Source organism: Cucurbita pepo, chromosome 19, assembly GCF_057944985.1.
Source record: "Cucurbita pepo subsp. pepo isolate OVF chromosome 19, ASM5794498v1, whole genome shotgun sequence".
Taxonomy (NCBI): Eukaryota; Viridiplantae; Streptophyta; class Magnoliopsida; order Cucurbitales; family Cucurbitaceae; genus Cucurbita; species Cucurbita pepo.
Window position 1 is genome coordinate 10,659,430 of NC_141816.1, and position 108,952 is coordinate 10,768,381.

General features: G+C 36.9%; 22 protein-coding genes, 2 long non-coding RNA genes and 1 other non-coding gene across 49 annotated transcripts; 9 read left to right on the forward strand and 16 right to left on the reverse strand.

Annotated features, from left to right (window-relative positions):
* Positions 1-802: 802 nt before the first annotated feature.
* On the reverse strand, positions 803-3,960 carry LOC111782223 (type I inositol polyphosphate 5-phosphatase 5). Its single transcript, XM_023663050.2, has 10 exons — positions 3,487-3,960; positions 3,291-3,390; positions 3,146-3,214; positions 2,827-2,914; positions 2,645-2,749; positions 1,981-2,560; positions 1,695-1,888; positions 1,502-1,610; positions 1,284-1,432; positions 803-1,200 (listed from the first exon to the last, which is right to left on the reverse strand). Exons 1-10 carry the CDS (start codon positions 3,631-3,633, stop codon positions 975-977), a joined length of 1,767 nt encoding a protein of 588 aa, XP_023518818.2. The 5' UTR covers positions 3,634-3,960; the 3' UTR covers positions 803-974.
* An 809-nt stretch (positions 3,961-4,769) lies between these two features.
* On the reverse strand, positions 4,770-8,230 carry LOC111782226 (2,3-bisphosphoglycerate-dependent phosphoglycerate mutase 1). 9 transcript variants are annotated; one of them, XR_015414251.1, is made up of 9 exons: positions 8,003-8,230; positions 7,506-7,771; positions 7,182-7,405; positions 6,728-6,846; positions 6,486-6,642; positions 6,312-6,413; positions 6,098-6,224; positions 5,250-5,309; positions 4,770-5,023 (listed from the first exon to the last, which is right to left on the reverse strand). XR_015414251.1 is itself a non-coding variant. In XM_087119826.1 (9 exons), exons 1-8 carry the CDS (start codon positions 8,209-8,211, stop codon positions 5,265-5,267), a joined length of 1,242 nt encoding a protein of 413 aa, XP_086975952.1. In that variant the 5' UTR covers positions 8,212-8,229; the 3' UTR covers positions 4,770-5,023; positions 5,250-5,264. The 9 variants fall into 9 exon arrangements, 2 of the variants coding, with proteins under 2 accessions (XP_086975952.1, XP_086975951.1); XR_015414249.1 differs by having other exon boundaries at positions 4,770-5,037; XM_087119826.1 differs by having other exon boundaries at positions 6,098-6,217; positions 8,003-8,229.
* Positions 8,231-10,082: 1,852 nt separating this feature from the next.
* LOC111782229 (FCS-Like Zinc finger 7) lies at positions 10,083-10,976 on the forward strand. The gene is made up of 2 exons (XM_023663063.2): positions 10,083-10,420; positions 10,509-10,976. The coding sequence occupies exons 1-2, from the start codon at positions 10,137-10,139 to the stop codon at positions 10,672-10,674; spliced, it is 450 nt and encodes a 149-aa protein (XP_023518831.2). The 5' UTR covers positions 10,083-10,136; the 3' UTR covers positions 10,675-10,976.
* Positions 10,977-11,058: 82 nt separating this feature from the next.
* Positions 11,059-13,109, reverse strand: LOC111782228 (protein NEN4). The gene is made up of 5 exons (XM_023663062.2): positions 12,161-13,109; positions 12,004-12,050; positions 11,867-11,930; positions 11,571-11,756; positions 11,059-11,478 (listed from the first exon to the last, which is right to left on the reverse strand). The coding sequence occupies exons 1-5, from the start codon at positions 12,605-12,607 to the stop codon at positions 11,386-11,388; spliced, it is 837 nt and encodes a 278-aa protein (XP_023518830.2). The 5' UTR covers positions 12,608-13,109; the 3' UTR covers positions 11,059-11,385.
* A 153-nt stretch (positions 13,110-13,262) lies between these two features.
* Positions 13,263-14,671, reverse strand: LOC111782224 (Tetratricopeptide repeat (TPR)-like superfamily protein). Its single transcript, XM_023663051.2, has one exon. The coding sequence runs from the start codon at positions 14,581-14,583 to the stop codon at positions 13,426-13,428; it is 1,158 nt and encodes a 385-aa protein (XP_023518819.1). The 5' UTR covers positions 14,584-14,671; the 3' UTR covers positions 13,263-13,425.
* Positions 14,672-15,013: 342 nt separating this feature from the next.
* On the forward strand, positions 15,014-15,621 carry LOC111782230 (protein TAPETUM DETERMINANT 1). The gene is made up of 2 exons (XM_023663064.2): positions 15,014-15,088; positions 15,169-15,621. Exons 1-2 carry the CDS (start codon positions 15,031-15,033, stop codon positions 15,477-15,479), a joined length of 369 nt encoding a protein of 122 aa, XP_023518832.2. The 5' UTR covers positions 15,014-15,030; the 3' UTR covers positions 15,480-15,621.
* A 768-nt stretch (positions 15,622-16,389) lies between these two features.
* Positions 16,390-16,878, forward strand: LOC147786718 (protein TAPETUM DETERMINANT 1-like). Its single transcript, XM_087120244.1, has 2 exons — positions 16,390-16,393; positions 16,568-16,878. Exons 1-2 carry the CDS (start codon positions 16,390-16,392, stop codon positions 16,876-16,878), a joined length of 315 nt encoding a protein of 104 aa, XP_086976370.1.
* Positions 16,879-18,555: 1,677 nt separating this feature from the next.
* On the forward strand, positions 18,556-20,770 carry LOC111781996 (Cupredoxin superfamily protein). Its single transcript, XM_023662752.2, has 5 exons — positions 18,556-18,875; positions 18,984-19,076; positions 19,155-19,373; positions 19,459-19,635; positions 19,703-20,770. The coding sequence occupies exons 1-5, from the start codon at positions 18,594-18,596 to the stop codon at positions 20,657-20,659; spliced, it is 1,728 nt and encodes a 575-aa protein (XP_023518520.2). The 5' UTR covers positions 18,556-18,593; the 3' UTR covers positions 20,660-20,770.
* A 39-nt stretch (positions 20,771-20,809) lies between these two features.
* PNSL4 (FK506-binding protein 16-2) lies at positions 20,810-23,148 on the forward strand. Its single transcript, XM_023661688.2, has 5 exons — positions 20,810-21,257; positions 21,464-21,556; positions 22,527-22,587; positions 22,678-22,746; positions 22,896-23,148. The coding sequence occupies exons 1-5, from the start codon at positions 20,922-20,924 to the stop codon at positions 22,973-22,975; spliced, it is 639 nt and encodes a 212-aa protein (XP_023517456.2). The 5' UTR covers positions 20,810-20,921; the 3' UTR covers positions 22,976-23,148.
* Positions 23,149-25,320: 2,172 nt separating this feature from the next.
* Positions 25,321-26,278, reverse strand: LOC111781358 (heavy metal-associated isoprenylated plant protein 23). The gene is made up of 2 exons (XM_023661900.2): positions 25,947-26,278; positions 25,321-25,840 (listed from the first exon to the last, which is right to left on the reverse strand). Exons 1-2 carry the CDS (start codon positions 26,101-26,103, stop codon positions 25,542-25,544), a joined length of 456 nt encoding a protein of 151 aa, XP_023517668.2. The 5' UTR covers positions 26,104-26,278; the 3' UTR covers positions 25,321-25,541.
* A 3,482-nt stretch (positions 26,279-29,760) lies between these two features.
* On the reverse strand, positions 29,761-33,518 carry LOC111781359 (aspartic proteinase-like protein 1). 3 transcript variants are annotated; one of them, XM_023661901.2, is made up of 10 exons: positions 32,941-33,502; positions 32,518-32,656; positions 31,884-32,125; positions 31,579-31,806; positions 31,351-31,489; positions 31,206-31,279; positions 31,002-31,101; positions 30,513-30,573; positions 30,343-30,414; positions 29,761-30,245 (listed from the first exon to the last, which is right to left on the reverse strand). In XM_023661901.2, exons 1-10 carry the CDS (start codon positions 33,240-33,242, stop codon positions 30,001-30,003), a joined length of 1,602 nt encoding a protein of 533 aa, XP_023517669.2. In that variant the 5' UTR covers positions 33,243-33,502; the 3' UTR covers positions 29,761-30,000. The 3 variants fall into 3 exon arrangements, with proteins under 3 accessions (XP_023517669.2, XP_023517671.2, XP_023517672.2); XM_023661903.2 differs by having other exon boundaries at positions 31,884-32,168; positions 32,941-33,106; XM_023661904.2 differs by having other exon boundaries at positions 30,104-30,245; positions 30,500-30,573; positions 32,941-33,518.
* Positions 33,519-34,590: 1,072 nt separating this feature from the next.
* Positions 34,591-44,136, reverse strand: LOC111781993 (protein CELLULOSE SYNTHASE INTERACTIVE 1). 2 transcript variants are annotated; one of them, XM_023662749.2, is made up of 8 exons: positions 43,945-44,136; positions 43,180-43,336; positions 42,594-42,667; positions 39,399-42,453; positions 36,659-39,203; positions 35,938-36,392; positions 35,241-35,357; positions 34,591-35,148 (listed from the first exon to the last, which is right to left on the reverse strand). In XM_023662749.2, exons 3-8 carry the CDS (start codon positions 42,656-42,658, stop codon positions 35,011-35,013), a joined length of 6,375 nt encoding a protein of 2,124 aa, XP_023518517.2. In that variant the 5' UTR covers positions 42,659-42,667; positions 43,180-43,336; positions 43,945-44,136; the 3' UTR covers positions 34,591-35,010. The 2 variants fall into 2 exon arrangements, with proteins under 2 accessions (XP_023518517.2, XP_023518514.2); XM_023662746.2 differs by having other exon boundaries at positions 39,399-42,456.
* Positions 44,137-46,273: 2,137 nt separating this feature from the next.
* Positions 46,274-52,534, reverse strand: LOC111781423 (MICOS complex subunit MIC60, mitochondrial). Of its 10 annotated transcripts, none has more exons than XM_023661992.2 (13): positions 52,275-52,534; positions 51,900-51,966; positions 50,534-51,262; positions 50,299-50,436; positions 50,048-50,200; positions 49,872-49,949; positions 49,622-49,714; positions 49,424-49,543; positions 48,629-48,706; positions 47,604-47,783; positions 46,845-46,946; positions 46,514-46,756; positions 46,274-46,382 (listed from the first exon to the last, which is right to left on the reverse strand). In XM_023661992.2, the coding sequence occupies exons 1-12, from the start codon at positions 52,283-52,285 to the stop codon at positions 46,523-46,525; spliced, it is 1,983 nt and encodes a 660-aa protein (XP_023517760.2). In that variant the 5' UTR covers positions 52,286-52,534; the 3' UTR covers positions 46,274-46,382; positions 46,514-46,522. The 10 variants fall into 10 exon arrangements, with proteins under 10 accessions (XP_023517760.2, XP_086976237.1, XP_023517762.2 ...); XM_087120111.1 differs by having other exon boundaries at positions 46,274-46,756; positions 50,534-51,096; positions 51,173-51,262; positions 51,900-52,012; XM_023661994.2 differs by having other exon boundaries at positions 46,274-46,756; positions 50,534-51,096; positions 51,173-51,262; positions 51,900-51,963; positions 52,275-52,533.
* Positions 52,535-52,999: 465 nt separating this feature from the next.
* On the reverse strand, positions 53,000-55,982 carry LOC111781425 (NAD(P)-binding Rossmann-fold superfamily protein). The gene is made up of 3 exons (XM_023661999.2): positions 55,554-55,982; positions 54,995-55,154; positions 53,000-53,592 (listed from the first exon to the last, which is right to left on the reverse strand). The coding sequence occupies exons 1-3, from the start codon at positions 55,888-55,890 to the stop codon at positions 53,238-53,240; spliced, it is 852 nt and encodes a 283-aa protein (XP_023517767.1). The 5' UTR covers positions 55,891-55,982; the 3' UTR covers positions 53,000-53,237.
* Positions 55,983-64,365: 8,383 nt separating this feature from the next.
* LOC111781027 (E3 ubiquitin-protein ligase RHA2B) lies at positions 64,366-65,239 on the forward strand. The gene has a single exon (XM_023661421.2). It carries the CDS (start codon positions 64,459-64,461, stop codon positions 64,942-64,944), a length of 486 nt encoding a protein of 161 aa, XP_023517189.1. The 5' UTR covers positions 64,366-64,458; the 3' UTR covers positions 64,945-65,239.
* A 1,723-nt stretch (positions 65,240-66,962) lies between these two features.
* On the reverse strand, positions 66,963-67,626 carry LOC111781261 (uncharacterized). The gene has a single exon (XM_023661758.2). The coding sequence runs from the start codon at positions 67,519-67,521 to the stop codon at positions 67,054-67,056; it is 468 nt and encodes a 155-aa protein (XP_023517526.2). The 5' UTR covers positions 67,522-67,626; the 3' UTR covers positions 66,963-67,053.
* Positions 67,627-69,607: 1,981 nt separating this feature from the next.
* On the reverse strand, positions 69,608-72,745 carry LOC111781260 (uncharacterized). Its single transcript, XM_023661757.2, has 3 exons — positions 72,406-72,745; positions 71,636-71,774; positions 69,608-70,244 (listed from the first exon to the last, which is right to left on the reverse strand). Exons 2-3 carry the CDS (start codon positions 71,753-71,755, stop codon positions 69,765-69,767), a joined length of 600 nt encoding a protein of 199 aa, XP_023517525.2. The 5' UTR covers positions 71,756-71,774; positions 72,406-72,745; the 3' UTR covers positions 69,608-69,764.
* Positions 72,746-75,189: 2,444 nt separating this feature from the next.
* On the reverse strand, positions 75,190-79,558 carry GGT1 (gamma-glutamyl transpeptidase 1). Of its 3 annotated transcripts, none has more exons than XM_023661754.2 (8): positions 79,399-79,558; positions 79,096-79,325; positions 77,788-78,107; positions 76,800-77,315; positions 76,493-76,728; positions 76,114-76,378; positions 75,893-76,030; positions 75,190-75,560 (listed from the first exon to the last, which is right to left on the reverse strand). In XM_023661754.2, the coding sequence occupies exons 2-8, from the start codon at positions 79,100-79,102 to the stop codon at positions 75,321-75,323; spliced, it is 1,722 nt and encodes a 573-aa protein (XP_023517522.2). In that variant the 5' UTR covers positions 79,103-79,325; positions 79,399-79,558; the 3' UTR covers positions 75,190-75,320. The 3 variants fall into 3 exon arrangements, with proteins under 3 accessions (XP_023517522.2, XP_086975968.1, XP_023517523.2); XM_087119842.1 differs by having other exon boundaries at positions 79,096-79,197; positions 79,399-79,548; XM_023661755.2 differs by lacking the exons at positions 79,096-79,325; positions 79,399-79,558 and adding an exon at positions 78,621-78,756.
* A 622-nt stretch (positions 79,559-80,180) lies between these two features.
* Positions 80,181-83,144, forward strand: LOC111781838 (uncharacterized). 3 transcript variants are annotated; one of them, XM_087119878.1, is made up of 7 exons: positions 80,181-80,336; positions 80,487-80,659; positions 80,785-81,123; positions 81,229-81,275; positions 81,506-81,571; positions 82,677-82,809; positions 82,954-83,144. In XM_087119878.1, the coding sequence occupies exons 2-7, from the start codon at positions 80,539-80,541 to the stop codon at positions 82,968-82,970; spliced, it is 723 nt and encodes a 240-aa protein (XP_086976004.1). In that variant the 5' UTR covers positions 80,181-80,336; positions 80,487-80,538; the 3' UTR covers positions 82,971-83,144. The 3 variants fall into 3 exon arrangements, with proteins under 3 accessions (XP_086976004.1, XP_086976006.1, XP_086976005.1); XM_087119880.1 differs by having other exon boundaries at positions 80,186-80,324; XM_087119879.1 differs by having other exon boundaries at positions 80,196-80,324; positions 80,417-80,659.
* A 156-nt stretch (positions 83,145-83,300) lies between these two features.
* LOC147786719 (uncharacterized) lies at positions 83,301-84,170 on the reverse strand. The gene is made up of 2 exons (XR_015414295.1): positions 83,782-84,170; positions 83,301-83,709 (listed from the first exon to the last, which is right to left on the reverse strand). It is a non-coding gene; the product is annotated as an uncharacterized LOC147786719 (long non-coding RNA).
* A 28-nt stretch (positions 84,171-84,198) lies between these two features.
* Positions 84,199-84,270, reverse strand: TRNAW-CCA (transfer RNA tryptophan (anticodon CCA)). Its single transcript has one exon. It is a non-coding gene; the product is annotated as a tRNA-Trp (tRNA).
* Positions 84,271-84,694: 424 nt separating this feature from the next.
* On the reverse strand, positions 84,695-89,588 carry LOC111781449 (putative inactive receptor kinase At5g10020). The gene is made up of 3 exons (XM_023662033.2): positions 88,098-89,588; positions 86,123-87,724; positions 84,695-85,554 (listed from the first exon to the last, which is right to left on the reverse strand). The coding sequence occupies exons 1-3, from the start codon at positions 89,038-89,040 to the stop codon at positions 84,974-84,976; spliced, it is 3,126 nt and encodes a 1,041-aa protein (XP_023517801.2). The 5' UTR covers positions 89,041-89,588; the 3' UTR covers positions 84,695-84,973.
* A 3,853-nt stretch (positions 89,589-93,441) lies between these two features.
* On the forward strand, positions 93,442-94,810 carry LOC147786720 (uncharacterized). Its single transcript, XR_015414426.1, has 2 exons — positions 93,442-93,996; positions 94,073-94,810. It is a non-coding gene; the product is annotated as an uncharacterized LOC147786720 (long non-coding RNA).
* LOC111781342 (protein ACTIVITY OF BC1 COMPLEX KINASE 8, chloroplastic) lies at positions 94,732-102,970 on the reverse strand. The gene is made up of 21 exons (XM_023661880.2): positions 102,336-102,970; positions 101,429-101,564; positions 101,143-101,309; positions 100,879-100,999; positions 100,648-100,748; positions 99,853-99,951; positions 99,560-99,670; positions 99,390-99,469; positions 99,230-99,299; positions 98,245-98,318; positions 98,043-98,112; positions 97,763-97,851; positions 96,892-97,016; positions 96,527-96,607; positions 96,387-96,447; positions 96,226-96,280; positions 96,041-96,139; positions 95,860-95,949; positions 95,542-95,601; positions 95,335-95,458; positions 94,732-95,192 (listed from the first exon to the last, which is right to left on the reverse strand). The coding sequence occupies exons 1-20, from the start codon at positions 102,813-102,815 to the stop codon at positions 95,342-95,344; spliced, it is 2,286 nt and encodes a 761-aa protein (XP_023517648.1). The 5' UTR covers positions 102,816-102,970; the 3' UTR covers positions 94,732-95,192; positions 95,335-95,341.
* A 1,369-nt stretch (positions 102,971-104,339) lies between these two features.
* LOC111781343 (protein CPR-5) lies at positions 104,340-107,881 on the forward strand. The gene is given in 6 exon segments (XM_023661881.2): positions 104,340-104,820; positions 105,465-105,521; positions 106,120-106,155; positions 106,269-107,003; positions 107,180-107,669; positions 107,672-107,881. Coding segments are annotated over 6 exon segments (1,761 nt in total). The 5' UTR covers positions 104,340-104,418; the 3' UTR covers positions 107,713-107,881.
* The last annotated feature ends 1,071 nt before the right edge of the window (positions 107,882-108,952 follow it).

A 108,952-nucleotide genomic window follows, 5' to 3' on the forward strand; every position in this document is an offset into this window, starting at 1 on the left:
GTCTGATACATTCTGAGGCATTTCATGTCTGATACATTCTGAGGCATTTCATGTCTGACAGGTCTAAACATGATATTTCTGAAACGTCATCATTCCTAGAAATACAAAAGTAAAACACTAGAATATGAAAAGACATAAAGGGTTGGGCTTGTCATGGGCATGCGGCCATGGGCAACACGCCTTGGACGAGCATGACCATGACACCTCGCACTGTCCCAGCTCTAATACCACTTGTAACAGCGACACCTCGCACTGTCCCAGCTCTGATACCACTTGTAACAGCCCAAGCCCACCGCTTGCAAAGATTATTCGCTTTAGCCCATTATGTATCACCATCAGCCTCATAATTTTAAAACACAAGGGAGAGATTTCCACACTATAGGGAATGTTTCGTTCTTCCCTCCAACCCTCCAACTGATGTGGAATCTCATAATCCACCCGCCAATCGATATGGGATCACACAATCCACCACCCCTTAGGGGCCAACATCGCACATTGCATCCACCCTCCAACCGGGGTGCCAGCATCCTAACGGGCACATTGCATCCACCCCTCCAATCAATATGAGATCGCACAATCCATCCACCCTCTCAGGGGCCAGCATCCTGACTACCACATTGTCCAATGTCTACCTCTGATATTATTTGTAAAAGCCCAAGCTCACAACTACGCTTTGCCCCATCAGCCTCACAATTCTACAACGGTCTCGAATTTAAACAATGGATAGTTTTTTTTTTGTACATATTTTCATAACATCGTAACACTATTATCGAACAAATCATACCACTAAAAACAGGAGCAATGGCTAAAAGTGATATTTTATTTGCATTTGAAGTTGGAGATTAGGATTTCATTTTATAAGCGTTGGTCAAAATGAAAGAATGAAAGAATGAATGAATGAATTGAATAGGTTGGTTAGGTTTTGATCTAAAATGAAAAGGGGAAGAAAAACATGGAAGAAATATACAAAAGCTTTAGAATTCATAGAAGCTATGCCTTTTGGGTATCACACACTCCTCCAATTGCAGCAGCCTTGGCGCCGCACATGAGTACCCTTTCCTGAACTTACTGCTTCTGTTCCTCAACTCCACCGCCACCCTAAACACTCCACAAACTGGCCTGTGATCCGAAAATCTCAACTCCCCTCGAATGTAACACACCTGCTCCATCCCATTCCCTCGCCACAGTATTCTGTCGCACCTGAAAAACAATACAACAACAACACTTAACTCAAATTATTCACTATAATTTATCATATACACCGCACACCCTCTGATACCAACCATGCCGGCGTCCGCCGCTTCCTCTTCGATTTCACGCTCTCCCCGGCGTATGAATCTGAGTTCTGGGTGTACTTGTATGTCGGTGCAAAATGGATCCGCCCCTCACTGAACCCACTGAAAACTCTTCCCGCTTCTCTCTCAACGTTCAACTGCATCGCAAGAACTTATGCTTAAAGTGGATAATATCACAACATTGTGAATAATCGTGGTTAGGTTACCTGATCCCGTTCTAGGAGTTTGTCCCAATCACTATCCTCTACTAAAATCCTGGTGTCCTCGTAGCTCATTGACAACCGGTAGTTCAAGTCTCCCAGCCAGATTATCCGGCTGTATATAGATTTGATGAGCAGAGGATTCAAAAGAAACATAAAAACAGACAAAATGGATTAGATTTTGATGTGAAGTAATTACTCATGATCCATTATTTTCTCAGGGGCTCGTTTATTGGGCTTCTTACAGATCTTGTTGAACTGCGTGCTTTTGAGTATCTCAGCTGCATCGGCGTTTCTTCTCAGTTCGTCTCCTTCCTTCTCTCCCGATGCCAAATGACTGCAAACGAAGCAAAAGCTTGTCTCATGCACTGACATGCTAATCGATATGCATCCCTGAAAAGTACATCAAATTCTAAGGGTTCGTCTAAAAAACAGAGCAGGAACTACAAAAAGCAGTGATCTTTTGAGTCAATGATTTGTGTAACCTTGTTTCCGAGGCGACCCATTATGCCTCTTCCAACGGTGGAGACTCTAAGATGACCAATATGAGGGATGAGCTCCTGTCGAGCCCAAACCGACAAGAACAAACCCACCATTTGCTTGCTGGATATGAGCTTGTAGCGCATATCATCATCCCCTGTTTTTGCTGAAGCAAGTTCTGAAATTGAAATGAATCGATCCATCATTAAGCTTCCATTTTCATTATGAAGCTCCGGTGAGATCATGGAGTCAAAATCAGCTGTCGGGTCGTCATTGAGCTTCCTTAATCTCCTCTCTTTCGATCCCAATTCAATTGGGCAGTTGCAGGCCTTCAGCAGCCGACCATCAATCGGCCTCAGGTTCCTGCTCAGCATCTTTAACGATGGCTTTTGGAAGAAAGGCAGAGACTTTGAATCCTTTGAAGCTTTTGAGCCATGAGATGAATTATCAGAGCCACCATTAATGGAGTCGTTGTTCTTGGTTTTGTTTATGGTTTGGCTTATTAAACCAAGCCACTTCGCTGCAGGTTCATTGTCTTCTATAACAAGTACGTTTCCGGCATTCAGAGGAACAATTTCCTGAAACCTAAGATTTCCCACATCACCAAAAGTGTGTTAATTTAACAAAACAATGACAGCAACAATGGAAAATCATTCGAATGTTACGAACCCAATTACATAAATGTCTGTCGTGTCTTCCACTTGTAAGAACTCCTCAAGGTTGATGCTATTGTTCGGAGTTTTCCCACCAACATTCCATGTCGCTACAAAAATCCTACACCCCAAACACAAATTCTAACGATATTTCGATAATTATAAGATCAACTCAACAAAAATTCCCGTGGCACATACCGAAAATTCTTGGTTTCATTTGGTAGAGTCACAGATTGATCAAAGTTTGAAAGATTCAAGCCTTGGATTTCTGAACTTGCCTTTCTTTCTGATCAAATAATCATTGTTCTTAGATAATCGATCAATCTCTCTCAACTCAACTCATCAAAAGCGGAAGCAGGATCGATCGTACTCACACACTCACAAATAGAAGGGGATGAGTGTGTGAGTACGATCGATTCTGATTTTGCTTCTGCTATAACAATTGGGTATCAAAGCATTTTTGGTTGTGACATTCGGCTACAACAATTGGGTATGATAACGGCGGGCGCGTACGTACCTGAGAAGCTCTTTTTGATGGTGGGGGATGACTCCAAGAAAGCTTTTCTTCTGATTGCAATTCCTTTCCCTTGACAACGTTTGAAATTATGAGCAGAGAGTTTCAGAGGAACAGAGGAGGAAATTAGAAGAAGAAAAAGGGATACCAATATCAACAGCGCCGTCGCCGTACTCTAATTTAAACAAATCATCGTCTGTGTTTAACTTGTCGGTTCTCTTTGAGCTGAAAATCTTTGGGATAATGGACTAACGTAGGACCCATAATATGCATGAAACATATCCAATCAAACATAAGAAAAGGAGAAGTGGTCGGAGGAGGAATTAAAGAATAATGGTAAATACCCTTTTTTTCTTATCGTTCTTGACGGAGTTGTCCGGGGAGGGGGCGGAGGATAGGGTGTCGAGCGTGGCGGTGGCAGTGGGGGCGGCGGCGGCGGCGTTATTGGGTTTTCCCATATCGACCAAGGAACTAGTGGCATAGTCCGACATTCATTCGCTGAACCCGAGATTCCAATGCATTCAAATCGCGAACGGAGTCGCGAAAGAAGGCACCAGAAATATGATGGCCAAACTGACCGGAAAAACCCGCCGGAAAATATGAACAAATCTGGTCCGATGCAAGAGTTTCGAGGTGGATTCTTTTATCTGGGGTTGTTTTCTTTTCTTGAATTTTATTTTATTTTATTTAAATTTCTGATTTGGAAAAACAAAAAAAGAAAAAGAAAAAAGGAGAATAATTTTGGAGGCTGATTGTTTTTGGGGTGTTTGGTTTTGGAGTTCTTGTGGATTGAGATATTGGCGGCGAAGCTTTCGGAGATTACTAGGATTGAAGGGATGAAAACGGTTGGGATTCAGAGTTCATAGCACAACTCCTTTTATCATCCGCTAATTTCAACTCCCAGACATTACACTACAGCTTGAGCTACAGACAAAAAAATAAATAATAAATAAATCTTTTTTTCTTTTTTAATTTCTTTTAAATAACACATATTTTAAAAATTACATCGAACATATCCATAACTATTCCAAAGTTTCAATAATACCTTAAACTTTATCGATAACTATTCCAAAGTTTCAATAATATCTTAAACTTTATAAAAAATACTTCAAAGTTTAAATAATATCCTTAAACTTTACAAAAAAAAAAAAAAAATACTCACACTTTTATCATTCATTTTAAAAATAAAATATTCGGATTCCATCCAAAATTAAGGTAATGATATTTTTAGATTCTTTTAAAAAATTTAAATATATTATTGAGACCTAAGTTACAAAATTTAGGGATATTTTTATTAATTAAATTATCGTTTTTTTTATTTGAATTGGCATGCAAATATAACTATAATTTCATAAAGATCAAAATGCATGTGATATAAAATTAAATTATATTGATTAATATAACACATCATTTTAAGACAATCTCGCATAAAAATCTTATAAAACAAACATAATTATTTGAATATTTTCGGCATCATTCCTCCAAAACAAACACGGTTATCTAAAATGTCGGGATATATATTTTCAAGTATCACACTAGAAGATTTCACTACATTCTTAAAAAGACAAACAAGCTATTAAAAAACAAAGCAAGGGATAAGATCTTCTAATGTGATACTCGATGAGAATAAGATATTTAAATCTTTTTATCATTAATAAATGATATAAGAGTTCTTAAGAGTATTAATAAAAAAATTAAATGTCATAACGGTTGAATTATACTAGTGTTGGTTGATGATAATACTTAGATTATATTAGGATGAAACATAAATGAAAAATTAAAATCATCTTCCATACTAAAAGATGGAAACTTGTATCTGTGGCTTTTGTGGAATGCATCTCCTTGTCTTTCCTGGAAGTGGGCATGCCCGCTGCAGATAACCTTCAATAATAACACTGAAGAACACACTGATCACTATCCCAAAGAAACATATACAAGCAACAAACAATCCGTAATTAGTATAAGCTATCTGGGTTTAGAACAACAAGAAGCACGAGCCGGTAAGTCGATCGGTTTCCTAGTTCATTTGCAACATCAAAAAAGCAGTAACCTTGTTTTCAATCATACTCTTGAGTAGTAATAATCTAACAAGTCGAAATATTCTTACCTGAATTTCAGGGATTCAGCATGACATTTCGTCCAACTTTTGCCTGTAAAGTGCTAAATTCTGCATAAGATATAGGAAGTGGGCAGATGCTAATCAATCAAGTGATTGCGTAGAGCAAGATAGACAGAACATGTAGCAGTCCTCTGTTTATTCCTTTTAAGCTTTAATTGTTTGGAGTTGACATCTAAGATCAAGATGGTTAAACACAAACTTTTAGATTAGCAAAGAACTCATTTGGATAATACAGTGTTAGCTTGTGGCAACATTCCATAGCCTAGTTCAGATAAGCACTTGTTTTGAGATCCCACAACGGTTGGAGAGGGGATAAGGGTGTAGAAACATTTCTCTATCAAACGCATTTTAAAAACCTTGAGGGAAATCTCGAAAGGGAAACCCCAAAGAGGACGATATCTACTAGCGGTAGGTTTGAGCCAAACACCGAGCGGTGTACCAGCGAGGACGCTGGGCCCCAAGGGGAGTGGATTGTGAGAACCCACATTGGTTGGAGAGGGGATAAGGGTGTAGAAACCTCTCCCTACCAGACACGTTTTAGAAACCTTAAGGGTTTAAGCCATTGGTCAAATTATGTTCTAATCTATGCACTCGTCCCCAAACGTCTATGGTCACTGAAGAACCAATATCAAAGAACAGTTTATCAAAGACCCTAATTATTCTTTGGATATTTTTCCTCTCAGTAGACCACAGCAGCAACTATTTTGTTCTTTCCTCCATTTTCATCACAATCAATGAGCTACAGAGCAATCAAGGAAAATGACTCTTGAATTTCTACAAGCAAATATCTACCAGTAAAATAAACATAAGATGATGGAGAGGTAGAATATTCTTGCCCTAGTTAGTGCATATACGCCAGCTTCCGAAGAACCAACAGGACTCCCTCGCTTCATAAACGTTCCCTCCTTGTATATGTAAAGTAATGGTACCCCAGTTGATACTTCCAACCCAATTACCTGTCTCCTAGCAAATATTCATTCATTAATAAGCTATACTAGAAGGTAACAACATGAACACTGATGAAAAACATGTAGGATATGGTCTCTCTACCTGGCGAGAAGTTAATTTTTCTAGATACATGATAATAGACCTTAGCGTATTAGCATGGGCTGCAACCATAACATGCTTCCCAGATTGCAGATGTGGTTCAATCTACAATTCCTTCTTGCCCTGTGAGAATCTTACCGTTTCAAATAATCAAAACAAGAATCCAAGAGTGCTTACATGCTCTTTAAAATATCCAACTGCTCTTTGTGAGCACATCTGCAAGCTCTCACCCTCGGGCGGAGGAATTTCGTAACTCCGGCGCCATTCATGCACTTGCTCTTCACCATATCTTTTGGCAATCTCCTGTTTATTCAGTCCCTGTAGCTCACCATACCTGTATTATAGTTTTGTGCATCAAAATAATTAGTGTAGTCTTCAGATAGAAGGAAAATATAGACTCCCATGAAAAGAGAAAGTACATTCTTTCATTCAATTGCCATGCTCTAATAACCGGAAATGATTGCTTTCTAGCCTCATCACTGTAAATTTGGCTCCATGCCTCTGCCTGTTCATTACAATTATGGATAATGATGGGCACCTGAAAGCATAAAATGGTCTAAATTAGAAACATCCATTTTCTGCTATGGAATGTTTAAAAAACAACAATCAAACTTCAATCAAAATAACATCCACTTTCCTCTAAATATTAGCTTGAACTCTGTATTCTAAACAAGAAAATCTTCTCATCCAATGATAAGAATTCCTTAATGGGAATGAAAGGAATTTGCAGATGCATCCTCATATTAAAAACCTACAACCATCTTGAGCAACTAGTATGCAGTTCTGAATTCATCAAACTCTGGACTAGAAGCTAATCAAAGCCTATCCACTTTTTATGATGCAGGAACAAAAAACACCATGCAAGATATACACCTTTTTGCAGCGATGTTGAATCAAAGCAAGCACCGCTGTCATTTGCGAGCGAATTAGCGCAGACGTGTAAACATAGTCGATCGGTAGGTTGCTGATCCTCTTACCAGCTTCAATTGCTTCCTCTACACCTCTTCTTGTTAAAGGTACATCAACAGAGCCAGTAAATAAATTCTTCTCATTCCACATTGACTCACCATGTCGAATTAATATCAGAGCTGTTTCAACTTTAAAGAGGAAAATTCATGGACATTACAAAGAAATTCAATCTCCTGGGAACCAATAAAAGATTAGAAGCCATTATTCCTAATAGGTAATCAGACTTACTTGATGGCCTCATAGAATCATCACTATTCCAATCCGAAACAGGTGTAATGTGGTTCATAATTGAAACTTGCGGGGTCGCACAAACAACTGAAAGCCTGAAATCTCTCATGCTACAAATCCCTCTTCTAAACAGCCGTACATCAGAATCAAAACCCTTCCGGATAACCGGTAGAGAAATCAAAGAGACATTATGAGGATTTGAATCACAGGCATGATTATAAACTTGCATTGCTCCATTGAACTCGAGAAATCCTGAAGAAATCATGCTGATAACCCAGAACATACCAATAACCAAATATTAGATTTAAGCACGAGAGAAATATTCTAGTTCGAGAACAGCCAACAGATTTCAATTGGTAATTATAGTGTCACTCCACAAGCAGATGAAAAACGTTTGAAATCGATAGAACACAAAGAATACGCACAACAATATAGTAAACACCCAAATGTAGGAAAAGAATCAAGAAGAACGAAGAGATTGTAGCCATTTTGCATACGAAAGAATGAGTGGCCGATCAAACTCACGCCGGTGATCCGATTTACTCGAAGCAGAGAAGCAAAAGAGATGGTAAATTATTGATCCCAAATGCGATGGCCACGATGTTTTGCAGATTTGAAGAACGTTGAATGCCAAAATTTTACAAACTAAACTGAGGGAACCGGGAAAACATTGGATTTGCTTAATGGGAAAAAGAACACTCAACATTGGGTGAAACCCTTAAACTTAGCACTAACTCTAAATTAATAAAAATACATAAACTAAAAAAAAATTAATTAAATACTTTTCAACATTTTTAAAATTTTCAAAAATATCATCATTTAAAAAATAAAATTTTAAAATTTTATAGCATTACGTCTTATAAATTATCGCTATTTTTTTTAAATAAAAATTTAAGGATATTAATATTACTTTTTCGTGAATATTTTTTTAAGGTGATACTAATAGTTCTGTCTGTTCGATGATAAAAGTCCCACACCAGCTCATTTAGAGATTAATTATGAGTTTATAAACAAACAATATTCTCTCCATTGGGTATGAGGCCTTTTGGGAAGCCTAGAGGAAAGCCATGAGAGCTCAGGTTCAAGGTGGATAATATCATACCATTGTGGAGAGTTCTAACATGGTATCAGAATCATGTCCTAAACTTAGTCGTGCTAATAGGTTGGTAATTCCTCAGATGTTAAACAAAGGAGTCAAGCCTCATCGAAGTCAACCAAAAATGACTTAGACTCCAAAAAAGTAAAAATGACTTAGACTCCAAAAAAGTCAAGCTTCGACGATTGACTTTTTTACTATTGATTACGAGTAATTAAATAGTTTATATATATAAACAGTATCGCCATTGATTAGAATACTGTTGTGTGATTGAACCGTATTAGTATCAATAATTAATTTTTAATATTTGAAAAGATAAGTATTAATATTGAGACATTTTTAAAACTAAAGTAATTGCAACTTTTGGTGGTGTGGGATTAAAATAATAAGTTAGTGATTAGTGATATCATTAGTGCTTGTGACGCAAACCCATGTGAAAAATCTATGCTGTTTATATAAACTTTATAATATAAAGTTTGTAACAAAAAGGAAATCCCATTTTCAGCCGAATCAAGAAACGCCACGTGGAATATCATTGGATTTTTTTTAAAAAAAATTAACATGACGTGTCTCGTGGGGCCCGAATTAAAATCATAAAAAAAGAAAGAAAAACCAGCAGAGGTAGATTCGTCTGTTTATGTCATTCATGCTGTCCTGTCTTTTCCAGTTTCCTTTTTTTATTAATTAATATTAACGACTGCTCTTACTTTATTTTTCAAAAATAACTTTCCCTTCGAATTATTCTCTCAGGTCCAAACGACGCCGTTTCTGGTAACATGCACTTGAACTCACACGTCCTCTTATCCTACCGTATATGGGAATTAGATGATGCGTCATCGTTTTAATTGTCGTTTCAAATCAAAACAACACGTATTGGTCCTCGTTGAAATTACATATTTGCCCAATTTTTTTTATTTTTAAAATAAAATTCAGATAAATAATTATTACTATTTTATGCGTTGTGTGAGAAGGGTATATTTGGTAGAAGGAAAAAGAATGGCCGAAAAGAGGGCGAATGAAGAGATGTGGATGTGGCATTGCTGTCCCATTGTCTCTCCAGCATTAGTAAGTGGGAAAATGACGTTTTTGTCCTTGCCTTTTTTTTTATTTTTCCATTCAGCTCCCTCGTTATGATGTTTCCCTCTCATTGCCTAATCCTTCTTCCACTACTCATTATTTCTTTTATTAATTTATATATATATATATATATTAAAAAAATATTTAATAAGGGATATTTATTTGTGTTACCATTTATAGCCTTAATATAAATAAATCAATATTTTATAAATAAATATGTTTAATTACAACTATTAATCAATTAATCAAAAAAATTATGTGTTAAATAATTTAATAACATTTTTACTTTACAGTTATTGGAGAAAAAGCGTGACGTGGGGTCGTTGATACGTGGTGCATCCAATCAACGGTCCAGATTCTCCCTCTCTCTTTCCTAACAAACTTCCATATATTTGGCGTTCTGTGGTCTGAGAGTCCACCCACCCCTCACTCTCCATCTCCCTCTCATTTCTTTAAAGATGCTGCTGGGGAAGCGGTCTCGTGTTCCGATCAAGAGAACCGCCAGCATGACCGGAATCAGGGGGGGTCTCGCCGACGAAGAGTTGGAAGAATCGTCGGATCAGGGCGCCCACGCGCCGCCTCCCGCCGTGGGGGTTCCTCACAATACGACAATGCTCAATTACTCTGTTTTGGTTTCTCCTAGAAATTTAGGACTTCAGTTGGGCTCTAATGATCACTTTCTTCACACGTGCGGTCTCTGCAAACGCACCATCGCTCCCGGCCGTGACATCTATATGTACAGGTACGACTCCATTTCTCTTTTTTTTTTTTTTTTTTTTTTTTTTTTTTTTTCTGTATATATTAAAAAAAATTGTTATATGTTTGTGCAGAGGGGACACGGCTTTTTGCAGTTTGGAGTGCAGAGAGAAGCAAATAAAAGACGATGAGAAAAAGGAGTACGGAGGGAAGAAGAAAGATATGCGGCAAGCGGCGGCGGCGGCGGCGGCGGGGGGAAGAGGGTCGAGGTCTAAGAAGGAACCAGATAGTAGGAGTTGAGAACTCCATCACCGGCAGCGATCCGACACCGCGTCCGCCGACGCATGTGTAGTTGGATGCTGTCGGGGTGTTGGATTTGGAAGTTAGTAGATGATGAGGGGTGATATGGTAAATTTGGGTGATTTGTATAAATGGAATTATTTAGAAGATCCAGAAAATGAAATTAAAAAATGCTGTGGGTGGAAGTACTGTCTGAGGTAGACTTTTACATTAGGGGTATTATTGTAATTTCACGATTTGGAATGAGTGAAAGAGTCTAATTACTGGACCTTAAAAAATAAAATTATTATTTTTTATTGGTATCAGTAAATATTCGGGGAATAAATTAAAATTGGGTATAATGAGTGAAAAAATAATATTGATGGTATTGTTTCAAAAAATAAATAAATAATGTTTGATAATATAAAAATATATCATAAATAGATAGTGCCTGAGAGTAAAAATAAGCCCAAATTGGCCATGGACCCATGCTATAAAATAGAAGCAGACCCTTTAAAGAATAGTATAAAACAACAATTTGGTGCGAGTTCAGTAGAACTGCGTAACGAGTTTAAGGGCGTCGCGGTCTCAAAATGGGAATTTTTTTCGCCTGGAAGTGTCTTATGTCGGGCTGAAGAATATGTGGGGGCGGATGCCTCCTAAAGGGTTAACATTAGTGTGTTGCAGTCACGAAGTATGGAGAGTGCCAAACATTGGGCGTTTGGTTTCGAGTCAGTGTAGTAGCGATCGAGAATGTTTGAGTAAGATGTTAAAGGGCTGTTTTCCCTGAGCTCTGCAGACTACATTCTTTACCTTTGCTGTCATCTGTTTCGAATCAAAGGATTTTCATCAGTTGTTTGTGATAAAAAGCTTCACCATCTATGTATGAAGAATCATTCACATATATATAAAGAAACCTTTGCAATTCCCAATCTTTCCCTTGTTGCATAAGGAACTGATCTCAGTTGATATCCTGGCGACGACGGAGGAGATTTTCGACTACCTTCTTCTCTGCAATGCAGCTTCCCATTGGCTCTGTTTCGGGTTGTTATGGTGGATGAAGTCTTCCACTTCCCCTGCAATATGCTTGGGAGGGTCGATTCCTGGTGGAGAAATTACAAGAATCAGACAAGACTAACAAGGAAGAATTGTGTTTAGATAACTCGGGCGTGCAACGAGAGGCATAAGCAGTCGAAAGTTTTACAGGCATTACCAGAAATAGTACCGTCGCACAATGCTTGAGAACCTCCAAGTTCATACGAACATCATCAAGGCTCCTGCACAAAGCACTTTTGTGAACCACGGTGATATAACACACACATAGATGGAGGGATTTAATCTATTATATACCTGTGCTTTTGCTGCCCCAGCTGAAAGTAGGAAGCTAATGAAGCCATCTAAACATGAAACAGTTCAAAATATGAGCACTATTCGGAATGTTATGATTCTACAAGTTTTTGATTTTGTTATATACCAAATGCTGTGTGTTATGAAGTTGTTATCTTACCTTCATGTTTCCAGCTCTCTTGCCGAACTTCTGAGTTAAGACTCCCAAAGAATCAACCATCCCAACTGGCATAGGAGCAGGCCTGCCGATCTCCGCAAACGCCTCCCTAATACGAACACAGTCGAATCTTTGAATGTTATGACCTGCCCATATCCTTCCATTCAAGATGCTGAATATCTTGTCTGCAACTTCCTCAAACAACGGCGCAGTTGCAACAATTTCTCTTGTTATCCCGTCACGTCGGCTGGACCTTGCCGCAACAGCTGATAAATCTGTTGGCCTGATGAGGGTGGTAAAGCTCTCAAGCTCCACAAGTTTAAGGGGGCAGACAACAATAGCACCAAATTCCAATACTCGAAACCGCTGCCCAACTCTGTTCGGCACTGTTGTTTCCAAGTCAAAGAAGACGATCTCTGCACCTTCCTTGAATGAACTTGAAGCCTCCATTGGTATTGTAGCAGATAGTTCCAGGCTCAAGTTTGTTTGTTTCCTTAATCCTCAATGGCATGGGAATGGGATGGTTATAAATGGGTGAAGACCAAATGGAGAATTCTTGCTGTTGAGGGTTTGGTTGGCTTGAAGTTAAAGTCAAGAGCTTGGTCGTTGGATGAAGAAGTCCTTAGCTTCTGGAGGCTGTCCTTGGCAAAACCAACTCCGATTGACAGGGAAATTGATCATAAAAGAAACGTTAAGAATGACTTTTGTTGTCTCTTTCCAATTGCTTTTTCCCATAGAGAAACGTTTTGGAATATCGATGGAACCTTTGAGGCCAGGTTTTCTTAACATTTAGGAATGATTCTGCCCCTCTTGTTTTGCCTTTCATATTTTATAGCTCTAAATTGATCAAACAACAGATGTATTAACTACTAAGAATATATGCTATAAATTTAGAAAATTGAATTAATAACAACAAATAATTACTTAACTATGCGGTCCTAAGAACATTAGAAATGCTGACAAGTTCAATCCCTTGAGGCTTGGACAACAAGAACCATCAACCAAATTGGTTGAAGTTTTTCGTTTATTCAATCATAACAGTTAACATATCAATATACCATTCTAAAAGGCAACTCATAGGGTACAACATACATGACACAGTAGATAAGGAAGCAAACGAATGATGAACTGTATAATGTATAAGGTTCAGGTAACACCCAAAAAAGAGAAGAACAGATTTGCATACAAGGAATAAACTTAACACCCACACGCTCAAAAATGTGGGGGGGCACAGATGCTGCCTAAGCTATGTAACACCAAAAACTACCTTAAATCCGAGTACAGGAAGAATCAAAATCATCAGGAGCAACACGGGCAATCCAGTTATTGAGCGTTCTCTTAATCTCAGAGTGATTAACATAAGCCAATTCATACATACTGCACAGATTCACGATGACTGTTTCATTGAGAGCCACAGTAGGAACTCTTTCCAGTGCATTTTCCAGTACCTTAATCGAATCTGCTAAATCCCTCAAGTACATCAAGCAAAGAGCCTTGTTGTTAATGGCCACCACGTCCGTATGGTCCCTCTCGATGCACTCCTCGTATTCCCTAACTGCTGATAGATAGTCCTTACCCACCAAGAACACCAACGCCTTGTTCCTATTCACAAGGTTCTTGATCTCTACCTCGCTCAATGACACACTACTCTTCCCTTCTTTAACCATGTCCTCAATCTTATTAAAAGAACGCTTTGCACCTTCAATATCACCGACGTGCATTTGTATATACCCAAGTTTCGAAATCAGAGCAGGGTCTGAAAAATCCCGACTAAGCAAATTATCAATCAAACTTAAACAAACCCCAAACTCTTTGTTACTTAAATGATGACCCATAATACAGTTAATCACAAACACTTCCCTTTTCTTCCACAAATCCACTGAGACATCAAGATTTTTCTCCTGTTTATCCTTCACTTTTGACTGTACAAAATCCAGAAGTTCGTATAACCGATCCAGCCCTTCTTGACGCTCGCCCATTTTGATAGGGATCAAGGCATGTAGCCACCGGAGTGAAAAAGGGACCATCGAGCCGGTACGATTAGGGTAAACACTTGGATAAGTTTCGTACCTGTATTGAGAGCTATCAAGATCTTCAAGAGAATCAAGTTCCGCCAAGCCTTCAGCGAAACGACGCAATTTGACGAGGGCAAGAACATTGTAAGAGAGATAAGTGAGGTGATCATGGGGCTTTTGAAGCAGGGAGAGAGATCGTGCCCTAGCAACCTTATCCAAAATCGAACGCCATGAGCCGCGAGTTGCGAGATCTTGAAGAGAGGAAAGCTCGTGCGCAAGATCGTCAAGCGAACTGAATTTACTGGTTAAAGGATCGGAGGAAATGGTCAATTCCTCGATTGCTGATGTTAGGGTTTCGGTATCGGAAGTTCTGTGAGTACCAGAATCAGGTGACGGCGACTCACTTTCCATCTCGAGCGATGATGATCCGGAGATTGAGCAGTCGCCGGGATCTCATAAACCGGCGCAAACAGATCAGAGATGGATAGCCTCCTCTATTTGGATCCAAATAAATTGATGGACATCAAATTATATGGGCTTGGGCTTCTTATTTATGTTGGACCAAAATGACAGGCCCATATATCCCAATACCAAATGAGCTTCCTATTGGGCTCCATCTATACACCACGGCCCACTGTGGGGATTTTCATATATACCCTAATAATTATCAAGTTATTTATTTATTTATTTATTTATTTATTTATTTATTACCATCAAATCTCGTAATTAATGGGTGTAATTGACAAAATCATTTTATTTATTAATTTATTACCATTTCCATATTTACAAAAGCCCTTTAAATAGGACAGTCCCAAATTCACTTTTTCACCCACTCAAAACCTCATAACAAAAAGGAAAATGGCTCCCTTCGCCAAGCTTTTCGCTGCTCTTCTCTTCGTTTCTCTCCTTTGCAAAGGTATAAATTTCAATTTCAACTCCATGTCGTCCTTTTATTTATTTAGATTTCTATATTAAATATATATTTTTTTTCTCTAGGAAATTCTCAGTGTGTTTCAAATGACATAGCAATCGATCAAAAGATGACTGGATTTCAGATTCATGGAATGACAGAATGGAACGTGACAATAAGCAACAACTGTTTGTGTTCTCAGTCAGAAGTGAAGCTTGACTGTAGAGGATTTCAAACTACAAAAAGCGTCGATCCTTCAATATTAGCCGTTACTGATACTGAATGTTTGGTCAACAATGGACTCCCAATATTCAAATCGAACCCCGTCATCTTCACTTATGCACAAGACCCTAAATTTGACTTCAAACTAATCTCTTCCCAAATCGCTTGTTCTTAAATCCTTTTGTCTTTGATTACCCGTACCTTGGTTTTATTGTTTACGTCTTGTCATTTGAATGGTCCAAAATTTCATGTTTATCTTAGTATAAGAATTATATGTTGTCTTGATCTATATCAATCACTAATAAACTATTTTTATATTTATTGCTCATAAATAATTTTGACTATTGACAGTAAAATATTTATATGTCACCAGGATAGCTATTTGTTACTAAATAAACATATATTTGTGTGTTTAACAATTGAGCATAAATTATATTCTCAAATTAAATAATTTTCTATTAAAAACACGTTATTATATTTTAAGGTAATTTTAAAATATTTATATAAGAAAATAAAAATGAAAAACTAAAAATAATAAAATAAAATATTAAGGTACTTTAAATATATATAAAAGAAAAAGAAATTAAACAATAATAATAAAAACAAAATAATATAAAAGAAATGAAAACAAAATAATATAAAAGAATTAATGTATTTGATTGACGTTTAGTTACAAAAGATCACTGTGTCAGACCCATCATTAATGTAAACTTATTAGTATATTTTATATATTTTTATTTGGCTACAATTAACCCAATGGATTTGTCCCATGAATCCGAAACCTAACCGAATCGGTTAGAGTTTAAAAATATGAACCAAAACTAACCCTAAAAGTTAATCCAACCCAATTCAAATAATTTGGGTTGGGTTGGTCTAGATTGTTGGGTTGAATATACACCCCTAATTTAGAGTATAACAGTAACGTTAAAAAAAATCAAGAATGAGTATATAATTTTATTTAGATTTATATCAATAAATCTCAAATTTTGTAAGGGTAATTTTTGGTTCAAAAAGAAACGGTAAAATTGACCTAATCAAAATTTCATAATTGTGCTTTAAATGCTAATTAGTAAAATAGGAAGACAATGAGTATACAAATCCTTATATGGTAAGTCAATTTTAAATATTATGGTACCTTAATTACCGGACTAATTGCGTTAGGTTAATATCTAATCGTATTTATTTATTACCCATTTTTATGGTTTATTTCATCTTTTTCTTCCATTATCCCGATATTTTTTTATTAATTATTTATTCTTCCAGGAAATTCTCAGTGTTTCCTGAGCAACATAACAATCACTCAGAGTATGACTGGATTTCAAATTCATGGAATGACAGAATGGAATACAACAGTAAATAACAACTGTTTGTGTTCTCAATCAGAAGTGAAACTTGATTGTAGAGGATTTCAAACTACAAAAAGCATCGATCCTTTGATATTAGCCATTACCGACACTGAATGCTTAGTCAACAATGGACTCCCAATCTTCAACTCAACTCCTATTACCTTCACTTATGCACAAAACTCTCAATTCAACTTCAAACTAACCTCTTCTCACATCGCTTGTTCTTAAATTCTTTTATCTTTAATTGCTAGTAACTGAGTCTTGTTGTTCACGTCTTATCATTTAAATTCCACAAAATTTCATATCTATCTCAACTTAAGAACAAGTACACGTTGCCTTGATTTATCCGTTAGAAAGCTTCGACAATTATTATGGATTTTATATGGTTACTTCGACGACTTAAGAAACATGTTTTTTTTAGTAATAGACAATAATTTAAGGATGTTTCTTCGACATTAGAAGCTAAAATAGCTGTTGAAGATGTTGGAAGAGAGAGTAATTATAAAGTTAATTGACTTTTTAATATAAAGTTTGATTTCATCTAAATTGGGTTACGCGGATGGGAGAATAAACAAACCTTCGATAACGACATATTCTAATCACTATAATTTCTTTTTTAAACAATCTATTTATTTATTTAAGGCGGCCCCATTGCTATTTTATTACTTCAAATAACATTTAATATCCATATTTTAAAAATTATCTCAAAATTAATTCACAATATATTACCATTGTAAATAGTTTACCTATAACAATTTTAGTTTAAATATTATCATTAGAATCTCTTTAAAAAAATAATATTATATATATATATATTTTTAATGTCTGTAATTATATTTATATTAAATAGGGTAGGGATGGATTTGGGCGAGAAGGGAACGGAGAATATAATTCCGTTTCCAACCCCATTTATCTAATAAAAAAATAAATATTATCTATCCCGTTTATGATTCTATTTATTTTACGAAAACCCCGAAACAAGACATTTTTTTTGCAATAAATTTAAAAAAATTTCGACCAATATTAAATTAACCATTTATCTATACTTTTAAATTCAATAATTTAATTCATGTTAATTTTTAACCATACTTTAATAACTAAATTATTATAAATTTAATTAAAAAAAATACTGAATTTTAAATGATGATATTGTTTGTGTTACTTTGTTAAAAACGCAACCTTATAAATTTCGAACGAAACATCCTAAGTTAGACTAAGAAATAGTCAAATTAAAACCATCACATCATTACTATGAATTAAAAATATATATTATTAATTTATTATTTAAAAAGTCCCACCAAACACATTCACTTTTGTACAAATAAGACTGGGTTGATTGAATTCCATATATCAACCATAACTATTCAAATATGCTGTCTTGTATTTAAATATATAAATAAATACTATAATTAATTTTATGTAAATATTATCCAATTTAATTGGATTATTGGGAGTTAGTCCCACATTGATTAATTTAGTGGAAGATTATGATATTATAAGTGAGGAATACTATCTCTATTGGTATTAGAGTTATGTCCTAAATTGAGCCCTTACAATAAAATTCTCAATTAATTAATTTTTTTTAATATTTTTTATTTATTAAAAATTTTAAAATATTAGAATAAAATTATTTGGTATGATACTTTCTCAATTATTAAAAAATTGGATTGATTAAACTTTGAAACAAAGGGAAGAATTAAACATAATGTAAACAATTCACATAGAATATCTTTTTGAAATATTAAATACATCTAAACCAAGATATTAATAAGCTATGATTAAATAATTATATGGCCTAATTACTTGAATAATGGGTATACGTAGGTAAGATATATTAGGGGTTTAAAGTGGACCAGGGTTTGAACGGGTCAACGATTGTAGGATATTTATATAGACCTTTGCAAGCTCTTCTGCAAACCATCGATTACTAGAACGGTTCAAAAATGGGTTCGCTGTTACAGAGTAGACAATACCTGCTAATTCTTCTCTGTTTCTTCGTGTTCTTATGGGAATCTCGAACTGCTGAATCAAGAACTCTGTACTACAAATGGGAAGTTAAGTCTGAGTTGAAGTCCCCTGATTGCTTCAAAAAGCTCACTTTGACCATTAATGGCCGATCTCCTGGTCCCACTATCTATGCCCATCAAGGCGACACTGTCATCGTTGAGCTCAAGAACAGCTTTGTTACTGAAAATGTCGCTATCCACTGGCATGGAATCCGACAGGTATTTTGAGTTTCATCTTGTGGGTTTGGTTTGGTTTGGTTTGGTTTTTTTTTTTTTTTTTTTTTTTTTTTTGTTGTAATGTGTTTGGATTTTGTGTTGTAATTGAAGATTGGAACACCTTGGAGCGATGGAACAGAGGGTGTCACTCAATGTCCTGTTTTGCCTGGTGAAACATTCAAATATCAGTTTGTTGTCGACAGGGTGAGTGTTGGATTTGCTGGTTTTTGTTTTTTTTAATGAAGAATTTGGGGTTGAGTTTGTCGAATTTGAAATTTGCAGCCAGGGACTTACTTATACCATGCGCATTACGGCATGCAAAGAGAAGATGGTCTGTATGGATCCATTGTGGTTTGGCTTCCAGAGGGTCAAACAGAGCCGTTCGCCTACGATCATGATCGGAATCTTATACTCACCGATTGGTATCATAAAAGCAGCCATGAACACTCCGCCGGATTGGCTGCCGCCGGCTCTGCCTTCACCTGGGTCGGCGAGCCTGATGTAACCTCAATTTCCCAAATTCCCCTGTTTAATTCGAACTGATTCATTCATTTACTAATGGGTTTTTTTTTTTCTAATTTCTCAGTCGCTTTTGATTCAAGGAAGGGGACGGTTCAATTGCTCTCGGTTGGGAGCTTCTGCTACCTGCAACTCATCCAGCCCGGACTGTGTTCTTTATCCAATCACCGTCGTACCGGGAAGAACTTACCGGTTGAGGGTCTCAAGCCTCACTTCCCTTTCAGCTCTAAGTTTCCAAATTGAGGTAATAATCTTAATTTAATTGCTTGAAATTCTTCAGAAATGGCTGAAACAGAGTGTATTGAAAACAGGGTCACACCATGACAGTGGTTGAAGCAGATGGGCATTACGTCGAGCCATTTCAAGTTAGCAACTTGTTCATATACTCCGGCGAAACATATTCTGTGTTGATTAAAGCCGATCAAAACCCTTCTAGAAACTACTGGATTACAACCAATGTGGTCAGCCGGAACAGCACCACCCCTCTTGGTTTAGCCATTTTCAATTACTACCCAAATCACCAACGTAAATTCCCTCCGACAACACCTCCGGCAGGACCTGCCTGGAATGCGGTTGCACCCCGGTTAGCTCAAAGCCACGCCATCAAAGCCCGACAGGGCTTCATCCACCCGCCGCCAAAAGCTGCTGACAAAGTGATCGTGCTACTCAACACACAAAACACCGTGAACGGACGCCGGCGGTGGTCGTTAAACAACGTGTCGTTCAATATGCCGCACACGCCTTACCTTATTGCATTAAAGAACAATCTTCTCCACACATTCAGCCAGGCGAAACCACCCACTGGTTACGACTTCAAGAACTACAACATTTTTGTTCCGCCGCCCAACCCTGAAGCGACGGTGAGCGACGCCATTTACCGATTGGATTTCAATTCAACGGTGGATATTATTCTACAGAACGCCAACATGATGGCTCTAAACACCAGCGAAACTCATCCTTGGCATTTGCACGGCCATGATTTCTGGGTTTTGGGATACGGCGAAGGAAAATTCGATATGTTTAAGGATCCAAGCAAGTACAATTTGGTGAATCCGATCATGAAGAACACTGTGCCATTGCACCCATTCGGATGGACGGCTTTGAGATTTGTGGCTGACAATCCTGGCGTTTGGGCCTTCCATTGCCATATCGACGCCCATTTCTTCATGGGAATGGGTGTTGTTTTTGAGGAAGGGATCGAAAAGGTTCAGAAATTGCCTACTTCGATCATGGGGTGTGGCGAGAGCAAGAGGTTCATAAGGCCTTAATTTTTTATTTGCCCATATTCTTTAGTTCTAATTTTTAAAAAAATATTAGTTCGATAATTGTAATTGGTATGTGTAATAAAATAAATTAGTGTTGCTTATTATTAAATTTAATTAATTGTTCTATATATGAAAATTTTCGTTTGTGGTTTTAAATATGTGAAGAACTCAAAATCTTATCCAAATGTAATGGGCGATACTCCGCCGCCACTCATTCAAACACTGCCGCAAAGGATCAGACAGAGCACAGTCCGATCATACTGAAATGGCGCTCTCTTCATTAACCTTCACAACCCCAAGAGCTCAGGCTTCCCAAATTTTCAGCCCCAGATTATCTTTCGCCGTTAAACCCACCCCTTCTTCTTCTTCTTCTTCTTCCTCAGTTTCTGCTACTAAGAAGGCAATATCTAATGTGGGCATTGGGGTTCTTGCTGCTTCGGTACTAGCTCTGTCGCCTTTGGATGCCAACGCTACCAGGATTGAATACTATGCGACTGTTGGTGAACCCCTTTGCGAGTTCAGATATGTTCCTTCCGGCCTTGGCTATTGCGACCTTGCCGTGGGATCCGGTGAGGAAGTTCCTTATAATGAGCTTATCAATGTCAGTTCCTAACTTCAATTTTGAAGTTTGTTTCTCGCTTACCATAAAATTGAAATGCTCTTGCATTGCTTTGTTGCAATCGCCAATTCCCTCCAATGCCTACTTTTTGCAATTTGCTAATGAAATGTTCTTCAATTGATAATCGTTTCATAAAATCATACAGGATTTTGTGAATTGTTGTTGGCTTATGTACCTTTTAAATGCAGGTTCACTACACTGCAAGGTTTGCTGATGGGATAGTGTTTGATAGCAGTTACAAGCGAGCTAGACCTCTCACCATGCGCATTGGTGTAGGCAAGGTATTTGATTAAATGTTTTGTACAGTTTCTTAAGGTAGGTTGAAAAGTGTGTACAATTTATTCGAAAGTGAGCAACTACAGCCTTTGGGAGCAATGGAGGAAAGGTCTCGGTTATCAAGATGGGAGGGTACTGAAAATTTTTCTCCTCCCATGCACAAGATTAGGAGTAAGAATGTGAGATCCCACATTGGTTGGAGAGGAGAACGAAACATTCCTTATAAGAGTGTGAAAACCTATCCCTAGTAGATGCATTTTAAAACCGTGAGGCTAACAATGCGCTTGAGCTGTTACAAATGGTATTAGAGCCAGGCACCGAGCGGTGTGCCAGCGAGGACGCTGGGCCCCCAAGGGGGGTGGATTGTGAGATCCCACATCGGTTGGAGAGGAGAACGAAACATTCCTTATAAGAGTGTGGAAATGTCTCCCTAGTAGATGCGTTTTAAAACCGTGAGGTTGACAACGATATGTAACGGGCCAAGGTGGACAATATCTGCTAACGGTGAGCTTGAGCTGTTACAAATGGTATTAGAGCCAAGCACCGAGTGGTGTGCCAGCGAAGACGCTGGGCCCCCAAGGAGGGTGGATTGTGAGATCTCACATCGGTTGGAGAGAAGAACGAAACATTCCTTATAAGAGTGTGGAAACCTCTCTCTAGTAGATGCGTTTTAAAACCGTGAGGCTGACGCGATACGTAACGGCCAAAACAGACAATATCTACTAGGAGTGGGCTTGAGCTGTTACAAAAAAAAACTTACCCATACTTGCAACCAATATGGATGAATAGTTCATTAACTAAAAACTTACCCATACTTGCAACCAATATGGATGAATAGTTCATTAACTGCGTGGCTAACTACACTCATTTCCCTTTGTTGAGTAGTTTGTTAAGTGGGTTTAGTTGCAAAACACAACGTAATATTAGTTAATTTGTGACTGACTGGAAGATTAATATTGATTAGTTTGTGACCAGGTAATAAGAGGATTGGATCAGGGAATATTAGGGGGCGAAGGAGTACCTCCAATGCTAGTAGGTATGTCTACAGGCATAATGAGTAGGATTTTGTGGCTACTTTTACTTCTTATTGGCTTCCAAGAATCATTGCCCCGCTGATTTTGCCTAGGTGGGAAACGTAAACTTAAGATTCCTCCACATTTAGCGTATGGTCCAGAGCCAGCAGGCTGCTTTTCAGGTCGAGTTCTTTAAACCAAACAGCTTTTGTTTTGAGCTTTGGCTATCTAAATCTTCATGAACATGTCTCAAATTGCCTGTGATTCCTTCTTGTAGGAATTATTACTGTAGTTTACTCTTTGGTTAATGCCATTTGTGTTGCCTTTACAGGTGACTGCAATATACCTGGAAATGCAACTCTTGTGTATGATATAAACTTCGTTGGAGTCTACTCCGGAAATAGGAAGTGAACGAAATGATATCCATTTTCCTACAAATTTCTTGTAGATAGACAACACAGAATAAGTGAGTTTCTGACTTTTCTATTATATTCAATCATATAATCCTTCGCGTTGTTAGTTTCTCTTTGAAGTTATACTCACGACACAGCTATTTGAATACATCCCATTTCGTTTTTCTCCCATGTGAAAAAGTAGAACCACACTGATATTTGGGATATGCATGTAACAGCCCAAGGCCACCGTTTGTAAATATAATCCGTTTTGGCCCGTTACGTATCACCATCAGTTTCACGGTTCTAAAACGTGTCTACTAGGGAGAGATTCCACACCCTTATTAGGAATGTTTCGTTCCTCTATCCAACCAATGTGAGATCTCACAATGCATCTCAGATAGGACGTTACCATACTTGCTTCATCCTATATTCATGTGCTTTTTCCCCCTCAGTTAGCTTGCACTTAAGTTGAAGCTAAACAACAGGCAAATTGTGAGATCCCACATTGGTTGGGAGGAGGAGAATGAAACACCCTTTATAAGGGTGTGGAAACCTGTCCCTAGCCAACGCTTTTTAAAAACCTTGAGGGAAAGCCCAAAGAGGACAATATATGCTAGCGGTGGGCCTGGACCGTTACAAATGGTATCAGAGCCAGACACCGGGCGATGTGCCAGTGAGGAGGCTGTTTCCCGAAGGGGGGGGAGTAGACACGAGGTGGTATGCCAGTAGGGACGCTGGGCCCCAAAGGGGGGTGGATTTGGTGGGGTCCCACATTGATTGGAGAAAGGAACGAGTGCCAGCGAGGATGCTGGACGCGAAGGGTGGTGGATTGTGAGATCCCACATCGGTTGGGGAAGAGAACGAAACACCCTTTATAAGGATGTGGAAACCTCTCCCTAGCGTTTTAAAAACCTTGAGGGAAAGTCCGAAAGGGAAAAACTAAAGAGGACAATATCTGCTAGCGATGGGCTTGGGCCGTTACACAAATTAAGTGTACTTCTTTTTGGGTTTTCTAAGGATGTGGAATCCAAGCTCAATCTTAAGGCAGAAAGCTTGGTTTTCTCCAATACCCATCAGGAGGAATGACAGTCCCTTTTAGCTGAAAAACTGAGCCAGGCATGGTTGAAATTGTTCATTCTCAAACAGGATTGAACAAAACATGTATTTGGTGTTCTTATAAAAGCTAATGACTATATTTCCATGCCTGGATACTATTATACTATGTAAAAGCATGTCTCGTTTCTGAGTGGTTTCCTGTCATTAACTTATTCAGATGGAATCTAACAAGCACATTTTGTTTGAACATATTCCCTTTTAAATATGATTGAATTGTCAATGAACACAAAATTAGTACACCAAATCACCCTTGTTTTCTCTCTCTGCTATATCTCTTTATACTACCTTTGGATCCGAGAAAAAGGTTAACGGGAAAAAAAAGGTTCCTAAAGCCAAAAGCAAAGGAAGCAAGGATTCCTTCCTCACGTTGGTGAAGAGAGAGAAGGGAAAGGCAGGCTTCATTTGATCATTTTGTTCTCTGCACTTACCCTTTTACTCTTTTTCTGGGATCAAATTCTGTGTTCAAAATTTTTAGGCTTCTTTTCCAAACCGAAAGTAGATGCAAATACATAGGCTTTCTTCTTCTTCGCAGTTCAATAACTCAATGGTTTCCTGTAAAAGCCCAAACTCCGCTTGTAGATATTATCCATTTTGATCCGTTACGTATCACCGTCATTCTCACGGTTTAAAATGCGTCTGCTAGGGAGAGGTTTCCACACCCTTATAAGAAATGTTTCGTTCCACTCTCCAACCGAGGTGAGATCTCACAATTCACCCCTTGAGGATCCAGCGTCCCTGCTGCCACACTGCCCAGTGTCTGGCTCTAATACCATTTGTAATAGTCCAAACCCACCGCTAGTAGATATTGTCTGTTTTGGCCTGTTATGTATCGCCATTAGCCTCATGATTTTAAAACGCGTCTGTTAGGGAGATGTTTCCACACCCTTATAAGGAATGCTTCATTCCCATTTCCAACCGACATGGGATCTCACAATCCACCCCCCTTGAGGACCCAATGTCCCCGCTGGCACACCGCCCAGTGTCTAGCTTTGATACCATTTGTAACAGCCCAAACCCATCACTAGTAGAAATTATCTGCTTTGGCCTGTTACTATCATCGCCAGTCTCACGATTTTAAAACGTGTATGCTAGGGAGAGGTTTTCACACCCATATAAGGAATGCTTCGTTCTCCTCTCCAACCGAGGTAGGATCCTACATTTTCAGTCTTCTAAACAGTTAATAAACAGGTTGGAATCCTTTTTTAGGTGAAAGAAAGCTGTGGAGAAAACCAAAGTCATCTCACAAACAAGAAATTACCACATCATGCATCCTTCAAACCAACAGATATAAAGTAATCTCTTACATCACTACTAACAACTAACAACCCCAAATGTTCTAATCAGTCATCCCAAGTTGACCCTTTCTCTTCATAAAAGGATTCCACTACAAATTATTGAGCTGATGACAAAAAATAAGCTGAAGAAAGACAGAGAGTGATACAAAACACGAACTTCTTGTACTAGAATTACATGATAGAGCAGGCATTTGGGTTGTCATCGCTGAACATGTTCATGTAAGGGTCCTCATATTTGGTAACAGAAGCAGTAATGGCAGTCTGCTTCACATTTCTAACGTAGCCTGGTGGTGCCTTCTTGTCATAAGCCTGCGCAATGTAAGGCTGCGCCACTAAACTGTAGGGAACATACGGCCATATCTCTGCCTTCTTCCCTGTGGACTTAGCCTTCTTAAGCACCTTGCTTGCTTCAACATACCCTGTAACTGTCACCTTCTGCTGCTTTCTGTTTATCTCCACAGATTTCACCCCTTCAAACACGCCACATTTATTGTTAGTAATCTCTCTTGAAATGGACAAGTTTACAAAGAGAAAACAATAGAAGTGGGATAAAAAAGGGAATTTCTTGAGAAATACCACTGAGTGAAGAGAGGGCATTCTTGACCTTGAGCTCACAGCCATCACAGTCCATTCTTACCTTCAGCTCCACAGTTTGAAGCTGTTTCTTTTTCTTGTGCTTATGGCTACTTCCCACCAAATCTGATAAGTACTCAAGAGTCCCACCAACACCCATTTCACGCTTTAATGGATGAAGTTGAAAACTGAAAGTTACAGAAGCTCACAGGAGGAAAACCCAGAGAAACTTTCAATGTTTGGACAGGGGGGAAGTGAAAAATGATCTGAAAGTTGAGAATTGAGATGTAGAGAAAATGGGAAGGTAAGTTTGGGTGGAAATGATGGATCTTATTAGCTTCCCTTCAAACAAACAAAGTAAAGAGCATTTTGAAAGGCTGTTTTGTGTGTTTCTTGCTCTGGTTTTGAGATGGTTTCATGAAACAGGGGTTGCTTATTATATAGGCGTTTGTGTGAGATTGAAAACAGAGGAAAAGGGGTTGTGCTGTAGTTGTGGCCCCCCAGTCACCAAAAATAATTTGGCTTAGGAAGCTTGGTTTTTGTTGCTTTGGACGTTGAAAAAGGAAACATTTTTAAGATGATGAAGATTTTTATACATTTTTCTCGATGAAGAGGCACTTTTGGCTCCATCCTTAGGAAGATGATTGCCCTTTTTTTAAGTAGAAACTCTTTGAGCTGTCAATGATGGATTATGTGGTCATTTCTCCTTCAACAATGTTTAAAATCCAACAATATAAATGTTTGCCAGAGAAGGAATTTGAATTAGGAGTATATATGAGTAAGAAATATTTTAGAACAATCCAAAATTTTAAGTTGGTTGGTTGGTGGTCGAGCAACCCTAATAGAGTTCACACCTCAACTAAACTTGAATTGGGTTGTTGAGTTATTTTTTATTTATTTAATAAATCTTATTTATCTACCCTGTTATTAATGTCAAATATTATTAATCTTCGTAATCTTAAAAATTTGGTAGGGTTGAGTGGGATTGTAACCCTATTTTCAGGTTGGTAGGATCTACTCGAAAAAAAAATCAACCCATGAACTGATCTAAATTTTCAATTTTTCAAAAATTTTACGCAACCCAAATCGAAAAAATTCGAAGCCAGCTCAATTTTTATGATGTAGATTGAGTAGTCTGAATTAGTAAGTTTTTTGGATCATATAAATATTCATACACTAAATCAATTAATATCTTCGAGTAGTCTGAATTGGTAAGTTTTTTGGATCATATAAATATTCATACACTAAATCAATTAATATCTTCGAATTAATATCTTCGAGGTAGGTGATGGAGCCATAAAATTAGTGATTAAATCAATTAATAATTTAATGAAAAAAAAAAACAAATTAATTTGATGTGAAATGGAGTTGGATGGCTTAAATAACAAGTAACCACAGACAAACCTTCGTTTAAGAAAAAGTAGTCGTCATGTCGTTTTCTGAGCAACACAACACAATTTCAAACAAAAGATATATAAAATTATATTATTATTATTATTATTATTTATTATTATTATTATTAAGATTGTTGTGTTCAGCTGGAGAGGACCCGAGGGAAAGTGGCCGCCCTCCTTCCTTCATCATGTGCATGACCATCTCTCCACTTCTCTAATTTAGGGAGAAAAATTAAATTAATTACCTAATATTTCAAATAATTTAAAAAATAATTTGACCAATTAAATATTGATCATAGAGTTTAATAACTAAATTTATAATTTTAAAAAATAAAAAAAAAATCATAGGAAAGACTAATATGATATATTTTTTTAAAAAGATATTAAGATATTTTGAAAATTGAAATGACTAAAATAATTATTCATCAAAATAACTTGATAATAAAAGGCAATGGATGAGGGGTGGTTTGGCGTTTATGTAAAATGATTAAAAAGCTAATTATTTTTGTATTAGTACAACAAAGTAAATGGGTTTCCTAATTTCCACTTTCTATTTTGCCTTCACAATGTGATGTCCCACATTGGTTGGGGAGGAGAACAAATCCCCCTTTAAAGGGTGTGGAAACCTTCCCCTAGCAGACACGTTTTAAAGCCTTGAAGGGAAGCCCGAAAGGGAAAGCCCAAAGAGGACAATATCTGCTAGCGGTGGATCTGGGTCGTTACAAATGGTATCAGAGCCAGTCACCGGACGATGTGCCGGCCTTCTCGCTGTTCCCCGAAGGGGGGTAGACACGAGGCGGTGTGCCAGTAAGGACGCTGGACCCCAAAGGGGGTGGATTGGGTCGTTACACACATTCTTCTCCAAAAACAACAAATTTAATAAAGTCACTCGATCAAACTAATAATCTTTATACTCATACGCGACTCTTTTAGTTATTATGACTAAACTAATGAATAATTCGGGCTCGCTTGAAAAAAAATAGAAATTGCTCAAAATCAATAAATATATAACATTTAATTTGAAAGTATAATGTTAGGTAAGTTTGGACAATAGAATCAAACATCATATGTATTGACTTAGCTTCATGTAGAATCAAAGAGGCAAACTGAGATTATGCGTGACTACTGAGAGATAAACTAAGATTATACATATTAGATTGGGCCAAAAGGCGCAAAAGCTCACCCGGAGTTGAGTCAAGTTAAGTCGAGTTGATGTGTATGTCACGCACATTTAGGCATGCACCTCGTATTCTTATGGCCCGAAGCCCAAGAGATACTTAGTTCAACCTTTTTCTAAGCCAATTCAGAAGAAGGGAAAGGAAACCCTCAAGTACTGTACAAGAGTGCAAACACCTTATTCTTCCTTAAAGGAAAGCAATAGAACTGAACTAATTTATTCCTTTCTAAAAGTTCATATTAATTTCACAAACTGGATCAAATTTAGGTACACAGAAAAACCAAAAGGAGATTGGAATGAAATAATTTAATGCGATTAATTTAGAGTAATAGTTCCTCCAAAAAGTAGGACATCAAATGGGACAGGACAAGGCCTTGCAAAGAAAAAAGAAACTCTGCCATCCCTATAAAGAGTGGGACCTTCAATGTGAAGATAAGAATATTATTTCATGCAATCAATCCATTGGGACTAAAAAGCTTCAATAAATTCAAATAAATGGTTCCAATTTAATGCATAAATTAACCAGAGAAATAGAAAGAAGGAAGAAAAAGGTGGGTTCACACACAATCTGTCGTGTTGTACTTTTATTTTGAGGGGTTTGGTTTGGTTTGGTTGCTCAAAGGCCACTTTCTTTCTGATTTATTCTTTTCAATGGAACAACTTTTCCAAATGGAAAACCCAACTCTCCCTTCACTACCACCTCTCCAATACACAATTATTGCCTTACATTTAACCCTTCATTCCCATTTTTCATCTCTTTTATTCTTTTCACCCACTTCAAATGTACAACTTTATCCAACTTTGCTGCTACATTATAGCAGTCCCCCCTTTAAAGTTTTGGACATATACCACACATTATACTAACCGACACCGACAGAATAGTTGTTCGTCGATGTCGTATAGTGGTTTTGTTAGTTCAAAAAATGAGGTGGAGGTGGGGTTGTAGAAGACCTCAATCCTTCAATCAGGATAAGATACTAGAGAACTATATTAAGTTCGGAGAAGATTGTGTTTGACAGGCTGAGCTGAAAGATTAAGGTATCCCAACCAAATAGGCTATAAGGACATGAAAGTAAAAATAATATGCTTGGCCCTAAATTACGTAGACAATCATTGAGAATATTGTTTAGTATTGCACAAGAACATTCTCTGATGAGAAAACTCAAGATTATGAGATTTGATCTAGAGAATCTCATGTCATGACTAGCAATTTTTAAATTGCATAAACAAATAATAAAAGGTCAACTTAAGCAGTACAACTACGGTAATATATATTAGAAAAGAAAAACATATAGATAGAAGAATGTATAGGTTCAGTCCCCCACTGAATGGCCTATATAGTGCCCAAAAAATACCAAAAAAAGAAGAAAAATGCCATTGATGCAACTTGCAAGGACACAGAAGATTTACATGTCCTTGCCGGGGGGAAGCTATAATGGGACGACCTTCATTTACATGTAAAACTTAGACACGCTCAGAATCTATATCACACGCAAGTAGAAACAAGGTAGAGTACCAGAAGAAGCAGGTGCAGCAATCTGACCGTATAAAAGCAGGATGGGATGAAGCAAGGGGTGGCAGCTGATGGTTTAGAAGGAGCCCTTCCAGCTACGGCAGGAGCCACCGCATGCCCCCCTGAAACACTCTGCTGTTCGTTGGCTGGTAATGGGTTTGGCGGCGTTTCTTTTGAAGGAGCAAGGGGCATTTTCTTTTCGTTACTGAGATCTTGACCTGTGATAAAAGGGGGAGAGTGATAGTGGTAAACCCAAAGAAGACTCATCTCCAAGAGACCAATTCAACTTTAAGTACTAGGAGCCAGAAATCTTACAGTTTGCACGTGACCAACTCAACTTAAGGTTTTCCCTATCAAATACCATCCTGTATCCAGTCATGTAATTTTCTGCACCAGACGGGGTTTTCAAGATTAGCACTTCCATTAGACGGTATACAACTTACTACGCATATAGCACAAATTATAAGCAGACATTGTGAGCTTACGTCCCAGTATCCCGATATCTCCATCAGTAGGTAGTATAGCAAAACAAAATCCAGCTAACCCCTGTATCCATAGTAATATTTTAGTATCACAACAGGTACTATTTCCTTGTTCTACTTACTTGACTCGTGCAATAATGAAATTTCAAAAATAGAAACATAAGCGATGCATAACATGTGATTTACTTGACAGTTAGAACTAGAAAGTAACAGGTAATCTGTATCAACGAAGAAGGAACACATTATCTTGACGGTTCAAACACATTCCTTTCTTCTTATATTGTTTTAGTTGTTCTTATTCTTCATTTCCTTGGGGGCTCTTTTTTCTTGGATATCAAGAAGACATCAACTTAACTACTATGATTCAAAATTTGACGTTTAAGGATACTTTAATGCTAGTGGAATCTATTCAACTAATGGCTAATTATGATAATTCAAACAAGTCAGAACCTTTATTGGGAACAACAAATCTTAGAAGTAAACTTCGTCTACCTGATCGCCATAGATAGGAAAAACAGGATCATGAACTACAAAGCTATTGTTTAGTGGGAACAACAACGTCACAGACGGAACCTTTGGCATTGCATCTGCACTGTTGGAAAAAAGAAAAACTATAATATTAACATTACACATGCACAAAGTAGGGAGATACAAGGGGAAAAGGGTTTTAAAGGTTTTCCATCTCATTGATGTCACCTGATCTTATAGCAATACTTCCAAGGATAACCTTTGAAGGTGACGGTGCTTGTAGTGTTTAACCTTTTATCGAACTGTCAAAAGGAGAAATGGTTAAAGGACAAACGAACTATAAATACAAGGCTCATCTCCAGAAAGAACATACCTCCATCACAACATTTTCATATACTTCCTCAGGGAGATACGTAAACGAGGTTCCACTATCAATTAATGCTTTAAAACTTGTCTGCTTGAGACACGAATTCCCGATACAACATGCTTCCACTCCGACGATATAGGCTTCACTGAGGGGTTCGGGTACGAAAAAGACTTCAGCCAACAAATATAGCAAACCATGATCATAAACATGAAAATAATTGAGTATGGTAATTACTATTTCCCGTCTAACAACACAAATGAAGTCATTTGTTGACTAGCTGGTCCCTCGTCCCCAAAAAAGATTCTGCCAGATCCATCCTCATTAAAACACAGTGAGAAAGAGTTCTGTACTAATCCTTCTTTAGCAAGGGAACTAAGAACAGAAATTTCTCCAAGCCCCAATCCAAAAAGACCATCTGGAGCCACTCCACTTAGATAACCGCCACTTTGTTTCATACCACATCTGTATTAGAGAGCAAGAAGGGCAATATAAATATAGCAAACAATTAGAACTACAAATATATGATTAATGGGCCATACCCTAAAACGACCGGAGCCTGAATCGTACAATTAGATGAATTCTCACAACCGGATGAAAGATGCAATACATCCTGAATCAGTAATCCAGAACTTGAAGTATTTTCAGTTAAGTAGTCAATAACATAAGGACATGACTGCTTCGGACTTTGGCAGCTTTGGCCTGACTCGCACAAATTATGGCTGCAAGATATATGCTTGCTCGTGCTTGAACTGGATGGGCGGTATTCATTGAGATCTTTATCCTGCATTATAAATGCTCCAAACATGAGGGAGGAGCAGGAGCACCTGCCAATCAATCATCGGAAATAAGTGCTAAACTTGCTGTCTTATTAAAAAGACTTCACAATCCGCTAACACATTTACGCTAACAATGAGTTAGCCTCTTTAGGTGCCGAATACGTAGTCTTCCATACCCATCTCCTCTTGAGGATTTTTTTTCCCCGTTGGAACCGACCATGCCTTCTTTTGACAAAAAAGCACGACAAATTTTTGAATTCCAGAACACAATTTGGCATGCATGACCTTCTCTCTAACGGAAACGAAAAGGCAATATGCTTGGCGATAAAGCATAGGTCGTGGATTAGAAGTAATTAATGCCTATGTAGAAAGAACAGATTCCGAAAAGCAGGCCTACCAGACTGCCATAGTAACTTGCAGACAAAGGAGCACATTGTATGCAATCACAAGGAACCCAAAGCAGATCACTCCCGGCATCCAATGCAACCAGAAATGAAACACTTGGCGTCCCGATGTCGATCCAGGCGTAATGCAACCTAAAAGAGGTAAATAACAAATTGATTCATCAGGTGCATAAATCATACCACAAGACAAAATTTTCAGATAAAGGTGCGACTATGCAAAAGGCTATTAGTGAGGTGGGGATTTCTTATTTTATTTTAAGGGGGGGATGGGGATTACTCAAAGGAAAAAGGTTTGCAGATAAATCATGGTGTAAGAGGAAAAACAGACAGAAAAGGATATTCAAAACAGAAGAACAAAGTATTGCAAGAACAGGGTAGGCAAAAAAGAAAAAAGGAGAAGGTAGATTAGTGGTGACCAGCCAAAGTCATTCCCCAGTGCAATGGTTTTGCTGCCTTCAGACGGGAAAAGCAACTGAAACCGAGAGCCAAGCTTCATCTTCTGCCTCTGGAAGTCACCGCTCACAAGCTCCTGATAATACTCCATGCTCCCTTTCTCAGGCCACGAGACTCGTACACTCGTATTCGTACTCCTTGAAACCCTAAGCGCCTTCATCTCCTCAGAGAACCGGTGAAGTATTCTCGATGTAAACGCAATCGACATAGCCTGGTGAGCGGAAATCATCATCAGCAGGACCAAAACCAGATTCCGAAGCGACATTGCAACCAATCCTCAAAGGACGAACGAAGCAGCTCGAAGTCGAGATCTGGAGCTTCAGAAGAAACTGCCAACAATTCAGACCCTCAATTTCCGCCCGGGACCAAAATGAGAAACAGAAACAGAAAGCTTTCGAGTTTACAGACCGCCGAAATTATGGAGGAGAGATCACAGAAACCGACGAGTTCAGCCGGAAGTTAGGAAGAAGAAGAGTTGTGAAGTGTAAAGAAGAAGCAGACAGAGAGACTGAGATAAATAGAAGAGGGGGAAAGAAAAAGGATGGCGACGAGGATGACGGAGCGTGGGTGTATTCACGCGCGAAAAGGCGCGTGTTTTGTACTAATTCCTTTTCCCTGTGTGCGCGCCCGTAAGAAAGGTTGTCGTTTTCTTTTGCGCCGTTGGACACATTTCTTTTTGCTCTTTTATTATTTTTTATTCTTAAAATTTTTCTTTTTACGTATATACATATATATATATATATATATATATATATATATATATATATATATATATATATATATATTAAATTAAATGCACACTGCTACTTTACTTTCGGATATTTGTTCTTTTCAAACTAAATAAATTACTTGGGAGTATGAATTAATATATATTTATCTTTAGAAATAAGATATGGATCGAGAAAACTTTATGATGTTAATATTTTAGATATCTCAATTGGACAAGAAGACTGTGATAGAATGAACAACAATATATAACAATATATATGTTCTGATTACACATTAATTTTGGTATATATCATGATCTGAATATTCAGATTTTAAAAATGACTAAACAACAACAAATTTATATATATAGTAAATCAAAATCAAAATCAAAAATGAAATTTAGAATCATTAATTAAAGAAAGCTAAAATCACTCATTAAATGTAATTTATGAGCAATATAAAAAAAACAATTAATTATTCTATATCCAATTTCAACGAAAAAATATTAAATAATAAAATACAATATGAAAGAACTTTTGATGAACTTATCCAAGGTGGTGGACTTTGCTTTGGAGTTCTCCAATAGACTTCATCTCAATGAAGGTAATATTCATTACTTATAAATCCACGATCTTCTATTAAATTAACTAATATGGGACTCATTGCCAATAATCCTCAATAGGTCCAAGAGATGAGCTTATCGGTCGCACCATGTGAATTGAAATAATAAATTCTTTGAATTACAAATTCATATTTCAAACATATCCTCTAAACAGTACAACTGGAACGCACTCATTGTCATTCAGCTGCAGCACTTGACTTCAAAATATAAACGACAGATTCTGTACTTAATTCATCATATCAATAAAGGAGCGATTCAATTTTTAAACATATGCTCTAAATAGTAACACAAATCACATCGAAAAAGCATTATTGTTTCGAAGTGAGGAATGAGGATTCCTATAATTCAAAAGAATAATGTTCAGAACACGTTTATTAGAGGTCCTATGTATCCATACACTGAATTTTCACACACTAAAAGGTTACATAATTAAATCATACATTACTTTTCCTCAAAAATTGACAAGCACTTGAAGAGCAAATCTTTTCATCCCAGAAAACTAGTGAAAGGAAATTTCCAGAGAGATTTCTTTTGACAAATTGCTATTTATATAAACTAAAAGAAAAACATGGAGAGTATACTATACTATATACACTATCATGATAAATACCCAAAATTGAAAATAAATTGAAAATAAATTGAAAAAATCATTCCGGAAGGGAAGGGAAGGGAAGGGCTGGTCTCCTACATGAGCAATGGTTGCTTACTTGTTAGACCACTGAAATTCTATTTCCAGATTTCGAGCACCACTTTTACTTTCAGGCAACAGTGTGTACTCGCCGGCAACCGCTCCCAACATTACAACTTTGTCGATTTGAATTGTTACTTTTCCAAAAGAACTCTGTTTTATTACACAGAGAAAACTAGTTGTAGAAACTTTCATATGAAAAGAAAAGAAAAGAAAAGAGAAGAAGAAGGATTGAAGAGATTTACCTTCCCCATTTTGCTCTTGTTCTTGCAAGAAATATGAAGCTTTTGGCCTTTTGGTGGACTCTCAAAGGACCAAGCAAAACTCTCATCCCACTCTGGATTAGGACCAGTTGATACAACCTGATCAAGTTTCAAAGGGAGGTTACAGTTTAGCAATATGAGACAAAATGAGAAAATGATGCAAGAGAGAGAAGAGATGACAATATTGGTTATAATAGAATAAAATTAGGGGATGACACCACGATTATAATGTAGCATCCTCTATATTTTGACACTAAGATAGTGTGGAAGGCTTTTTCCCTAAATCTGTAAGTTAAGAATGTAGAAACTGCGTTGTCCCTGAATTGCAGTGACAAGTTTTAAGATACATTCTTATAAGCACTACAAATATTCCCTTGAAACCATTCTACTCGCAGTTTTAGAAGTGAGACATTGTGGAATTTCCTCTGTGAAATGTACAAAAAAAGTATTCATATATGGTTAGACACGATGGTATGATGATAAATGTGGGATGAAACCGTAAATGCAAAAAGAGAACGAAACCACATTATTCGAGCATGTCGACAGAATATAGTTTCCAGTAATTAGTTGAGTATCGCAACTATCATTAGCAATATAAATATTTAGTTTGTCAGCAATATTTTTATTAGAAAAGTGCAAAAACTAGGAATGCAAAATATACAGGGATGGAGAACATTACCTTCGTTTGCCTGGGTGAAGTATTGCCAAGGGTGAGTTTGCAAAATAAGCTGGGGTTTCCTACTGACTGCTTCATATTGTTGCCACGTTTGATTATAACTAATAATGTTCCCGGCAAACACTGTAACAAAAACTCAGCCTTCTCCTGGAAACGAGGAGGGCCTGACTGAATTAAATACTGAAGCAAAGGGATGGCATCTGCAGCAGCAACAGACTGAGCTCTTGAAACTTCAGCTGGACAGGCTGACCAGGCTTGTCTCAAAAGAAATAGGGAGTCTAATGCAGCTTCTTGAGTTGCCTCAGTACCAGTCTTTAAGGATGTTACTAGATGAGGAATGCTTAGTGTAGCAGGCTCAGTAGCTCTCAGTCGTGGGAAGTTGCTAAAAAGAGAATTTAGGGCCTTCAGGTACTCCTCATTCACAGTTCCAGTGGCCCACAAGTCCTTTTCAATAGCAGCTGCAAGACCAAATTTTGTTAATGACACTATATCTTCTCCGAGGCAGGCAAAGCATCTAAGTCAAGAAAGCAATTCTATGAAGGCGAAAAAATTGTTCAGAAAGCTGTTGATTAATTATAGAACGCAATCTGGGAACATAAAAAGGGGAATACAACAATTCAACCATGTAGTAGACATGAGGAGTTGATATAACAAAACAAAGCCAACTCTATCAATGTCAATATGTATGTATGTAAGTGCATGTGAGGGGGTTGAGGGAAATTACCAGTGATAGCCCTAACTGTCTCACTGGAGGCGTATTCCTGGATGGTATGATTTGAGAAAAGGAGTTTAACAAACATTGCGGCCTGAACAGATGTTTCTAGATCACTGGACCCAATTAGGTCTAATACCACCTGAACACCACCAGCCTCTGCAACTGCTCTTTTGTTTGATCGACTGCACATAACAAGATTTTGCAGGGCACATATTGCTACCACTTTCATTTCTTCTGTTGGTTGATCTTCTAGTACATTGACCAAAGCACGGCAAGCTGAAACAGCATCCGCACTTCTAGCAAGACCTTCATTCTGGAACAAATCACCAAGTGCCAAAGTTGCCAGCAACCTTGGTTGTTGAGCTTGAGTTTGAGGATCCAAGAGATACTGGGATAATGGTACAATTGCAGATTTAGTAACCTTGGTTTCTCTGATCTTCACATTATTAAGCAGTACTTCCAGTAGTCTAGCTGCAGTTTCCTCGCATTGATGGCTTCTCAGAAGTTCCAACAGTGCCTCAATTGCACCACTTTCTGCCATTGCTTCTGCACTAGTTGCATCATCACTATCTAGCACAAGTAAAGCATTCAGTGCACCAACCACCGTGCTTTCTGATCCAGAACGAAGCAACCTGACCAACACAGCAACTGGGACTTCCAGATAAAATTCGGAACTGAACTGTAGAATACTGGCTAAAACAGTGGCAGCAGATTCCCACAATGAATGAGGAAGTGAAGGATCAGCTTGCAAAATGACTTTGGACAACTCACTGACACCACCTTCTTTTGCTATTTCATTTGGCCACGTTAGTGCAATACCGACAAGAGCCTTGACAGCTCTCTGCTGCAATATTTGTATACCAGAACCAAGTTCTCGTATTAAAGGACCAATTACTTGCTGTGTAACTGAATCCTTCTGCAGATGTTCTTCCACAAGTAAATGCGATAGGAGCTCAGCTGCCAATTGTTGCACAGCTGGAGCTGGGGAATCAAGTAAAGGAATAAGGGGTTCAATAGCTTGGTGAGAGGTCAATGTATAGTCAGCACGACATTGAGGATGCTCTAAGATATTAACAAGAACCTGCAGTGCACTATGCTGTCCATCAGGTCCAAATTCTGGTCTTGTCAGCAATAGGAAAAGGGGTTCAACCACTTTTGCAGCAGATGGTCCTTTGGCAATGCTTGCATTATTAGTCAGTATACGAAGCAATTCGGCAAAGGCTGAACAAAGAAAATCAGGCGCTTCAAGGAGGATATCTAAAATGCTTTCAATTACTCCAGCTTTTACCATTTCCATTTTACAAGCAGGTCTATCTTTACCTAACTTCACAAGTGCTCTCGACACTGCTTCGTGAAGCATGTAATTTCTACCATAGAGGAGCCCTACAAGAGGAATAACAGCTCCATGTGCAGCAACTAGTTCTGCTAGTTGTTCATCATCAACAAGTTTGTCCAACGCACGGACAACTGATAGCTGAGCAGGACTAAACTCGGTCACAAGAAGTGAAACCAAAGGCTCAACACATCTTGCTGCAGCCATCGTAGATCTGATTCTTGTATTTCCAAATAGTACACAGCACAACTCAGCAGCATCTCCCTTCAAGTCCGTTGTACAATTTGATGAAAGAATCCTGCAAAGGACATCAACTGCATTCATTTCAACATCTGCAACTGCAAGGGCCCTTGAAGGGTTTTCACTTAATAAACGGACTAAGGCAGCAATGGCAGCATGTTGCTCCCTCTCCATGCCAGTACTGAGAATCTCAACTAAGGGCTGCACAGCTTGTCTGGAAGTTTCAGCGTTCCTAATATGATCAGCAGAAAAGAGGCTCTCCAATGCTTTAGCAGCACTATACCTCGCACCCCTTCCACCTAAACGTAGAACAGCTACAAGCTGACTGACAGCACCAAATGCAGATTCATGCCTCCGAATCTCAGAACTGCTGAATAGAATTCCTAACAAATCAGTAGCAGCTTCCTCGGTTGCATCTTGTGGTCCAAGTGAAAGATATTTGGTCAATGCTTCCAAAGCCCCTGATTCTACCATTACAATCTTATTTGACGAGCAGTCTTTTGAAAGCTGGGTCAAAATCCCAAGGGCTAGAAAAGGTGCTCCTGGACGATCTGGAATTGGTTTGAGCAAATCAACAAGAGCTGGAATTGCCTTCCGAGAAGTAGCACCAGTCCTTATGTCATCTACCCTAAACAACCTCTCTAGAGCAACTTGCTCGGGATAACGAACCAGCATGAATTCCTCTGACAATTGAAGAAGATCATAAATATCAGCATCTGCACAGCCAAGTAAGGATATTAATCCCCCTGCTGCACCAGAGTTTGCAACCGACAGCAGGGTACCCCTGCTACCATTACAAACTAGACTAGCTATGGCCTGGGCTGCAAAATATCTATTTGCTGACTCCTCGGATTTCAGTAAATTTGCAATCACTGGTATAGATTTCATGGTTGCATGTGCTCGTATTATATCCCTGTCTTGAAACAGAATTGCAAGCAGTAGAGAAGATATCCATATGCTGCTGTCCTCTTTAAAGTCAATCTGTGTGAAAATTCAATAAGCAAAAGAACAGTAACATTAAATATGAATGAGAATCCAAAATGAGTAAACTACCAAACAAAGAACAATGAATCATGGAAAAAGTATGGGCGTTATCAACTTCAGAAATATCTAAAACCACCACAAGTTTTGAACACCATTTAGAAGCAGCAATGAAAGATGTAAGAAGTTAATCACCTGAGCATACTGTGAATAATAATTCGATATTCCATCTGTGAGAACTTCAACTACTCCAGCCTCCATGATCACAGTCTTACTTCTTTCGTCGTGACAGGCAAGAAGACAGAGTAGCCATATTGCCAGGTTCACACCATAAATAACAGCAGTAGGTTTATTGGATTCTGAACCATCAGTATTTTCTCTGGAAAGTCTATATATGCTAATAAATTCCATATCAGTATCACTCTGATTACCCGAAGTAGAGGACTGTGAAGAGCTTAGCATTGCAACAAGAGATTGAATGAGTAGACTACATGAATTTGATGCATTAAGATCTTCCAACAGTTTGTGGTGATTAACTTTAGCCGCACATATGAGAAGGGCAGTTCCTCCAATCTTGACCTTTATATTTGTGGAATTGATCACTCTCCTAGAAACAGAAGCTATGCATCCAGATGCAGTGATTACTTCTTCTCCTATAACACCAGGTTGATCCCGGCAAAGACGTGCTAATACCTCAATAGCCTTGTCCTGTAGTGTAGGAGTTGAATCAGGAATGGATGCAACAATTGGGGAAATGCCTTGAGGGAATTCAGCTAAAACTGCCCATGCAGGTTTCATATGTCCGCTAACCCCTTCAGACCTAGATAAAATAGCAAGTGCATCTAATGCTTCAGATGTGGGAGCAGTCCTGGTGTCTGCAGATCCTAGAAATGAAACTAACGCGAGGACAGTTCCTGCACCATTCACACAGTCAGTGATGCTATGGTCAATTCTGCGACAACGAAGCAGGCGAGCAATTCCTGCCGCTGCATGTGTCTTTCCGAACATTGTGCCTTCACGCAAAACCCTAGTGGCAGGCAAAATAATTTCTTCAGTAACAGCCTTCTCAGAAACTTCATTATCAAGTAGAAGATTTGCCAGAGCGCATGTTGAAAGTTCTGCAACTTCCAGAACAACAGAGTTTGCAAGTGCAACTAAGGGAGACATAACATCTCTAGCAGCAGCAGCCACGTCTTTGTTCTCCTTGATTGAGAGAAATATTGCAGCAAGACAACGGGATGCCTCTACTAGAATATTTTCAGATTCAACTTTAAGTAGCTTTATGACTGATGAGAGAGTCTTAATAGCAATGCCACTTTCACGCAAGTCTTTCCGGATCTCAAAAATTCCAGCTAGAGATGATGCAGATTTGGCCTGTGTCTCTTCTCTAGTAGAACTCAATATTTTAATCATTGTCTCAATCGCATCATTTGCAGCAGTACCTTCACGCACTATATCATTGAGGGGGACCACAGAAAGCATACTTCTAAGAGCATCCAAAACATAGACTTTAGATTCTGGTAAATCACTGGTTAATAATGCTGTGAGCTGACTGATAGTTGCTGTATCAGATTTATGAATCAAATGATTCAAAGTCTTAGCTGCAATTTCTTTCCCATTAGAGCTTCCATTCTTGAGCAACCACAGCAATGCAGGAACAGCATCAGCGCTTTCAACACATGCACGTATGTCTTCGCTGTGATTGCATAAATTTCTAAGAATTGTTGCAGAATCTTCTTTTGCCTTTGCAGAACCAGTCTCTAGAATTTGAACTAATGGAGGTATACCACCAGCAGCAGTTATAGCCCATTTGCTCTCATCATTTTCGTTGGATAAAAGACAAAGCAAAGAAACTGCACATTCCTGCTGCTGCTCTGATGAGAGTCCAAGGAGTGAAATCAACAACTGAATGCCCTCACGGCCTTGAAGGGCATGCCATAGACTACCTTCATTTTTGCAAAGAGTAAGAAGAGCTCTTACAAGCTCTTCCTGAACTTCATTGGTCGCCATTGTGATCAAACCAACTAGTAAACGTTTTGCATCAAAATTTGCAAGTTTGACTGCAAGTATAGCATTCCCGTACAAACTAGCTAATGCTTCTATGGTCCGTTCCTGCACAAGAAAGGATCCACGAGATTTGAACTGCTTTACTAAAGTCTGTTCAACATTGATAGGATCTGATGCTCTGGTGGATTCTTCTTCGCTATCATATATCATAAGAGCTGATGCTAAAGCCCCTAATGTATCAGCAGTTTGAGCAGCTGATGTGCATGCCTCAAGGCTTTGTCCAAGGCTTGAGATGACAAAAGATAATCCCCCCGAAATGTTTGCTAAAGCACACATAGCATTCTCCTGCAATGCCTGAGCATACTCACCCTGCATGAATTCTTTTGAGGGAGCTATTGTTGCATTTATCAAGGCAGGAATGCCATTTGAACTTGCTACCTCACGACGTGCTTCTTTGCATTGACCAGAAAGAGATTTAAGAGCACCTGCTGCTTCTGCTCTAACAGAAGCTTCATTGCCGGGGCCTATTAATTTGAGGAGTTTTTTTGTAGCCTCTGCAGCCAAAACCTTGGAACAAAAAGATGCATCTTCCATCATCACACGTGCAAGGAGAAAGCACACATTTGCTTGAGTATCTGGCTCTCCTGTTGCCAATAAATTCACTAGTATATCTACACCGCCAGCATTAATAGTTGCAGACCAAAATCCCTCAGTGCTGCTTGAGAGGTTCCTTAAAGCTCCAGTCAGTAAGCTAACAACATTTCCAGATTTCAGCCCATTGCGTAGCTGCTCCCAGAGCACTGGAACAACTCCCTCAGTAGAAAATATTTTTGATCCAACATGATCCCTAGCACCACCTTGGGAAACAGCATAAATGGTCTTCGCAGCAGCAACTTGACTCTCTGACAAGCTTGATTTGAGGAGACCAAGCAATGGGGGGATGCATCCTCCAAGCAGAACTTTTACCCTTAATTCGTTTTCCTTACACAAGGAACCTAAAACAGTAGCAGCTTGTATTTTCACCCCATGGGATCCTGAGCGGAGAAGAGAAACTAGTACTGGAACTGCTTGAGAGTGAGATCCAACAGCACTGAATGCACTCTCACGTGTATCGATAAGTTCCAGCAATTGCTTCAAAGAAAATTCTTTCTCCTGCACAGGGGAGGAACTCTGTCGGAGCTGTTCAATGCATTGAGCAACATTTGCCAGCGTCCCATCTGGGTCTTCCATGCTATTGCGATCTCTGCTAGACATATGATCAAAATAAATGCATATAAGGATGCCTATAAATAAATGCATATTAGTTGTCCCCAGAATATGCATCTTTCAAACCTACGATGAACTTAAAGAAATAAATAAATAAACATTCAGCTTTAGTTTTACCTGGAGCCCATCTTCATAATAGCATGCGGAGTAGGAGGCTCTGAATCTTGAATTTTTCCATTCATATTTTTCTCCTACAACAATTGAACGTAGAAATGATTACTAGATACCGTGACGTGGCCCACAAAATAGAGATGATAGGCTTCTCATAAGCAAACATAGAACTTCCTCCAGCAGCTTATTGTATTTCCCCCAATACGTAAACAGGGGTAAATATCAAACCATTGTTACCAAGTTGAAGATGAGATCCCCAAGAAAACTGCAGTGATATGGCTAGCTTTGAAATTCAATAAAGCAGTACGGCCATCCGTTGCCATTTCTAAGTTACATTATTAAGCTCAGATAGCCAAATAACTAAATAGGCGCAATTATGAGTTCAGAATCTGATTTCTTAATATGCTGCAGTATTAGACATGCTCACATTCAAAACAATGAAATTACCTTCTTCATAAGTTCTCAATGCAAAAATTGACAATCGAAAAAATTAATTTACAAATCTACCTTCAGTTTATCGTTAAAAACTGAGTTATATAATTGACTTGAAGAGAGATTCATGACAACATTTAAAATGGAGACCGCAATATACCAGATCATTAGTAGGATGACTGCTGCCGTTGCTGGCAGCTAGTCTCCAAGTCAGTGTCGCCGCCAGTTTCCCTTCCCTTTAAGATTGAATGAAGATGAAACAGAATCTCGGAAATCTTCAGATCTATGAAAAAAATGACTAAAAGATTAACAGCCTCCTGCAAAACAATCATGAAAAATCCATATTAGAGAGCACGATTACAATGTCGAATCCAAACATTTGATAACACCCAATCATTTCCATACAACTAACATGTAGATAACAAAACGAAGACAAACAGCAATGCTTGAAGTAGCGGTTCCAAGACTAATTGAACCAATTAAAGGTACGCAAGATTAATGTGCAATTATTTTCCATACCACGCCCCGACATATATAGAGAGTCTATACTCTACGGGCCACGCGATTCCGCTTTTCTCCAGTAAATCAAATTCCATTAACAATTAAAGAGGAAAATGAATTCAAATCCAAGCAACTAAAACCCACAGGATATAGATTTACATAAACGCCAACCAACCAATTCGAATAGAAACGAAGCAGATCCAGCAACAAGGAATCAAAAGTCCAACTGATATACTATTCAGTCAAACCAGTATCTAATACACAACACACATGAATCAGATTACCAGATTACAATAGCAATCGCCTAATGAAGAAAAATCCGCCAATCGGAAACAGAGATTTCACTGAATTTACATCGTCGCCAATGCAGCCAGCTCAAATCCATTTCATCTACCGGATAAAGAATGAGAGAGAAAGGACGAACCTGAGAAGAGACTGGAACGGAGAAGGTCTTTGATACATTCACCAGTTTCTTACAAGAGACGCGAGCATAAAGAGAGAGTGAGAGAAGGCTGTGATCTTTTTCTTTCTGCTCTCTTTCTCTCTCTTCTTTTTTGCTCGAAGTATGAGAATTACGTCTTCGAATATACAGAGATTGGAATGGGAAACCAAGAAGGAGACGGCGACGAAGCTTAATCATTACGAGCTTTTTCCACAACCATACTCACTAATACACCACCGACAAGCCAAGCCGCCGGCTTCTCGGCTCGACTCGGCTTCACCTCCGTCGTATTTATTTATTTATTTATTTGTAAACTTTGTCAACGATTACTTTAATTATAATCATATAAAAGACAGGTATGGTATTATATTAAAAGACAGGTATTGTGGACAGTGAGATGCACCTAATGAAGCTGAAATAAATAATATAAAATTGACTTAATAATCCCTATACCCCCAACAAATTCATTTGGTAACAATCACCAATCAACTACACTGCTACCGAATATTATCTTATTTACATTTCTTGGCTTCCGTTCAAGGTTTTTAAAATGCGTCTGCTAAATAGAGGTTTTCACATCTTTATAAAAAATGTTTTATTCCCTTTTCCAACCAACGTGAGATCTCTTAATCCACCATCATTTAGGACCTAGCGTCCTCGATGACACTTGTTCCTCCCTCCAATCGATGTGAGTTCTCCCAATCTACCCTTTCAAGGGCTAGCGTCTTAACTGACATACCGCTCATATTTAATAATTTGTCTAACATGGTAATTAAAGTCTTATTTATTATACTCGGTTGATTTAGGTGAATTTTTTACGATGAGTCAAAGATGTGGGCATTATTGATGAATAATGAGAAAATAGGGAGGCAGATGGTAATAATAAGAATGGAATTATGGGGAGAGTTTGTTGGTAGTGCCATTCATCGGAATGGAATGATTGGGACTGCAGCGGCGGCTATGAGCATGTTATGAACAATATTCTTTGGTAATTTTGGGTGACATTATTATGCAGTTTTGTATTTAGCTCAGCTGTCACCTCGCATGTTCCTTCTGTTCATTCTAAAACTCTCTCTCTACCCATGCCCATCCCCATGTTCCATCCTCTAATAATATGTTATATAGTGGTTGATTAGGCACTAATTGTGATTAAGACCCTAAAACTTCCACTATATGATATATATAGTTGATTAAGAATGTAATTGCGCATTATTATATCTAAGTTCCACACTAAATAAAGTTCCATGAATTTAGTTTTTATTTGGTTCATAAAGTTTCAAATTGATACATTTTGAACCGAATGAAAACAAAATTCAACTGAGAGAATGTAGAGATCCAATTGAAACTAATTGAATAAATCGAGCAAAATATAACATTTTGAAATCTAAAGATGAAACGGAATGGATAGTTAAAACTTAACAAACTTGGCTCTAAAGAATTCGAAAGGTCACTTGATTAAATGGTCGTCTCTATTTGTTCAAATATGGTTGAACTTTTGAACCCGATTTGGCTGCATCTTTAAAGCAATATTAAAATTAGAAAAATAAGAACTTCAACTTCAACTTCACCTTCACCTTCATCTTCACCTTACCCAATCCCATTCTTTCCTCTATCCTTGTGTTGGGTTCATCATCCAACCACAGTTTTACTAATTTTAATCCAGAATTTCAAAATGTAGATAGCTAAGCTAGAGCGAGGGTTCAGACTAGGGTGTATTTTGCTAAAGATTTTGAACCTATATTTGCCCTATGGAGCTGTCAAGCTTGATTTTACAGAATAGACTCAATAAGTTTCACAGTACTCCAAATAGTTTCCCTAAGCTTTTACTCAAAAGCTCAAGTTTCTTAGACTAGAGTTTTCAAAATCATAGACTTCAACCCCACAAATCAGACTTTAGGCTCCAAACAGCTCTCAACAAATGCCTCCTATGTCAGAATATTGTCTTTTGTCCGACAAGAATCTTCTATTTCTAAATAAGACGATTCCTAAAACATTTTTAATGGCCGATCTCAGACATGAATATCCTTTGAGAACAACTAATCACAAGTACCTAGAGGAAAATAATACCACCAAGGTCCCCTTCGGTCTTCCCCCAGTCAGATCTGAGCTAACCACCAAACGTGCTTATAATCAAACAGATCAAGCAAAAGCAAAGCATTTAGAAACTAAGCAATATGCCAAGTCAGTATAATGAAAATTCAGAGCTTCTCAGTGAGAATCAGAACCAAGTAGTTCCAATTCATAATGAGCTTGGCCTTCTCAGAAGAGCAAGAATGGCTGCTGTTGCTTCTCTTTGCGCTGCAGTAGAAACTCTCGAGTAAAATCTGTTCTTCATAAAAAATTTATCAATGTCAATACATAAAGAATGGCGGAAACCAAGAATTGACCATTTCCGTCGCTTGAAAACTCATGTTATTTCCCTGGGTAGACACAGAATTTCAGATGCTCATTAGATTGAACCTTCGACTAAGAGGTTTGACATGAAGCTAACAAATATATAGTACCAAGAAAGCACAATCGGTGCCCGGATACCAGAGAGATGGAAAATTACTCGGAGGTATTATGTAAGGCTTATTGATGAGGCATATAGTTGAAGCAGGGTAAGCGCTTGCTCCGTGATGGCTCGATTTCTTGCTTGCCTAACCCAATCATGAGCCAACTCTTCTGCTTTCGTGCCTTTCACACCTTCTTCTAGAGTATGTGCTGCTTCAGCCAAGTTTCCTTCAGCTAAATAGGACTCCACTCGGTTGATGATGGATTCAATCCCACTGCCAGATTGTTCAACCTCCTTCACCTAAAGGAGGTCAAGGAAAGTTCAGAAACTACAGCAGTAGAGGAGAGTAAATGGGAAGCTAAAGGAGGCTTTTTTCCTTTTAATGTACCTTAATCCAAGATGCTACACGGGCTAAAGAATGCGCCAAAATGCCACCGCCACCAGGTGGGATCAAGCTCAATTGCCGTAATGATGCTTTTAGTGTATCAAACTGCATGCAGGGTGGTGGATTAGCTGATACTTTCACATGAAATATGAACTCAACTTTATTATCAAATAATCAATATTGTAAATTACAAGTAAACAGTATTGAACAACATTCCAGAAACCATCTAGAATTACGATAGTTTGATTCAATATATATTTAGGTGAAAAGATGGCAAAGGTAAAAAGATGATTTGATTTACTGCCCAGAAGGGCGATTCACGTTGACAGATAAGGTCGAAAGTAGTAAGAATTTCTCAAAAACCAACAAAGTTGTTAGCTATAGAAGAACTTCTATACCACACTAATGTTTTCTTTCGTTGCCTTTTTCTCCGCACTTCCATCTTAACTTTCAAAAACACAGCTATTCAACCATGTTTTCCCTATTTTTTTCTTGATATCCATGAGTGATGGGTCACTTACGCACATCTCGACTATTCTCACAGAACAATCATATGATTCTACTACATTTGATTTTTAAGATAATTCATAAGATATTAAATTCTAGGTAGGTAGCCACCATGACCAAATGACCAAATAACTCTGAAACCAAGCAGCCTCAAAGTATTCTAGTAAAAGAAAAATGACACGGATCATAAAAATATGTAATATTTTAAGAGAGAATGATAAAAAATGTCTTCCAACCGGGGAGAAATTAGAGTACCTTTTGTGTCATTCGCAACAAAGTATCTGAGCCATTATTCAATATTTCTTTCGGAATGGATGAAAGGATCAGCTCTAAGTTAGAATCTTTATCAATGCCTTGAAGATCAACTCGTAATGCTTCTATTTCAGCCTGGATTGGTAAACCTCTTGAAAGTGCATCTTCAAGAGCCAGCGCCCCCTATAAGATTAATAACTTATAGTTGAATGAATACTTTGAGACTAATTAGGTTGGAAGAGCGCTAGTAAAATATAAAAAATGATTTACTGCCATTAAAATTCCCGAGACACCTTGCACTTGAGCATAATGATTTACTACCAATATATAGAGGAAACAACTTTCTTAACAAATGAAATACAAAAGACAGGATTAGAAATCTTCAGAAAATACCAAAAAGTTTATGGAAAATACTCCAGTCAGCACAAATAACAAAAAGAGGATAATTACAAAAATTTCGACAAAGGAATCTCCAATTCGAAGCTTACAACCAAGCACATTCACCCATGAAGCAACAAAAGAAGAGAATGAAAATGTTGTAGCACAAACACCAAGACAAGCAATTTTACAGAGTCTAAACCTGGCCTTCATATTTAGATCAAACTCAGACCATGTTTTGAGAAGGAGCTCCACTAAACATAATTTTTGCATGCCATTTTATAAAAAACTAACATTGTTTTCAAATTTTCTCGTACCCCCTTTTTTATGTTTTTGAAAACATACTGTTTTTTAGATTTATTTAGAATACATAAGGCATGCATATACTTTGGGAGAGACCTGGCTACAACTATTTTAACCTATAAGTTTTCATAACTGGTTTAATCTCAATGTTTATTAGTTCCCTCTTTGCATGAATATGATGTAAATCTGATGAAACAATGACCACCTTCAAGAGTATTGAAACTACTAATATAGATGTACGCACCAGTAAGGAAACAAAATTTTCTCCAAAAGTAAGTTTAGATTTCAATTTCTCTACTACGTGTAGGAAATGCAAACACCATCAGTAAGTAGGAGTACAGCTTTACCAATGCAAGCTTCTGAGCTGAGTGACTCTGACGAGCTTCTTCAGACCTTGCATAGAATGCCATGCACAGGGCATTTATCTGCAAAAAGTTCTATACATAAAAAAATGCCCACTGATAGATTGACTGACTGTATTCAGGCCAATAGCATTCAATCAAGGAAAATAAAAGAACAAACTAAGGACGGTAAAAAGCACCAATGACAACATGACTAAAGACAGAGCAATATTGGAACATTCACGACATTGACAATTAAGTTCGCTTCTCTTCTAAGGAAAATAAAAATAAACTATTTTATCAAAGCAGTATGAAAAATGAAGATTTGTGACTAGACTACTCGTCTCTGGTCAGAATGACATTCAAAGAATATTTCAACATTGAGAGAAAAAAAATTGTTTTCACTTTCCACAATCATTTAGGGACCAAGAAAAGCCACATGGCATTGAGCTGCGGCTCTTGAACCAAGTTTTTTCTTACATATACAATAATCCAAAGTTGACCTTACTTTTAGAGCCACTCCTCCTCTTACATTTACACTGGAAAAGCTGAGGAAGTTGTTACACTAACGTACAGCTGACATGTATTTATTGTTGTGTAAAATTCTCATGAAGCAATTTCCATAAACATCACTAATGAGTATATTGCATCTTCTGAAGAAAATTTCCCCTCGACTGTGAGATCAAACCAGTTTTTTTTCCTTTTTCCTGTAAATTTTATTAATGTTATCTTATAGCCAGTTCCTGGCTGGGCAAGGCGTTTTGAGCTTGATAAATCAATAACTAGTGCAAGATTGCTCACATGAAGATTTGCTTCGGCTATCTTTTCTATCTGGGCAGCCTTCTCACTCGCAATTTCCGCAGCTAACTGTGCCTTTGCCATGTCTTGACGACATCTCAACCTCAATTCTACCTCATTTTCCTGCAATGAAATTAATTTTAAAAATTATTTTCAAGGAACAGCAACTTGAGCTTGTTTGTTATTAAAGAAACACTCCACCTTCTGTTCAAGTTCCTTCTGATATTTTTCTTCCAATTTTTCTTGAAGAGACTTCTGAGCAGCAGCTGATTTTGTTCTTTCTCGTTTTAACTCCTGAGAATGATTAAAAGCCCAAAAGGCCACTTATAAGAATGAGAGGAACACAATAACAGTGTCCACGTATGCATATTCTGGCATATGCATGTTCACTGTGCACTTGATATGTCTACAAGAGTGTCCACGTATGTAATTCGTAAATTGGGAATGCAACCTTGTCTAAAATTGCGGCCTCTTCTGCATGCATAAGTTCCCTAACCTGAGCATCCCTCAATTCCTTTTCCAACTTCTCCTGTATAAAGCAAAAACAGGCAGTCACATTCCACTAATATATATACTAATTACAGACAATCAAAACTGTACGATATTCAATTTTCCATTGATCCATACCTTCAGGGCTCTTTTTTCATCAGCAAAAACACGGGAATCCAGCTCAGCTTGCCTCTTTTCAGCAGCATGAATAGCTTGTAAGAAATCAACAATCAATTTTCCATCCTTGGATATGTAGGCATCATTATACTCTTCAATTTCAGCAATTAAAGCCTGACATCTCATAACCAATAATTTAGAGCTTGACTAAGATTCTTTTACTTAATTCCAGCAAAATGTACATCCATTGAAAAGAAGGAAAAGTAAATGACCTCTGTATCTTTGTAAAACTTGTTAGTTTCATCTTTGTCGCCTCCATCCAAAGAAGACATGCCAGCCTTGTCCTTCAAATGGTACGCCTCAAGAAGAGAGCTCGACTTCTCTACAGATTCACCTTTATCAGTCAACTCCTGAATAGATACCAGCATAGACAAATTCACACTAAATTACACAGCTTTTGCAAGAAGTGAATATATTTTAAGAAACAAATGGATAAACTTCAGTTACCTTCAGTCTGTCTTCTGTACTTTCATCTTCTTGTGATGATACTCTGACATCAATTTGTTCAGGTGCTCCATCTGTCGAGCTAGACATTGGTGTAGTTTTAACTTCCTCAACAGACCCATCCCTAGTACTAGACTTGGTGCTTTGCATGTCAAAATTTACATCTGTGGATGTTTTAGATTCTAGATTCTTATCCTCTACTTCACTGATGCATTGCCTAGATACGGGAAAGTCTTTCTCCTCAGTGTTTTCCTGTGGAACCATGCTGGGACTGTCTCGGAACTGACTACCATCTTCCTCTTCATCCAAAGCTTCAAGATGAGGAAGGTGGGTATCTGTCTCAACCGTCTGCTCAGTGGACTCCACAATTGGATTCAAGCTCTCAGTTTCTTCTCTAAGACTATTTGATTTTTGAATTTCTTCTCTACTGGATGAGTCCAATTTGAGCACCACCGAAGGTTGGACATTGTCCAAATCACTTTTCTGAACAACTGTCTTTGTTGATTCTACAGGACTATTCTGCTCTATACCACCAGTTAGTTGGTCTAGATAGCCTGTTTGGTAAGCTGCAAAAACAGAAGCGCCAATTACAACACTGCCAAAGACATATTTTGGGAAAGAATTTCCAGATGTAGGTGGCACGTTTGTAGGTCGTGGTTTTAGATTTTGCTCGGGTGCAGATGAAAGTTCCCTTCTCGTAGAAATACAAGGTGATATCTGCCAACATTGCACCTGCAACAAAAATCTGTCAAATCAGAAAACATAGGTAAAAGTATACAATTATACCAAAAAATATTTGGTCACATGCAAGTATATTTTACTGTAGACAGGCTTTTGCAACACACGCAGTTCATTCTCCCATTTAATTTGTCTCACAGCTCTTAGGCAAAATAGAGTGTATCATGAGAATAGAAATATATTAATGGTTTCAAGATTTTTAACACTGTAAATCAATTACAACAGCAGACGCAAGAATAGTACAAATAGCAAGTTCGTGTATATTAAAAGAAAAGGCTTCATGTAGTAAGTTAATAAAGTCTGCCCACACAACTATGTCCACAAGCACGCTGCAAACAGATGAAAGCCATATGCACGTGTCTGCTTAGTCGAAAATTAATTTCTAAACATCTGAGTTGCAAATTATCGTGCCAAGAAAGAATAGCATAAATAGCAAGTTTGTGTATGTTAAACGATCCCCATGTTGTAAGCTTGCGCCCAAATGCATCCAAAAGCATATAGATGAAGAACTACGTAGATGTATAAGCTTGTAAGTCTGATACACACTTTTCAAACATCTGTTTGCAAATTCTCATGTCGTCTGGATTGTACCAAACGGATTCTGATCGCAAAAATGCGAAATTCTACTTGCCTGTGGTGAAATCTGCCTCCGTGTCTTTCCAACAGATTGACGAGATGATAATTTCAGAATTGACCTGCTGAAAATCATGCGATAAGGTCATCTATAAGCATCAGCCGATGTAACTGAAACCATGGAAATCCAAATTCAGACACAACATGGACATTGAAACTAATTATCGTTTATCGCCACATCAAATTCCATTTAACATAACAGTTGAGAATATCAATTACCCTCGGGAGATCAAAGAATTAGAACGTACCATTTTCAACCAAACAAGAAAACGTTCCACTTGAAGGACAACCAAAATGACTAATGAACAAATAACATTAACATAATGAGCAAATTAGAACAGACAAAACACGTAGTTCAGACGCATTTCCGTACCTCCGCCACATAGCGTCTAGGTATTCAGTGAGAACAGCAAGCAACGAAGATGTTTGAGCCAACAACCAAGTAAGCGATTAAATGTAACTATAAGTTGGAAGCGGGAAGTCCGACCTGATACGAGTGCTGAGTTTCGGATTCGATGAATCAAATTAACGATCGGTTGGCCGGAGAGAGATCACCGGAGACGACTGAAACATCAGATGGCAACGGAATTTTACCGCCTAATTAGACGTGTCCGTATAGCTACGAAGAATTTTTCCGCGGGTTGTAATAGATTCTGCTGGGCCCAATAATAGGCTGGGCCTTGGGCGGTTTAATCTCTCACTAAAATCCAGGAGATTGATGGGCTGGTCTCGGCTGGGCTGGGCTGGGCTGGGCTGGGCTGAGTTTGGTGGATGAATCATAAAAGATCGCCCTAATGTACGGCTAACAAGATACCACGTGGCAGAGTCGACTCTAGGTCAACCGCTCAATAAATCGAACCATAGGCGATGCTCGATGTTTCAGACCAAGCTAAGTTGATCGGACAATGCTGAGAACATTGCCCCACACATGGAATATGGATAATTTATTATTCTTAAAAGTATCCTAGGCGACTAGACCCGTCTAACTGGTGAGGTGGCGTCTAACTGGTGAGATGGCATGGATCATGCCTCGTGACAAGAGGCATCCCAACTTGAAACACTAGGGATGAACCATGTCACGTCACATAAAGAGAGGCATTAGTTTTCAATATCTCGCTTTAATTAAGCTATTTTAAAATCTCGAAGTCTTAAAAGAAAGATTCAAGAAAGACAATATTTGCTGGACTATTACAACAACTTTTCATCAAAGATAAACTCTATCTAAATCAAAATCAATCAAATTCATATCGATTTTAGCCTAACTTAACTATTAAATTATTTAATTTTTTCATACATGTATTGAACTAAAAAAAAAGCATATGACACTAACACAAAACTATTTGTTGCTATTCAAAACTCGTTTAGACATAGCTTCCACAATGAAGTCCTTGATGGAGAGCGGCAAATGGTACATAAGTGCCATGAGGGTAGAATAGCCTCCATATGAGAACCAAGGCGACGGCTTCTTTTTGAGAATGGCGGCCACCGTCTTCTCTGCAAACTCGGCTGTGGGGGCGGCGTTGGGGCCTTGTGAGGCATTGGCTCTGGCCAGCATTGCCGCTTCATATGGCTTGAATAGCTTCAGCTCAGGCAACTGATTAAACCCGGCTACGGCAGAGTTTCCAATGTTTGATTTAATGGCGCCAGGGACAACGTTGATAACCTCGATTCCAAACGGCTTCAGCTCCAACCTTTAATGCCGGAAATACCGATCAAAAAGGTCAACCAAACTTCACCGTGTGTAATAAATGTGCAAATTAAATGAAATGTGTCAGCAAATTAAATCGAATATTGATTACAGGCTTAACTTTATTGTTCAAGTTGCCTCCTGAGAAGGAAATGAGGGTACTATACTCAATAAGTTTCTACCAGAGGTTTGGTTGAAGTTAAGCCAACCACCCATGAAGTTTTCTCCTATTTGGAGTTTGTTTCAGGTTAAACTTTTAATGTAGTAACCAAAAGGACAAATTGTTAGTTCGACTTTGTCAAAATCTAATTGTTAGAAGGTAGTTTGTTCACCCAAAAATATATGAGATCTAACTAGTGGAGAGGGGAACAAAACATTCCTTATAAATGTGTGGAAACCTCACTCTTATAGACGTGTTTTAAAAAACCTTGAGGAGAAGCCCAAAAAGGACAATATTTGCGGGCGGGGAGCTTAAGCTATTACAAATGGTACTAGTGCCAAACACCGGGCTGCCAGCAAGAACACTGGCCCCAAAGGAAGTGGATTGTGAGATCCTACATCAATTGGAGAGGCAAACGAAGCATTCCTCGTAAGGGTGTGAAAACTTCTCCCTAGTAGACGCGTTTTAAAAACCTTGAGAGGAAGCCCAGAAATGAAAGCAGAGAAGAGGACAATATCTAATAGCGGTGGGCTTGGGCGGTTACACTCAATTATCAAAAACCAAAAACTAAAAACTTAATGGTTAGACCAAAAATTCAGCATAAAAATCCAACCAACAAGAAGAAAAATAATTGCATACATAATGGTTGGGAACTTCCATTGACTGATGCAGTTATTTGGATCTTTTGTATGAATCTATAACAATTGCATTCATAGCTAAATGTATTCTCTAAATAACTTTCAGCTACTAAAAATAACTCACATAAAATAGTCAATAGAAGACATAAGTAGGTAAATATTTTCCAACCTGAACTAAAGTAAAAAGTTTCAAACCCAATACCCAATCAAACAAACAAAAAACATCCAAATGTTCAAATCCAACTAAGCAATATTCATCAGAAAAGGAAAAAAGTGGAATAAACATACTGCAACTAACCATAAATCTTCAGGAATCAGAATTTAATCCACCAAAATGTTAATTTAATCACTTAATTTAAGCTAAGAATTGAATTCCCTATAATTATCATTTGTGAGGGTCTAGAAGAAGATCGTGTTTATCGACCAAGCCAAGGCAAAACATTAAGTTAAGCTAAGAATTGAATTCCCTATAATTATCATTTGTGAGGGTCTAGAAGAAGATCGTGTTTATCGACCAAGCCAAGGCAAAACATTCTGGAGAAGTTCATGAGCACAAAACAATTGTTTATTATAGAAATGATGTGAATCAAAGAGGTATAAACACGAACCTCAGACAGTCAGAAATGGCATGAATGGCAGCTTTAGTGGCAGTATAAGCACCCGCCCATGGAAAAGGTGCTAATACAGTAACACTTCCCAAATTTACAATCTTCCCCTTTCTTCGTGATGCCATGTGAGGAACCACCGCTTGAATTAATCTCATGGCCCCTGCAAATGAAATTCCAAATTTTTTAGTATAAATAATTGTTTTGAATAGCATAATTAAAGTGATTTAAAAAATTTGAAGTTCGATACCAAATAAATCCAAACAACAACTTAGTTTTAACTATACCAAAAACTAATCACCTCAGTAGAATAGAAGATAAGATGATATCCTTCAGTGTTCGTTTGTTACAACGATTGGATCAAATGATAATCTCAAAATAATGTCTAAATTCGACATCAAATGATTCACAATTTCAAATCCCTAATTTCGACATCAAATGATTTTCTGGTATGAAAAGTGAAATGAAACTAGAAAAAATTCCAGAACTAAAATACAATTGACTTAACAGATTGATGAGAAAGTAATTTGTTAGACAGACAGAGATAAAGAGAGCATTTCACCGAAAACATTGGTATTGAATGCGTTCTGCATAGATGAAAGAGGAACCTCGGCTATGGGGCCAATACACTGAACTCCAGCGTTGTTCACCAAAATATCAATCCGACCGAATTTTTCAATGACAATAGATGTTAATCGCTCAACGCTTTGGTCGGAGAGAACATCGAGTTCTTGTAAGAAAAACCTGGGATCGTGCTCCAGGTCCGCCATTGAGGAGCGGGATCTACTGGTTGCGACCACCAAACAATCCTGATCGGCAAATGCTCGGGCGAGGGAATGACCTATGCCTCCGTCGGAACAGCCGGAGATGACAACCACTTCTTTTCCGGCGAACTCCATGACCCTTTCTCTGCAAGTGCCGAAGTGTCGGGCTTGGGCAGTGACGCTTGAACCAATCGGAAATTGGAGCTTTTCGTTGCAATTTTGTTTTGATAAGATTTTTCGTAAATATATAAACAAGTAAAGTAAATCTCAAAACTAAATAATTAAATTAGTTAATAATAAAAATAATTTAGATTAAATAATTAATACAATATTGTGCGGCTCGATCACAAGTCAATTATCATTTTATTTTATTTTATTTTATTTTCAGCATCAATTATTAAGAAAAACAAACCATTTAATATATTGTGTTTCGCATTAATTTGGCTTTAATGTATATGACGTAGGAAAGGAATTTATTATTTTAAAAAATATATATGCAAGGAGATTTTATTAGAATAAAGGGAGAATTTTGACGTAGGTATGGATTATTATTAATAGTAAAATGAAAAAAAAAATGTTAATTAGCTTCATTTTTACCATTTTAAACTGTCCTAAAATTATTATATGACGTAATTAATGTTATAAAAATTTAATAGACTTTTAAAATATAAATAATTAATTTTAACCTTTTTAATTGGGCTATTCTTTTTTAAATTCAATTTAATTGTTCGTGCAAAAATAATAATAATAATATAGATTGTTTAAAAAATTTATTTAAATATTTATTGAATTAAGATTTACAACTAATTGAAAATTTGAGTTCGTACCTTACAATTTTAAAAACTTTAAATATTTTTAAAATAAATAATTATGTAATAAAATAATATATATATATATATATATATATATATATTATTTAAAAGGTTAAAGATATTTTTTTTAGTGATAAAAAATGAGATAAGATTTAAGATGTAATAAATAGCAATATATTCGAATTTGATGGGAGATTTATATAGATTTCCTAATCCCTTCCTCTTTCTTTCCCTCTTATAAATTAGCAGCTCCCGTTCACAACTAAATATATCGTCCAAACCCGATTAAAATTTTTTAAGATTTACAAATCCTCCTGAAAATGATCCTCAAAATCAAGTTTACTAAAAAAGATCAAACGACCCATCTTGATGATGAAAAAACCGATCAGAATTTTTCACCACTTCCTCCTTATGAACTTTACAATGCTCGTCAATGTAAGAAGAAGTTATCTTTGAAGATTCGATTACCCTTAATGCACAAAAGTAGTTTAGACGATACCACTGACCATCGTCGTAAGAAGAGGCCTCGTGATGTTGTTAAAGCGACTGAGACTGTCACTGATTTAGAACTCCAGTTGCCGTTGAAGAAGCGTAAGGCTCTACGAATGTACTGCTGTGAGATGCAAACGCCTGATATTCTCAAATCTTCGATGCTTTCTCATGAGCTCTTATCTGATTGTGTAAAACCAGACGATAAATTTTAAATAATAATTATAAGTATAGTTTTAATTTAATGAAATTTTTTAGTTGGGATTGAATTGTTTTTTAACCTTAATTATAATTTGAATGAGAATCCGAGGTTTCACGGTCTTCTTTGATATTTTTTTTTTACATCATTTAAAAACAATTAGCTTTTAAATTTTTTTCAAATTTAAATAATTAATTTTCACCTAGAACTATTAATAAATTTTTTATACCATCTTTGAATTATTCGATTTATTACAATCACATCAACTCACATATTTTATTTAAATAGGAGCTTTCTTGTACGCTTCTCATAGGATCTGTAATAGGCGAGAAAATCACCCGTTTGATCGAGTATGTATAAATTTAATAACACTTTTCCCACCAGATCTATTGTACTATTCTTTTACTATAAACAACGTAAAGCGAAGGTATAATATTTTGTGAAATGAGTAGAGTAGCCGAAAATATCGAAAGGGCTAAAAGTTAGCCCAAACTCTTTTCTCCCAATAGTTTACCAGATAAATTGATAAGTCGGGCTAGCAGGTGATCGGGGCTATTTCTTGAGGTCAGCGTGACACTATGACTGTTTACAGTGGAAAAACCCATTCTACCCTTGATTTTACCAAAGACGATGAAAACCTGAATAAGAGTTAAATCAAACTCCGTAAAAATTTGAATGGATCAGTTATCTCTTAATTTGTTTGGTTGTATTTTGTTAAATATTTCAAAATCCAATATTTTTTTAGATCTCCTATTTTTAGTATACAAATATTTAATGTATGAATTTCAAATTTATATATGAATTTTAATAGGTAATAATTCAGTTATTACAGCATACCCTAGATAAGATTTATCTGTACTATATTAAATATTGCTTAGATTAAATATATGAAATTGATAAACTACTTTAATCTTGGTAACTATTTTATTGCATTAAAAATGGTAGAAATTTAATTAATAAAAAATAAGTATAAAAAACAAGTTGTTCTAGTTAGTGGAAGTTACCAATAAAGAAGTACACGTGTATATATTTATAGAAAAACTTATATATATATATATATATATATATATATATATATATTTATTTATTTATTTATTAATTATTATTATTATTATTTATTTTTATTTTTTTACTAAAACCCACTCGAGTATATAAATTCAACTAATTAAGATATATTTTCTACTAAGGTTATTTATCATAAAATATTGGAATTTCATCCGCCTTCGGAGCTACCGATAATTATTTAAAAGGTTAAAAGATATCTTTTTAGAGATAAAAAATAAAATAAGATTTAAGATGTAATAAATAGCAATCTATCATTTTAGGCGTAAGAACATATTTGAATTTGAATCGGAGATTTATATAGATTTCCTAATCTCTTCTCCTTTCTGACCTTCTTATAAATTAGCTGCTTCCATTCACAACTCAATATATCCTCTAAATCCGATTAAAATTTTTAGAGATTTACAAATCCTCGTGAAAATGATCCTTAAAATCAAGTTTATTAAAAAAGACCCAACGAGCCCTCTTGAAGAAGAAAAATCTGATCAAAATTTTTCACCATTTCCTCCTCATGAACTTTACAATGCTCCTCAATGTAAGAAGAAGTTAACTTTGAAGATTCGATTACCCTCAATCCAGAAAAGTAGTTTAGACGGTACCACTGACCGCCGTCGTGAGAAGAGGCCTCGTGATGATGTTAAAGTGACCGAGACTGTCACTGATTTGGAACTCCAGTTGCCGTTGAAGAAGCGTAAGGCTCTACAAATGTAATGTTGTGAGATGCAAACGCTTCATGTTCTCAAATCTTCGACACTTCCTCATGAGCTCTTACCTGATTGTGTAAAACCAGACGATAAATTTTAAATAATAATTATGAGTATGGTTTTGATTGAATTAAATTTTTTAGTTGTGATTGAATTGTTTTTTAACCTTAATTATAATTTGAATATGAATTCGAGGTTCCATATCTTCTTTGATATTTTTTTACATCATTCATGACTTTTAATAAACTGTCTATACTATCTTTGAATTATCTAATTTATTACCATCACATCCACTTGTATATTTTATTCAAGTAGGGGCTTTCTTGTACGCTTCTCATGGGATTCGTAATAGGCGAGAAAATCACATGTTTGATCGAGTATGCATAAATTTAGTAACACTTTCCCCACAAGATCTATTGCACTATTCTTTCATTGTAAACAAGGTAAAGCGAACGTAGAATACTTTATGAAATGAGTGGAGTTAGCCGAAAATATCAAAAGGGCTAAAAATCAGCCAAAAGAGCTCAAACTCTTTTTTCCCAGTAGATAAGTTGGGCTAACTGGTGATCCAGACTGTTTCTCAAGGTCTACGTGACACTATGACTATTTACGGTAGAAAAATCCATTCTACCCTTGATTTTACCAAAGATGATAAAAACTAATGTATCAGTTATTTCTTAATTCGTTAAATATTTCAAATAAATTCCAATATTTTTTTAGATCTCTTATTTTTAGTATACAAATATGTAATCTATGAATTTCAAATTTATATATGAATTTTAATATGTAATAATTGAGTTATTGTAGCATACACCAGATTTAGTCTACACTTGCTAAGATTTAATATATGAAATTGATAAACTACTTTAACCTTGATGACTATTTTATTGCATTAAAAAAACCGTAGAAATTGAATGAATAAAAAATAAGTATAAAAGCCAAATTGTTCTAGTTCGTGGAAGTTACCAAAAGTGCATACGTGTGTGCTTTTATAGTAAAAAAAAAGTCCACGTGTACATACTTACAGAAAAACTGTATATTAAAAAAAAAAAAAAATATATATATATATATATATATATATATATATATATGTGATTTTAACAAATTAATGAAAATAAAAAAAATTATGGAACAAGAATTGGAGATTTTTTTTTTTCTTTTGTTGGTTAGTTCAAATTATTTATGTCATTTTTAAAATTTTTATTTTGAATAAAAGTAAATTGTTATTGGGTAAAAATTTATTAATTTATTTTAAATATCTAATTAAAATTTATAGTTCAACAAAATTATTTCGGATGGTTAAAAAAATATTTTAAAAATGGTTGCAAAATAAATAATTTTTAAATTGAATAAAAATAAAATATTTACCTATAATTACAAAAATTAATTCCGTCCATAAATCATTTAAATTCATAAAATTTTCATTTATTTCAAGCTAGCTCAATCCAAAAAGTTCATAACTCAACTTAAATGGTGGATTGGTTGGTTCATATTTTTTGGATCGTCGAGTTTTTTGAACACCTTTACTCTTATCTATCTTTATGTCCGATTGCTTTTTATCTTTTCAACCTTCTATCTAGAACAACGACGAGTTAACTACCTCAGTCACCAGCGTGATAGAAGAAGTTTAAAATATACTTTATTTGTTTTGTTTATTTTTTAAAGTGGAGAGTGATATATGTTTGCATTTATTTCTTGCATGATGGACAAGGGGACCATAAATTTCCTAATTTTATGATAAACTCCATAAGTTTGCTTAATGAGCTCCAAATTATCCATGTTTATTAATTGAGTAACATATCATTTTTAAATGCCCTACTTGTTTAAAGAATCCAAATTCTCTCGTGATGGTGAAATTACCATGTTGTCCCTCCCATAGTTGACCTATCCCAACCCCTCTTCATTTTTTTTTTTTAAATTATTAGATCCAAATCATAATATATTTTATTTTATTTTAAAAAAATTTGGTCTAAATTAGTATTTTCAATAAATTCCAAAGGAATATTAATTATGCTCTTCCACTCAGGATTTAGGGTTTAGGAATGATCATGGGTTTATAAACAAAAAAAATATTATCTTCATTGGGTGAGGTCTTTTGGGAAAGCTGAAAAGTAAAGCCATGAGAGTTTATGCTTAAAGTGAACAATATCATACCATCGTAGAGGATCGTGTTCATCTAACAGCGGTAACTTCAAATTTCTTTTGTTTCATTTTGGGCCAGAAACACCACCAAACAAAGTTTAAAAATTTACACAAGCTAAGGCAGAGAAGAACAAAAAAAAAAAAAAAAAAAAAAAACAGAGAGCTCTGTTTCACGACATATTGCTTGCCGGAACAGAAATTACAGAACCGGTATGGACTTTTTTACAGGTTATTCCGGCGAAAGCGCCGCCGTGATGGGCGGTTTTTGAAGGTTTGACCAAGTCTTCCCTTCTCCCAGCTTTCTCCTGCTCCATCCTCTGAAGTTTCTCCTCCACTTTCTTCTTCATTACATAAACCCTAGCGCAGCTCGCTCCCATGGACGACATGGTTCCTTACAGTGCCCTTTTTCCTCTTCTTTCTTTAATCGGTGTGTTTCAATGCCTTAAACCCTCCCGGTATTTATAGTGGGAGCTTGCCTGGAAGGGGCCAGGGGGGCTTCCCTTTGGCCACCTAGTTAATTCAGATCAATTAATTTAGATTTAAATATTCATGTTAATATCTAATATATTAATTTATTTAATTAATGAAAATTATTAAATTTAAAATTACAATGAAGGATAATTAATAATTCAGAGATGCTCAATAATGCAAGTCAATTAATTTTTAATTCCAGCGTGGAGAAAACGGTTGAGAGACGGCCACTACCGTTTACCGTTTACCAGAATGGTTTTCAAAGTACACAGAATGACGGACAAAAACGGTGGGGGAACCTCAATCTCTCTCTCTCTCTCTCTCTCTCTCTCTCTCTGGATATTTGGAAATATTGGGTTTCCATTCGGTGCGGCACTCACACAACGCGTATTGTGAGGACGCCGCGTCAGCATAAAGATATTTTTTAATACAGGCGGCCAAAGTTGCGCTTACTTGTCAGATACTTACTGGCTAAGACTCCGAGGTCATAATCGGAATTGTGGACTATGGAGACACTTTATTTATTTATTTATTATTTTATAATTTTTTTTCTTTAAAATTATTTGATTTGACATTATTTGAAAGCACTTAGAAAAAGTTTTAAAAGTCCAATTTTTCATTATGCACCCACTCAATTTTTGCCGACGGGTTTATAATTATGATTATTTTCATATTTTATTAAAAAAAAATTAATTTAGTTTTTATAATAATAATAATATAAATGACTCATAATTGTAAAGGTAAGAGTCAAATTAAGACTAAGAATAAATTTTGATGATGTAATCATTTTTTTTTTTTTTTTTTAATTTGAAATAATTATAAACGATAAAAGAAATTGGGATTATTATTTATTATTATTATTATTTAGGAGATGGAGAAATCAAGTACGCCTGTTACGGAGTACGGAATTTCCATTAAGGTGATAAAGCATCGTGAATTAGATGAGGTTGTCTGCCTTTTGCTTCTTTTTCGTCACTTTATTATTATTATTATTTATAATTATTGTTGTTTTGCCTCTTGTTCTTTGTCGTTACTCTCAAAGGTCGGTGATATGAATTCAACTACTAATCCTTTGCATGTATGCGGAAGACCAATTATAAAGAGCAAGGTTAAGAAGATTTAAAAAGCCTATACATTGCATATTTAAAGGCGAGCTAGTGTACAAATTGAAACAAAGACTTTTGAGCCAAAAAATATTTATAGCATTAATATATGAAATCAATAAAATAATATAAAATAATGGAGTGACTGACATTGGAAAGTGATTACAAGACTTTGCCTTTGGTAGTTGAACTATCAATTGAGACAACTGACTCTTACCTTTACAATTATGAGTCATAACTTCATTATGTTTTGGCATATTTAAAAGTATGTAATATTCATGCTTGAAAATCATTGTTCAATACAAACAAAACCGGTGTGTTTTTTTTTTTTTTTTTAATACCTTTTTTGTGTTATTCTTTTTCAAACCTTGCTTAGGTTTGATATTTAAACCGATTCATTGAATTAGTTTTGATCAAGCTAATTTTGGAGTGAGTCGTCTTGAAATTTAAGAGTCACCATCATAGATTTCAAATTCGATCTAAGAGTCGTTCATCTTTTAACCAGTTCTTGGTTAGAATCAATTCGTTAAGTTAGCTTTCTATGTGAACTTTTGTAAGAATTCTAGAAGTACATCTAGCTTTACAAAATCCAGCATTGTTAGCGCTTATCCATAGGCATTTTTTTTCTCCCTCCTTTCGAATCAAAATCGTATTGGGCCCAAAGAGGTCCATTGGTTTTATCATATTTACTTGGGCTCAAAGGCCCATTGGTTTTCTCATATTTACTTGGGCCCAAAGGCCCATTGGTTTTCTCATATTTACTTGGGTAAAAAATAAAAAATGGGACTTCTATATTTGCATAAATAATTATTGATTTTATGATAACTTAATTATTACTTCATTAAATTTGCTTGACAAATTAGCTTCAATTTTCAATGCCTTCTCAAACCAAACATGAACGTAAGAGCCATTAATTAATTAACCCAAATTTTAATTAAAAATCCACATTTTCCATTTTAATAAGAAGAACTCGATAGAAGAACTCGAGTGATGCTATATCCTACGTGCACTAATGCTTGATTTTGTGTGTATCATTGTGTGGACTGAATACCATTGTCCCTATATATGTATGTCATATCTTGGAATTAGTGTGATGAGATGGGTCTATTTCATGTCATTCTTGATCTCAAGTCCTAGTTCATCCTATCAATAATTGAAGTGCATTAATTTATTAATTTATTAATTTATTAATTTATTAATTTATTGAGTTTCAAATGATCTAGGCCGACGAATTTAATAGATTGAGCCTACTTGACCGGTCTTGAACCAACTCATAACAAAATTATTATTTCATTTTAAATTTTCAATAAATTATGTTTTATTTATCAATTCATTAGTAAATAATTAATAACAAAAATTATTTAAGATAGTGATGATATATATTTGTAGAGAGAATTAAAAATAAATTAATAAAATATTCTTAATAAATGTCAAAACTCTATTACAAGAATGAAGTAGCACTTGGTAAAGGAATCAAACTTATAATTTAATAATTGCTAGTTTATCCATAAACACGGTTTTAGGGAATTCCACGTGTACTGAACTGAGATTGGTTGCACAGAAATTCTATGAATCCACGAGTGTGAGTTTCTTTTAAGAAAAGAAGAGGAAAAATAAAAATAAAAATAAAGAAAACAGAGGATATAGAGTGCTGAAATTTCAGATAGAGTAAAAAATTGGAAGAATTGGAATCTATCTGTCAAATCTCTATCCGGGCAGCCATGGGAGCTCTCTCCGAGTTTTTCTCCCACCTCCACACAATGACCGCCGTCTTCTTCACCCTGTTAATTCTCGAGCTAGTTATTCTCGTTCGCACGATCTTCGGCTTGAGGCCTAACGTCGACAAGCGCGTGATTCCGACGGCGCAGTTTTTGAAACTGATCGAGGAGAAGAATCCGACGATTCGATTCTCCAATAAGATTACCTCCAGTCCCGCCGATCAGTGTGCCGTTTGCCTCTCTGAATTCGAGGAAGGGGAGAAGGTACGGAAATTGCAGTGTAACCACACTTTTCACAAGGATTGCCTTGATAATTGGCTGAAACTCTGTTTCGCTACGTGTCCGCTTTGCCGGAGTAAGGTTTTGCCGGACGATATTGTCGCCGGCTATCACAGGCTGCGGGACCGTGTAGAGTACGACGGAAGCGACGAGGAGCTCATCTTTTTGTTATCAGCATTACATGGTAACAGTATATACAGATTTTTCTAGGGAGAAATCTAATTTCATTTTGTCCATCACAGAAAATAATCAAATAACATAGGATGTTGATTTTGTGTAGATTAACTAGTGAATATTGTTTTCTCCTTGAAACTTGACGAGCAATAGCGTTAGGTAACAGCTCGCTTCTGGTTCGATTGATCTGTTGTTAGATCGAGTAAAATCGTGTATGTTTCTGTTTACCTGTAGTTACTCCAGCCAACTGTTTGATGCTTTGTTTGCTTGATTTCTTCCTAATTTTCCTGGTTCTTCGTCAATGAATCATTAATTTTTTGGGGACAATCAATTTACATCTTGACCAGCACCTTTGTTCCAAAACACATTGAAATCCGCTCTAAGTCATCCAAATCACAGCAACTTTTCTCCACCAGGAAGTTTACTTAGGTTAATCCAAAGGATCTTTCGAAAAATTGAAGACGTTAGTTAGATAATCCATTAGAGTCTCTTGTTATTGGGATTCCTTGGCTACGTAGGGCCAGGACGTGTAGTTATAGATAGTAGATGTGAGTTGGTGGACTAAGTTATGGTGCTCTTACGAGGTAACTAAAGTGGTACATGACAGCATTTATTAAGAACATATAGTGATTAGGAAGAGGAAGTTCATCCAAGTTTAACAGAGTTTCCCTTGATATTTGCATGTGATTTGGGTGGATATGGTAGGAGGACTAAATGCACTGTTGGTGGGCAGCAATTAAATGCAGGAACAAACAGAAAATTGGCACATCTTCCCTGTCTTTATGCCCCAATAGTGATAGTGAATCCAACCAATCCTGTTAAACTCCAAGGCCTCTGATTTGATGTGCGAACCAGTGACTCCTTTTTGTTCACTATTCAAATTTCGTTCAACCTTATCTCTACAAAAGACGAGGGAATCTCAGAAACCATGTTTAACAACCTTGATTAGGTGACTTTGTAATATCAAGGTTTCTTTACATTTTCAAGGAATTACAACTTTGGAAGTCTTAGCGTTCTCAGAATCAGTCATCGTTGAGAACAACCAAAAACAACACATTTCCCTATGTTTTAGAACTGTTCCCGAGAAGGACTTTGAAACATTTCCTATTCCAAATGTTTGTGGAACCTTTATTCTTCGCATGATGAACTGAATCGTTCTGTAAGTTCCAATTGCACTGAGTGGTTGGTTGCAAAAGATTTGACATTTATTGTCAAATTCCGAAAGTAGATGAACGACTTCAATAGTAATAATAGCACCAAACCAAAAGAACGCATATGGAGGAGATTAATCCTTATCCATTTGGGAAATGGGGTGGCTGAGTTCTTTTTTCCCTGAGTTTGTTGCACGTTGTTGTTGCCCCATTCTCAAAAAAGGAACATCTTACATATATTTAAAATTGCTATTCACATAATTATAGGACTCGAGTTTGGTGTTTTCTTTAGTCATGAGTTTGGCAGGATGCAACCAAACCCATTGGAAAATTAAGCAAAACGAGGGCTGCTGGATTGGCCATTCTGTTAGTGGAGCTTTGAATTGTATGAGGTTAACTGGTTTAGATTTGTCGTTGAAGATAGAGACGAATTGATGATTTGATGGTAGCCTAGAAGCCTCAGAATGCCCACAAGACTCCAGTTTTGGTCCAATTCCTCAAAACGTGTGTACAAGAAATAGACACTTTTTCAAAAAATATTTCATTTTAACTCTGAAAACCATCAAACCAAACCAAGTGAATGATGGGTATGGCAACGTATTTTTACTTGCACATCAGGCTGGCGACACATGTGAAAGCGTTTGAGGACGTTGCTGAGTGTCTAGGATTAAGATTGACTTGAGCATCTATGATATGTTGGAGTATATTCCGTGTTTAAAAAGTTGAAAAATTAATATAGAAATGTCACTATAATAAACTTTAGAATGATTGAATCATGAAATAATTTAGAATCGTCATTTTAAAGTAGACTTTCAAATGGAATGGTTCGTGTTTTAGTTCAATGAAAAGGATCATCAATTTGGGTATCCACAAGAAGACCATAGGCAGAGTCAGAAAGCAGCCTTAAATGGGAAACAACAAAGTATAAGAAGGATAAGATTACAAACAATGCACAAATTGGAATGATTTACAGTATAATACAAAGAAGACGAACTCAGGCGGAGAAGAATCCAGTGGATGCGGCTCGCCCGATTTGGGATTTGGGTTCAAAAACCCATTTGAATTCATTTTGTTGGGCCAATTCCAATTCCAATTCCATCATCTTCTTCACCCTACTCGCAGTTGCAGTTGCAGTTGCAGAGATGGAAACCCCAGAAACCAAATCTTGAAGCTCTGCTGCCCCCTTCTGTTCTTGCCTTGGATTCTTCATCCTCCTCTCGTATTCCTCTGCGACCAGAATGGCAATATCCGCCTTCTGTTCTTGCCTTGGATTCTTCATCCTCCTCTCGTATTCCTCTGCGACCAGAATGGCAATATCCGCCTTCTGTTCTTGCCTTGGATTCTTCATCCTCCTCTCGTATTCCTCTGCGACCAGAATGGCAATATCCGCCTTCTGTTCTTGCCTTGGATTCTTCATCCTCCTCTCGTATTCCTCTGCGACCAGAATGGCAATATCCGCCATGGCTGTGTGATCTTCGAAGCTTTTCTTAGTTGATTTTGAAGAGACCCATTTGGGAAGAAGAGAGGAATATATTGAGAGAGTGGGGGATGATTGTGGATAAGGCCGACAAGTCGGTGTAGACTGTATAATACAAATAATTAAAAAAAAAAATAAATAAAAGGTGGAGTAATTTATTTTATTTTATTCTATAATTTCCATTTTATTTTATTTTATTTTAACAAATATAATTTGCATTTTCTTATTTTATTGAAGGGTTTTTTTTGGAATTACAAAATAAAGCTTATCTTGATGAAAAAGTTTCGGTTTTTGGAAGAGAAAAAAAAAAAAAGAAAAAAAAAAAGAAAAAAGAAAAAATGAGGCTTGTACCCTTTCAGACTCGATGGGGTTGTTTGGTTTGGCTTAATTTGGTTTAGTTGACGACGTTTCATAAAACCCACTTTAAAAAATTATCTGATTTTCCGTTAGTTGGAGAGGAGAACGAATAATTTTTTATAAATGTGTAAAAATCTCTCCATAGTAAAATTGTGAAGTTGATGATTTCATGTCAGTTAGAGAGGTAGACGCATTTTAAAAATTGTGAGATTAACGACAATACGTAACGGGCTAAAACAAAACGTGAGACTGAACAACGATACTTAATAGACCAAAATAGATTGTGAGAAACTATTCTTTATAAGGGTGTAGAAACTTCTTCCTAATAGACACGTTTTAAAATTGTGAGGTTGATAACGATACGTAACGGGTTAAAACAGACTATTAGACTGATGATGATAGATAATAGACTTAAATAGATCATAAAATTGATGATGATAGACAATATCTACTAGTAGATCTTTTTTCTCCATCTTTGTTAGGTATTAGGAAGTGGTTTTTGAGAATGAAAACCGCCAAACAGAAACCCAGCAAATGGTTTTCCTCCCAATACCAAAACCACAACACCGACAACGCCTAATTATATCAGATTTTAGATGAATGTGAGTGATACGTGTCATCTTATTATTTGCCCTTCACGTTAGTTATAAATTTTACCAACAAGTTTGTGCCAGAAAACGTGGCACCGTTTAACAGGTTGTCTTCATGCACCCCGACGCTGACAGTCCACTGATTTTGTTTACTTCATAAAAATAAAATATTTAACTTGCCACTTAATCACTATTTGATCTTTAAACTAAAAAAGAAAAAAGAAAAAGAAAGAAAGAAAAGAGCTAAATTGAAGATAAATGAGTAGCCAAATCACAAATAATTGTAAAAAAAAAAAAAAACAACGATCTTACATAAAGATGTCTATTTAACACCCGAAGACTATCTAAAACATAAAGATGTAAGGTTATGGCAAATGACTGGGAGCTGCAACTGAGCAGGAAAGGCATAGGGTCAGTTCAGGCTTGAATAGGAACAACTACTCTTCCCGGAAAATGAAAACTGGCCCATTTCAAACCAAGACCGATCAAAGGATAATAAAGAGTTAATCCGTTACGTTTTGTCATCAGTCTCATAGTTTTAAAACGTCTGTCCTATGAAGAGGTTTAGCCTTACTTCGATCAGTGTCTCCCACTGCTACGGTTTTAAAACGTGTCTCCTATGATGAGGGTTAACCCTACTTCGACTAATACCTCCATCACTAGCAGATATTGTCTACTGTAACTCGTTATGTAACGCCATTAGCCTCATAGTTTTAAAATGCGTCAACTAGGGAGAGACTTCCATGCCCTATAAGTAACGTGTCGTTCCCCTCTCCAACCGATGTGTGTTCTTACAAGTACAAAGTCCAAATAGCCTTCTTCTTCACAGCTTGCCAGTGGAATAAGTGGGGGAGGAATATGACGATAAACCTGCCATTAGGAATCAAGGAACAAAAACACATAAAATGGGGCAAGAATGTAGAGAAGAATTACAGCAAAATATGATACGAGATGGCCCATCTCCATGAACATGCCGTCTTCCTTCTCCATTATTATGAAGATGGAAGAAAGCAAAATTGCGTATAAGTGGATACTTGAATGCTGTTCTCAAATCGCTACACAGTTCATCATTTACATTAACGTATCCTCCAATTATGTTGTTTCGTTAATAATTAATAAACGCATTGAAACTAATTGGCATTTTTATCAGAGCTGCAGAAAAAAAAGTTCAGAAAGTACTCTAAATCTCACGCAGCAGAAACATAATTACTAATTTGGAACACAGCCTAACAGACGTCCTCAAGAAGCTAATATTTAAATCAATTAAAAAAGGCCCTAATTTTACTTCTTCCTCTTCTTGGGAGGCTGGAGTGCTTCCTCGTCTTCATCCTCGTCTTCCTCTTCGTCTTCCTCCTCATCTGCTACTTCATCCTCGTCCTCTCCACCATCGTCGTCGTCTTCTCCATCATCATCCTCGTCATCGTCGTCACCATCATCGTTATCGTCGTCGTCATCACCATCATCATCCTGGTCCTCCCCATCAAACTCTTCTTCATCCTCCCCATTCTCTTCTGCCCCACCAGCTGCACCCTCTTGACTCTTCTTTGAATTACTTTTATTGTTGCCGTTGAGGTTGTTGGCGTACTCGTCTCCTTCGGACGATAAATCCTCTTCATCTTCACCTTCACTTAAGTCCCCATCCCCATCCCCATCCTCATCATCATCACCATCTTCTTCGGCATCAAGTGGTGTGCATGATGAGCACTGGGTGGGACTATTCCCTTTCATTCCAGGTTTGATCAGACGAGCCCCAAGGGGTTCCTGCAACAACATTTCCAAGAATACAGTAGTCCATGAGGTTAGGCATATCAGAAACCAACAATATCATTTGCAAATGGTTGTTTGATTAAGCGAAACGGACAGAAAAACCACACAATATTGCTAAAACAAGACAAGAACTTGATACACCCAATATTGTTAATACAAGATAAGAATTTTCTACCAGTTTATCCGATTCTAAACAATTCAAAAGTCACGAATTGACCAGCTGTAAGTACTACACAACGTTCTTTTGTTTTACAATTCTCAGTAATGATAAGAAATTATGCTAATTTCTAACAGAATATGCCGCCAATGAGTTGACATGTTAACAGGAATGAATGAATAGTTGCTGAGCATGGCCTCGCATATTTTGATGGCCTACCCTGTTCTTTCAATATGGGAATCTCTGTTTTGTACTTTTACCTTCTCCACTTTTATTCCTAGTATATTTTATTTTCCCCTTGTCTTTTCTTGTCGGGATCTGTTCACCGACCAACGTGATAAGAACCCACTAATAATAACAAGCTTAAACATCAATTGGATGTCAGAAATGGTATCCATTAAGGAGAAGAAATGATACATAATAGTGGGAAGGGAAAATCCGATTCTTTTGGGCCTAGAAACCACGTATTACGATTGATTCATAATCCAACTATCCTCATAAAAGTCGCAAATACTCTATTCTTCAAAAGAAAAAAAGGCCACAAACACTCCAAGAACAATTAGAGCTCGAGTCCAAAACTTAATATTCAACAAAAAAAAAAGGCGACATCTTTTAATTATATACTGAAATTTCCCATCAAAACGAATAAATTCTGAAGTATTGCTTTACTAATTCCATTCTTAATTCAAGCTGAAAGCCCCCTCCAACCACTGGAATGAAAAGGAATTGAAAGAGGGTTGTTATGGAGTGTAGTTCAAGTCGTCGGAGTGAGGGTATTTCCGTAAATTTAGCATCGCAAGTCGCCCATCAAGTGGGTTCAATGGAATGATGGCCCAATAGGAAAGATGAGAGAGAGAGAGAGAGAGAGAGAGAGAGAGAGAGAGAGAGAGAGAGAAGAACATTCACAAGAATATCCCTCGACGCGTTATTACGGTGATTTCGAGAACAACTCCCCATTTTTCTTTTAAAAAATTATTCAAGTTTTGAACTTTCCATATTATATAATATTTAGAAAAAGAAAGGGGGAAAAAAATCTACACAGGCTAAAGCTTCTACTTTAACGACTCGAGCTCAGCCGTACTCAGCAACAACCCCGTTGGCCAAAGCAAATGGGTTTTATAAGGAAAACAAACCAATCCAAACCATCAAGTAAACAAGATAATCATTAACTAGGCAGACTGAACTTGGTAATAAAAAGGATTAACGAGGAAGTTAAAGAGAAACTTGCCTGAGCCAGGAGCTGGGTGTTGACCAGAGCCGAAGCCAGTAAAGCAGCTAAACCATGACTGGCGCAAGCGAGTGAGCCAGCACCGAACGTGACACCTGCTGAAGCATTTGTTATCTCCATTCGCGCGGCGACTTGTTCCCTGCAAATACATCAAAAGGGAACCACAAAAAAAAAAAAAAAAAAAAAAAAAAAAAAAAAAAAAAGATCTGATGAGAGAGCTGGCCACCGTGAGATCTGTCCCCAAAAATTTAAACAGCCATTAAAAGACTGAAAATCATAACAAAGCACCAACTCCATCGGAAATTCTCTCAGTCCCTCAGTCTCTCAGCCAGCACCCTACCGTGTTGATTTGGTAGTTTCTACCGCCTAGGGTTTGACCTTGGACTATAAATCCAAAAAGGCCCATTCTATGATATATTCAAATACCATTTAAAAGCAGAGGAAGTTTTCTGACGCATCCACTTGAAAGAAAAGAGGCGTCGTCTTTCAGTGAAGCACAAACTCTAGAGTCCATAAAGTCAACGGTGAATTCAGCTCAAAAGTGGCAAAAATAACAGGTAAACTAGAAATGAAACTCGGTATTCATAGTAAAACAGCAACAAACCACAGAAAATTCAGTAAAACCATCGACAAACGACCTGGAAACACTAGCAGAGTGAAGAACAAGCAAGGAAGCTGAAGCAAAAAGCAGAAAACAAGAAAAAACGGAAGAAATCAAGCAGAAACAGATAGAGAAAGAAAGCAACAAAGAATTGAGATCAAAATCATACCGAGAAGACAGATCAGAGCAAGGAGATGGTAGATCTGGACGTATCGGGATCTAAAACCACAGAAAAGAAGCACGAGAAGCAACGTTCATTGTGGACCGTCCGATCGAGATCGAAAAGACACAGAGAAAGGAAGATATAGAATTATCGGCGGCTCTCAGAGAAGGGTGAGAGGGAAGGAAGGGGGGTAGGGTGGGAGGTAAGGGGAAGTGAGAGAAACGAGAGCGATTACTGGAGACCGACTGCCCGTAATTTTCCAGTCCGGTATCGGGCAGATCGGGCAGCGTCGTAATCTTGTAAAAAAGACCGCGTTTTAAGCTGCCCAATGAGCATCTATGGACAGGTGTGGGTTCGGATAACTTTTCTCATCAATTTTCCCTTTGGTCCTTTTATTTTTTCATTTCTACTTTTTCAGCAACGGGGTTTCCATTTATTACACAACCTCCCCCAACAAAAACTGTTTTTTTTTTTCCTTTTTTTTTTTAATTATTTTTTAATATACCATTATTTTAAATTACCTTCAACTTTAAGCATCTGAACAACTCTATCCTTAGACTATATATTAAAAAAAAAAAAAAAAATCAAATTAAAAAGAAAAGAAAAAAATAGTGTCATCAGATCAGACTCGGTCTTCAAGGAACTCGTAGTTGTTGATAATAAATTAATTTTATATTAATGAATAAAATAAAGATATTTAATTAATTTTAGAAAAACCGATGGGCCAAGACTGTGGTATGGGCCTTTCCAAACTCAGGCCCAATTATCCGCACTCCAGTCCAGTTTAGGCAGATTTCTACAATAAAATCGAACTTCCAAAAACAACATAGGAAGGACATACCTGGTTTTCTCATGCAGGAACTTAGAGTTTTCCCCTCTTTCCGCCCGCCTCTTTAGTCTTAAGAATGTTAATCGCGCGCGAATATGCCGACGACTTACTACTAGAAATCGTGGGTGCTGTAGAGCTTCTCGTAGAAATACAGAATCGCCCACTTCCTACAATCTGCCCTGAACCTTTGGGTAGGCTTTGCAGGAACAACAACAATAGCTGCACTGCTCAGAATGACGTTCGCCTTGACTTTATGTATTAAATATTGTTCTCTTTAAATTTTCTCTCGGGATCTCACAGAAGAAGTTTCCAAGCTTATGGCTACCGGTAGTCTTGACAAGAACAGGAACCATCCTTAAAATGGTGAAACCGAGTAGCATCACTAACAGTGATTTCCCTTCCTACAAGCTTGGAGATGAACTTTATAGCAGAATGGCAGGCATTACAAACTGGGTTTTTCATAATTCTCATTTGAAGTCCTGTTACGCTCGATAATCAGTCTAGCTATTTCTACCCCACCTGACTCTGAATACATTTGATATCGAAGCATTGCCAACTGCTTCAGAAGTTTCAGTTTCTGTTCTTATAACATAAGCATGTAAACATATGATAAAACGCTAGCCAAGGTGAACTTATCATACCCTGAAATCGTCGAATTCCAAGAAACTATGCCCAGATTGCATGTACAATGAAATCAAATCATTCCAAGTTGAAATGTTCTTCAGCATCATCCTGTTAAAAACAACTGGATCTCCACATTTTGCGTACATATTCAGCAGGGAAGTCGCAACAGAAGCACAGCTACCGAGTCCGAGTTGAACAACAAATGAATGAATCTTCCTTCCCACCAACGTCTAAACCGTGATTTGCCGCGCAGGAAGAAAGAACATTACCAACCGTGAATTGAGACGGTGAGACTCTCTCAGAAATCATCTTCGCAAACAACCAAATGGCATCATCTCATCTAAAACACCTAATTGATTGTACCCCACGATGATCGCAGTCCAAGAAAGGGGATCGCAATCAGGCATTTCATGTAGAAGGCGACGCGACGACGCATCGACATTGCCCTATTTGACATGCGCAGAGATCAAATTGTTCCATGAGAATGTTCTTAACGGACATTTCATCGAACACATGGTGCGCATCGCTGAATGACCCAGTTTCGGCATAGAGCGTCGTAAGATTATTCAACAACTACACGCCAAGATGAAGGCCTTTCTTGATTATTTGAGAGTGAACGGACCATCTGAATCTCTAATCTTTAAACCCTAGGGACGGGTCTGATCACTAATCTCAAACCCTTACCTTGACGATTGTGTTTAATATTTTCTAAAACTTCCTTTTAATTAGCCCATATTCTCTAATGGTATGTTTAATAGATTTAATTAACCTAAAATCATCTAATAAAATTTGTAATTTATCTAATGATATATTAGTTTCTTTTGATTTAATTAATTAGTTAATCAATTCTACCCATTTATTTATTAATATTCTAAAATTAATTAGTGATTTCTATTATTTGACGTTATAAACAACCAACTATTATGTGATGTCTCAAATTGGTTGGAGAGGAGAACAAAACACCATTTATAAGGGTTATAAGGTGTGGAAACCTTCCCAAGCAGACACGTTTTAAAGCTTTGAGGAGAAACCCGAAAGGAAAAGGAAAAGCTCAGAGTGGAAACCTTCCCCTAACAGACGCTCCCAAGCAGACACGTTTTAAAGCTTTGAGGAGAAACCCGAAAGAAAAAGGAAAAGCTCAGAGTGGAAACCTTCCCCTAACAGAAGCGTTTTTGAAGGAAGCCTGAAAGGAAAAGCCAAAAGAGGACAATATTTGAAAGAGGACAATATTTGCTAGCGGTAGATCTAGGTCGTTACAGCTTAAGGATTCCTTAAGCCTTTTAATACATCATCAAGTATTTTCAACCCAACTTTACCTCTGTTTAGAGTCATAATCCTACAAGATTAAACTTGAACTATTATTTCCATAATGCAGAGAAGTGTTTCAACAACTTTTCTAAAAAAAGCTAAGAGAAACCATTCAGCTAACGTAAATGGGAGCTGAAAAGAAATCCAACGGTTTACAATATCAAAAGCCAGCAGGAGCCCCACCCTTCCGGGGATCACTTACGGCTACGAGCTTTCCCACGGCACCACCTTGTCTTGGTGAGCCAAAATTTTGAACAATGAACTGGCAAATTGTCCCTCCTGCAAGGCCTTCTAAGACATGACCCTTCTTAGCAAGGGCTGCCCTTGTTTGAGCAGGAACTTCAAAATGGTCTCCTGACACGGTTGTCCAGTTCTCATAGGTCAAAACGTTTGGAATCAGCTGTTTGTTTTGAACAATTTGTATTAGTTTCCAATGTTCAGATTGCACTTTACTTTCCAAATGACTACTAGCAGTGTAAGAATGTCTGAATTAGGTGAATTGACGGAAAAATGTTAAGGATTGTTGGGAGGGAGTCCCATATTGGCTAATTAAGAAAATGATCCTGAGTTTATAAGCAAGAAATATTATCTCTATTGGTATGAAACTTTTTTGGAAAACCAAAAGCAAAACCACGAGAGCTTATGTTCAAACTGACAATATTATACCATTATGGAGAGTCATGGTTCCTAAGAGAAATGATATGAGATAGAGAGGGAAGCTATAAAACAAACCCGATGATAAACTCTGGGAGCCATCACAGATGAGAACGGATCCATTCCTTTTGCAAAATGATTCAACACAACCTCTGCTGTTCCTGCAATGATGAAGCCTCCTCCACTTGCACCAACCACACCTTTCAGCTGTCCATTCTGTGCAAGAATTCCAAAAAACTTTTCAATTCATAAGACATTTCTAAAGCAAAAAATGAGAGAAATTAGAAGGAAAAAAGGACCTTCAGGACAATAGCCGGAGACATGGATGATAATGGCCTTTTCCCTGGCCTGATGAAATTGGATGGTGCTGGCGGGAGTGTATTAGCAGAAACATTAGCAGGGACAGAAAAATCATCCATTTCATTGTTCAAGATTATTCCAGTACTTGGGGAGAGTATCACTGCTCCAAAATAGTAGTTCACAGTGGTAGTCATGGAGACAGCGTTTCGTTCTCCATCGACGACCGACAAATGACTGGTGCCATGGTCGTAAATTGGATTCCATCTGTTAGAACACACGATAAAGAGGAAAGACTTGGAAAGGTTTCACAAAGATCTGCTAGAACAGAAAGGAAATACAAACGAGGGAAAGTGAAGTAATATATGAAGGAGCGCCAACCTGCCGCCGTAATGGCTTGGATCAAAAGTCCTGTTGTCATTGATGGTTTTCTTTAACTTTCTAGCAAACTTGGGCGAAAGCATGTCGGAAAGAACTTTGGAGACATTGTAGAAATTGGGGTCGCCAAGGTTAGTTCTCACGGCTGCCACATGTTTCAATGCTTCAATCTCCCGATGGATGCCAAGAGGGCCCATAAGCCCTGAAGGCAGTTTATATTGAGCCAGAATATTAAGCATCTGCAGCAGAATATGTTATTACTAACAAAATAAACTTCAAAAACAACTGCTTCTCGAGACAAAAAACTTACAAGGATCAATCCAGAACCTCCTGAAGGAGGAGGCATGGTGATTATCTCATGACCCATTGTACGGGCTGAGATGGGGACTCTTATTTTAACTCGATAGCTCTGCAAGTCCTTCATTGACAGTATCCCTCCAAGCTTCCTGACATCTCTTATCAAGTTAACTCCAATCGATCCATTATAGAAGGCCTGGACACCAAATCTAGAAATAGTTCTTAGAGTTTGTGCAAGTTTCTTGTTGCGGATAACATCTCCCGGTTTCAACAATTTTCCGCCTGATGTAAACAAGTTCCTGAGTCCTTCATCTCCCAAGATTCCTGCTTCTGTTTTAACCATCTGCATATGAAGGTATGGAGATATTTTAAACCCCAACCGAGCAAGACGTTCAGCTGGTTGAACAAGCCTTGCCCATGGAAGCTTTCCATATTGTTTCCAAGCTTCGTGAAGTCCAGCAAGTTCCCCTGGAACGGCAATGGAAAGGGCTCCGACTGCTTTCGATGCAGCATTGCTAGCATACATATTCTGTTCATATGTGAAAAGAGATTTAAGAGACTTATTGAATGATGACACTTGGATAAATGAAGTACCATCAAATTGTGACCAAATGTCACCCACAAGACTTTTTAAGAATATGTTCGTGCAAGTATAAAAAAATGTTCAGAAAAACAGGGACCAATCAGATTCACAAGATAATGAAGACAGGAATTAACAGACACCATTATATCTCAATTCTCATCAGCATTAGACCCAAGAGCTTAAGCCATAAGAACAGAAGGCTTCGTAATGTTAACTGGTAGCTGACATATAGCGCCACCAAACGCCCAATGCACTATCACAAATTTTAACTTCAGAGATAAATGAACAGTACGAGCTTTCCAATAACAATTAAATGAGCAAGATTATATGGTTATGGTCCTTCTTTCTTCCTTAGAAAACAGATTAAATTGGAAAATCTAACAAAGGAAATGAAACAAGTGGAGTCAAGTTACAGGACCTCATGAGCAAGCAAAGGTGCAGTCTCCCTCATATCGAAAGCCTGAGATTTTCCACTGGCCGACCTGATCAGCATAAAGGCTCCTCCACCAATGCCACTTGATGCGGAACTTACAACCCCCAAGCAAAGAGCAGTAGCAACCGAAGCATCAACTGCATGGCCTCCTTCCCGTAGAACATCCATACCAATTCTGGAGCATCGAGAGTCATCTGCGGCAACAGCACCATGGCTTGCAACAATAACCTCAGGCCGAGCAATGGAAGTGGGAGTCAGCAGCGCAATAGAAACAAGAACAATTATAAGCCACCGCATCAACATTGCTGCAGCCACAAATGCAAACAAGTTTTGATTTCTCAGTCAATACTACTAATCAGCTTGATTTATAACCAAAATAAAAAATGTAAATCACCAACAATAGCATATACATCGACCGACAGTTTCTGGCCAGTCAAAGTATGATTAAAAAACATCTCACAGGAAAAACACTTCTTTTGAAAAAAAAAATACTTTTTTTAAATCAGCACATTCGACGATGAATAAAAAATTATGCCAGCAGGTAAATAAATCAAATGATTTTGGTATCTATATCGTGAAACACGGTTCCTTTGGCCATTGTTTTGTTCGTGGCTGGAAGAGTACAAGCTTAAATAGAATATACAACTAAAGATATTGGTGTATTTGCTGACTTTAGAAGTTTATTTGGCAGAAGAATTTGAAAACTGGATTTGATATGGAAATTCTTGTTTGGTATTAAGTTGGAACACAATTTTTGGTAGAATCTACCTTCTTAAAAAATGACAAATCCGAACAGTTTTTCTGAAGGAAGAAGTTACCATAGAGATGGGATGATTAGAACAAGTGAAAGAGGAGGCTTAGAAAGAGAGGGATGCTTAGAGAGATGGGAACAGAGCATATGAATATAGAGAGAAACAAAGATGCTCATACGACTAATTATTTGATAAGATCGTCACAATGTGATCGTCCGATTTTACGGTTGGATCAGATGTACATAAAGAAGTACCTTAAATGTATATCTAATAGTAATTAATTGCATGCAAAATATTGAATTTACATCCAACGATTATTATGAGGTAGCGAATTTGTTTACAATTTACTATCCAGATGATCGACACCAGTAGGATACATTCAACTATTCTAATAAATTCTTATCAGTTTTCTCAAAAGAGAACTTCTACTTTTTGAAAACCTATCCAAATTCCAAGTGTCCATCATTGAATATAAAGCACAGAGCCCGTGAGAATTGATCGATCTAACAGTTTTAGAAAAGGGGCGTCGCACGTTACTCACTTGGCATTTATTGGCTAAATAAGACGAATGAGCTCGAATCCACCTTTTCCTGATGTTTTCTCGTTTTTGTCGTCGTTTAATTCAGCATCAGCTTTGATTTTCCTGCCAGTTTAAGAGAGAAAAAAGAAAAAAACAATAATCGCAGTGAGATACTTACATTGAATTGGGCGAAAAATAGGAACGGATGAGTCCTTTTCATAATCGACGACTTTGATTACAATCTATGGTAGCTGTTTTTGATCAAATGAACAGAGATTAGGGACCAGAATTCCAATAAAGCGACTTCGTGGAAGTTTACTTTACCTTCTAATTTCTGCGCTCCACGTTTCTCCCGCTGTTCGTTTGAGATCAGGTTCCGAAATTTCAAGGGGCCGAGCCATGATCCTCAGTATCCAGAGGGGAAGAGCCATTAACCGATTCTTCCTCTATCTTGCCGCCATTTTTATCTCTCGTGAACTTTGAACAGTTTAAATAACTCTTTTTCCTTTGAAATTATTTAAAGAAACGTTTGAAAGAAAAAACTTAAATTGATAAATTTTATTCTTTTTTTTTTTTTATTTTTTACAATTTATTTTAAAAAAAAACATAATTTTTAAAAACTAAAAAATAAATAATCAAAGGTTATCCATCAAATATTAAATATATTGAGTTATTAATATTATATGAATTTAATATTTTCTTCTTACTATTAACTATTTTAATAATTAAGTTTAAATTAAGAATATTATTCTTTTAAGTGCATGACAATTAAATAATATATTTCAGGAGTATTGGGACTATCAAATAAAATTAGACGACAAACAGAATATTTCATGTTTTTTATTTATTTAAGAGAATGGACCCGACCCGACCCGACCCGACCCGACCCGACCCGTTTCTGCAATTTTAAAATCCGTAAAGTTCCAACCTTTCACTTTAATAATTATTTATTTAAAAAAAAAAAATTGTGTAATACTTTAGAATTTTTATTTTTATATTACTTGGTTGGACTGAATTTAGTTTGGGCTTCTTGACGCGGCCCAGTTTGGGCCCATTATAATATCCGTTCTATTCATTATTCCATTCAAATTAATATCTTTCCCCGCCCGATTTTCCCCACGTCTTAACTCGCTCCTCGGCCGGAGCGGAAGAGGAGGACAACACCTATTTCGCGGCGGTGCACCGGCACGGTTTAATCCAATATTCCTGTCTCCAGTGGTTAGGTTTCGTCAAGTTTTGGAAACCAATTGGTAGAATTTCAGGTTATTTGAGTTTAATTTGTATTTGTTTATGTCAATTGCCACTGCGAACTCCAATTACTGTCATTATGCACTACATCTAGGGGTTTGGAAGTTTTTGTTCTGTTTTCAATTTATGAAAATCCAGTGACAAAGTGTATGGATTCGTTTAAGAATGCCGCGAAGTGAGTAGTCGAAAGGATTCAAGAGAGAATTGTTGCTGAACATGGCAAGGCGAAAGGCGAAGAAAACTGTTAAGAAGACTAGCCCTAGGGAAAAAGAAAAGGACGAAGCAGAAAATGAGTTCAAAAGTGAGGAGCAAGCACCTTTGGTTTCTGACGAGGACGGTATGTTGAAATTGATTCTTTTTTTCACTTAATTTTGGGAAGGAAAATTGTTTTGTGTCTCTTTCAATGACAATTGTTCATTGAATTTATATTTTCCCGCTGCTTTTGCCTTCATTTGTGTATAGTTGAACGACATGCTGCTGCAATTCGCGCCATTCGGGATGTGGAGATCGAGCGTTTGATTACTGATTTGCGGTTGCTTCGTTCGTATTTCAACAAAGAGCAATTGCAAACTCCTCTATTGCAATTTTTCAAGGAGAAACTTCCAAACTTGTCCATTTCTGGAAAAGGCGAAGTAGGAGAAATTGAAGTACAGTGGAAGGAAACTGAAAGTGAATTACGCGCCAATCCAGTTGATGGAATGGATGTACACGCTTCTCTCTTACATCGTCTGTCCATAGCTTATCCTAACTACTCTGCTGGAATGCGATCTTTAAATGGATTTGAATTTTCCAGTAAATCAGGTACATGTAAATTTTGGATTATGGTGCATAAAACGAACTGCTAAGATGCTCCCTTATTTGATGCTTGTTTGCTGCAAATCACCGTATTTTCTCTACTGGTGGCAGTGAAAGCAAATCCTTTCAATGTTGAGAGCCTGCAAATTCCGAGCTTGGTAAGTAATATTGCGTTTGACACCTTAAACTGTTTACTTCAAATTCTTTTCTTTAGATCAGTAAAATGAATGATACCATGTGAGCTCACAAAATTTGTTTAAGTTTGGCTATGTCTCTTGTTTCATGTTGTTTATTTGGTGAAGCTGAGATTGTCTTCTCGTCGGATGGTCATTCATAAGAAGATGCTCGGTATTGACTGATACATTTATTGATAATTCCTGCTTTTTAGGTTTTGGAGGCAGAGCCCTCGGATAGTATGATGCTTGGAATGACAGATATTCTCCAAACTCCTGGGGTTAGAATCTTCACGTTTTTTGCACACCGCTTATTGCATTAACTTTGTCTTGTTAATACCTTAGAGTTGTCTGTTATTGGTATTTTCCAGTATTTGTTACATTGTTGTTGACTCAAATCTAGGTACATAGTGGTGGTCTTGGTCAAAGGAACAAAGTTACTGTATTGGTAGCTGTCTTGTTATCCATTATTCATATTTGTTGGATGATGGAAGTCCTATATCGGCTAATTTAGGGAATGATCATGGGTTTATAAGTGAGGAATACTAACTCTTTGGTGTGAGGCCTTTTGGGGAAGCCCAAAGCAAAGCCATGAGAGCTTATGCTCAAAGTGGACAATATCATACCATTGTGGAGAGTAGTGTTCGTCTAACATGGTATCAGAGCCATGCCCTAAACTTTGTCGTGCCAATAGATTGGTAACTTCTCAAATATCAAACAAAGAACTCCAAAAGAAAAGGATTCAAGCCTCTTCGAAGGTAGTAAAAAATGACTAAGACTCCAAAGGAGTCGAGCCTCGATTAAGGGGGAGGCGCACTTTGTTCGAGGGGAGGTGTTGGATGATGGAAGTCTCACTTCGGCTAATTTAGGGAATAATCATGGGTTTATAAGTGAGGAATACTAACTCCATTGGTGTGAGGCCTTTTGGGGAAGCCCAAAGCAAAGCCATGAGAGCTTATGCTCAAAGTGGACAATATCATACCATTGTGGAGAGTAGTGTTCGTCTAACGATATTTATTTTTATGTCCAATGCTTATCTCATTTCAAGTTATTATTATTATTATTATTATTATTATTATTATTATTATTATTATTATATATATATATAAGAAACAATTTGATTGACAGAATGAAATTTAGAAAACAATTCAGGGAAAGTCTTGACCGGAGGTGCAAAAATGAATTCCAACGAGTACAAAAGTTAGTAAGGCTATGACTAGAAAACATCTTGAAGTTTACACTCAGCTTCGTGAGGTCTTATGGGGAATTGTTAAAAAGAAGTCTTTTTATCTCAAAAGTAACATGTTTTGATAATTGTTTCTTTGAGTCTAATTTTGCTTTTATTTAGTGTATTCTACAATAAGCTAACTAGTTCTACTTTCATAGGTAAGTAACCAAAGATTGTCCATTGGAATGACACCGAGAACCCGAAGGCTTCCAAAGCCCGGTGAGATGCTTGTATCTATACACGGATCCCCCCTTGGTGTTTATAAGGAAGACAACATGGAAGCAATACATGGTACGTACATATAGGTCATATGTAGACAATGGAGCGTTTCGACGCTTTAATTTGGAACTGTGAATATGTAGGCCAAATAAGTTGGTGGGTATATATACATTTATCATACTTCTGCATGTTTCTAATACATAAATTAATGTGCAGAATCAGATGAGGATTGATTAGCTCTGATTTGAGGCCACTTGACAGCTTGTCAAATGTAAAATTTCAAATTTCTATCAACCTTTTTGTATTGTATCCAACATTTTGATTACTCTCATATTAAGTGCTACTCGTACAAGGTGTATAACTAAGATTTAGTGTTGCTTTACTCAAAGAAACGAGTTAAAGGTTATATATCTGGGTTTAATTTGATTGATTTTCATACGAAAAAGCATCGATTCCATCTCTTTGATCATCCCCTTTTTACCATATGCATCCAACACTCCATTATGTGTATATAAATCAATACTCTCGTCAAAATCTTTAAACAATGCATCAACTTGTTCCACTTTGAACAAACGCTCTGGTAAGAATGTTGTAAGTAACAATGTTTGGCTTACATCGTTCCATTCCCTTCATGTTCTCAAAGTACCAAAGAACTTTAGCCAAAGCCTTTACTTTGTCCTCGGAATGAAGATGCGCTGTGATAATTGCATTGTAAACAGAAGTATCGAGTTGCACACAGCCTAATATTTGACTCTGATACCACTTGTAACAGGGCAAACCTACTGATAGCAGATATTGTCCGTTTTGGCTCGTTACGTATCGCCGCTAGCTTCATGGTTTTAAAACGTGTCTACTAGGGAGAGGTTTTCACTCTTATAAAGAATGTTTTGTTTCCCTTTCCAATGATTTTGGCCCTTTCTTGCCCGTAATAGATATTAGTCAAGAATAAACCCCATCATCCATCATGAAGACCTGAAAATGAAATACATCATCAAAACAGAAATGACCTCTCTCAATAGCAGAATTTTGCTTGCTTAGTCTCACCCAGAAATATTGACACTCCATTCTCTATCCATGCCAAATAGAACTTGAAATCAATCAACTCTGCCTGTGAATAATTTCATCACTACCCATCTTCTGGCACTCAACAGACAGCAAAAAAAGCTTAAAAAATTAACACCCAGAGGCCCAAATTCATTGTTCATATAGGAAGAATAGCGAACCTCGAGGTGTACTGGTCCAATGTCTTGAGCAATGGTTCTTTGTCGCTGAACTTTCTAATTAAACCGCGAACCAGTTCTTCAGCCTCCGACCTGTCCATCTTCGCCGCAGATTTTCTCTTCGGTCGAGTCGAAATGCAGACCACTCGGGTCGCAACGGCCATCCTCAGAGACGATGGGAGTGGAGCTCATGGCTGAAACAGAACTAAGAAAATATTGTTCGAAAAAAAAAACAAAAAATTGAACCCGACGTGAATCGAACACGCAACCTTCTGATCTGGAGTCAGACGCGCTACCATTGCGCCACGGATCCACTTGTTGATAACCCCGTTAACAAAAACTAATATATATTCTTATTTTATTACGTTGACAGATTTTTTTTTTCATTTGACCATTTAATTATGTTAGTTTATTATTAAGCTCGGGATCCTTGATTAAAAAATAAAATAACATAATGGATTTTTTAATGATAAAATTTACAAAAAAGTTTATATTAGAACTAAATTCTTATAATTTTGTTACCAAAACGTCTCATATCAATGAACATGGGACTTTATTTACAATCTCAAACTGTTGAATTTTATTTATTAAATCATATATACATTAAAATATGAATAATACATCTACGAAATAAGGATAGTTATTATAAGTTTCTAGAATTGAATAGAAAGTGGGGATGGAGACGAAGAAAGCTTCGATCAGATGAAATGAAAATGAGAAGAGGCAAACATTGAAAGTGAGCAACATTTTCTTCAATTAACATCAAACTGAAACCTTGTAGGGAAAAAGAAAAAAAAAAAAATCAATGGATGGCTAGGTTGGCTTGTCCATTTACAAGAAAATTTCATGGAGAGAAAAAAATGGTGACAATTAGCCCAAAATCAGGAGGCTGAAACAAATACGAAGCGAAAAAATAGGAAGCAAAAACAATTGGGTCGAGGAACGCCGAAAAAACTAATTCCAAGACGCATGTACACAAGGGGGGGAGGAGGAGGTGGGTGGATGATGGAAGATGATCAAACAGATATAGCGCATAAATAATCCAAGACTTGTCTGATGTTAGGCCTCTCATTTACAGGGAGAATGCACCTGAGGGACACACCCAGCAGTTCATCCATGGCTTTCGTAGGCTCTTCTTCTCCGACGACGATATCTCTGTCTATGCAGTCCATTCTTCGTCCTTCTTGATCGCATAGACGAACCCAATCAGTGAGATCTACAGCCCCTGATTGGCCTGATATTATGTCGCCTGCACTTCTTTTGGTTAAAAGCTCCATTAAAATCACCCCAAATGAATAAATGTCAGCCTTGAAAGATGGACCAGGTTTTGCCGCACAAGCCAGTTCTGGAGCACAATATCCAAGTGCTCCTAGATTTAGTATCTGCTCCGCAATGCCTGCTGGTGTCATCAAGCGATGAAGGCCGTAGTCAGTGAGGCGGGCATCAAAATCACGGCCTGCCAAGATTATATTTGTTGGCTTTAAGTTTCCATGGGGGAGGCCCCTATCATGAAGATATAACAGACAGCGAGCGACTTCCACTGCAATTTTAAGTCTCTGGCTGAACGACAACCGAGAGTACCTTCGAGGTGTGGTTTCTGCCAAAATCGAAACAAACACAATGAATCATTACAACACACAGTAGTAGTCTTGGAGAGAGTCTGACTGCAAGTGAAAATACGTCTGCAAGACGTATACAAGCACGTGAAGGGTCGCGCTATTCTAGTGTTTAAGAAAAAAATCCACAAGTTCCTTGCAATCTTGGCAGAAATTCATGTTGCCAAGCGCAAGCTAAACATTCTTGCGCCCATTATAAACAAGATACAAGTATAATAAGAACATAGAGACAGCATCCAAAACAGGCCATTTTCAATTGTTGTACGGTCATTCTTTCAAAGATAAAAGCAAAAAATCCCATTAAAACTGTACGAAATTCGGGTGCACAGAGATCGGGACACCTTCAAAGATAAGTTTAAAAGTTCTTAGTAGTTTGTCGAATCTTGCACCGTTTACTATCAACTACACAGGACGACGGGCACTAAAATTCAGCAGTTTAATTTGAAAGAAGAAACTATCCTGGTCAAGTGCAGTTCCATACAGTCAGCAACAGTAAAATATATAGGAAAAAAGAATCCAAACATGATAAGAAAGTTCCAACACTCTTACCGTAAAGATGTAAGGCTAAGCTATCTCCCAAAATATAGTCAACTAGAAGAAGCCGCTCTTGTTCTCTGGGACCCCAATAATAAGCTCGTAAAGGAACAATGCTTTTATGCCTCATTGATCCAATTTTTTTGACTTCCTTGGCAAATTCCTTCTTATGTTTGACCAGTCCGACACGTAACCACTTAACAGCGAGCATATGTCCACTATCGAGAGTAGCTTTATATAGTGTTCCATGACTGCTTCTACCAAGAACTTCAGCCGGAGCTCTGGATAATTCCTCAGCAGTGAATAGCAGTGAATTGTCTAGAAAAAACAATTCACCAGCTAATCGATCTGGTGAATACACATCTAGTGTCGCAGGTTGTTCACGCCCATCGACAAACTGGTGTGAGGAAGATAGTGGGGAATCTGGGGAGGAATTTTTCCCAGAAGTAACGGGATGATCGTCGAGCAAATTAGGAATAATCATCGATGAACTTGTTGCAGCACCTCCAGGTAAAACATGTTCAGAAATCTCAGATAAGAATTCTGCTTGCCCTGATAATGATCTTGAAGTGGAGGTTAGTAAATGGTCATTTGACAAACTTGAAGAGGTTGGTGGAGGCTGATTGTTTGGTTGAAATTTGAAAAGAGAAGGCCCGAAATGTTCTATCTTAATGTCCCTCTCAGCACCTTGGCTGCTAAATATACTTCTTCCATGGAAATCTTTAAGTTGTGCTCTATGATAGGCCAGTAAAAGAAAAACAATCATCACAACTGCTCCAACTGAGGCAAGAATAATAGCTATTTGGATGTTAGCTTTAGGAGTACGATGTCTTCCCGGCTCGGAGAAATTATTTGGAATCGTGTTCTGAGGACCTATATCTTTTGGTAAGCTAAGCTTACCATTTCCCGGACGAAATGATGAGATAGGGAAGTTTCTTAAATTCTCTGGAACGTCACCTGAGAGATCATTGTAGGACACGTTAAAAACAAGTAGACTGGGAAGCATATCCGGGATTTTACCAGTAAATTTGTTGTTTGATAAATCAAGATACTCCAAGTTACTCAATCTGTTCAATTGATCAGGAAGCGATCCTGATAATTCATTCTTGGCAAGATTTAGCAATTTGAGCCTCACCAACTTATCTATCTCAGTTGAAATCCCACCAGTCAAGGAATTATTGGATAGATCAAGATATTCCATTGGCAGGTCTGAAGGTTTAACTAACAACTCACTAACACTTGAGCCTTGAAGGGGAATGGGACCCGTAAACCGGTTTCCTGAAAGATTAAGGCTGATCAAGGTAACAGATGATAAGAAACTAGCAGGGATCGTACCGCTAAGAGCATTTAAACTGAAGTCAACAGCAGATATACTAGGAGAGCTCCCCAATGTAAACGGCAAAGGGCCAACTAAGAAATTATTTCTGACATTAAGCACCTTTAATCCCTCAAAGAAGGAAGTTGAGTTTGGGAAACTTCCTGAGAATTTGTTTGAACTTAAATCAAGAATCTCAAATTTGGCTTCCCAATTCTGCATAATCGATATATCGCCAGATAAAGCGTTGGATGAAAGATCCAAAAATTTCAAAGTAGACGAGTTGACGTGAAGAATCGAACCTGCAAGGCAAATAATGAATCGCGTTCAGAAAAAGTAACAAACATAGTCACAGATGACAGTGTATGTTCAGAAAATCAAAGTTCGAGTTCATATCAAACAATAAAATTGGTCACAGAGTCTTCATCATATAGTAAGAAAGATAATCTAAATGATCCTTTCTTGAAACCTGTTGAACTGAATTAGATTATCTATGAACACAACTTCATCGTTCATGTGACTTACTGATTTCAGGCCAAACATCACCAAAAACATCAAAAAGGAAAATAAAAACCATGATAGGAGAGATCTAAGTTGAATGCACCATCTAACAGTCAATCAATCTCCAGTGAACCATAAATAGTGGGGAAATAGTAAGACAAAGCGATTCTTTACCTGTAAATGCATTGCCACTAAGATCCAATTCCTCCAATTGCAAAGACCTGTTTAACAGTTCCCCAGGCACCAAGCCGGATAAGAGATTATTACCAAGCCTCAAAATCCGCAGATTAGGCAAGGCCCCAAATGAAGGCAATTCTCCTATAATCTGGTTGTGTCCCATATCCAAAAGCACCAAGTTTCGAAATAACATGAGCGAGTCAGCGTCAAAGAACCCACCGTTCAATCTATTGAAACTTACGTTGAAATTCTTCAAAGTATTAGCCAGACTAGAGATGTTCCCGGAGCCAACTGAAACTCCACCGTAGAACTCATTGTCGCTTAAATCAACATGTTCAACATTCCGCAGCTGGGAAACCAACAGGCCAATGTTCCCATAAAGACGATTAGAGTGCAAATCCAATACCTTGAGCTGATTAAGATTTAATGTACCAACTGGAAACCCACCAGTGAAGTGATTTACAGAGAAATTAAGATAGTTCAGATTGTAAAGATCATTGATCCGCGCTGGGATCGGCCCGTAAAATCTATTCAAAGACAGATCCAAATGCTGCAGACTATATAATGTCCCAAGAGCTGGAACAAGCCTTCCAGTGAAATCATTCCCAGAAAGACTCAAATTCTTAAGGCTCTTAAGCCCAATCAGAGTCTGAAACTTCAACTCCCCGCCCAAGCCTAGATGGTCCAGCACAATTGCAGACACATTACCGTTCTCATCACAAGACACGCCAGTCCAGGACAAAGGACAACCATCGGAGTTCGAAACAAAGGCCAAATCCCACTTCCCCTGGAGCGAGTTGTGCGGATCTTTCTGAATCCCCTTCTTGAATTCAAGCAGGCAGTTGAGTTCAGAATCAGAGGCTGCGGAAACCAAGACGATAAGGAGATAAACGAAGTAAACAGAGAAAACTCCGTGGTATAAATAAGAAACGAGATTCATTGGTGACAATGTGGGAAACCCTAATAATTCATCGACGGATTTTGCCCACACTAGAAGAGAAGAGTACTCAAAACCCTAGAACCAGACCGAACGTCAAGAAAAGAAGAGAGATAAAGTTGAGATAGAAGCGGAGTATATGTACATCAGAATCCAGACAACGAAGAGAGAGAGAGAGAGAGAGAGAGAGAGAGAGAGAGAGAGAGAAAGCGTTAAAAATGGCGGTTTTCGTCAGATGTGAAAGCCAAGTAAAACCACAGTCAAACAAAAGGACAATGCTCCAAAACAACTCGCCGGCTCCGAATCCATCTCCATTCTTCTGTCCTCTCCTCCCGCCGGTACTCTCCTCCGTCGCTCCACATGCTCTCACCTCCACAATAACACCGACTTGACGCCGTCAGTACAAGAAAGAGTAAAGGAAAGAAGATTTTAGGTCAACAGAGATGGCGGCTTCCTGTTTCTTCTTTGTTCTTCTACTGGTTGTTGATGTCAGGGCTGGTGAACTGAGAAGACGAAGGCAGTGCCGGTGAAGGGGAGGAGGAATCAGCCGGCGTTAAGAGGATTCGTTGTTGTTCTCTGTTTCTCTATCCTTCAGTTCCGCAGATAATCATGGAGGTTTTGATCGTAATGGAGGTGGATAACAGCTAAGCAAAATTTCTTAATATTTTTCTTATCAAAAATAGTGTTTTTATTTTTCTTTCAATTACAACAAATAAATCCTCTGCCTTTTCTAATTCTTTCTTGGAAATTTACTAAAATAAGTAAATTGTACATTTATTTTCTTTTTTCGTCTTTTTTATTTTTTTTATTTTAATATTTTGAAAAAGACCAAGATGTCTTGTCTTTTTCTAATACCTAGATGTCTTTTTAAACATCCAACTTCTTGGACAAATAATGTCCCATAATTGACCTAGATTTATTTTCATAAATTTTGTTTCTCATTTTTGTCTTAATTTTTTAAATATATCTCACCCATCTAATATTTATTACACACCAAATTTAAAATTTATATATTAATTTTATTTTTATTAATTTGGAGATTGTAAATTTGTAAATTTGAACCATCTACCTTAAAAAACGTTGAAAAAATTACGAATGTCTTAACTATGAACAGTTCGTTTTGTAAATGGTCGATGAAAATATATTTGATTGTTGAAAAAAATTTTATATTTGGACATTTTTTTTTTAGAGTTCACTCGTGAGTGTGACAGTGAAATTAAACTTTTAACTTTTCAGTTGACAATATGTTATAATAAATCAATTTATACTCGAATTTCCACTTGATTGATTATTTTAATATTAAATTATTTATTTAATCTATAACATTTAAGTTTGAGTTTTTTTTAAAAATGATCATTTTTTTTAACTTTCATTTAATGTGAAATAAAACTCTAGACTTGTAATTTTATTGTATAAAAGAAGGTAAAATATATTTTTTTTAATTCTGAAAATAGTTTGAAATGAATTCATAATAATTATAATCGAAATTAATGACTTGACTAATTTGATATTGGTCGCTTAGATTACATGGCTTTTTTGCTTTTATTCCTTTTATTCTTTATTTTCTCTCTCTCCGTCCATTCTCCAAACTCTTCATTTTCTCCAATGCGTATTATCGTCGTTGCCAACTACCGGCGATTCGTCGTTACAGCAACCGTTCCCCATGGCTCAGCTTCTTCTTCCTCCATCGCTCCCGGAAACGAGCCAATCAAATGGAAAATCCGAGTCTTCGGAGCCAACTCTCCGCCCCAAATCGCCTTTCGATATTAGGAATCACGGCTCTCCACGGTGGTATGATATTGCCTTTTGGGATTAGGAATCACGATTATTCACAATGGTATGATATTGTCCACATTGACTCCTTTAATTTTGCTTTGAACTTTTCCAAAAACCCTCATACCAACCGAGATAATATTCCTCACTTATAAACTCATGATTTTCTACTAAATTAACCAACGTGGGACTCCCAATCCTCAACATTTGGATCATCCGATTAGAGATCCCGTGAACTCCCAATCCTCATTCAATAGTTTTGAGTCCATCACTATTAAATGATTAACTTAACTTCTTCGAACCTTTTTGGGTGCATGGTGTTAAATGAACACGACTCTCCACATTAATATGATATTGTCCACTTTGGGCATGAGTTCTCATGACTTTGCTTTGAACTTCTCTCAAAAGACCTCACACCAATGGAAATAATATATTTTTTTTTATTAAACCCATGATCATTCCCTAAATTAGTCGACGTGGGACTTTCATCCAATACATGGGAGCTTAAGAAACTGTTAACGGCAGAGCATAAGCAAATATATATAGAGAGAGATGGATTGTCATAGGATTGTTAGAAATCAGACTCTCCACAATTGTATGATACTGTCCACTTTGAGCATAAGCACTCATGATTTTGCTTTGAGCTTCTCCAAAAGGCCTCATTCAGGTAGAGATAGTATTTCTCACTTATAAACCCAAATCAAACCTAACCAAAGAGAAATAATTGTCCACGGACCGATGGTTAATTATTGTCGACGATAACACCTAGTTAGAGATAAAAGAAAGAGTAAAAGAAAAATCCATGCAATCTGAAAAAATAATATAGAATTAGTAAAGGTCATCCACCTCACCGAACATTTATAATCATTTTTCAAATTTCAAAAATTAAGAGTATACCAATTCAAATTTCAAAAACTTAACCAAATATATCAATTTTGACAACAATTTTCATTATTATCATGAATGAAATATACTAAAAACAAACAAATGTAGTTGTCCTATATGGTTTAAAGTCAATGAAGAAGCCAAAACACAAGTCTCTATCATTATCTTTAATTTATAAGATATGTTCATGATTAATTTTAAGTATTTCATCAATGACTCAAATAAATAATTTAAATTGAAAATTTAAAGTTGAAATTGAATATATAGTATAATAATTATTATAATAAAAATATAAGTTATATTCCAATATTGAATTAAAAATTATAATAAATATACACTCGTCTAATCAACAAACTTCGCATCAAAATTTTCACCATCTTAACAAAGTATTTAAAACTAACTCATACGACTTTTCCACAATAAAAAAAAAAAGTTTTTTTTTTCTTTCAAAAAAGCACTTTCTAGTAATTTACAAACATTTGAACATATATTTGAAAAAGAATACCAATAATTAAAAACAATGACCATATAAAAACACTAAAAATTTATCACATTTGCATTTCCAGTTTGGCCTTTGTGAAAATTGAACAGGGAGAATACCTGGCAGTTTTGGCCTTATTGCTGGCCACATTCTCTCTTGAACACGCACACAGCCATCCACCAGAGATCTACAAGTGGCAACTCTGTGGCTTTTTTAGGGTAAAAAAGGTGCCCCCACCTCTTTTTCTCATAAGCTTGCCTTCATCCAAACCCTGCTTACCCTGAACGTTCAACAAATGCACAAGTTCATCTGATAAAACTCTTGATATTAACAGGGCAAAAGGTGATTAGATAAAGAAGAAATCAGCCCTCTAAATAATGATAGGAAATTTCCAAGAGTATTATTTTTTGGTTCCACAAGAAGTATGGCCCAAGCCACCTATGAGAAAACTGGTTTCTCAAGCAATGTGTAATTAATATTATAAGTTTGATTCCTTCCAAACAGGCTTATGGCAGTTCAAGCAAAAATTAAGGTTTCTGTACTCTACCAAAAAGGCAATTTTTTTTAATTAAGAATGAAGAAGTCGACCAAATTTGGGAGAACTGGAAAAGCTCTATCCAAGGTGAAATTGAATTCCCAGAACGTGTAACTAAATGCCTTTAAGCAAAACCATCAACAATTTAAAGCAGTGGGGATTTCAATGTCATGTCAGAATATATAAACAAGGTTCAGAGTAGTTAATGGAGTCTAGGTAAATACATTTTTCACAATTTATTTTACAAACCCATCCATTATTTAAATACTATATATATCACAACTTGCAATATTATATGGATTCAAGACTCCTTCCCTTTAAAAAAGGCCATGGTAGCACATTACCTAACACGCACACACACATATAAAATGATTCCCTGTAAAGGATAGAGATTATAAAAAGATGCAATCACATTGTGACTCTTCTAATATATTGACCAAATCAATTGGTTGTATTGTTCACGATTTTCTACATAAGATCTGCACGACGTGATTTCAATGGCAGAAAATGGCATCTTAAGTGACTTTCCTATTGACCAAATTATTCTGTCATATTGTTCTTAATTTTCTGCATAAGATCTGTACTAAGTGATTTAACTGACAGAAGATAGCAACGTATAAGTAAGCAGCAGCTACTGCCTGTTCATAATCTGAGGCTCTAAGATGATTCATTTGAGTTCCGTATTTAGTCAATAAGTTTGCAAAATAATTAACAAAATAAAGGTCGAACCTGTAGCTGGCGGTGGGGGGCGGGTGAGTGGCTAGCAACGTGAGCGTGGATCAGCAACCAGACCAAGAGAGAAGTGACAGCTCGGAGAATCTTGAAGATAAAACCAAATTAATAGCAACTTTCCACGCACCTCAGCTCCCTTCATTTTGTTTATGGATGCATTCGAGAGAGGCACCAAGAAAGCCAACCCATTTCCTTGAGGGTCGAGCTTCGCTGCCAAGGAATCAGGCGACAGGTCAAAAGCAAGCTCAATTTCACAAAAGCACATCAATCAAAAAGATTAGAAATTAGTTGTACCAGTATAATATTTTTGTCTGAAGAAGCTTTCAAGATCTTGTCTTGTCGGTGCCTGTCTAGTTTCTGAATCCCATGATCTGAAGCTTCTTCATCTTATAAAACGCTACTTACTCCTAGTTTGACAGCAAACTTTCTCCACTCAATGAGATCCCTAAGATTTACTATCTTTCTGATTTTCTTCTTCTGCTTTGCTCTGGTTGGGCATGGACGTGCAAAATCCAATGAACTAGTGGTGGGTTCCATTAAATCCTTCCATTTGGTAAGCCTCTCTTCCTGTCTCTCTGTTTTTCTCTTTCTCTGAGTTCATACTGTATTAATGATGGTTCTTACATTAGGGGCAAACACAGGGAAGATCCAAGTGTCAAGATGTTAGTGATGAATGCAAAATGGGGGGAGGCAGAAAACAGAGTGTTTTTGAACATGAAGACTATGTCTACACTCAATCTATTCCTTAGTTTATGCAAACTCCATGCAATCTAAATTTCTTACTTCAGTGGCAGAGATAATAAGAGGATCATAACCTGTGTCCATACCTCATTTGTCAAGTAGCAGCAGCAATTCACAAGCAGTTTAAAGCTTCAAACTTCTTTCCTTTGTGGAAATTGCAACTCCTCTGAAGATGACGTTTCTGGCTGCATGGTAAATAGTGCCTTTGTATTTGCAAAATAAAGGGAAGGTATTGGTGTGAAAATGGTAGATGTTAAGTGCGAAGGAGGATGGGATAAAATAAAATGTTCCAAATATGAAGGCTGTCTTCAGCCAACAACTCTCTCCGATTGTGCAAAGTTCCATAACTCATGCTGTCTAAAATATCTACTCAAATGAGAATAATTACAGTGTAAACGAAACTCTTCTAATGAGTCGAGTATATACCTTTTCTAAGTAACTGTAGTTCATAACGAAAACTGAAGTTTCAATCTTAGTGGTACCTTTTTGCATCCACTTGATTCTGGCGCGAAAGATGAATGAGAGAATGAAACAAGCAAAAAAAACATGACCCCAGAAATGGGACTTAGAATTAAGCTATATATTGCATCTACATATTATATACATAAACGAGGGGAGGAAAATAATTCTATGTTGCAGCATTCTGCATAATACATTAACATTTTCCAATATCTAATGAAAACGGTACATACATTATTCCATATTTTCACCGACTAATTGTTTAAACTATAACTGCTGCCAGACTCGATGGCACACCTGTGGAGTGCTTATGAGGCAAGCTCAAAATACTCAGAAAACAGAGCTGGTTAACCAACCATATGGAGAAAATCAATTCGTATCATATGATTTCAGTAAACTCGGAAGAAGTTCTCACGTTTCCAACCCAAATCATCTAATATAATCTTTAGATGATGTATACCTCAGGCTACAGATCAGTGCTTTCAAACAACTATGTGATGATGAATTGTAAGCAGATTCATTTGCTGTGGTGATTCATAACTCTGACACCTGAAACATGTCCATTTGGAAGGTCGTGATGTTCGGGATCACTTAAATTCAACATATATTTTCAAGGAATTGCATCCACGTGCGAGGGCAATGCCATGTCACGAGAGGGCAGGAAGAGGGGAGGCGGTAAGGAATTACTTACCTATTTTTCACGCGGTTCCTGTTATCAACTTCTCCCGCTCATCTATTCTTTTGACTTTGATAAGACCGATGAGGACTTGGAACCCAAAAAAGGCACAACATATGTAGGCAATAGTGGCAGGCATCTGAAAAAAGTATAGCAACTATTCAATAATCATAAGGCAATAAAGATGGCAGCAAGGTCAGAGAAAACAAGAGCACCTCTTACCCGAATAGAATTGATATATAATATTGTTGCAAGGTTGATTAGGCTTCCAGCAGCAATTGCCTGTTAATGGTCAAAAGGTGGGATATTGAACTTGCCAGAATATAATCATTCCAACATATGCAGAAAGTTGTACCAATTTTCGTCTTTAACTTTCACAAAAAAATCTATTTGAATCTTGGTAGACCTCCCAACCTTCATACGTAAAAGGATGGGAGGTCAATAAGATCTCTATGGATCCCAACTGATAATGTGGTCGAAATATGTTAAACATGCAAACAAGCCCACCAGGAAAGCATGTGAACCAACTGAAAAACTCACATTTCCTAGCGTCTTCTGAACTGTTGCAACACGTTGGAATGCTCTTTCAGATTCCAAAGCCCGAACTCTAAGCTTGAGATCACCTTGCTCCTGTTGATTAAATAAAATTCAGGTTCAATATGAAAGTTACATCTAAGGTCTGACATGCCCATTGATTTCAGGGAAGGTTTGTCATCATTACCAGTCTTTGGATAACTTCAGCAAGTTTTTCAACTCTTTCGGCCTGTCTAAATAAGTTATAGAATGCACGAGACTGCCTATCCCATCTCTTTCTGAAGTCCTGAACGTTTGTAGGATTGACAATCAAGTTCGCAATAAGAAAATTATGTGAAATATGACGAAGTGGAAAAGGACAATCATGTTTACCTTCACGGCAACCTCAACTCCAGCTTCCCGAAATTTCAGTAATTCCAGAGCATATCTAAATGATGAGCATAACGTCATGTAAGATAAACAGAAAAACTTTCACATCCTAAAATGTCAAGATTAGAGGAGTTTAAAATATTGTAAGCCCTGACAAAACTCACGGCTTGGCAATTTCAGTAATATCAAATCGTGGGTCGAGGCCTTTCCCAATGCCATCCAATACTGCAGGAATAGTTTGTTTTTCAGCGTTAATGTCATTATACGATTTTGCAACAGTTCCTTCATATTTATTGTAAATTACCTGAAAATGCTCTAACAACAAATGTGAATGTGGCAGGAAACCGAAATGGTTGGTCTGCTGCAATGGCTAATAGATCTTCTCCTGTTAGGAGAGTGCAACAACTATGAGCGGGATCTATACACAAGCTCACTACGATTTTTGTAGCATCAAGTATAAAACAACATTATTATATCGTACAATTTGAAAGGAGAAACTTTGTAATCATCTGATAATCACTTAGATTAGATATTCATACGCAGACTCTTGTATTTCACTTGGGAATAAAGAGTTCTTTTTTTTTTTTTTTTAAATAGTGATTATAATAATAAAAGAAGAAATTTTTAAAGCATAATGGGACGCTGGGACTGCTCGACAGGGTTACATACCAATTGCAGCTAGACGTTCCTTTTTCTTCATCAACTTTTCCTCCTTGGTCAATGGTTTCTTAAAGCCAAGTTCTGTGGTTGCCATCTCTCTCTCCCTTCTCTGTGCAGCCAAACGTTCTTCAAAACTGAGAGTTTGAGTTCAAAATTCCATGGTCAGAAAATTTGTGCAGAATGGATTTACAAGATGATTTTAATTTGATCACAGTTGCTTGCTTAGTTCAAACAAGTAACGATTAAACATGCTGTTGTTTTAAAAGGAATATTCTAATTTATTAATACAAATCTACACATACTGCCCATGATAACCAAAATAAATCAAGCATTAAGGTTGAGCCCAACAAAAGTTACAACACTACAGTACACATCTAACTGTGAGCTCAATCATCATAAGCGGTGTCATTGAACTCTCAGATTGATTCCTAATTTGGCATGTACTCCTAAGAGGTAAAATAACATCGCATGACTAATGAGTTTGATGTAATATTAAAATGAAAATCCATGTAAACCGCATTTTCAACGAGAAGAAAAGGCCCTCGGAAGGGGTTCTTAAATCTCTCTTTTTTTGGCTCTCGGTGTATAAATGTTTCTCCTTATCACAATTATAGTATGAACTCACTTTTAACCGATTGGAGGCTTTCCTAGCCTCCCCTCAGTTTGGAGATTTTCTTATTGATGTTCCACATCTAATAAGTACCAAACAAAAATACTTTTCCAAATCTAACAATTACCACAAAAAAAAAAAAAAAAAAAAAAAAAAAAAAAAAAGAAGAAGAAGAAGAAGAAGAAAGACAGGAAGAAGAAAGAGTGAAGGAAATGAATATTGATCAGTCGGGTATTTTCTAAGTTCATTCAAGTTTCTCCTTCAATAAACCTGTTGAGGAAGAATTGAGCTGTTCGTCTAACAGCAGTCATGTCTCCAGTAGGCACAAGAACTCCCATTTGAATCATTGCTTGAAGAACCTGCACTAAAGAAGAATTCTTGTAAACAATTGAACATTATAAGGCATGTTATGGGTAAAAACATATTTACGCTTATATGCAACAACAAGGCATAAATAAAGGTACTGGTATATCACCTTAAGGTGGCAGAAACAGAAATACACTTCACATGGTCATATGAAAGGCAATGGTGCATTTTAAGAAACCAGTACCTTGTCCGGATCTTTCTCATACACTCCATAGAACGTTTCTAGCAAACCCTCTCTGATATTTGAACTGATACTGCAAGGCACCATTACAGCAATATGTTAGCAAAATATCCTGGCCATTTAAGATTGATTTTCTTTCTTTGTTTGTTTTTATTGGATGGGGGTGTAATTTCATAGTTGGACGCAAGCAAGCACATTCCAGTACCTCCCCATCATTCCAAAATCATAAAAGATCAACCTTCCTCCATTGACATCATCGACAGCAATATTTCCAGGATGCTGAAAAAAAGGTACATTTCAAGTTCAAAAAATTTAAAAACAAAGAAAAAGGCAAGGAGTACACCTGATGCAATAACCTACATTCAATAACATCTAGAAGATGGATGCAAGCACGGCAGACATCTTGGAAGTTTGACCATACAAATATTTTATCTTCAATTCAAACTTATCTTTTCAGAGAAGATACACTGAAAACTTGAGAAATTCATCTTATTAAAAATATTACCGCGAGAAGTTTTTCCATTTTCTTTTTCTAACTGAAAAACTGTTCAGTTGATATGACTGGTATTATCCATTCCTCTGTCATTTAACAGCGAGAGCTCTAGACGTGCTAAAGAACCATTTAAGGGCAGTGTTTAGACAGTGGTTTCTGTTGTTTCTTTTCATCTTATGCTTTTTATGAGTAATTTGGCTTGAGTGAGGATAGGGAGTATTTACTGGTCCTCTCTAGTCAGATGGGAGTTTGAGCCTTAGGGTAAATGTTTTTCCCTCTGGATATCAATTTATTGTAAGGGAATAACTTACATAATCACAACAGAAAAGCTGCAAGGTTGGTATGCTTCCTACCAACAATATCAGGTCATCCAAAGCAATGATTCTATGTGGACATACAGATACAAGAGTATGACGTCTATGGACTGCCAGTAATGTATGTTCTCTCAATGTACAGTAGCAGTAAAAGGAGGATGTATCAGTTTGAAGCTCCACCATAGATTTAGGTTTTAAACGCATCATATTTTACATTCCACATTATTCAAGTCTGTACATCTAACTTATATAATACTTCGTATGAAGTTCAATGAAGTATCTGAGGCACTTACACCAACTTTAACCATAATCAAGTACACAAGAAAATCCCAGGTATTTTAAGATTTAAATAACATAAACGAGAAGTAGTAGTCAGAGCTCACAGGATCTGCGTGGAAGAATCCATGAGACAGAATTTGCTCCAGGTAAGATTCAACTGCATAACGACCTAGACTGTATGCATCACATAAGACCAATGGTAACAATGAGTTAATTTCCTGCAATTATCATAAATGAAGATGAAAAATTGAAGATGATATTGACCGTTTTCGATCAATGCCTAGTTGATCCAGAGCTTTAATCTTATTTATTTTGATTCCAGGGACATACTCCATAGTCAGAACCTGAAGTCGTTTCAAAATAATAAACAATAGAAGTAAGAACAATGTGCTAAACTCAATAATTGTTTAATTGTACAAACTAATTGATAACACCTGTGGAGTAGTATAGTCCCAGAATATTGATGGGACTTTCACGTAGTTCAAGTTTTTAAAGTTGTTTGCAAACAGCTCGGCATTAGCTGCTTCCTTGGTGTAATCTATTTCCTGAAATTTACATAATATTAGGAATAATGAGAACTTATACACAGGCATAGAATTTGAGAAAAATAAGTAAAAGATTGAATACTTCTGAATCAAAAAAAGTCTGCAGTTTAATAATAAGATTTTATATTATCTAACATATCAGTAGTTGTGTCTAAAATTAATAGTTGAGCGAATGCTGATACCTGATACAGGACGTTAGCACACTCATCATATATAGCAACCCAATCTCTCTTTGCACCATCTGACTTCGGATCAAATTTTTGAAGGTATTCTGCTATGACCTGCAAAAGAAATATCAAAGGTTTTGATGCATAACGGTAATTCCTTTCCACTATACAAATTCAGTAGTCTTAGAAAATTTGATCTTGGACGTGACAAACAGGAGTTCAGTGTTTTAAATGTTGCAGGCATGCGCTTAGCAGAACTTAAAGAGATCCATAATTTTGCTTAATAGTTCAATACTCATTTCTTCATTTTCTCACGCGAAAGTTTCATCCTCGTCTTTCTCCTTTTTTATTTTTTTTCTTCCCTCTTCTTCTCTCCCTCCTCTTTAGCTCATTGTACACCATTTATTTTGTCAACAAAAGTATATCGATCATTTCCTTTCTTGATTTTTATTTGTATTCTTAGCAACTTATTAATATCACTGTAATACTTTTACAACAATTTGCCAATTAAAAAAACTGAAAAATAAATTCCACCATTAAATTTTGATACCCCTAGGAACCTTTGCATTTTAAAAAAGCATGGACATAGCTTAATGACAAACCAATTAATATATTTACCACAATTTATTAAGGAAAAATAGAAGATACAAGAAAATTAGTTTCGCCAGAAAAAATGTATCTGAGGCCATGCATCTAACTAGAGAGGACACACAGACGTGAATAAAATAAATGCAGTGAGATCACTACAATTCTGATTTCTGAGCACACACAAAAACAGAAATAGGAAATTCAGTCAATGTTTAAACTAACCCTTAGGTTCTTAAGGTCAATGTCAAAGAGTTCCTTTAGACTTGGCCTTTGGACTTTCACCACAACCTCCTGCCCCTTCAATCTTGCACGATGAACCTGACCTGAACAAAGACACTTTTGATGTTAAGTTTTCTAATCAGCCATGAAACAGAGAATTTCAAAATGCTTTAGCTCAACAGAATTTCCCAACAAATATCATGGTAAGCCACAGAAAATGTGAATCAAGTTTACCAAGACTAGCAGCTGCTATTGGTTCACGATCAAACCAATCAAATATATTGTCCAAAGGACCTCCAAGCTCTTCTTCAACTATTGATATTGCTGTCTCAGATGGGAACGGAGGAACTTGATCCTAAATTGAAAATGAGAATCCATCAGCCTAAGCAAGATAGATTGAAATATGTCATCATTCCAACTGAAAACATATATATTTCATATGCAACAGGCCTACGCACAGACTGGTGCTGGTGCAAGCATAGATAAGTGAATTTTAACCTGAAGTTCTGATAACTGGTCAACATATTCTTGTGGTAGAATGTCCACTCTTGTGGAAAACTGCTGTCCAATTTTAATAAACGTTGGACCTAATCTTAGAATGCTTTCTTTCAACCATTTGGCAAGGATCTTTCTTCTGGAAACCTGCTTCTCCTCTGTCATTCCTCCTAAAAGCAAATAAAAGACCATGAAATAAGGTGAGAACTCCTATCATCCAATAGCATTATGAAATCCAAAGAGAAAATTTGTGTATAATGTTTGGCATTGATGTTGCAGAAGGGCTCACCTCGATAAGTAAATTTCTGACTGTTAAGCCAAGCCTTAATGATAAAAGTAAAAACAAATCCCCATATCTCCAAGGTTCTCTGAATTGTTGAATATGTTTTAAATCTATTCCAGCGTCCACCAGGTGCCACAGAAACCTGAAGAATGACCGAATATGGAATCCTTAAGAATGACCGAATATGGAACAAAAACAACCTGAAAAGGAGAGATTAAAATGATCGAAAATATGGAGGAAAGTGCAAGGATTGTTGATGCTTCATACCTACACTACCAGGTTTAATTTCATAATGAGAAAACACATCCCAAAAGTAGCAGCTTTTCATCAAGAAGAACTCAGATTTGCAAATTATATCACAAGGACGTGTTTATTACCAGGATTGGTGCAATCTTATTTTAAGACCATAACGCTTACTCCAAGTTTTTTAGTCCAGAATTTAAGATTGCATTTGACAGTTACACGCTGCTAAATAGACCAGGTAATAGAAGGTACTATGAACTTTTAAGGCTTACTAAATCACAATTTGACCCAAAAGTTTTCGACTAATCCAATTCACTCAATGTCACCCCTTACTTGTGGGTTTCGGTAGTAACTTTGATTACCGCGTCCAAAACATGGATTATCAGATTAAAATGGAGATGGAGGAAATCATTATCTTCTAGTTAAGTATCATGTAAAACCACCGCTACACCCAAATGAAGCTCTGATCTAGAACTTGAGACCTCCCAAATAAGCTGTTCTAGTAATCAGAAATTGCAAGCGCACATATAATAGCTACATGAAGATTGAAAATAAAAACCTCCAAATTACGTAGAATCCTTTCGTCAATGGAATCAAATAATAATAATAACAAGAAACAAGCAGAAACTGAGCAAAGAAAACGAAACTTGAACAAAACCGATAATCAAACCTCGGTCTGTTGCTGTTCACTCCGCTTGAACCAGGCCTCTTCTTTACCAATCTCCTCTATCCTCTTCTTCCTCCCCTCCTCCGTTGATTCCGAAGCTTGAATTTCCCCCACCACCGTCGCAGCAGCACCATTTCCATTAACATACTTCATTAAGCTCCCATTACTACTATCAGTCTCACTCTCCACAACCGTAACTCCACCATTAATCCAGCCATTATACCTGTAATCGCCATTCTCCTTGTAAGCAGCTCCATTGCCACCAAGTTCATAACCATTAACTTCCTTGATCAACTCGCTCTCTCTCTTGTCAACAATCACTCCGTCTTCTCTAACAGCCTTGACCTTAGTCCGAAAAAGAACACGAAAACTACAGCTTCTAGAGAGAGGAATCCTATGGTGCAAACATCTGGAACTGGAAGTAGACAGAAGGCGCTTCGGCGAGACGAAAACAAGTTCCGGTAAAGGCAATGAAGTAGCCATGAATCATGTGCGGAAATTGAAGCTCACTGAATCATGTGCTGGAACCCTAGCTCTGAAGCGCGGGAGAACCAAAGGAGACGGTAATGGCGGAAAGAGCGAAGACGTGGAAGAGAGAAGGAGAAGGTAGAGAACGAACGGAGAACCAGAAAAATTTACAATTTTTAGTTAGAGAAAATATATGGGGAAATGAAAATTGAAGGGGTGGAGGTTAGAATGCCACGTGGCATAAAGAAGATGAGTGCTGGAGATTCTGATTGGATGCGAGAGTCCGTGTGGCGTCCACCCTCACTGGCATTTTGGAAATTTAGACGCTTTTCGGCTGACGTGTCTACGGTGGACCGTCATAATCCTGTGGTTAGGTTGGCAGTAGAGTTTTTCTTCCCTGCTCTCTATTTGCCTGAACTGCACGCGCTGTTTTCATCGTGAAATGCACGCGCATAAAATCTAGTAAAACTACGCTAAATGTCACAGTCATACTTTTTAAGATGTTTGTAAGCGATGGTGTGATATTCACTTTAAATAATGAGTGAGTCATCTAACTCAAATTCATGTCATCATTGACCGAACTACATTTACCCAAACTTCGAATTTTCTTTTGAAATAAAAATTAAAATAAAATAGGAGTGGAGAGATTTTCTAAAAAAATTCGATGCCGATCATCCCCTTATAGTACATTTTGAAAATTTTCAAGTCCATCAAACGTATATATAATTTTGCCAAAATATCATATTTAAGAATTACAAACTAATACGACATATATATATATATATATATTAAATATTTATTTTAAAGTAAATTACAACATTTTATTTAAAGTATACGGTGAAAAATAATGCAAAATTATGCAACTTGCTTCCAAAATAAATTTTGTTGATCAGTAGTATAGTTAGATTATCTTAATGTGAAATTAAAACTTAAACTCAACAGCAACTATAAAAATTAATATTATCTCTAACATTTAATTAAATATATTACACACGTATCTTAATTGGTCGACTTATATATTAATTTATATATAATTTAATAGACAAGACACACCAATATATTTAAAGGTCAACTTGATCTGTTGCAATGATTGACTACGAGCATGATCTTATTAGTTTGAACACTGACGCTATACTACATATAAATTTCATGATTTTATTAATCGAATATGAGTATTATCCAACTAATCAAATCTTTTGAAGCTAGTTTAACCATTGCAATCTTGGAGATTAAACAATAATTTTTTAAAATAGTACTTAAAGTACGAAAGTCATGTTTAGTTATTTGATTTTTAAATTTGTGGTAAAAAATAAATATGACATAAAGTTTAACCTATTTTTATATATTATTAAGCTTTCACCAGATAAAAATAAAATTTAAATTTAATATATATATTAATTTTAAAAATTTTGAAATTTTCAGACACTCTGGAGCATAATTGGTTAGAATTTAGTTGAAAATTCTATTAAATATTTTAATTAAACTTTATTTTGAAATGAAATCCGTTTTGAATAATTTATTAAAAAAAAAAAGCTTAAAAAAGGAAAAGAAAAAAAAGAGCGCTCAAATCATACGTTCGTCTCCCCGTTGGCTTGGTATCAACGAGAATTCCCAGTCCATGGTTACGGCGGCTCTTCATTTGGCCATGGACGAAGCCCCTATCTGTGCACCCAGTTGCATCGCCTCCGTTGACGAAACCACTGACAGCGACCGCGAAGAAGCCATGGCGGTTGATTCGTATCTGGAGAACTCTAGCCGGACTCTTTACGACCATCCGCCGTGTTTAAATCGCAAAAGGAAGAAGAAGAAGAAGAAGAAGAAAAGGGTTATTGTTGACAATGTTCAAGAACTTCCTTCTTCGTCGTCTTCTTGTTCTTCGCCCGTGAGATTGTTGCAGAAAGGTGTGAATTGCAAACGCCGACGCCGCAAGATTCTAATTGCTCAATCACGGCGTGCCGATGACGACTTTGAAAATGTGGCGCTTTTACTGGGAATGTCATTCGCAGCTTTTGTTGCTCAGGTTCTGTCTTCTTCGCCTTTTTAATGGGGTTTATCTGACTAGGGTAAATTTTGTATTTTGGTGGTTTTGTTTTCGCTTAAATGATTATAAACGGTCAAAATTTTCTCAATTCAATGTCATATGAATAATTTATGGTTCTTTTCCCTTCAAATTATCAGGAAAAAAGGTTTGAATGTTGACATTTAATACATACGATCTATTTTTGAGAGAGACTCTGAAATTTTATTGTCTAATGTTCATATTTCTTATCAGATTCTTAGGAATAACGACAGGAGAAATTTCTACAACTTTTAGTAGTAACTGAAGAGAATAACACTTTTTTCTTGTCTATTTAAACATCCATATTAATGTTAGAAGATCTAAGAGGAAAGCTGAAACTAATATGGGAGTTTTTGCTTTGATATGTGTCTCTGAATATGAACTTTGTTATCAAGTGGGAAAGCGTATCCAATGCCTTACTAATATGGTTAAATATTTAGAACTTTGATGATAACAGAGCTGAAATGATATGTTTTTTGGATATGAATGTAGTTTTCTGTAAATATTTAGAACTTTGATGATCAAAGAGTTTGTGTGTTTCTGAGGGCTGCCGATAGTTTTAATAGTTTGTTGATCTTTTAGGCACTTTTTAATTTTGATTTTAGGTGCTCGAGATGCAGGAAAGGTCTGGTGAAAGGATGTCTGTTGGTCATCTCTCATTGGTATGCTACCGTTCTCTATAATATGAATGCCTGAAGTAGCTTATGTATATTGAAACTAATACTCACAAAGTAATCAGGCTCTCAATGTACAATCTTGCCATAGTATAGAAGTGAGTTGCCAAATGTTCCGTAACCTTATTTTTTGTGGATGAAAGATTTTAATCTCTGACTTCTTGATCGATGGTAGATGTCAATTACTGATGAGCTAAGCTCACCTTGGCTATGTTGTTGAAATGAGATTGGTATTCTTGTTACTCTTTTGAATCATTTCAAATAAGAAGATAGTGAATCCTAATCTCTTGTTATTCAAATTGCAGTATTTGTTATGGATATTTTTCCAATAGCTTTCCTTCTTAATTCGCGTAATGTTGTCATAGGTGTGGTGTTAATCTAGGTTCACTGGTGTTCGTCTGGTCTGCTGAAGTAAAGTGCAGCTTCCTTGGTTTAAATGTTGCACAGGCCCTAGTCTGTCTACCATCGATGATAGTTTACCACCGAGTCGTTCCATTCTCGCTTTTTTCCTAAGATCTGATTTATATTTCTTCGAAATAATTATATTAGTGGAGCCATATGATTCAAGATTGTCTTGTACTTGCAGATTTGCACTTCGGCTATCCGGGAATCTTTGGTCAATGTAAGTTTGATCTCTAACTACAGTTCACTGTTATTTATTCAGCATTGCCCAGAGTCCAAGATGCTGAAGTTTCTTCCACATGCCTGTTCTTTGACCGGTTATATGGAAAACAGGTTTTTGGAGACAAGCTTGATTGGTTTTTGAAGAAATTTGAGAGATCATTTGAAAGCACGTTGAGAACTCTTAGATCAATCAGTGAATTATCTGCAAGAACAGGAGTGTGTTTCTCCAGCAAACGCAAGGAAGAAAAAATCGAAGTAGATTCGACCCTCGATAGGAAAAGAGACGTGACAAGGAGCTCTCGTTTGGAAGAATGTTGCCCGGAAGAGTCTTCTAGAACAATTGCCCCTATTGATCAATTAAGTTCAGTTGAAGTGGTAAAGGAAAGCATTTCTGATTCGTTGACTCACGAGTTAGCTTTGTGTAAACTGAAAAGTGATGTGACTTCTGTTGCCCCAAGGGCAGTTGGTTCCCATCGCAATGAGATAGCGCTTGGCACTTTTGAAAAATCCGTTGTCGAACAGGCTCGTTCCAATGATCTTAAGACAGTGGAGCTTGGCCTTGCAATGAGGAAATTAAGGTTGAAAGAAACACAAATTGCCCTCAATTGCGACTTAAACAATCTTGAGAGATCAAAATTGGCAATGGGTATATCAAAAGCCTGTTTTAAGGAAGAGAAGTTCAAGAATCAGTTAGAAGACACAAGACACTCAGAGCTGCTTAGAAAGTGCATAGACTGCCTCGTTGCTGGTTTGCTTATAATGTCGATGGCCATCTCGTACGGAGCATACGTATTTTCCTACCAAAAAATTTCTGAAGCTACTGCTATCTGTACACCTTCAACCAAGGCAAGTCTAGCCCCTTCTTTTTGTTATGGCTTGTCTAGGACACTGGTAGATCTGCAATTCAAAAACCATATACTTTGTTATGCGACTGTTGATGAGTTTTTTCATCACATATTGTTGGAACTAAAAGCAAAAGCATTCATTCAACGAACTTATTTGAGGTTATGTGGTCTTTACAGGAATCAAAATCTTGGTGGATACCAAATCCTATGGCATCTTTGAATAATGGACTGCATATGTTAAGTTGTCAAGTTCAAGTTGTGAGTCGAATGGCGTTTGGCGTGATTTTGATTCTTGCAATTGCCTACTTGCTTCTTCAACGCTCGTCGGCTTCAAACCAGGCAATGCCAGTTACTTTCATTGTCTTGCTGCTTGGTGTTGCCTGCGGTTTAGCTGGGAAGTTGTGCATAGACACACTGGGAGGAAGCGGATTGCATTGGCTCATGTACTGGGAGACCTTGTGCATATTGCATTTATTTGCAAATATTTTCACTTCTACACTGTTTAGGATTCTACATGGCCCGGTCAAGGTTTCTCAAGGGAAAAATGGCAACACAATCTTGCCATACTGGATTCGCCGTGCTGTATTCTATGCCCTTCTGCTTGTCTTTCTGCCATTGTTGTGTGGGCTGCTACCATTTGCAGGTGTTGGTGAATGGAAAGATCATTTCTTCTTCTGGTAACTGATACGATTGCAGCATACGGCTACTGAAAGCATCAGCAAGGATGTGGCTGCCGGGCGTTGCTGCGTAGGATTATTTATTTTGTATTGGTTTGTAAGAGCCATTTAAAATGCTTTGGGATAGTTTTGCAGTTAAATTGCTAATTGATTGTTATTATTATTTATGTATAAATGAGTAATACTTAATCTGTCTCGGGAACAGATCTAGTAGAGACGGGGTGGGGCCTGTAACTCCGGAGGATTAGAGCACGCGACTACGAACCATGGTGTCAAAGTTCAAATCCTTCCTCATCCACAACCGGCCAAAAAATGAAGAACTTTTCCCTCTGGAGTAAGAAAATCACGATCGGGATAGCGGATCCGAAGCTATAAAACTTGGGTGTGGGTCTTTTGTTGAAATGGAATTAAATATAGTAGTGATTCTTGAATTAGATTAACTCACTCTTAAGCGGTTAAAAATTTAAATTTAAATTTTAAAATTATAATGTAATGACTAATATATATATATATATATATATATATATATATATATATATATTTTGATACATATTTAAAATTTTAAAATTTTTAATTTTATGTAGTAAGTGTCATGACATATTAATTTTTTAAAATTAACTGATATATTATATTTATTTCTAATGAAAATTTGGACTTTGAGTTAAATTTAAAAAAAAAAAATGAATATATATTTTTAAAAATAAAAAAATAGATAACTGAATTTGTAATTTAAGGAGAATTCAATGTATTGTTTTTTAATTATTGTTGGTGGTGGAGCAATGAATCTTGATAAGGCCACGTAAACAAAGGTCCCCCACGTGGGTAACGTCGACCAAGGAGATGAGCTGGAGGATTAGAAAAATAAATAAAATAATAATATAAAGATGGAAAACAAGACGCGGCAAGGTGGTCCCGAGCGGACAGAAAAAGCACGCTTGCCTGTCTGTCTGCTGCACGTGCGGCTAGCCCTTGTGACTTGTGACCTCACAACTCCCTGTCGCCTTCCCACCCGCACGTGCCCCATCCCTCCCCCTACACGCTTCTTCTTCTTCCCTATTATTCTATTATTTTCTTTCTCCTCCACCATAAGCCATCAATTTTCATATTTTATATAAATATATATCTTTATTATAATACCCAATTTTTTAAACTAATAAATTAATCAAAATAATTACAAAACTATCTACATAAATTTTTAAACTTTTTTGTCTTAGAATCCTCCAATATACTTGAGCTAAATATATATATATATATATTATTCACATAATTAGCT

What these genes read in the sequence shown, in the direction of transcription:
- LOC111781027 (XM_023661421.2), top strand. Translation starts at nt 64,459, where the DNA reads ATGGGAGCTCTCTCCGAGTTTTTCTCCCACCTCCACACAATGACCGCC.
- GGT1 (XM_023661754.2), bottom strand. An exon ending in GAGGTTCTGGATTGATCCTT is followed by an intron (nt 76,729 to 76,799) that starts GTAAGTTTTTTG and finishes ATTCTGCTGCAG; the next exon opens with ATGCTTAATATTCTGGCTCA. An exon ending in CCAAGCCATTACGGCGGCAG is followed by an intron (nt 76,379 to 76,492) that starts GTTGGCGCTCCT and finishes GTGTTCTAACAG; the next exon opens with ATGGAATCCAATTTACGACC.
- LOC111781359 (XM_023661901.2), bottom strand. Translation starts at nt 33,242, where the DNA reads ATGTCGCTTCGGAATCTGGTTTTGGTCCTGCTGATGATGATTTCCGCT. An exon ending in CAGGCTCCGGTCGTTTTAGG is followed by an intron (nt 31,807 to 31,883) that starts GTATGGCCCATT and finishes TCTCTAATACAG; the next exon opens with ATGTGGTATGAAACAAAGTG. An exon ending in AAGTATTGCTATAAGATCAG is followed by an intron (nt 31,102 to 31,205) that starts GTGACATCAATG and finishes TTTTTCCAACAG; the next exon opens with TGCAGATGCAATGCCAAAGG.
- LOC111781342 (XM_023661880.2), bottom strand. Translation starts at nt 102,815, where the DNA reads ATGGCTACTTCATTGCCTTTACCGGAACTTGTTTTCGTCTCGCCGAAG. An exon ending in ATGAGAAAGATCCGGACAAG is followed by an intron (nt 97,852 to 98,042) that starts GTACTGGTTTCT and finishes TCTTTAGTGCAG; the next exon opens with GTTCTTCAAGCAATGATTCA. An exon ending in TATATATCAATTCTATTCGG is followed by an intron (nt 95,459 to 95,541) that starts GTAAGAGGTGCT and finishes TACTTTTTTCAG; the next exon opens with ATGCCTGCCACTATTGCCTA.
- PNSL4 (XM_023661688.2), top strand. Translation starts at nt 20,922, where the DNA reads ATGGCGCTCTCTTCATTAACCTTCACAACCCCAAGAGCTCAGGCTTCC. An exon ending in TGCGCATTGGTGTAGGCAAG is followed by an intron (nt 21,557 to 22,526) that starts GTATTTGATTAA and finishes GTTTGTGACCAG; the next exon opens with GTAATAAGAGGATTGGATCA. An exon ending in AGTACCTCCAATGCTAGTAG is followed by an intron (nt 22,588 to 22,677) that starts GTATGTCTACAG and finishes GATTTTGCCTAG; the next exon opens with GTGGGAAACGTAAACTTAAG.
- LOC111782229 (XM_023663063.2), top strand. Translation starts at nt 10,137, where the DNA reads ATGCTGCTGGGGAAGCGGTCTCGTGTTCCGATCAAGAGAACCGCCAGC. An exon ending in CGTGACATCTATATGTACAG is followed by an intron (nt 10,421 to 10,508) that starts GTACGACTCCAT and finishes ATGTTTGTGCAG; the next exon opens with AGGGGACACGGCTTTTTGCA.
- LOC111781260 (XM_023661757.2), bottom strand. Translation starts at nt 71,755, where the DNA reads ATGGAGATAACAAATGCTTCAGCAGGTGTCACGTTCGGTGCTGGCTCA. An exon ending in ACACCCAGCTCCTGGCTCAG is followed by an intron (nt 70,245 to 71,635) that starts GCAAGTTTCTCT and finishes ATGTTGTTGCAG; the next exon opens with GAACCCCTTGGGGCTCGTCT.
- LOC111781425 (XM_023661999.2), bottom strand. Translation starts at nt 55,890, where the DNA reads ATGGAGTTCGCCGGAAAAGAAGTGGTTGTCATCTCCGGCTGTTCCGAC. An exon ending in ATTCAATACCAATGTTTTCG is followed by an intron (nt 55,155 to 55,553) that starts GTGAAATGCTCT and finishes TTTCATTTGCAG; the next exon opens with GGGCCATGAGATTAATTCAA. An exon ending in GCCATTTCTGACTGTCTGAG is followed by an intron (nt 53,593 to 54,994) that starts GTTCGTGTTTAT and finishes CCGGCATTAAAG; the next exon opens with GTTGGAGCTGAAGCCGTTTG.
- LOC111781993 (XM_023662746.2), bottom strand. Translation starts at nt 42,658, where the DNA reads ATGAATGGAAAAATTCAAGATTCAGAGCCTCCTACTCCGCATGCTATT. An exon ending in ATTATTCACAGTATGCTCAG is followed by an intron (nt 39,204 to 39,398) that starts GTGATTAACTTC and finishes ATTTTCACACAG; the next exon opens with ATTGACTTTAAAGAGGACAG. An exon ending in GACAGTTAGGGCTATCACTG is followed by an intron (nt 36,393 to 36,658) that starts GTAATTTCCCTC and finishes TTGGTCTTGCAG; the next exon opens with CTGCTATTGAAAAGGACTTG.
- LOC111781449 (XM_023662033.2), bottom strand. Translation starts at nt 89,040, where the DNA reads ATGAATCTCGTTTCTTATTTATACCACGGAGTTTTCTCTGTTTACTTC. An exon ending in TAGTGGCAATGCATTTACAG is followed by an intron (nt 87,725 to 88,097) that starts GTAAAGAATCGC and finishes TTTGCCTTGCAG; the next exon opens with GTTCGATTCTTCACGTCAAC. An exon ending in CTTAGCCTTACATCTTTACG is followed by an intron (nt 85,555 to 86,122) that starts GTAAGAGTGTTG and finishes CGATTTTGGCAG; the next exon opens with AAACCACACCTCGAAGGTAC.
- LOC111782230 (XM_023663064.2), top strand. Translation starts at nt 15,031, where the DNA reads ATGGCTCCCTTCGCCAAGCTTTTCGCTGCTCTTCTCTTCGTTTCTCTC. An exon ending in CGTTTCTCTCCTTTGCAAAG is followed by an intron (nt 15,089 to 15,168) that starts GTATAAATTTCA and finishes TTTTTTCTCTAG; the next exon opens with GAAATTCTCAGTGTGTTTCA.
- LOC111781261 (XM_023661758.2), bottom strand. Translation starts at nt 67,521, where the DNA reads ATGGCGGATATTGCCATTCTGGTCGCAGAGGAATACGAGAGGAGGATG.
- LOC111781996 (XM_023662752.2), top strand. Translation starts at nt 18,594, where the DNA reads ATGGGTTCGCTGTTACAGAGTAGACAATACCTGCTAATTCTTCTCTGT. An exon ending in CCTGGGTCGGCGAGCCTGAT is followed by an intron (nt 19,374 to 19,458) that starts GTAACCTCAATT and finishes CTAATTTCTCAG; the next exon opens with TCGCTTTTGATTCAAGGAAG. An exon ending in CTCTAAGTTTCCAAATTGAG is followed by an intron (nt 19,636 to 19,702) that starts GTAATAATCTTA and finishes TATTGAAAACAG; the next exon opens with GGTCACACCATGACAGTGGT.
- LOC111782223 (XM_023663050.2), bottom strand. Translation starts at nt 3,633, where the DNA reads ATGTCGGACTATGCCACTAGTTCCTTGGTCGATATGGGAAAACCCAAT. An exon ending in ACAGACATTTATGTAATTGG is followed by an intron (nt 2,561 to 2,644) that starts GTTCGTAACATT and finishes GGGAAATCTTAG; the next exon opens with GTTTCAGGAAATTGTTCCTC. An exon ending in AAGCGGCGGACGCCGGCATG is followed by an intron (nt 1,201 to 1,283) that starts GTTGGTATCAGA and finishes ATTGTTTTTCAG; the next exon opens with GTGCGACAGAATACTGTGGC.
- LOC111782224 (XM_023663051.2), bottom strand. Translation starts at nt 14,583, where the DNA reads ATGGAAAGTGAGTCGCCGTCACCTGATTCTGGTACTCACAGAACTTCC.
- LOC111781358 (XM_023661900.2), bottom strand. Translation starts at nt 26,103, where the DNA reads ATGGGTGTTGGTGGGACTCTTGAGTACTTATCAGATTTGGTGGGAAGT. An exon ending in TGCCCTCTCTTCACTCAGTG is followed by an intron (nt 25,841 to 25,946) that starts GTATTTCTCAAG and finishes GCGTGTTTGAAG; the next exon opens with GGGTGAAATCTGTGGAGATA.
- LOC111781423 (XM_023661992.2), bottom strand. An exon ending in AGGCCGCAATTTTAGACAAG is followed by an intron (nt 49,715 to 49,871) that starts GTTGCATTCCCA and finishes AATCATTCTCAG; the next exon opens with GAGTTAAAACGAGAAAGAAC. An exon ending in GTGTAGCATCTTGGATTAAG is followed by an intron (nt 46,757 to 46,844) that starts GTACATTAAAAG and finishes GACCTCCTTTAG; the next exon opens with GTGAAGGAGGTTGAACAATC.
- LOC111782228 (XM_023663062.2), bottom strand. Translation starts at nt 12,607, where the DNA reads ATGGAGGCTTCAAGTTCATTCAAGGAAGGTGCAGAGATCGTCTTCTTT. An exon ending in GTGCGACGGTACTATTTCTG is followed by an intron (nt 11,757 to 11,866) that starts GTAATGCCTGTA and finishes TTTCTCCACCAG; the next exon opens with GAATCGACCCTCCCAAGCAT. An exon ending in AAAGATTGGGAATTGCAAAG is followed by an intron (nt 11,479 to 11,570) that starts GTTTCTTTATAT and finishes GATTCGAAACAG; the next exon opens with ATGACAGCAAAGGTAAAGAA.
- LOC111782226 (XM_087119826.1), bottom strand. Translation starts at nt 8,211, where the DNA reads ATGTTGAGTGTTCTTTTTCCCATTAAGCAAATCCAATGTTTTCCCGGT. An exon ending in TTCAACATCGCTGCAAAAAG is followed by an intron (nt 6,847 to 7,181) that starts GTGTATATCTTG and finishes TTATGCTTTCAG; the next exon opens with GTGCCCATCATTATCCATAA. An exon ending in TGGCAATTGAATGAAAGAAT is followed by an intron (nt 6,643 to 6,727) that starts GTACTTTCTCTT and finishes ACTATAATACAG; the next exon opens with GTATGGTGAGCTACAGGGAC.
- LOC111781838 (XM_087119878.1), top strand. Translation starts at nt 80,539, where the DNA reads ATGGCAAGGCGAAAGGCGAAGAAAACTGTTAAGAAGACTAGCCCTAGG. An exon ending in TTTGGTTTCTGACGAGGACG is followed by an intron (nt 80,660 to 80,784) that starts GTATGTTGAAAT and finishes ATTTGTGTATAG; the next exon opens with TTGAACGACATGCTGCTGCA. An exon ending in TGAATTTTCCAGTAAATCAG is followed by an intron (nt 81,124 to 81,228) that starts GTACATGTAAAT and finishes TACTGGTGGCAG; the next exon opens with TGAAAGCAAATCCTTTCAAT.